Genomic DNA, 144179 nt, shown 5'->3' with positions numbered 1-144179 from the left:
ACATTTTACTATTTTTATAGGTGAATTTTACACTTTCAGATCTTACGATAAGTAATACCTTCACATATAAATTATTGTGCCTGTTTAAATACCACTATTATACTTGTTTTTATTTAATATTGTATTTAGATACATCGAGAATCATGTTGGAGCTACTATCTCATAACTAGCCACAAAACCCTGCTGCTTTTATAACATCTTGTTTTATTGTTCGAGTATTTTCAGCCGCTATTTTAATTCTCAAGATTTATAACCTTATTTATATTTTTTGTTTCTAAATTTCATATTGAATACCAATATATGAGAGTGTAGTTTTGTATTGACGATAATTAATGGCCACAAAACACATATTTGAAGTCACTACATTCCCCACAAAATCGGGCAAAATTTTGTGGAGAATTTTTCAAAACATTTTCAATTACAGATTAGGCCCATTTTCGCAAGATAACTAGAAAATGGCGCTACGAGCAAGACTACCTTAAGGCTTCCTACCATTCGAAGCAGTTTAGATTCCGAAAATGACATTTTACTATTTTTAAAGGTGAATTTTGCACTTTTAGATCTTACGATAAGTAATTCCTTAACATGTGAATTGTTGTGCCTTTTTAAATACCACTATGATACTTGTTTTTATTTAATATTTTATTTATGTACATCGAGAATCATGTGGGGGCTACTATCTCACACTAGCCATAAAACGTTGCTGCTTTTATAACGTCGTGGTTTTAATGTTCGAGTATTTTTAGCCGATTTTTTATTTCTCTAGTTTTAACCTTATTTTTATTTTTGTTTCTGAATTTCATATTATATGCAAATATATCAGAGTGTAGTTTTGTTTTAGTAAGAATTAATGGCCGAAAACACATATTTGAAGTCACTACATTCCCTACAAAATCGGGCAAATTTTTGTGGAGAATTTTCCGAAAAATTTTCAATTGCAGATTTGGCCATTTTAGCAAGATAACTAGAAAATGGCACTACGAACAAAACTTCCTTATAGCTTCCCTCGTTCGAAGAAGGTAGATGTCAAAAATGATATTTTTCTATTTTTAAAGGTGAATTTTGTACTTATAGATCTTAAGATAAGTAATACCTTCATATGTGAATTGTTGTGCCTATTTAAATACACTATGATACTTGTTTTTATTCAATGTTGTATTTAGGTACATTGAGAATCATGTTGGGGCTACCATCTCACCACTAGCTACAAAACATTGCTGCTTTTGTAACGTTATGGTTTTAATATTCGAGTATTTTTAGCTACTTTTTTATTTCTCTAGATTCATAACCTTATTTTTATTTTTTTATTTTTTTCTAAAATGCATATTGAATGCGAATATATGAGAGTGTAGTTTCATTTTGATGATAATTAATGGCCGCAAAACACTTATTTGAAGTCACTACATTCCCCACAAAATCGGTTAAATTTTTTTGGAGAATTTTCCAAAAATTTTTTAATTGCAGATTAGGCACATTTTCGTAAGATAACTAGAAAACGGCGCTACGAGCATAACTTCCTTAAGGCTTTCCCCTGTTCGAAGCAGTTTAGTTGCCAAAAATGACATTTTACTATTTTTAAAGGTGAATTTTGCACTTTCAGATCTTAGAATAAGTAATACCTTCACATATAAATTGTTGTGTTTGTTTAAATACCACTATGATACTTGTGTTTGTTTAAATACCACTACTATCTCACAACTAGCCAAAAAACCTTGCTGCTTTTATAACATCTTTGGTTTTATTGTTCGAGTATTTTCAGCCGCTTTTTTATTTCTATAGATTCATTACCTTATTATTGGTTTATTTTTAAATGTCATATTGAATGCGAATATATGAGAGTGTAGTTTTGTTTTGATGATAGTTAATGGCCACAAAACATATATTTGAAGTCACTACATTTTCCACAAAATTGGACAAAATTTTGTGGAGAATTTTTCAAAAAATTTTCAATTGCAGATTAGGCCCATTTTCTCAAGATAACTAGAAAACGGCACTACGAGCAAGACTTTCTTAAGGCTTTCCACCGTTCGAAGCGGTTTAGATTCCTGAAATGAAATTTTACTATTTTTAAAGATAAATTTTGCACTTTTAGATCTTAGGATAAGTAACACTTTCACATGTGAATTGTTGCGTCTCTTTAAATACCAGTATGATACTTGTTTATATTTAATATTGTATTTAGGTACATCGAGAATCATGTTGGGGCTACTATCTCACCACTAGCTACAAAACGTTACGGCTTTTATAATGTCGTGGTGTTAATGTTCGAGTATTTTTAGCTGTTATTTTACTTCTCTAGTTTCATAACCTTATCTTTATTTTTGTTTCTAAATTTCATATGAAATGCGAATATATTAGAGTGTAGTTTATTTTTGATGATAATTAATGGTCGCAATACACATATCTTATGTCACTATATTCCCCACAAAATCGGGTAAATTTTTGTAGAGAATTTTCAAAAATTTTCAATTAAAGATTAGGCCCATTTTTGCAAGATAACTAGAAAACGGTACTATGAGCAAAATTTCCTTAAGGTTTTCCCTCGTTCGAAACAGTATAGATGCCAAAAATGATATTTTACTATTTTTAAAGTTGAATTTTGTACTTTTAGATCTTACGATAAGTAATACTTTCACATGTGAATTGTTGTGCCTATTTAAATGCCACTATGATACTTGTTTTTAGTTAATATTGTATTTAGGTACATCGATAATCATGTTGGGGCTACTATCTCACCACTAGCTACAAAACGTTGCTGCTTTTGTAACGTCACGGTTTTAATATTCGAGTATTTTTAGCTACTTTTTTATTTCTCAAGATTCATAACCTTATTTTGTTTCTAAAATTCATAATTAATGCGAATATATAAGAGTGTAGTTTCGTTTTGATGATAATTAATGGCCGCAAAACACATATTTGAAGTCACTACATTCCCCACAAAATTAGGCAAAATTTTGTGAAGAATTTCCGAAAAATTTTCAATTGCAGATTAGGCCCATTTTCGCAAGATAACTAGAAAACAGTGCTACGAGCAAGACTTCCTTAAGGTTTTCTACCGTTTGAAGCAGTTTAGATTCCGAAAATGACAATTTACTATTTTTAAAGGTGAATTTTGCACTTTAAGATCTTAGGATAAGTAATACCTTAACATGTGAATTGTTGTGTCTCTTTAAATACCACTATGATACTTGTTTTTATTTAATATTGTATTTAGGTACATCAAGAATCTTGTTGGGGCTACTATCTCACCTCTAGCTACAAAACGTTGCTGCTTTTATAACCTCATGGTTTTATTGTTCGAGTATTTTCAGCCGCTTTTTTATTTCTCTAGTTTCATAACCTTATTTTTGTTTTTGTTTTTAAATTTCATTTTGAATGCGAATATATCAAAGTGTAGCTTATTTTTGATGATAATTAATGGCCGCAAAACACATATTTGAAGTCATTACAATCCCCACAAAAGCGGAAAAAAATTTGTGAAAATTTTTTTGAAAAATTTTCATTTCAGATTAGGCTCATTTTCGCCAGATAACCAGAAAATGGTGCTACGAGCAAGACTTACTTAAGGCTTTCCCCTGTTTAAAGCAGTTTAGATGCCAAAAATGACATTTTACTATTTTTAAAAGTGAATTTTGCACTTTTAGATCTTACGATAAGTAATACCTTCACATGTGAATTGTTGTGTGCCTGTTTAAATACCACTATAATACTTGTTTTTATTTAATATTGTATTTAGGTACATCGAGATTCATGCTGGGGCTACTATCTCACAGCTAGAGAAGCGTCCCGTTCATATCGAATATAAATGTCACGTACTCATTGGTGTCATTGCGAGGTTTTGACCTCTATATGTGACATTTTTCAAAATCTGCATACGTTTTTATAATACAAACCATAACCTTTATTATAATCAAAGGTTCAAACATCATAATAATGATTATCGTTTAGCGATAATCTTGGTTTTACAAACTTTACATTTGATAATAACAATACGATTTCCAACATATTTCACATTACAAATCTTCCGATATGCAGGTTTATTTTTGACACAAATATGCATACTCCAAATCCTGCTTAAATTCGGCATAATGCAGCGGAAGCTTTTAATTATCACCTGAGAATAAACATGCTTAAAACGTCAACATAATCTTGGTGAGATATAGGTTTAATGCTAGCAGCGTTATAAATATAGACCACAAGATTTAATATACATAAACATTTTAATAAAAATATTCTAAGTGGTTGAGCACTTGATAACGATACTTAATATTTAATCAACGTCGCATATTCCCTTTATTATGAAATCTCACTACACCGTACCAAGTGTAGTCACCGAAATGAAGTACTGTGCAACCGTTGAATACTGGTCGTCCAGTCCGGTTGGGGTTGTCAGGCCCGATAGATCTATCAACAGGATTCGCGTTTACAATACCGCATGTAAATAGTAGTTACCAAGTTACAGGAAAATATGCCAGTGGTACAACTCAACGTAGAATATATATTTTTTATCACTTGTGTCCATAATTTAAATCATAAAACGCATGTATTCTCATCCCGAAATATTTAGAGTTTAAAAGTGGGACTATATACTCACTTTCACCTTGAAGATATTTAACACGACTTGATCTCCGATAGATATCACGAACCTAACCATATATATATAATATATCAACATATTTTCTTTTCAAATAATCGTTTCATATATACTTATAATACTTTTAATATCTATTAGTCCGTAGTTAGCAGTCCGATGTTAGTGGTCCACAATTAGTTGTTCAATAAAATAAATAAAGACCCCATCGTATTCATATTGATCGGAATTAATCTCGACCCATGGTACCATGTTGTCAAATGACGTGTTGCGTACAATCATGAGGTCTTATAATTAATCCTCTCGTGTTGATTACGGGTGGTCCTGAAATATATAAAATCAAATCATAAGTAAATATATATAAAATATCATATTAATTAGCAAAGACATGATTAGTTTAGTTTTACTCCAATTAATTTCGTAGCTAAACTAGCTTCGGATACCCAATTTTGTTTTAGCCGCAGTTTCTTCAATACAACTCCGTTTTTGTTGGTTCAACTTGCCACTTCCTTGGATCGAGCCATTATTTATGAATATGAACTGTAAATACCTTAGTTTGCATTCAAAATCACAGGTTATAGGTTAAACTTTGGTGAATATTATGAAAGTGATCATTTTCGTTGTAAAAACAACACCTAGATGATCATTTTTACAAAAATACTTACACTTTGAGTTACACCATGAGATTTTTATATATTAACATATTCATAAGAAATATCATTTTTCCAGAATATAAACTTCCAATTCAAAGTTTAAGATGGTTTTTAATTATCCAACCCAAAACAGCCCCCGGTTGCACTCCAACGATGTAGATTCAATTTTAAGGTGTTCTTTGTAAAATCAAGTTGTATCTTGTTAAGTTAGCATATCATTATGATATATTACAGGTCATGAAGTGTTTTAAAAGTCAAGTTAGAAGGATCTATTTAGTTTGCGAACAAGTTTGAAATCATTCAAACTATGTTCTTGTTGTTATGATTTGTATTTGTATATTCTTAATAAGATAGTTATAATTGAACAAGATGATGAACAAAGATTATACCTCAAGTATGATGAAGAAAGTTACAGAATAAACAAGATATGAACTTGTTCTTGATGACTTGGAAGATTAAGAAGTGAAATCATGAAAAGAAACAAAGGTTGTAAGTAAGTTTATATCTTGATTTAAGATAAATAACTTACATGAATTGAATCAAAGTTTAAACATAGTTTTACCTTGATTATGAAGCTAAAAGATGGTGAAATTGCTTGGAGATGATCAAGTATGATGTTAGGAGTATTTTGAGAGAGAATTTGGAGTGTAAGTATGAGAAAATGGAATGGAAAAATGGGGTAAAATCATAAAAACGAATTTACTTGTTATATAGAAATAAAAAATCCTTAAGTTTGTTTTTTTAGCTCATAAGTCTTCCTAATTGATCCCACATGTTGTTGACTAATAATGACTGCTAAGAGCAGATAATTGAGGTCTAATAATTGGTATTTATCAATAGTAAATACATCTAGAAGCTGCGTATAATACGGGTACATATACCCTAAGTATACGTGTAGAAATCTTGAGGAAATGGAACGAGAATTCAAATATAACTATCTTTTGTGAATATACTTATGTTGTTTTATGTATTTAAGCCCTTTAAAAGTGATTAAATACGTATTTATACGATACTTGTATAAGCATTATAGATTATAGGTATATATGTCAAAGAACGTTACGTATAGTTACCGTTTTGAAAACTTAAGTTAGTAGTCTCAAAGTATACTTATAACTCATTGTTATTAGTACACAATGATATGTTAAACCATCCTTAGATCATGTTAAATATGTATAAATACGTATATGTACACAATCGTATAATTATCGTATGTTATATAGTTCGTGATATCATCGGTCAAATTGGACGGTCAAACGTTGTGTAAAACCCTTTTCAAAAACACAAGACTCAACAATTTGGATTGCTTATCATGTTGGTAATGTTTAATTTATGTAAATATTAATCTTATATGTATAAAACAATCGAAAAAATCCGGGTCGCTCAGTACCTACCCGTTAAATAAATTTCGTCCCAAAATTTTAAAGTTGTACCAATTTTGCGTTCTCGGGAAACAAATGTGGGTACTTTTGTTTCATCTAATTCTCTCGTTCCCAAGTAAACTCAGGACCCCTTCGAGCATTCCAACGAACCATAACGATTGGTATGTTGCTCTGCTTGAGCTGTTTAACTTCACGGTCCATGATTTCGACTGGTTCTTCTATGAATTGTAGTTTCTCGTCGACTTGGATTTCTTCAAGGGGAATGGTGAGGTCTTCCTTTGCAAGACACTTCTTAAGGTTTGAAACGTGAAACGTATTATGTACTCCGGCGAGTTGTTGTGGTAACTCAAGTCGATAAGCTACCGGTCCAATGCGTTCGATGATCTTGAACGGGCCTACATACCTTGGGTTCAGTTTACCCCTTTTGCCGAAACGTATTACACCTTTCCAAGGTGACACCTTTAGCATAACCATGTCACCGATCTAAAACTCTAATGGTTTCCTTCGGACATTGCCGTAGCTCTTTTGGCGACTACGGGCTGTTTTCAATCTCTCCTTGATTTGTACTATCTTCTCAGTAGTTTCGTGTATGATTTCGGGACCAATTAATCGTCGATCTCTCTACACTTCCTTCCATTCAGTGCTTCGAATGGTGCTGCTTTAATGCTCGCATGATAACTATTATTATACGAGAATTCTGCTAATGGTAGATATTTATCCCATCCGTTTCCAAAATCGATCACACATGCCCTGAGCATGTCTTCAAGAGTTTGAATTATTCTTTCACTCTGCCCATCAGTTTGCGGATGATATGCGGTGCTCATATCCAAACGAGTTCCCAGGGCCTCCTGTAGTGATTGCCAGAACTTTGATGTAAATCTACTATCACGATCGGATATAATGAAAATAGGTATTCCATGCCTTGAAACAATTTCCTTTATGTATAATCGTAATAGTTTCTCCATTCTATCCGTTTCCTTTATAGGCAAGAAATGTGCAGATTTGGTGAGACGATCAACTATTACCCAAATGGTGTCATAACCCCATGCAGTCTTGGGTAACTTCGTGATAAAATCCATGGTAATACCGTCCCACTTCCATTCTGGGATTTCTGGTTGTTGAAGTAACCCTGACGGCTTCTGGTGTTCTGCTTTGACTTTGGAACAAGTTAAACATTCCCCGACATATGTTGCAACGTATGTCTTTAAATTAGGCCACCAATAATGCGTCTTAAGATCTTGATACATCTTTACAACTCCAGGATGTATCGAGTATCTTGTCTTATGTGCCTCGTTCAATATCAACTTCCTTAATCCACCCAACTTTGGTGCCCATACGTTTTGCAAAATATCGAATTCAATCTCCCCGTATAATGAGTTGCTTCTCATACTTCTTCATTGTTTCATTTCCTATGTTTTTTTTAGTAAGAGCTTCTCGTTGAGCCTCTTTGATTTGTGAGTTGAGATTCATGCGAATTTTTATGTTCATCGCTCGTACTCGAATTGGCTCTCGTTCCTTTCTGCTTAGAGAGTCGGCCACTACATTCACTTTCCCGGGATGATAGCGAATCTCACAATCATAGTCATTTATCAGCTCGACCCACCTACGTTGCCTCATATTCAGCTGTTTTTGATCGAAAATATGTTGAAGGCTTTTATGATCGGTAAACACAGTGCATTTAACCCCATATAAGTAGTGTCTCCATATCTTCAATGCAAACACTACTGCTCCCAGTTCTAGATCATGCGTCGTATAATTTCGCTCGTGAATCTTCAATTGTCGGGATGCGTACGCAATAACTTTCTTTCGTTGCATAAGGACGCAACCAAAACCTTGTCGCGAAGCGTCACAATATATCTCAAAATCATCGTTCCCTTCAGGTAACGATAAAATAGGCGCCGTAGTCAACTTCTTCTTCAGTAATTGAAATGCACTTTCCTGCTCAGAAGTCCATTCGTACTTCTTCCCTTTTTGCGTTAACGCTGTTAATGGTTTAGCTATTCGGGAAAAATCTTGAATAAATCTTCTATAATAACCGGCTAAACCCACAAATTGACGTATTTGGGTTGGTGTCTTAGGAGTCTCCCACTTTTCAATGGCCTCAATTTTAGCTGGATCAACCTGAATTCCTTTGCTACTAACAACGTGACCAAGAAATTGCACTTCTTTCAACCAAAATGCACACTTAGAAAATTTGGCGTATAACTTTTCTTTTCTTAACAATTCTAATACCAACCTTAAATGCTGCTCATGCTCTTGCTCATTTTTGGAATAGATGAGAATATCGTCAATGAAAACGATAACAAACTTATCTAAATACGGACTACAAACTCGATTCATGAGGTCCATGAATACAGCTGGCGCATTCGTCAATCCAAACGGCATGACCAAAAATTTGTAATGACCGTAGCGTGTCCGGAAAGCAGTTTTCGGAATATCTTCTTCTTTGACGCGTAGTTGATGATAGCCTGATCTTAGGTCGATTTTCGAATAAACACATGATCCTTGCAGTTGATCAAATAAGTCGTCAATTCCCGGTAGTGGATACCGATTCTTGATAGTTAACTTATTTAATTCACGGTAATCTATACACATTCGGAAGGATCCATCTTTTTCTTGACGAATAAAATTGGAGCTCCCCACGGTGAAGTGCTCGGTCGAATGAAACCACGGTCCAGTAATTCTTGTAACTGGATTTGTAACTCTTTCATCTCAGATGATGCAAGTCTGTATGGAGCACGAGCCACTGGTGCCGCCCCTGGTACTAGATCTATTTGAAATTCTACAGATCTAAATGGAGGTAATCCCGGCAACTCTTCCGGAAATACATCAGGAAAATCTTTTGCTACAGGCACGTCGTTGATGCTCTTCTCTTTTTCCTTCGTTTCGGCTTTATTAACATGTGCTAAGATAGCATAGCACCCTTTCTTCAAGCACTTTTGGGCTTTCAAACAGCTAATGAGTTTTAGCTTTGAGTTACCCTTCTCTCCATAAATCATTACTGGCGTTTTATCCTTACGAGGAATGTGAATTGCCTTCTTGGCACACACAAGTTCAGCTCCTATTTTGGACATCCAGTCCATGCCGACTATTACATCAAAACTTTCTAATTCTACGGGTATCAAATCAATTTTAAACGTTTCTCCGGCTAAATTTATTTTACAATCACGACAAATTTTATCGGCTTTAATTAGTTTACCATTAGCTAACTCAATCATGTACTTAGCATCTAGAGGTAATGATGAGCAATTCAATTTAGCGTAAAAGTCTCTACACACGTAACTTCTATCGACACCAGTATCAAATATAATAGATGCTGATAAGTTATTAATGGTAAACGTACCCGTAACAAGCTCCGGGTCTTCACACGCCTCTCTAGTATTAATAATAAATGCTCTTTCACGTGCAGATCTGTTATTCTTCTCTGGATTCGGGCACTGGCTCTTATAATGACCCTGTTTCCCACACCCATAATAAGTAACAGTGGCCAAGGCAGTTCTATTTGCATTGGTGGCAGGAGTCTTGGTGCCATTGGTATTTGTAACAGGAATCCTACAATCTTCAGTAAGATGACCCCTTCGATTACAATTATCGCACACCACATTACAATAACCAGAGTGATGTTTGTGGCATCTGTTACATAAAGGATTTTGTCCTTTGTAACCTGAGCTTGAACCACTGCCCACACCTTGCGTGGTTTCTTGTTTCTTGTTGGATTGTTGATTACCTTCCCACTTTCTTTTATTTTCCGATGTCTTGACATCGGTGTTCTTATCCAGAATAATCTGGTCCATCAACACGTTTGCCATAGTGATGGCTTCATGAATAGTCTTGGGTTTCGATGCTGTAACATTTGCCTTGACATTTTTAGGCAAACCATCTTTGTACAGTTCTATCTTCCGTTCTTCGGTTGGTACCAGTTCGGGACATAGCAAAGCTAATTCCATGAATCGCTGATTGTAGTTGGTGAGTTCAGTACCAACAACTTTCAGGCTTCATAATTCAGCTTCCAACTTCCTAACCTCGTTCCTTGGACAATACTCGTTGATTAGCATTGTTTTGAATTCTTCTCATGGAGTATCATAAGCTACATCTCCTCCTACGGCCTTCACATAGTTTTTCCACCACGTGAGTGCACTATCTTGTAAGGTGCACGATGCATACTTGGTCATGTCCTTCTCAATATAACCACTGATTTTAAACACAGACTCAATCTTTTCGATCCACCGGGTTAAACCGATCGGTCCTTCTGTTCCACTGAATAATGAGGGCTTGCAACCTTGAAAAGTTTTGTAGGTGCATCCCACATGAGGATTTGGGTTAACTGCAGCACCTCTTACAGCCTCGATCCATAACATTCTGTCGTTCACTCGCTGATTGATGAGTTCCTCGATTTCTTGTTCCGTCATTCGGTTCATTCGCGTCATATTCTTCAATAAGAATGAAAAAATAATTATTCACATGGAATATTATAGATGTAGTGTGTATTTACAGTACATCGTAGCTTATTAATAATATGAAACAGTTATTATTATAAAAGCCTTTTCTTCTTATTAGCATTTTATAATTATATCTAGGGTAGTACTTACTCGTTAAAGTTCATACTTAATAGCTTAGTACGGAAATCAATTACTACCATCCAAATAATACTCCACCATGGAAAATTATTGCATTTCACACTTCACTATTTTACATATGCTTATCTTACATCAAACATTAAGCAAGCCACACTAGTAATATTATACAAAACGTTATACGATCCCATGGTTTAAAACAAAGCGCATCATTTAACCCAAAATGTTTGTGTTCCAAGAAATCGCTTAAAGCTTATCCTGGCTGTCTCCCTACGTTTTGGCTGAGGGGCCGAAGAACTGGATGCCGGGATAGAACTAATAGGAATAGCGGGAATAGGGGTGGAAGTGTCTGGTGGAGTTGGTGCCACAACATCCTCACTAAACTCGGGATTTGGATTTTCCAATTCAGTAGCCTTTCGTTTCTTTTCTCGTTCGAACTTGTCTTTCGTAATTTTCTGTATTTCTTCCTCCTCAGGATCACTTTCCGGTTCCTCTTCAATTGATTCATCCGGAAATTGTGAGTCTTCCCCAAAGGTGTCGTTTTCATCATCGGATAGGTTAATGACTGGAACACCATCTGAGGATTTTGGTTCGGAGTCGCTGAATGTGATAACAAGTTCTAAGCCAGATATCTATCACACAACAACTAGCACGTTAGTACCACATAATATTTACATATTAATTTTTAACCAACAAGGATAAGCAATAGTTTTCGAAATCAAACACGGTCAAAGTCCAGACTCACTAATGCATCCTAACAAACTCGATAAGACACACTAATGCAAATTTTCTGGTTCTCTAAGACCAACGCTCTAATACCACCTGAAGCGTCCCGTTCATATCGAATATAAACGTCACGTACTCATTGGTGTCATTGCGAGGTTTTGACCTCTATATGTGACATTTTTCAAAATCTGCATACGTTTTTATAATACAAACCATAACCTTTATTATAATCAAAGGTTCAAACAGCATAATAATGATTATCGTTTAGCGATAATCTTAGTTTTACAAACTTTACATTTGATAATAACAATACGATTTCCAATATATTTCACATTACAAATCTTCCGATATGCAGTTTTATTTTTGACACAAATATGCATACTCCAAATCCTACTGAAATTCGGCATAATGCAGCGGAAGCTTTTAATTATCACCTGAGAATAAACATGCTTAAAACGTCAACATAATGTTGGTGAGATATAGGTTTAATGCTAGCAGCGTTATAAATATAGACCACAAGATTTAATATACATAAACGTTTTAATAAAAATATTCTAAGTGGTTGAGCACTTGATAACCATACTTAACATTTAATCAACGTCGCATATTCCCTTTATTATGAAATCTCACTACACCGTACCAAGTGTAGTCACCGAAACGAAGTACTGTGCAACCGTTGAATACTGGTCGTCCAGTCCGGTTAGGGTTGTCAGGCCCGATAGATCTATCAACAGGATTCGCGTTTACAATACCGCATGTAAATAGTAGTTACCAAGTTACAGGGAAATATGCCAGTGGTACAACTCAACGTAGAATATATATTTTTTATCACTTGTGTCCATAACGTAAATCATAAAATGCATGTATTCTCATCCCGAAATATTTAGAGTTTAAAAGTGGGACTATACTTACTTTCGCCTTGAAGATATTTAACACGACTTGGTCTCCGATAGATATCACGAACCTAACCATATATATAATATATCAACATATTTTCTTTTCAAATAATCGTTTCATATATACTTATAATACTTTTAATATCTATTAGTCCGTAGTTAGCAGTCCGATGTTAGTGGTCCACAATTAGTTGCTCAATAAAATAAATAAAGACCACATCGTATTCGTATTGATCGGAATTAATCTCGACCCATGGTACCATGTTGTCAAATGACGTGTTGCGTACATAAAGTACCGTGTTGTCAAATGACGTGTTGCGTACAATCATGAGGTCTTATAATTAATCCTCCCGTGTTGTTTACGGGTGGTCCTGAAATATATAAAATCAAATCATAAGTTAATATATATAAAATATCATATTAATTATCAAAGACATGATTAGTTTAGTTTTACTCCAATTAATTTCGTAGCTAAACTAGCTTCGGATACCCAATTTTGTTTTAGCCGCAGTTTCTTCAATACAACTCCGTTTTTGTTGGTTCAACTTGCCACTTCTTTGGATTGAGCCATTATTTATGAATATGAACTGTAAATACCTTAGTTTGCATTCGAAATCACAGGTTATAGGTCAAACTTTGGTGAATCTTATGAAAGTGATCATTTCCGTTGTAAAAACAACACCTAGATGATCATTTTTACAAAAATACTTACACTTTGAGTTACACCATGAGATTTTATATATATTAACATATTCATAAGAAATATCATTTTTCCAGAATATAAACTTCCAATTCAAAGTTTAAGATGGTTTTTAATTATCCAACCCAAAACAGCCCCCGGTTGCACTACAACGATGTAGATTCAGTTTTAAGGTGTTCTTTGTAAAATCAAGTTGTATCTTGTTAAGTTAGCATATCATTATGATATAATACAGGTCTTGAAGTGTTTTAAAAGTCAAGTTAGAAGGATCTATTTAGTTTGCGAACAAGTTTGAAATCATTCAAACTATGTTCTTGTTGTTATGATTTGTATATTCTTAATAAGATAGTTATAATTGAACAAGATGATGAACAAAGGTTATACTTCAAGTATGATGAAGAAAGTTATTGAATAAACAAGATATGAACTTATTCTTGATGACTTGGAAGATTAAGAAGTGAAATTATGAAAAGAAACAAAGGTTGTAAGTAAGTTTATATCTTGATTTAAGATAAATAACTTACATGAATTGAATCAAAGTTTAAACATAGTTTTACCTTGATTATGAAGCTAAAAGATGGTGAAAATGCTTGGAGATGATCAAGTATGATGTTAGGAGTATTTTGAGAGAGAATTTGGAGTGTAAGTATGAGAAAATGGAATGGAAAAATGGGGTGAAATCATAAAAACGAATTTACTTGTTATATAGAAAAAAAAAATCCTTAAGTTTGTTTTTTCAGCTCATAAGTCTTCCTAATTGATCCCACATGTTGTTGACTAACAATGGCTGCTAAGAGCAGATAATTGAGGTCTAATAATTGGTATTTATCAATAGTAAATACATCTAGAAGCTACATATAATACGGGTACATATACCCTAAGTATACGTGTAGAAATCTTGAGAAAATGGAACGAGAATTCAAATATAACTATCTTTTATGAATATACTTATGTTGTTTTATGTATTTAAGCCCTTTAAAAGTGATTAAATATGTATTTATACGATACTTGTATAAGCATTATAGATTATAGGTATATATGTCAAAGAACGTTACGTATAGTTACCGTTTTGAAAACTTAAGTTAGTAGTCTCAAAGTATACTTATAACTCATTGTTATTAGTACAAAATGATATGTTAAACCATCCTTAGATCATGTTAAATATGTATAAATATGTATATTTACACAATCGTATAATTATCGTATGTTATATAGTTCGTGATATCATCGGTCAAATTGGACGGTCAAACGTTGTGTAAAACTCTTTTCAAAAACACAAGAGTCAACAATTTGGATTGCTTATCATGTTGGTAATGTTTAATTTATGTAAATATTAATCTTATATGTATAAAACGATCGGAAGACTTCCTTAAGGCTTCCCACTGTTCGAAGCAGTTTAGATTTCGAAAATGACATTTTACTATTTTTAAAGGTGATTTTTCCACTTTTAGATCTTAGGATAAGTAATACCTTAATATATGAATTGTTGTGCCTCTTTAAATACCACTATGATACTTGTTTTTATTAAATATTGCATTTAGGTACATCGAGAATCATGTTAGGGCTACTATCTCACCACTAGCTACAAAACGTTGCTACTTTTATAAGATCGTGGTTTTAATGTTCGAGTATTTTTAACCATTTTTTATTTCTCTAGTTTCATAACCTTATTCTTGTTTTTGTTTCTAAATTTCATATTGAATGCGAATATATCAGAGCGTAGTTTATTTTTGATGATAATTAATGGCTGCAAAACACATATTTGAACTCCCTACATTCCCCACGAAATCGGGAAAACTTTTGTGGAGAATTTTTCGAATAATTTTCATTTACAGATTAGGCCATTTTCGTAAGATAACTAGAAAATTGTGCTACGAGCAAGACTTACTTATGGTTTTCCCCCGTTTGAAGCAGTTTAGATGCTAAAAATGACATTTTACTATTTTCAAAAGTGAATTTTGCACTTTTAGATCTTACGATAAGTTACCTTCACATGTGAATTGTTGTGCGCCTGTTTAAATACCACTATGATACTTGTTTTTATTTAATATTGTATTTAGGTTCGTTGAGAATAATGTTGGAGCTACTATCTCACAACTAGCCACAAAACTATGCTGCTTATATAACATCTTGGTTTTATTGTTCGAGTATTTTCAGCCGTTTTTTATTTCTCTAAATTCGTAACGTTATTTTTATTTTTTGTTTCTAAATTTAATATTAAATGCGAATATATGAGAGTGTAGTTTTGTGTTGATGATAATTAATGACCAAAAACACATATTTGAAGTCACAACATTCCCCACAAAGTCAGGCAAAATTTTGTGGAGAATTTTTCGAAAAATTTTCAATTGTGGATTAGGCCCAATTGCGCAAGATAACTAGAAAATGGCACTACGAGCAAGATTTCCTCATGGCTTTCCACCGTTCGAAGCAGTTTAAATTCAAAAAATGACATTTTACTATTTTTAAAGGTGAATTTTGCACTTTTAAATCTTAGGATAAGTAATACCTTCACATGTGAATTGATGTGCCTGTTTAAATACTACTATGAAACTTGTTTTTATTTAATATTGTATTTAAGTACATCGAGAATTATGTTGGGGCTACTATCTCATCACTACCTATAAAATGTTGCTGTTTTTATAACGCTGTGATATTATTGTTCGAGTATTTTTAGCTGTATTTTATTTCTCTAAATTCATAACCTTATTTTTGTTTTTATTTCTAAATTTCATATTGAATGCAAATAAATGAGAGTGTAGTTTTGTATTGATGATAATTAATGGCCACAAAACACATATTTGAAGTCACCACATTCCCCACAAAATCGGGAAAAAATTTGTGGAGAATTTTCCAAAAAAAATTTCAATTGCAGATTAGGCCCGTTTTCGCAAGATAACTAGAAACGGTGCTACGAGCAAGACTTACTTAAGGTTTCCCCCGTTTGAAGCAGTTTAGATGCCAAAAATGGCATTTTACTATTTTTAAAAGTGAATTTTGCACTTTTGGATCTTACGATAAGTAATACCTTCACATGTGAATTGTTGTGTGCCTGTTTAAATACCACTATGATACTTGTTTTTATTTAATATTATATTTAAGTACATCGAGAATCATGTTGGGATTACTATCTCACCACTAGCTACAAAACGTTGCTGCTTTTGCTAACGTCATGGTTTTAATGTTCTAGTATTTTTAGCTGATTTTTATTTCTCTAGATTCATAACCTTATTTTTGTTTTTGTTTCTAAAATTCATATTGAATGCGAATATATGAGATGTAGTTTCGTTTTGATGATAATTAATGGCCCCAAAACACATACGGAGTATTTGAAGTCACTACATTCCCGGCAAAATCAGGCAAAATTTTGTGGATAATTTTTTGAAAAAATTTCAATTGTAGATGAGGCCTATTTTCACCAGAAATCTGAAAAACGGTGCTGCGTGCAAGACTTACTTCAGGCTTTCACCCGTTCGAAGCGGTTTAGATGCCGAAAATGACTTTTTACTATTTTTAAAAGTGAATTTTCCACTTTTAAATCTTAGGATAAGTAATACCCTCTCATGTGAATTGTTGTGATAGTTAAAATACCACTATGATACTTGTTTTTATTTAATATTGTATTTAGATACATCGAGAATCATGTTAGAGCTACTATCTCACCACTACCTACAAAACGTTGCTTCTTTTATAACGTCTTGATTTTATTGTTCGAGTATTTTTAACCGCTTTTTGATTTCTATAGATTCATAACCTTATTTTTTTTGTTTCTAAATTTCATATTGAATACGAATATATGCGAGTGTAGTTTTGTTTTGATGATAATTAATGGCCGTAAAATACATATTTGAAGTCACTACATTCCCCACAAAAACGGGCAAATTTTTGTGAAGAATTTTTGAAAAATTTTCAATTGCAGATTAGGCCCATTTTCACAAGATAACTAGAAAACGGCGCTACGAGCATAACTTTATTAAGGCTTTCCCCCCGTTCGAAGCAGTTTAGATGCCAAAAATGACATTTTACTATTTTTAAAGGTGAATTTTGCACTTTAAGATTTTACGATAAGTAATACCTTCACATATAAATTGTTGTGCCTGTTTAAATACCACTATGATATTTGTTATTTTTTTAATATTGTATTTATGTACATCGAGAATTATGTTGGAGCTACTATCTCACAACTAGCCACAATACTTTACTGCTTTTATAACGTCTTAGTTTTATTGTTCGAGTATTTTTAACCGCTTTTTTATTTCTCTAGATTCATAACCTTATTTTTGTTTTTGTTTCTAAATATCATATTGAATGCGAACATATGAGATTGTAGTTTCGTTTTGACGATAATTAATGGCCGCAAAACACATATTTAAAGTCACTACATTCCCTACAAAATGGGGAATTTTTTTTTTGGAGAATGTTAGGAAAAAAATTTCAATTGCAGATTAGGCCCATTTTTGCAAGATAACTAGAATACAGCCCTACGAGCAAGACTCTCTTGAGGCTTTCCCCCGTTCGAAGCAGTTTAGATACCGAAAATGACATTTTACTATTTTTATAATTGTATTTTGCACTTTTAAATCTTACGATGAGTAATACCTTCACATGTGAATTTTGTGCTTGTTTAAATACCATTATGATACTTGTTTTTATTTAATATTGTATTTAGGTACATCGAGAATCATGTTGGGGCTACTACCTCACCACTACCTAAAAAACGTTGCTGCTTTAATAACGTCTTGATTTTATTGTTTGAGTATTTTTACCCGCTTTTTTATTTCTCTAGATTCATAACCTTATTTTTGTTTTTGTTTCTAAATTTCATATTGAATGCGATGCGAATATATAAGAGTGTAGTTTCGTTTTGATGATAATTAATGACAGCAAAACACATATTTAAAGTCACTACATTCCCCACAAAATCATGCAAAAGTTTGTGAAGAATTTTTAATTTTCAATTGCAGATTAGGCCTAAAATTCATCTAGATTCATAAAAGCTGCTTTTTTATTTATCTAGATTCATAACCTTATTTTTGTTTCTAAAATTCATATTGAATGTGAATACATGGGAGTATAGTTTCGTTTTAATGATAATTAATGGCCCCAAAACAAATATTTGAAGCCACTACATTCCCCACAAAATCAGGCAAAATTTTGTGGAGAATTTTTCAAAAAATATTCAATTGCAGATTAGGCCATTTTCGCAAGATAACTAGAAAATGGTGCTACGAGCAAGACTTACTTAAGGCTTTCTCCCGTTTGAAACACTTTACATGCCAAAATGATATTTTACTATTTTCAAAAGTGAATTTTGCACTTTTAGATCTTACGATAAGTAATACCTTCACATGCGAATTGTTGTGTGCATGTTTAAATACCACTATGATACTTGTTTTTATTTAATATTGTATTTCGTTACATCGAGATTCATGTTGGTGCTACTATCTCACAGCTAGCCATAAAATCTTGCTGCTTTTATAACGTCTTGGTTTTATTGTTCGAGTATTTTTAGCCGCTTTTTTATTTCTCTAGATTCATAACCTTATTTTTTTTTATTTCAAAATTTCATATTGAATGTGAATATACGAGAGTGTAGTTTCTTTTTGATGATAATTAATGGACGTAAAATACATATTTGAAACCACTACATTCCCCACAAAATCGGGCAAAATTTTGTGGAGAATTTTCCGAAAAAGTTTCAATTGCAGTTTAGGCCAATTTTCGCAAGATAACTAGAAAACAGCGCTACGAGCATAACTTGATTAAGGCTTTCTCCCATTCGAAGCAGTTTAGATTCCAAAAATGACATTTTAATATTTTTAAAGGTGAATTTTGCACTTTCAGATCTTACGGTAAGTAATATCTTCACACATAAATTGTCGTGTCTGTTTAAATACCAATATCATACTTGTTTTTATTTTATATTGTATTTAGGTACATCGAGAATCATGTTGGAGCTACTATCTCACAACTAGCCACAAAACGTTGCTGCTTTTATAACATCTTGGTTTTATTGTTCGAGTATTTTCAGCCACTTTTTTTAATTTCTCCAGATTCAAAACCTTATTTTTATTTTTTGTTTCTAAATTTCATATTGAATGCAAATATATGAGAGTATAGTTTTGTTTTGATGATAATTAATGGCCACAAAACGCATATTTGAAGTCACTACATTCCTAGGGAGATAATGTAACAACCCTGCTATTTCCGTTAAGCTTCGTTAACTGACCGTTAAGTTATTTAACGGAACTTCCTTGAATTTTGTGTATTTAATAAAATTATTTCATACTTGGTTCTTTGAGGACTACTATAATTAATATCATAATATATTAATTGGAAAACTTCTTTCATACGGTTTTGAAAACTGTAACAGAGGTCCCATGAGACTGCGTAACGATCGATTTTTAATAAAACAATTATTTTTAATAATTATAAACTTTAAGAAAAACTTATTTAATTTGTTATACATTTAATGAATTAAACTTGGTGTGATGCATTTTAACGATCAAATAACGTTCCGGGATCTCGGTACGATTAACGGCAACTAAAAAACAAACCACACTTTGTGACCAAGCAAGCCAAAACATAATATAAATCACTTTCAATAATTATTTGATGTAATTATTATGTTTTAAAAATACTTTCAATTTATTAGAATTTATATAGATTAAAAACGCGAGAAATTAATGTTTATCGATCCGGTTTGCGTTTTTGGATAACGACACTTAACGGGTACACTTAGGAAACTTTTGTAGCAAAATTTGTGAGCCCATGGACTCCCTTTTGGACCCTTTGGCCGAATTCCCATCACCCCACCCATTTATGTGATTGATTTTAGTCCATGTTTGATTAACTAGTGATTTAAGCCCTAACCTAATTAAGGAAATAAGTATAAAAAGGCATTTAATCACAACTCTTTCACCCATAACCCTAAGCCACGACTTGTGCAGCCCCAAACCCCCTCTCCATCGTCATTTTTCATCATCATCATAATCATCATCAATTTCGATTATTTGCTCTTGCGTTCTACACGAAAGTGACCGTTCTTGTCGTTCTCTACGTGCTCATATAAGTTAATTGACATCTGGAAAGGTATAATTGCTAAACCTAATCTTATAAAATCTGATTTTATGCAATTACATAGTGTACAAGAGTCTAGTGCTCAATTGATTGCGGTTAGAGTCGTTGTTAGTCGTTAATGTGCTCGATTGTTGTCGTTTGCATGAATCACGAATTTGATTGTTATAAATCTGATTAAATGAGTTTATATAATGATATTGTATTGTATCTATATGGATAGATCTAAAAAAATTAATAAATTTGGACTTTGATTTTGTATAATTTCGTTAACGTATGCTTAAGTTATGATCAATCGAAGTTTTCGTTAGGATTTTGCATGCTATACGAATTTTCTGGATTATATGCTTTATGAATTGGCCATTGAAATGATAACCATTGAAATCTTTGTTAAAAATTACTCAATTTGGACTCAAGAATCATGTCAAAAGGTTTTGTATTGCTCTCGGTATGCTAAAATGAAAATTGACATTTTATAATGAGCTGAAACTGTTTTCGTAGTCACATGAAATGACCTCACATGAATTATAAGTTGATTGAGACCTTGAAATTCTGGAATATGATTATTTATATGTTCCGAAGCATGTTCCATTTGAATGATAGCTTCAGAAAACATTTTTTGATATGTGTTTTATGCTACGCTAAATGACATGTCTGATTGTTGTTCGAAAACTGAAGGTCTGACTTCATTGAATTAACTGTACAAATTGGCAACATAAAAGTCTTTGGTTATTTTACCACTAAAACTTTGGAGTAAGTTCCAATTGGCTGTTCATTAAAATCTATTTTCAATATTAAATGAGAATTTTTTTAAAACTGTTGCACGTGCAGAAACTGGTTTGGTAAACCGTAACTAGACCCTTTCTGAAACCCCACTTGTAGACAACGTATGAGACCCTGTCTAGACTTTTTGGAATCTTTTTTGAGTCTACTTATGATCTGGAGTTTTCCATGTTGACATGATTTATGTACTATGAATTATGTGCGATTTTTTGCGACTAGTGTATGAACTTGATGCGAAACGATAAACTGTAAACGCGTACTTGACGAACTATGAGCTAAAAAATGATAGTTGACTTAGGATTGACATGTTGACTAAGTTTGCATGACCTACTGAGATTTTTGACTTTATTTGACCACTTTGACAGTTGACTTTTGGTTTGACTTTGGTTGACTTGCATGAACTAGTTGACTTTTACTTGCTTGTTGAGTCAGTCTAAGCACTAAGACTATGCATACACTATGGGTTGATATAGTGTGACCTATGTATTTAATTAAGATGACCTATTTCACTAGGTTGCATTTTTCGATCGTGAGTGTTCGACTATCGTACGATTTTACTAAGAGATTTTATTGTGCTTCTGCTAAGGTGAGTCTACAGTTCCATTTTCTTTAACATTTTTGGGATGAGATACATGCTACTTTTAAAACTATTTCTTAAACTGTTTTTACAGTTGTTTTACATATTAGGCACGAGTAACTTAAACGAATATACATATGAGTTCAGATCAGAAATCCCTTAGCTTGATTATATTAATTACTTTACGTAAGCTCGACTTATAGGGACGGTACCGTTAGGTTTGACAAACCTCGTCTCAAAGTACGGGGTGCTTATTTTGTTGTAACTTGTACACCTGATCAGTGTATGCTTATAAAGGGTAAAAGGAAGACGTGTAGCGCTTTAGCTATCCACAGGGTTAAAGCTTTATAATCAAATGCTCATGATAAATGTATACTTTTACGAAGCTTTTCAGAAATCTCGTGGCCTAACTTACGATGAATGCTACTTAATCTTGGTATTTACGAACTAGAAATTAGATATGGTAATGTCTACAAACATTTGAAACAAAACCTTTTTGATGTCACACATAGTTGAAACTTGACATCGCTGATTACAAACAGTTAAACACTTGACATTTGCTATATGCAGACTTTTGACATTAAACCTTGGTGGTTTATACTGATAAATGTTTGCTGATTTTCTGAATACTGATTTTCGTATACCGTTTACTGATAAACGATTTTGAGAACTGATTTTCGACAAATGATTTATGGAAACTGTTTTATGAAACATACGATGAACTATTACTTAAACCTGTAGATTCACTCAACTTTATGTTGACCCGTTTTGCATGTTTTATCTCAGGTATTAATTGCTTCCGCTGTAGAACTTTGCTGTTACATAGAAGTCAAGTCAGGGCTGGGACCAGAGTTAACATTCCGTTAATGGATTTTGACGGGGTGTCATAGTTAGTATCAGAGCTTAGGCTATAGGGAACTAGGATGCATTAGTGTGTCTATGTCTGTAGGGGACATTAGTGGGTCTAATCTATAGCCGTATACTTGGAATGACTGTTATACGCCATGCTTGCATTGTTTGCTCAACTATGCTACACGTAGGGCTACATATTATATATCACATGCATATACACATCTATAGGCATAATGATATGGACTTGGACTAGATATATGATATCACGAATCACATATGTACACACGACACGAGACTTAATTAATTTAAGTTGACTACGCTATCTTGAACTTATGGAGTAATTTTGAATGGAAATATGAGATAGCGTAATGTAATGACAGGGATTATATTACGGTAACTCATATAGAAGTTACGACATCACAAAATAAGGAATTGGGAGAGTGTCAAGTAGGTTACTTGGATAAATACCGTTTAGAACATAAACCGTATAATCTCATATATGATTAGAAATTTACACTGTGCGCATTAATTGTTATTATAACCTATAAGAAGCGTGTAATCACATCACAACTCATCACTACTCAACACTGTCCGTCACCACCGATCACTACTTGGCATTATGAAGACACTGCTTGGAACATACTCACCATCTCATACCACTACTCCGTACTACTTATCATTGCTTACTATTACTCAACACCACCTCTCACTGCTAGTCTCGACCGATCACTACTTCTCACTGCTTGTCATTACTAGTTACTACTTAATGCTACCCATTGCTACTTACCACTACTAAATACTACTCATCACTACTAGCACCTCCACGATTTACTACTAGCTACTATGCATCACTAACTCATTTCTGATACATCCTTAGAGGAGGAATTCTTTGTAACAGCCCGCACAATACGTAGTAGATATTGTCTACTTGACTTCCGACTTACCTATCATTCAGCCACCCGCGGCTTCATGATTTTGCTTTACAATACTAGTCTACCGGAAGAGGTATTCACACCATCCCTCATAAAGGGTATTCCGTTCTTCTCCCCCATGTGAGATAAGTATGATGACTCACCCTGCTTTTAACATCAAATTCAATGAAGTTCGTCACGAGTTTGTTCTTACTCATCAATCATAATGTTATATACTATCAACACCGGTGCCAATAGAAACTTTATCGCTAGAGAATTATGTCACAACATTTAAAATCTAATATCTGCCTTAGACAACGTGAACCCTATAGAACTATCAACTGGGAATAAAACGCGCCATGATTGATGTCATTTTAGTTTAAGTAGGTCCAGTTTTAAGGAGGTTGATCGTACACTCCCATCGTAAACGTCTCTCACCCGAAACTCACCCCAAACTATAATCGACGATTCCTCATAATCCTTTGCAAATTAGAAGTTAGACCAATACCGTTAAGCTCATAACAACTTTTCGGACCGAACAGTACTTTTTCCGATGATTGGCGAGCCATTACAATAGAAATCTACTTGAGTGATGTTTGGATTTAAATTATTTTACTTGGACTACCATATTTATTTTATTTGACCTAGTGGTTGGAATGGTTTGGTTATCTGAGGACAAAACCGAGGCTGTTGAGACCAGAAGTCTATTCAAATTCCTTTTATTGAAGACGAATCAATGATGGTGTACGAAGAAAAGATCAGTACACCGTTGCGTTACATTAATTTCTCGAAGGTCTAGAAGTACATGAGATAAGGATGTCTCGCAATTCTGGCACATGTGAGCAAAGTTGAATCAGCAGTTAAGAGACCCGAAGATGTCCTAACCATTAGAAATTTTTGTTAAGGTCCTTCCGAAAGAGTTACGTGGTCTTCCACATCACCGGGAAGATGAATTTTAGATTGATCTAGTGCCAGGAGCGGCCCCAGTGGCTCGCGCACCGTATAGATTTACACCTCCAGAGCTACAAGAGTTGTTGACTATCAATGCCAAGTTGAGGAGCAAGGTGCTCACATAGAATAGGAACTCTCCATGGTGAAGAAAATCAGAGTTGTAATACTCTGATTCATGTCTGGCACAAAGAGACGAACTTTATGGCCAAGGAGTTCATAGTTTGAGCTCCAGTTCTTTTTGTAAAGAAGAAGGATGGATCCATGAGACTATGTATCGATTACAGGGAACTGAATAAGCTGACTATCAAGAATAGATATCCGTTACCGAAGATCGATGATTTGTTTGATCAGTTGCAAGGATCAGGATGTTACTCTGAGATTGATCTGAGGTTAGAATACCATCAGATGAGAGTAAAGGAGATAGATATACCAAAGACAACATTCAGAACATGCTATGGACATCATGAATTTATAGTAATGCCGTTTAGATTGATGAACGCACCAGCAGTGTTCATGGATCTCATGAACCGTGTGTGTAAGCCATATCTAGACAAGTTTGTTATTCTGTTTATTGATGATATTCTGGTATATTCTAAGAACGAGAAGGAATACGAACAACATCTCCGTTTGCTACTTGAGATGCTCAGGAAGGAGCAGCTGTACGCGAAATTTTTGAAGTGTAACTTATGGCTGCAAGAAGTTAAATTTTTAGGTCATATCGTTGGTATTAATGGTATTCAAGTTGATCCTGCGAAGATAGAAAAGATCAAGAAATGGGAGACTCCTAAATCGCCAACGCAGGTTCGACAATTCTTAGGTCTCGCTAGTTATTATAGAAGATTCATTAAGGAATTTTCTACTATTGCCCGACCGTTAATAGAATTGACTCACAAGGGTACAGAATATGAGTGGACTGAGCAACATGAGTCTGCATTTCAGTTGTTAAAATAGAATTTGACTACTGCTCCGATTTTGTCCTTACTAGTAGGGAACGAAGACTTCGTGATTTACTGTGATGCTTCACGACAGGGTTTTTGTTGCGTGTTGATGCAACAGAAGAAAGTGATTGCCTATAGATCACGACAATTGAAGATACATAAATAGAATTACATGACACATGATTTGGAACTTGGTGCTATGGTCTTTGCACTGAAGGTGTGGAGACACTACTTGTATGGTACTAAGTTTACTGTTTTCACTGATCACAAGAGCTTGTAACATATCTTCTACCAGAAACAACTCAACATGAGACAGAGACGTTGGGTAGAACTATTGAACGACTACGACTGCGAGATTTTCTATCATCCTGGCAAGGCTAATGTCATTGCAGATGCCTTGAGTAGGAAAGAGAAGGCTAAACCTCTTCGAGTTAGAGCGCTGTACATGACTGTCCAAACGAACCTTACTTCTCAGATACGCGACGCACAACTTGAGGCATTGAAAGAAGGGAACATTACTACTAAATCACTTAGAGGACTGGATAAGAAATTTTTCGTCCGAAAAGATGGAACCCGATACTTCGTAGATAGAATTTGGGTATCGAAGTTTGGTGAATTAAGGAAACCAGTGCTATATGAGGCACACAAGAAAAGTTATTCTATTCACCCCGGATCCGAAAAGATGTATCAAGATCTTAAGGCACTATACTGGTGGCCTAACATGAAGGCTGATATTGATACCTATGTGGGTACGTGCTTGACTTGCGCTAAGGTCAAGGCTGAGCATCAAAAACTGTCAGGACTGTTAACACAACCAGAAATTCCCCAATGGAAGTGGGAATGTATTACCATGGATTTTATCACAAAACTGTCGAAAACGATGGGAGGTTACGACATCATTTGGGTTGTTGTGGATCGTCTAAGTCAGCTCATTTTCTACCAATTAAAGAGACGGATAAGATGGAGAAGTTGGCACAGATTTACATCAAAGAAGTGATTTCTCGACATGGAGTGTCGATATCTGTCATTTCTGACAGAGACAGCAGATTTACATCTAGGTTCTGGCAATCATTGCAGGATGCCATGGGAACTCGTTTAGGTATGAGCACAGCATATCACCCACAAACCGATGGACAGAGCGAGAGAACCATCCAAACACTAGAAGACATGCTGAGAGCGTGTTTTATCGATTTCAGAAATGGATGGGATAAGCATCTACCACTAGTAGAATTCTCATACAACAACAGTTACCACGCTAGCATAAAGGTCGCGCCTTTTGAAGCACTTTATGGCAGAAAGTGTAGATCACCCGTATGTTGGATTGAAATAGGGGATAGTCAACTTACTGGTCCCGAGATCATACATGAAACAACTGAGAAGATCGTACAGATACAAGAGAGATTGAAAATGGCTCGAATTTGTCAAAAGAGTTATGCCGACGTTAGAAGGCGAGATTTGGAATTTCAGGTTGGAGATAAAGTCATGCTTAAGGTATCACCCTGGAAGGGTGTGGTGCGTTTTGGTAAACGAGGTAAGCAAAGCCCAAGATACATTGGACCATTTGAGATAACCGAAGAATTGGACCAGTAGCGTATACACTGAAACTACCGCAAGAGCTTGGGGTATACACTTTTCACGTTTCTAATTTGAAGAAATGCTTAGTGATTCCTTTAGAAGAGATCCAAGTTGAACCCAAGCTTCATTTTGTTGAAGAACCTGTTGAGATCATGGACCGTGAGGTTAAGCAGTTAAAGCAAAGCAGAATTCCGATAGTTAAAGTTCGATGGAACGTACAAAGAGGACCAGAATTCACGTGGGAACGTGAAGATTAGATGAAGCAACTCCACCCGACGTGCACTAAATTTCGGGACGAAATTTCATTAACGGGGGGATAATGTAATAACCCTGCTATTTCCGTTAAGCTTCGTTAACTGACCGTTAAGTTATTTAACGGAACTTACTTGAATTTTGTGTATTTAATCAAATTAAGTGCATACTTGGTTCTTTGAGGACTATTATAATTAATATGAGAATATATTAATTAGAAAACTTATTTCATGTTTTGAAATACAAAGAAAACGATACGGTTTTGAAAACTGCAACAGAGGTCCCGTGAGACTGCGTAACGATCGATTGGTAATAAAATAATTATTTTTAATAATTATTAACTTTAAGAAAAACTTATTTAAGTTGTTATACATTTAAGGAATTAAACTTGATGGGATGCGTTTTAACGATTAGTTAACGTTCCGGGAACCCGGTACGGTTAACAGCAACTAGAAACGAACCAAACTTTGTGATCAAGCAAGCCAAAACATAATATAAAACACTTTTAATAATTATTTGATGTAATTATTATGTTTTAAAAATACTTTCAATTTATTAGAATTTATATAGATTAAAAATGCGAGAAATTAACGTTTATCGATCTGGTTTGCGTTTTCGGCTAACGACACTTAATTGGTACACTTAGGAAACTTTTCTAGCAACATTTGTGAGCCCATGGACTCCTTTTTAGACCCTTTCACCGAATTCCCATCACCCCACCCATTTATGTGATTAATTTTAGCCCACGTTTGATTAACTAGTGATTTAAGCCCTAACCTAATTAAGGAAATAAGTATAAAAAGGCATTTAATCGCAACTCTTCCACCCATAACCCTAAGCCACGACTTGTGCAACCCCAAACCCCCTCTTCATCATCATTTTTCATCATCATCATAATCAGCATCAATTTCGGTTATTTGGTCTTGCGTTCTACACGAAAGTGATCGTTCTCGTCGTTCTCTACGTGCTCGTATAAGTTAATTGACCTCTAGAAAGGTATCATTGCTAAAACTAATCTTATAAAATCTGATTTTATGCAATTACATAGTGTACAAGAGTCTAGTGCTTAATTGATTACGGTTAGAGTCGTTGTTAGTCGTTAATTTGCCCGATTGTTGTAGTTTAAATGAATCACGAATTTGATTATTATAAATCTGATCAAATGAGTTTATGTACTGATCTTGTATTGTATCTAGATGGATAGATCTCAAAAAATTAATAAATTTGGACTTTGATTTTGCATGATTTCGTTAACGTATGCTTAAGTTATGATAAATCGAAGTTTTCGTTATGGTTTTGCAAGCTATACGAATTTTTTGGATTATATGCTTTATGAATTGGCCATTGTAATGATAACTATTGAAATCTTTGTTAATAATTACTCAAGTTGGACTCAATAATCACGTCAAAAGGTTCTGTATTGCTCTCGGTATGCTAAAATGAAAATTGACATTTTATAATGAGCTGAAACTATTTTCGTAGTCACATGGAACGACCTCACATGAATTATAAGTTGATTGAGACCTTGACCTTCTAGAGTATGATTATTTATATGTTTCTAAGCATGTTCCATTTGAATGATAACTTCTGAAAACATTGTTTGATATGTGTTTTATGATACGCTAAATGACATGTCTGATTGTTGTTCGAAAGCGGAAGGTCTGACTTCATTGAATTAATTGTACAAATTGGCTACATGAAATTCTTTGGTTATTTTACCACTAAAACTTTGGAGTGTTTGTATTAAGTTCCAATTGTCCATTCATTAAAAGCTATTTTCAATATTAAATGAGAATTTTTTTAAAACTGTTGCGCGTGCAGAAACTGATTTGGTAAACCGTAACTAGACCCTTTCTGAAACCCGACTTGTAGACGTTGTATGAGACCCTGGCTAGACTTTTTGGAATCTTTATTGAGTCTACTTATGATCTGGATTTTGCCATGTTGTCATGATTTATGTACTATGAATCATGTGCGATTGTTTGCTACTACTGCATGAACTTGATGCGAAACGATAAACTGTAAACGCGTACTTGACGAACTATGAGCTAAAACATGTTAGTTGACTTAGGATTGACATGTTGACCAACTTTACATGACTTACTGAGATGTTTAACTTTAGTTGACCACTTTGACCGAGTTGACTTTTGGTTTGACTTTGGTTGACTTTTGTTGGCTTGCATGAACTAGTTGACTTTTACTTGCTTGTTGAGTCAGTCTGACCACTAAGACTATGCGTACAATATGGGTTGATATAGTGTGACCTATGTATTTACTTAAGATGACCTATTTGGCTAGGTTGCATTTTTCGGTCGTGATTGTTTGACTATCGTACGATTTTACTAAGAGATTTCACTATGCTTCTGCTAAGGTGAGTCTACAGTCCCATTTTATTTAACATTTTTGGGATGAGATACATGCTACTTTTAAAACTGTTTCTTAAAATGTTTTTACAGTTGTTTTACGTATTAGGCACGAGTAACTTAAACGAATACACATATGAGTTCAGATCAGAAATCCCTTAGCTTGATTATATTAATTACTTTACATAAGCTCGACTTATAGGGACAGTACTGTTAGGTTTGACAAACCTCGCCTCAATGTACGGGGTGCTTATTTTGTTGTAACTTGTACATCTGATCAGTGTATGCTTAGAAATGGTAAAAGGAAGACGTGTAGCGCTTTAGCTATCCGCATGGTTAAAGCGTTATAATCAAGTGCTCATGATAAATGTATACCTTTACGAAGCTTTTCAGAAATCTCGTGGCCTAACTTACGATGAATGTCACTTAAACTTGGTATTTACGAACTAGAAACTAGACATGGTAATGTCTACAAACATTTGAAACAAAACCTTTTTGATGTCTCACACAGTTGAAACTTGATATCGCTGATTACAAACAGTTAAACACTTGACATTTTTTGTATGCAGACTTTTGACATTAAACCTTGGTGGTTTATACTGATAAATGTTTATTGATTTTTCTGAATACTGATTTTCGGATACCGTTTACTGATAAATGATTTTGAGAACTAATTTTTGACAAATGATTTACGAAAATTGTTTTATGAAACATACGATGAACTATTACTTAGACCTGTAGATTCACTCAACTTTATGTTGACCCGTTTTGCATGCTTTATCTCAGGTATTAATTGCTTCCGTTGTAGAACTTTGCTGTTACATAGTAGTCAAGACAAGCACTGAGACCAGAGTTAACATTCTGTTAATGGATTTTGACGGGGTGTCATATTTTCAATTGCAGATTAGGCCTATTTTTGCAAGATAACTAAAAAACGTCGCTACGAGAAAGACTTCCTTAAGGATTTCACCCGTTCGAAGCAGTTTAAATACCACTATGATACTTGTTTTTATTTAATATTCTATTTAGGTACATCGAGATTTATGTTGGGGCTACTATCTCACAGTTAGCCACAAAACCTTGCTGCTTTTATAACGTCTTGGTTTTATTGTTCGAGTATTTTTTCCTTCTTTTTTATTTCTCTAGATTCATAATCTTATTTTTATTTCTAAATTTCATATTGAATGCGAATATATGAGAGTGTAGTTTCTTTTTGATGATAATTAATGGCCACAAAACACATATTTGAAGTCACTACATTCCCCACAAAATTGGGCAAAATTTTGTGGAGAATTTTCTGAAACATTTTCAATTGCAGATTATGCCCATTTTCGCAAGATAACTATAAAACGGCATTACGAACAATAACTTTCTTAAAGCTTTCCTCCTTTCAAAGCAGTTTAGATGCCAAAAATGACATTTTACTGTTTTAAAGGTGAATTTTGCACTTTCAGATCTTACGATAAGTAATACCTTCACATATAAATTGTTGTGCCTATTTAAATACCACTATGATACTTGTTTTTATTTAATATTATATTTTGGTACACCGAGAATGATGTAGGAGCTACTATCTCACAACTAGCAACAAAACTTTGCTGCTTTTATAAAATCTTGGTTTTATTGTTCGAGTATTTTCAACCGCTTTTTATTTCCCTAGATTCATAACCTTATTTTTATTTTTTGTTTCTAAATTTAATATTGAATGCGAATATATGAGAATGTAGTTTTGTATTGATGATAATTAATGGCCACAAAACACACATTTGAAGTCACTACATTCCCCACAAAATCGGGCAAAATTTGGTGGAGAATTTTCCGAAAAATTTTCAATTGCAGATTAGGCCCATTTTCACAAGATAACTGGAAAAATTTGCTACGAGCAGGACTTACTTAAGACTTTCCACCGTTCGAAGCACTTTCGATTCCTAAATTACATTTTACTATTTATAAAGGTGAATTTTTTACTTGTAGATCTTACGATAAGTAATACCTTCAAATGTGAATTGTTGTGCCTCTTTAAATACGACTATGATACTTATTTTTATTTAGTATTGTATTTATGTACATCGAGAATTATGTTGGGGCTACTATCTCACCACTAGCTACGAAAACGTTGCTGCTTTTATACTGTCGTGGTTTTAATGTTCTAGTATTTTTAGCCGCTTTTTTATTTCTCTAGATTCATAACCTTGTTTTTGTTTTTGTTTCTAAATTTCATATTGAATGCGAATATACGAGAGTGTAGTTTTGTTTTTATGATAAATAATGGCCGCAAAAAACATATTTGGAGTCATTACATTCCCCACAAAATCGGGCAAAATTTTGTGGAGAATTTTTTGAAAAATTTTCAATTGCAGATCAGGTCTATTTTAGCAAGATAACTAGAAAACGGTGATACGAGCAAGACTTACTTAAGGCTTTTCCCCGTCCGAAGATGTTTAGATACCAAAAATGACATTTTACTATATTTAAAAGTGAATTTTGCACTTTTAGATCTTACGATAAGTAATATCTTCTCATGTGAATTGTTGTGTGTATTAAAATACCACTGTGATATTTGTTTTTATTTAGTATTGTATTTATATACATCGAGAATAATTTTGGGGCTACTATCTCACCACTACCTACAAAATGTTGCTGCTTTATAACGTCTTGCTTTTATTGTTCGAGTATTTTTAACCGCTTTTTTATTTCTCTATATTCATAACCTTATTTTTATTTTTGTTTCAAAATTTCATACTGAATGCGAATATATGAGAGTTTAGTTTTGTTTTATTGATAATTAATGGCCGCAAAACACATATTTGAAGTCAATACATTCCCCACAAATTCAGGCAAAATTTTGTGAAATTTTTTTCGAAAAATCTTCAATTGCAAATTATGCTCATTTTCGCAAGATAACTAGAAAATGGCACTACGAGCATAACTTTATTAAGGCTTACCCCCATTTGAAGCAATATAGATGGCAAAAATGACATTTTACTATATTTTTAATGGTGGATTTTGCAGTTTCAAAACTTACGATAAGTAATACCTTCACATATAAATTGTTGTGCATATTTAAATACCACTGTGATACTTTTTTTTTATGTAATCTTGTATTTTGGTACATCGAGAATCATGTTGGAACTATTATCTCACAATTAGCCTCAAAACTTTGCTACTTTTATAACATCTTGGCTTTATTGTTCGAGTATTTTCAACCGCTTCTTTATTTCTCAAGATTCATAACATTATTTTTATTTTTTGTTTCTAAATTTCATATTGAATGCGAATATATGAGAGTGTAGTTTGGTTTTGATGATAATTAAATGCCAAAAAACACATATTTGAAATCGCTACGAGCAAGATTTCCTTAAGGCTTTCCACCGTTTGAAGCAGTTTAGATGCCAAAAAAGAAATTTTACTATTTTTAAAAGTGAATTTTGCACTTTTATATCTTACGATAAGTAATACATTCACATGTGAATTGTTGTGTGTCTGTTTAAATACCACTATAATACTTTTTTATTATTATTTAATATTGTATTTAGGTACATCGAAAATCATGTTGGGGCTACTATCTCACCACTAGCTACAAAACGCTGCTGCTTTTATAACGTCATAGTTTTAATGTTCGAGTATTTTTAGCTGTTTTTTTATTTCTCTAGATTCATAAACTTATTTTTGTTTTTGTTTCTAAAATTCATATTGAATGCGAATATATGAGAGTGTAGAAAACGGTGCTACAAGCAAGACTTATTTAAGGCTTTCCCCCGTTCGAAGCAGTTTAAATGCCGAAAATGACATTTTACTACTTTTAAAAGTGAATTTTGCACTTTTAGATCTTACGATAAGTAATATCTTCTCATGTGAATTGTTGTGCCTATTAAAATACCACTATGATACTTGTTTTTATTTAATATTGTATTTAGATACATCGAGAATCATGTTGGGGCAACTATCTTACCAATACCTACAAAACGTTGCTACTTTTATAACGTCTTGATTTTATTGTTCGAGTATTTTTATCCGCTTTTTTATTTCTCTGGATTCATAACCTTCTTTTTGTGTCTAAATTTCATATTGAATGCGAATAGATGAGAGTGTAGTTTTGTATTGATGATAATTAATGGCCGAAAATATATATTTGAAATCACTACATTCCCCACAAAATCGGGCAAAAATTTGTGGAAATTTTCCGAAAATTTTTTAAATGCAGATTAGGCCCATTATCGCAAGATAACTAGAAAACGGTGCTACGAGCATAACTTTACTAAGGCTTTCCCCTGTTCGATGCAGTTTAGATGCCAAAAATGATATTTTACTATTTTTAAAGGTGAATTTTGCATTTTCAAAACTTACGATAGGTAATACCTTCACATATAAATTGTTGTGCCTGTTTAAATAGCACTATGATACTTGTTTTTATGTAATATTGTATTTAGGTACACCGAGAATCATATTGGAGCTACTATCTCACAACTAGCCACAAAACTTTGCTACTTTTATAACATCTTAGTTTTATTGTTCGAGTATTTTCATCCACTTTTTAATTTCTCTAAATTCATAATGTAATTTTTTTTTTGTTTCTAAATTTCATATCGAATGCGAATATATGAGAGTGTAGTTTGATATTGATAATAATTAATGACCACAAAACACATATTTGAAGTCACTACAATCCCCACAAAATTGAGCAAAATGTTGTGAAGAATTTTTCGAAAAATTTTCAATTGCAGATTAGGCCCATTTTCGCAAGATAACTAGAAAACGGCTTTACGAGCGAGAGACTTCCTTAAAGCTTTCCACAGTTCGAAGCAGTTTAGATGTTGAAATTGACATTTTACTATTTTTAAAGGTGAACTTTGCACTTTTAGATCTTAGGATAAGTAACACTTTCACATGTGAATTGTTGTGCCTCTTTAAATACCACTATGATACTTTTTTTATTTAATATTGTATTTACGTACATCGAAAATCATGTTGGGGCTACTATTTCACCACTAGCTACAAAACGTTGATGCTTTTATAACGTCGTGGTTTTAATGTTCGAGTATTTTTAGCCGTTTTTTTATTTCTTTTGATAAATAACCTTATATTTGTTTCTAAATTTCATATTGAATGCGAATATATCTAAGTGTAGTTTCGTTTTGATGATAACTAATGGCCGCAAAACACATATTTAAAGTCACTACATTCCCCACAAAATCGGGCAAAATTTTGTGGAGAATTTTTCGAAAATAATTTCATTTGCATATTAGGCCCATTTTCACAAGATAACTAGAAAACGACGCTACGAGCCAGACTTCTTTAAGGCTTTCCCCCGTTCGAAGCAATTTAGATGCCGAAAATGACATTTTACTATATTTAAAAGCGAATTTTGCACTTTAGATCTTACGATAAATGATACCTTCACATGTGAATTGTTGTGTGCCTGTTTAAATACTACTATGATACTTGTTTTATTTAATATTATATTTAAGTACATCGAGAATCATGTTGGGGCTATATCTCACCACTACTTACAAAACGTTGCTACTTTTATAACGTCTTGGTATTATTGTTCGAGTATTTTTAGTTTTTATTTCTAAATTTAATATTGAATGCGAATATATAAGAGTGTAGTTTTGTATTGATGACAATAAATGGTCACAAAACACATATCTGAAGTCACTACATTCGCCACAAAATCGGTAAAGATTTTGTGGAGAATTTTTCGAAAAATTTTCAATTGGAGATTTGGCCCATTTTTGCAAGATAATTAGAAAACGACGCTACGAGGAAGACTTCCTTAAGGCTTTTCACCGTTTGAATCAGTTTAGATTCCGAAAATGACATTTTACTATTTTTAAAGGTGAATTTTGTACTTTTAGATCTTACGAAAACTAATATCATCACCTGTGAATTGTTGTGCCTGTTTAAATACCACTATGATACTTGTTTTTATTTAATATTGTATTTAGGTACATCGAGAATCATGTTGGGGCTACTATCTCACCACTAGCTACAAATCGTTGCTGCTTTTGTAACGTTATGGTTTTAATGTTCGAGTATATTTTTAGCTGCTTTTTTATTTCTCTAGATTCATAACCTTATTTTTGTTTTTGTTTCTAGAATTCATATTGAATACGGATATATGAGAGTGTAGTTTTGTTTTGATGATAATTAATGGCCGCAAAACACATATTTGAAGGCACTATATTTCCCACAAAATATGGTAAAATTTTTGTGAAAAATTTTTCGAAAAATTTTCAATTGCAGATTAGGCCCATTTTCACAAGAAAACTAGAAAACGGTGCTACTAGCAAGACTTACTAAAGGCTTCCCCCATTTGAAGCAGTTTAGATGCCAAAAATGACATTTTACTATTTTTAAAAGTGAATTTTGCACTTTTAGATCTTGCGGTAAGTAATAACTTCACATGTGAATTGTTGTGTGCCTGTTTAACTACCACTATGATACTTGTTTTTATTTAATATTTTATTTAGGTGCATCGAGAATCATGTTGGGGCTACTATCTTACCACTAGCTCCAAAACGTTGCTGCTTTTGTAACGTCATGGTTTTAATGTTCGAGTATTTTTAGCTGCTTTATTATTTCTTTTGATTCATAACCTTATTTTTGTTTTTATTTCTAAAATATGTGAATATACGAGAGTGTAGTTTCGTTTTGATGATAATTAATGGCCCCAAATCACATATTTGAAGTCACTACATTCCTCACAAAATCATGCAAAATTTTGTGGAGAATTTTTCGAAAAATTTTCAATTGCTTTTTGGCCTATTTTCACAAGATAACTAGAAAACGGTGTTACGACTTAAGGCTTTCCCCTGTTCGAAGCAGTTTAGATGCCGAATATAACATTTTAAAATTTTTATAAGTCTATTTTGCACTTTTAGATGTTACAATAAGGAATGCCATTACATGTGAATTGTTATGTCTGTCTAAATACCACTATCATACTTGTTTTTATTTAAAATTATATTTAAGCACATCGAGAATCATGTTGGGGCTACTATCTCACCACTACATACAAAACGTTACTACTTTTATAATGTCTTGGTATTATTGTTCGAGTATTTTTAGCCTCTTTTTTATTTCTCTAAATTCATATCCTTAATTTTATTTTTGTTTCTAAATTTCATATTGAATGCGAATATATAAGAGTGTAGTTTTGTATTGATGATAATTAATAGCCACAAAACACATATTTGATGTCACTACATTCCCCACGAAATCGGGCAAAATTTTGTGGAGAATCTTTTGAAAAATGTTAAATTGGATATTAGTTCCATTTTCGCAAGATAACTAGAAAATGGCGCGATGAGCTAGTCTTCCTTAAGGCTTCCGTTTGAAGCAGTTTAGATGTCGAAAATGACATTTTACTATTTTTAAAGGTGAATTTTGTACTTTTAGATCTTACGATACGTAATATCTTCATATGTGAATTGTAGTGCTTATTTACATACCACCAAGATACTTGTTTTTATTTAATATTTTATTTAGGTACATCGAGAATCATGTTGGGGCTATTATCTCACCACTAACTACAAAAAGTTGTTGCTTTTGTAACGTCGTGGTTTTAATGTTCTAGTATTTTTAGCTGCTTTTTTATTTCTCTAGATTCATAACCTTATTTTTGTTTTTGTTTCTAAAATTCATATTTTGTAGAGAATTTTTCGAAAAAATTCAATTGCAGATTAGGCTCATTTTCACCGAGCAAGATTTCCTTAAAGCTTTCCACCGTTCGAAGCAGATTAGATGCCGAAAATGACATTTTACTAACTTTAAAGGTGAATTTTGCACTTTTAGATCTAACGATAAGTAATACCTTCAGATGTGAATTGTTGTGCCTGGTTAAATACCATTATGATACTTGTTTTTATTTAATATTGTATTTAGGTACACCAAGAATCATGTTGGGACTACTATCTCACCGCTATTTAGGTACTTAAGGCTTTCCCCCGTTTGAAGCAGTTTAGATGCCAAAAATGACATTTTACTATTTTGAAAGGTGAATTTTGCAATTTTAGATCTTACGATAAATAATACCTTCACATGTGAATTGTTGTGTGCCTGTTTAAATACCACTGTGATACTTACTTTTATTTAATATTGTATTTAAGTACATCGAGAATCATGTTGGGGCTACTATCTCGCCACTACCTACAAAACATTGATGCTTTTATAACGTCTTGGTATTATTGTTCGAGTATTTTTAGCCGCTTTTTTTATTCCTCTAAATTCATAACATTATTTTTGTTTTTATTTCTAAAATTCATATTGAATGCGAATATTTGAACGTGTAGTTTTTTTTTTATGATAATTAATGGCCGCAAAACACATATTTGATGTCACTACATTTTCCACTAAATCGGGTAAAATTTTGAGAAGAATTTTTTGAAATTTTTTTCAATTGCAGATTAGGCCTATTTACGCAAGATAACTGAAAATGGTGCTACGAGCAAGACTTACTTAAGGCTTTCTCCCGTTCGAATCAGTTTAGATGCCAAAAATGACATTTTACTATTTTTAAAGGTGAATTTTAAACTTTCAGATATTACGATAAGTAATACATTCACATATAAATTGTTATGTCTGTTTAAATACCACTATGATACTTGTTTTTATTTAGTACTGTATTTAGGTACATCGAGAATCGTGTTGGAGCTACTATCCCACAACTAGCCACAAAACCTTGTTGCTTTTATAACATCTTGGTTTTATTGTTCGATGATTTCAGCCGCTTTTTTATTTCTCAAGATTCATAACATAATTTTTTGTTTTTATTTCTAAATTTCATATTGAATGCGAAGATATGAGAGTGTAGTTTTCTTTTGATGATAATTAATGGCCACAAAATATATATTTGAAGTCACTACAATCTCAACAAAATCAGACAAAATTTTGTGGAGAATATTTCGAAAAATTTTTAATTACAAATTAGGCCTTTTTTCGCAAGATAACTAGAAAATGGCACTACGCACAAGTTTTCGTTAAGGCTTTCCCCGTTCGAAGCAATTTATATGCCGAAAATGACTATTTTTAAAGGTGAATCTTGCAATTTTAGAGCTTAAAATAAGTAATACCTTCACATGTGAACTGTTGTGCCTGTTTTAATACCACTATAATAATTGTTTTTATTTAATATTGTATTTAGGTACATCAAGAATCATGTTGGGTCTACTATCTCATCACTACCTACCAAACGTTGCTACTTTTATAACGTCTTGGTTTTATTTTTCGAGTTTTTTCAGCAATTTTTTTATTTCTCTAGATTCATAACCTTATTTTTGTTTTTATTTATAAATTTCATATTGAATGCAAATATATGAGAGTGTAGTATCGTTTTAATGATAATTAATGGCCGCAAAACACATATTAGAAGTCACTACATTTCCCACAAAATCGGGAAAATTTTTGTGGAGAATTTTTCGAAAAATTTTCAATTGCAGATTAGTTACATTTTCGCAAGATAACTAGAATAAGGTTTTCCCCCGTTTGAAGCACTTTAGATGCCAAAAATGACATTTTACTATTTTTAAAAGTGAATACCACTATGATACTTGTTTAAATACCACTATGATACTTTTTTTTAATATTGTATATAGTTACATCGAGATTCATGTTGGGGCTACTATCTCACTACTAGCCACAAAACGGTGCTGCTTTAGTAACGTCATGGATTTAATGTTTGAGTATTTTTAGCTGCATTTTATTTCTCAACATTCATAACCTTATTTTTGTTTTTGTTCTAAAATTTATATTGAATGCGAATATATGAGAGTGTAATTTCGTTTTGATGATAATTAATAACCCCAAAACACATATTTGAAATCACTACATTCCCCACAAAATCAGGAAAAATTCTGTGGAAAATTTTCTGAAAATTTTTCAATTACAGATTAAGCCTATTTTAGCAAGATAACAAAAACGGTGCTACGAGCAAGAATTACTTAAGACTTTCCCCCGTTCGAAGAAGTTTAGATGCCGAAAATGACATTTTACTATTTTAAAAGTGAATTTTGCACTTTTAGATCTTACGATAAGTAATACCTTCTCATGTTAATTGTTGTGCCTGTTAAAATACCACTATGATACTTGTTTTTATTTAATATTGTATTTAGATACATCGAGAATCATGTTGGGGCTATTATCTCACCACTACTTACAAAACGTTACTGCTTTTATAACGTCTTGGATTTATTGTTCAAGTATTTTTAACCGCTTTTTTATTTCTCTAGATTCATAACCTTATTTTTGTTTTTGTTTCTAAATATAATATTGAATGTGAATATATGAGAGTGTAGTTTTTTTTATGCTAATTAATGGCCGCAAAACACATATTTGAAGTCACTACATTTCCCACAAAATCGGCCAAAATTTTGTGAAGAATTTTCTGAAAAATTTTCAATTGCAGATTAGGTCCATTTTCACAAGATAACTAGAAAACGGCACTACGAGCATAACTTCCTTAATGCTTTCCCCGGTTCAAAGCAGTTTAGATGCCAAAAATGACATTTTACTATTTTAAAGGTGAATTTTTCACTTTCAAATCTTACGATAAGTAATACATTCACATATAAATTTGTGTGCCTATTTAAATATCACTATAATACTTGTTTTTATTTAATATTGTATTTAGGTACATCGAGAATCATGTTGGAGCTACTATCTCACAACTAGCCACAAAACCTTGTTGATTTTATAACATCTTGGTTTTAATGTTCGAGTATTTTTAGCCGCTTTTTTATTTCTCTAAATTCATAACCATATTTTGGTTTTTGTTTCTAAATTTCATATTGAATTCGAATATATGAGAGTGTAGTTTTGTTTTGATGATAATTAATGACCACAAAACATATATTTAAACTCACTACATTCCCCACAAAATCGGGCAATATTTTGTGGAGAATTTTTCAAAAAAAATTCAATTGCAGATTAGGCCCATTTTCGAAAGATAACTAGAAAAAGTCGCTACGAGAAAGACTTTCTTGAGGCTTTCCACCATTCAAAGCAGTTTAGATTCCGAAAATTACATTTTACTGTTTTTAAAGATGAATTTTGCACTTTTATATCTTAGGATAAGTAATACCTTCACATGTGAATTGTTGTGCCTCTTTAAATACCATTATGATACTTGTTTTCATTTAATATTATATTTAAGTACATCGAGAATCATGTTGGGGATACTATATCTCCACTACCTACAAAACGTTGCTTCTTTTATAATGTCTTTTTATTATTGTTCGAGTATTTTTAGCGGCCTTTTATTTCTCTAAATTTATAACCTTATTTTTATTTTTGTTTCTAAATTTCATATTGAATGTGAATATATGAGAGTGTAGTTTTGTTTTGATGATAATTAATGGTCGAAAACACATATTTGAAGTCACTACATTCCCCACAAAATCGGGCAAAATTTTGTGGAGAATTTTCCGAAATTTTTTTCAATTGTAGATTAGGCCCATTTTCGGAAGATAACTAGAAAACGGCGTTACGAGCAAAACTTCTCTAAGGTTTTCCCCCATTTGAAGCAGTTTAGATGCCAAAAATGACATTTTACTATTTTTAAAGGTGAATTTTGCACTTTTATATCTTAAGATATGTAATACCTTCACATGTGAATTGTTGTGTCTATTTAAACACCACTATGATACTTATTTTTAATTAATATTGTAGTTAGATACATCGAGAATCATGTTGGGGCTATTATCTCACCACTACTTACAAAACGTTACTGCTTTTATAACGTCTTGAATTTATTGTTCAAGTGTTTTTAACTGCTTTTTTATTTCTCTAGATTCATAACCTTATTTTTATTTTTGTTTCTAAATATAATATTGAATGTGAATATATGAGAGTGTAGTTTTTTTATGCTAATTAATGGCCGCAAAACACATATTTGAAGTCTCTACATTTCTCACAAAATCGGACAAAATTTTGTGAAGAATTTTCTGAAAAATTTTCAACTGCAGATTAGGCCCATTTTCACAAGATAACTCGAAAACGGCACTACGAGCATAAATTCCTTAACGCTTTCCCCCGTTCGAAGCAGTTTAGATGCCAAAAATGACATTTTACTATTTTTAAAGGTGAATTTTCCACTTTCAAATCTTACGATAAGTAATACATTCACATATAAATTCGCGTGCCTATTTAAATACCACTATGATACTTGTTTTTATTTAATATTGTATTCAGGTACATCGAGAATCATGTTGGAGCTACTATCTCACAACTAGCCACAAAACCTTGTTGATTTTATAACATCTTGGTTTTATTGTTCGAGTATTTTTAGCCGCTTTTTTATTTCTCTAAATTCATAACCATATTTTTGTTTTTGTTTCTAAATTTCATATTGAATTCGAATATATGAGAGTGTAGTTTTGTTTTGATGATAATTAATGACCACAAAACATATATTTGAACTCACTACATTTCCCACAAAATCGGGCAATATTTTGTGGAGAATTTTCAAAAAAAATTCAATTGCAGATTAGGCCCATTTTCGTAAGATAACTAGAAAAAGTCGCCACGAGAAAGACTTTCTTGAGGCTTTCCATCATTCAAAGCAGTTTAGATTCCGAAAATTACATTTTACTATTTTTAAAGATGAATTTTGCACTTTTATATCTTAGGGTAAGTAATTCCTTCACATGTGAATTGTTGTGCCTCTTTAAATACCACTATGATACTTGTTTTTATTAAATATTATATTTAAGTACTTCGAGAATCATGTTGGGGATACTATATCACCACTACCTACAAAACGTTGCTTCTTTTATAATGTCTTTTATTATTGTTCGAGTATTTTTAGCGGCCTTTTATTTCTCTAAATTTATAACCTTATTTTTGTTTTTGTTTTTAAATTTCATATTAAATGCGAATATATGAGCGTATAGTTTTGTTTTGATGATAATTAATGGTCACAAAACACATATTTGAAGTCACTACATTCCCCACAAAATCGGGCAAAATTGTGTGGAGAATTTTCCGAAATTTTTTTCAATTGCAAATTAGGCCCATTTTCGCAAGATAACTATAAAACGGCGTTACGAGCAAAACTTCTCTAAGGTTTTCCCCCATTTGAAGCAGTTTAGATGCCAAAAATGACATTTTACTATTTTTAAAGGTGAATTTTGCACTTTTATATCTTAGGATATGTAATACCTTCACATGTGAATTGTTGTGTCTATTTAAACAACACTATGATACTTATTTTTAATTAATATTGTAGTTAAATACATCGAGAATCATGTTGGGGCTACTATCTAACCACTACCTACACAACGTTGCTGCTTTTATAACGTCTTGGTTTTATTTTTAGAGTATTTTTAACCCGTTTTTTTATTTCTCTAGATTCATAACCTTATTTTTGTTTTTGTTTCTAACTTTTCATAACCTTATTTTTGTTTTTGTTTCTAAATTTCAAATTGAATGCGAATATATGAGAGTGTATTTTTATTTTGATGATAATTAATGACCGCAAAACAAATATTTGAAGTCACTACATTCCCCACAAAATCAAGCAAAATTTTTGTTGAGAATTTTTCGAAAAATTTTCAATTGCAGATTAGGCTCATTTTCGTAAGATATCTAGAAAACAGCGCTACGAGCAAGTCTTCCTTAAGGCTTTCCCCCGTTCGAAGCAGTTTATATGCCGAAAACAAAATTTTACTATTTTAAAAGGTGAATTTTGCACATTTAGATCTTATGATAAGTAATACCTTCACATGTGAACTGTTGTGCCTTTTTTAATACCACTATGATACTTATTTTTATTTAATATTGTATTTAAGTACATCAAGAATTATGTTGGGGCTACTATCTCATCACTACCTACAAAACATTACTGGTTTTATAACGTCGTGGTTTTATTGTTTGAGTATTTTTAGCAATTTTTTATTTCTCTAGCTTCATAACCTTATTTTTATTTTTCTTTATAAATTTCATATTGAATGCAAATATATGAGAGTGCAGTTTCTTTTTAATGATAATTAATGGCCGCAAAACACATATTTGAAGTCATTACATTTGTCCTCAAAATCGGACAAATTTTTGTGGAGTGTTTTCCGGAAATTTTCAATTGCAGATTAGACCCATTTTCGCAAGATAACTAGAAAACGGCACTACAAGAAAGACTTCCGTAAGGCTTTCCACCATTCGAAGCAGTTTAGATTCCGAAAATGATATTTTACTATTTTGAAAGGTGAATTTTGTACTTTTAGATCTTATGATAAGTAATACCTTCACATGTGAATTGTTGTGCCTCTTTAAATACCACTATGATACTTTTTTTTATTATCTAATATTGTATTTAGGTACATCGAGAATCATGTTGCGGCTACTATCTCACCACTAGCTACAAAACGTTGCTGCTTTTATAACGTTGTGGTTTTAATGTTCGAGTATTTTTAGCCGTTTTTTTATTTCTCTAGATTCATAACCTTATTTTTATTTTTGTTTCTGAATTTCATATTGAATGCGAGTATATCAGAATGTAGTTTCATTTTGATGATAATTAATGGCCGCAAAACACATATTTGAAGTCACTACATTCCCCACAAAATCAGTCAAATTTTGTGGAGAATTTTCCGAAAAACCTTTCACTTGCTGATTAGGTCCATTTTCGCAAGATAACTAGAAAATGGCACTACGAGCAAGACTTCCTTAGGGCTTTCCACCGTCCGAAGCAGTTGAGATGCCGAAAATGACATTTTACTATTTTTAAAAGTGAATTTTGCACTTTTAGATCTTACGATAACTAATACCTTCGCATGTAAATTGTTTTGCACTTTTAGATCTTACAATAAGTAATACCTTCACAAATAAATTGTTGTGTATGTTTAATTACCACTATGATACTTGTTTTTATTTAAAATTGTATTTAGGTACATCGAGCATCATGTTGGAGCTACTATCTCATAACTAGCCACAAAACCTTGCTACTTTTATAACATCTTGGTTTCATTGTTCGAGTATTTTAGCTGCTTTTTTATTTCTTTAGATTCACAATCTTATTTTTGTTTTTGTTTCTAAAATTCATATTGAATGCTAATATATGAGAGTATGTTCGTTTTGATGATAATAAATGGCTGCAAAACACATATTTGAAGTCACTACATTCCCCACAAAATCGGAAAAAATATTGTATAGAATTTTCCAAAAAAATTTCAATTGCAGATTAGGCCAATTTTGACAAGATAACTAGAAAACGGTGCTACGAGCAAGACTTACTTAAGGCTTCCCCCGTTCGAAGCTGTTTAGATGCCGAAAATGACATTTTACTATTTTTAAAAGTGAATTTTGCACTTTTAGATCTTACGATAAGTAATATCTTCTCGTGTGAATTGTTGTATGTAATAAAATACCACTACGTTACTTGTTTTTATTTAGTATTGTATTTATATACATCGAGAATCATGTTGGGGCTACTATCTTACTGATGTGCTGGATCGAGACCTTTATTTTGAACGGATTTGAGTTGTTTTGTTACACGAATTGATTTATTGTATATGTGGTATTTTATAGATTTTAGGTTGATTTCACACATATATATAGGCAACTAGTCCTATTCGTGTAGTTTAGTTTGATGGTAAATCCGATTCGTTCCACAGGGAGATGGAGCGTTTAATGGTTTTCTTTTTTATAGTCTTTGATGTCAAACTTAATTAAAGAGGGTTTTGGATTAGGCAATTGTAACATAACAGTAAAAGATAATAACTTAACTAATTTGCTAAATAAAATTACAAGATTACAATAATTAACTTAAAAGGGAACTAAATGAAATTATGCTAATTTTTTATGCGATAATTATATTACAAAATGGTAAATAGTAAAATAGTAATTTTTAATAAAACTATATATTTAGATTTTTGTTTTAAGCAATAATTATATAAACTTAATTAAATTAACTAAATGACATTTTTAACTAAACTTAATACAAATAAAAAGGAAATTAATTAATTTACTGATTATAAACTAGTTACAATTTATAAACTTATAATTAATACTAATTTTAGGATTAAAACATTTATTTAAGCATTTTATACTAATTAAAACTAATTATATAATAAAAATAACTAATAACCTAATTATAAATAATTAATTAATCAAAACCCTAATTTTTGACCTAGATGATACTGTAGCCGCGTCAAGCCTTACACGATTCGTGTGAGGCTACACGATTCGTGTAAGTGAAAAATATGTGACAAATACTGTTACGAACATTAAATGTTTTATTTATAGATTTTTATATATTTTAAACTTATAATTCGTAAATAAAGATGATAATAATTTTATAAGAAATATAAATGAGGTAAATGGGAGTGTTTACTTAATTGTGTCACCCCTAGGTCCATGGATTGTTTCAAGTTTTTACGCCCTATTAAAATGTTCTAGTATCAAACTTTACATTTTTCTCTCGAATAAATATAAAGTTACAACTTAGCTAAATAAAATCTAATTTTCATTGGATTCTTTTTTAGAAAGCTACTATTCCCTAAGTATTTAAATTGAGACCTAGCCTAGTTTTGACCCTCGTCAATACCCAAATTATAACGGTTTCCCTTTTTATAATTTCACCTTCATATAACTTATTGATATCACCCAAACCACCGAAGTTTATTTCCAAATTGGTGTCAATAACTTATCCATAAATTCGTCTAGATCATTTTTAATGTTGAAGCTTAATTTAGGTAAATAAATATAGCTCTCGTTATTTAAATTTACTAAATTAAGTGGCAAGGGTTAAATACCTAATTACATAAAAATGGTTCTTTTAACTAGGCTCAATATTAAAAATACTAAAGTTACATTTTAACTTTACTAATGGTAACAATCCATTTCACTAGGGGCTCTACATTTAAGCAAACACTAGGGAAATTTAGCTATCCATTACACTAGGGGAGACATAAAAATATAGATATGCAAGCATAATAATAACACTAATTTTAACAGAGTAAACTTACTAAAATATCTTCACTTGCATTAACTTCAAATGGTAGAAAAATTACAATAATAACACCCCTTTCACGCGTATAATAACACCCTTTATCACGAACAATACCCCCTTAATAACTGAAACTATTTTTACAGCGTAATAAAATTAACAATAATTTTAACTATAGTAATTGAAATATAAATTTGTGTTGTAATATCTCTCTGTGTTGTTGATATCTTCTCTGTATTTAAACTGATCCAAGTAGTAGTAGTTGAGCTCAAAAATTCGTTGAAATCCTTGCTGTCTTCAATTTGAGAGAAAGTATTGTTTTTAAAATAATAAAGCAGCCGACCTTCTGGAATCTGTAATAGTGCTGTGGCCTAACATTACCCGAATCGGGTATATATACACGAATCGTGTATGACCAGAGATATTACACGATTCGTGTAATAGTACACGATTCGTGTAAGGCAAATTTCCAGTTTTCTTGATTTTTCTTCTTCATTTGTTCTTTGTTGATCTCGTGTTGACGTGTACTGTCTTGGTATTATACATTTGAACTCTTTTCTTCATCAATCTTGTACTTTCATTCGGATAAACGTTTCTTGATATAAATCTAGTCAAAACTATCGTTTTATCGTCGTTTCTTCTAACTTCACTCTTTTGTCGTTTTTCTCGTGAAATGCGCATTGAATGTCTTTGTAGATGATAAAAACCTATGAAATATAAGTGATATTGCGTTGAATAATATGTATGTTTAGAGCAATATCAAAATACCCCACACTAGAACGTTGCTTGTCCTCAAGCAATTACATCTTTTAACAGAGTTAGAACATTATATATCTTTCTTATCGAACATTTAGATCACACAACACACACTACACGAAATGAAACACACGCTATATGAAATATATTACACAACACAGTATTTATTGGATCACACGCACACCACACGAAATGAAATTCTGACAACAGAAACAAACATGAAACTCGTGATTAGGGTTTAAAAATTTGGATCCTTAGGGGAAATTGGACCTTGTGAAAACGTTTTATGATTTTATAAAATGTCATGCTAGTTTTTACACTAGACACGTTTTCCGGTTTTAACCTCAAATTCCGGTTGAGGGTAACTGAAAACCGAAGTCTCAGTCGGCGATTAGCAAGCTATTCGCCCCCATGATTGTAGTATCATGGAACTTGAAGCCAAATGTCCAAAAATAGTTTTACACAAATATAATTCATAAAATAGCATAAGTTTTAGAACAAAATTATATCGTGTCCAAATATCATCGGTGAACCATGAGTTTGCACACCTCAATTTGTTATGGCATATGTATGTTGACCGCGGTCAAACATAGATGCAGTTGATCTTTACGGAGATCATCCATCTGGGGATTAGATTCATTAGTCTTAAAAGCTAATTTGCATTGTGCCCCCCCATTGTACGGGAGATATCCTTCTCATGGTTAGGATAAGTCTGACCACCAAAAACCCTGTTTGATGCTGAGGTTAGGTGGATTTCCAGCCGATTTTAGGGATGACTTTACAAGATTTTTCGTCAACCTACAGCTGTTCTGGACTACATCTTCTAACATAAGTTGGCAAGTGTGTCAATTCGGAAGACTTTACTTCCTTACGGGATGGACTTGATTCATCCTCTATTACTCGTGATAATGGAATATTCAGGTTTATACATTCTGTAGCAATGATATCTGCAATAAACTTCAAAGAAACATGTGATAAATGGTTCTCAATATAAGGATTTATAAATTCTTGTTATAAATGGTTTTCTTTTATAAGTTTTAAACAAATAAACTTATGTATTTTTAATGTACGGAGACAACAATTTCGGTTTTTACACCTGATCTTTAATTGCTCGTAGTTACCTTAAAAATTGATTAGATACATTTGTTTAAAAAATTTCAAATTTTCATAAAAACCAATAACTTATTAGTTCTCGAGAATTTATATATTCCCACCCCACACTTAAGATTATGTAATGCCCTCATTACATAAAATCAGATAATAATGTATAAATTTGAGAGGACAAAAAATGTAGAGTATTTGGAACTTCCTTTGTTAACCGATTTGGATTTTCAAATTGTTTTACCTACGATCATATCCAATGTTTGTATCACAATGTAATTTGATGTTTCGTTTCGTCTAATTGCATTTTCGTCTGTACCTGTCAAAACCATGTTAAAAACACACAAAATATGGGGTTTTAATTCAATCGTTCAACACATTTTTACCCCACACTATATTTTCTTGCTAATATATAAAAAACATAATAAGTTTTTTTTTTTTTTTTTTTTTTTCTATTTTAACTTTTTTTTTTTTATAACTTGTAATCAATTAAATTTAAAATATCTTTTATAAATTTATATTTGTAACGGAAATTCGGTTGTTATACCTGATCTTAATCCGTTTATAAATTTTTAAATTCAATTTATAAAATTCAATTCATTAAAAGTTAAAGTTTTAAAAATTTTCGAAAACAAATTTAAAATAAAATAAAAACACTCTATTTTTGTGTTAAAAAGATTAACATTTTTAAATTTTAAAACAAGTATATGAGAAATACAAATAAAAAGGAATTTAAAATAAAAACGAGACACACGAATGGGACTATTTACAATTTGTGAAGTTTATTAGCGAGTCGTTCACGCGACTCCACCCTAATTTTAACTAACGTCTGGGTGATAAACATCACCCTTCTTTACTCCAATAGAACCATTACCGCAACCATTCTTACCACTAATTTTTGATAATAACCAAGAGTCCGAAAATCTTGACTCTTCAACCAGTTTTTTCAACTTATATTTCTCAAGTTTTGATAGGTTTGAAATCAATCTCTCTCTCAAATGTTTATCTTTTTTCGACATAGCATTTCTAATCCTACCGTATAACTTCTTCATGGTTTTCTCAACAACACTATCATTGGGCGGTTTACTATCTAGTTTCCTCTCATCACCCTCCCCACACTTAGCTTGTTGACTAATGGGTTTGACATTGTCAACAATATTCACTGAAACTATCGGTGTGGGTGGAGGGTTCATACTAAACTCAGTTTGATAGGTTGCACTCTTGCCTCTTTCCTTCAAAACTAGTTTTCCTGTTTTCCAATCTGTTAAAGCACTTGCAGTTGCTAAGAATGGTCTACCTAAAATAATAGGTACAAACTTATCTTCTTTCATGTCTACAACTACAAAGTCAGCTAGAAACTCAAGTTCACCTGTTTTTACTACTAAGTTTTCAACAATCCCTACAGGTTTATTAACCGACTGATCAATGAATCTAATGCCTGAATTGGTCGGTTTAAGTTCACCTAAGTTCAAATGCGAGTAAATGGAATAAGGCATGAGATTTATACTTGCACCTGAGTCAGCTAATGATCTAAGAATTTCAGATTCATTAAGCTTACAAGGTACTATGAACGGTCCAGGATCACCTAACTTAGGTGGCAATTCATTCTTTTTCACAATAGCAGCACATTCTGCTTTAAGAAATGCAGATGATGCCTGCTCACACACTCCTTCTTTTGCCATCAAATCATTCAAGAATTTCCCATAGTTTGGCATACCTGCAACAACATCAACCAAAGGTACATTTACACAGATATTATCCGTATTTAAAGGCTTACAATGATTCTCCTTTGGTTTTTCGGATGCAAGTTCTTGTGGGTATGGAATGGGTTCTTTATAGTCTTCCACTTTAGGTGCTTGCTTCACCGTATCTTTCGCTTCTTCTTTGATCATCTTCAAATCATCATCAACCCTAAATTCGGAAGGCTCGGTGGTTTCAATTATCTGCACTTCCGCATGATTTCCCGACATCAACCTCATCAAATAGTCACCATACTCGGGAGTTATTGCACCAACTCGGATCTCTTCATCTTCACATGTTATACTTTTCACACTTTCAACTCGGGTATCATCCATCTCTTGATAAGGAGTGTAATCCGCCATATTGGATAAATCAGAAAATATAAACTCATCACACTCTTCATCATCATCTTCACACCCAAGAGTAAAAATAGGACTATGCTCCGGTGTTTTGAAACTTGCTTCATCCTCACAGAAACTATAAATAGCATTCACTTGTGAATATGCTGGGGCTTGAGGATCATTCTTCTTTAGTATAACCGGAGGGTTACTTGCAATTGGTGGTCTCTCTGCTAGTAACTGTGAGATCCTTCCAACATCTCTTTCTAAAATTTGAATCGTGGCTTGTTGATTTCGGATTTGCTGAGTTTGGAGCTCTGCATTTTGCTCGTGCTTAACCATAAAATCTCTTAAGAGATCTTCTATACCGGATTTCCTCTCGGGTTGAGGTTGCATAATTGCTAATGGTTGTGGTTGCATGAGTGCTAGTGGTTGTGGTTGATTGGGTTGGAAATTATTTTGATAATTTCTTTGAGGTTGATTTCGGTTATTATAACCTGGTGGCAGATTTCTTTGGTTTTGATTTGGGAAATTCCGGTTGTTTTGGTAACCTGGATTTCCTCCTTGATAGTTATTATTATTTTGATAGTTATTATTATTTGATCCTGAAGGTCCTCCTACTTGATAGCTATTTATATGAGGATATTTTCGGTTGTTTGCTTCTATAGCTGGAAAATCGCTAAAGTTCATTTCACCTTTTCGTAAGTATCCTAAGAAATTTGCTTGTTCTTCCATTGTACTTTGATCACAATCTCTAGTAAGATGGGGACCTTGGCACAGTTCACATCCTACTCTGATAGCATGCATTTCCTTGGTTACTTTCTCGATTTGCCTTGCTTGATTTGCTATTTGAACTTTTAAAGAAGCAATTTCATCATTGCTTTCAATACTAGCAACATTTGATGATCTAGAAAATTCTATTTCTTGATGCCAATTATGAGAATGGGAAGCTAAATCAGCAATGATTGTGTGAGCGTCTTCAGGTGTTTTCTTCATGATCGAACCTCCGGCTGCAACATCTATATCTTTTCTAGTTGTCACATTGACTCCTTTATAGAATATTTGGACCTTTTGGAATGTATTCAACCCGTGTTGAGGACATATTCGAAGCATTTTATTGAATCGGGTCCAAGCTTCATAAAGAGTTTCATTAGGCTTTTGTTTAAAGTGATTTATGTCACTTTGTAATTTTGCTGCTTTTGAAGCAGGAAAGAATTCTGACAAAAATTTATCCATCATATCATTCCAGTTTTCAATATAACCTTCTGGTAATGAGTCTAGCCAATCTCTTGCATCATCTTTTAAGGACCATGGAAAGATTTTTAAACATGCGACTTCATCGGTGACATCTTTGATTTTGAAAAGCTTGCAAATGCTTACAAACTTACGAAGATGCTCGTTAGCATCCTCATTTGGGGCTCCACCGAATTGACATGTATCAGTTACCATGTGTAAAAATTGACCTTTTATTTCAAAGCCATCACTCATCGTGGGTTGGATGATTGCGTGGCCTTGACCTTTTCTTGTGGCCTTCATTAATGCTTCCATCGTTTGATTTGTATCAGCCATTTCTTCTTCTTCTTTAATAATCGGCTCTATGATTGGTTGAATTATTGGTTCAGAGTCGGATTCTAAGAAAAGTGACTCTAAATTTTTAGCAAGAGATTCTACTTCTTGAGTTCTTAAGCGTTCGTGGAATCTTCTTTCGGGTTCAGGATGTGAAGGAGTTAATTCAGCGTTGGAGGAACGTAAGTTCATACATTAATTTCTATTATGAGATCACTTCACTAAAGGTTTATCTAGGGTTACCTATTTGTTTCTCTTTTTTTTTTTTTTTTTTTTTAGTGTTTTTCGGTGTTTTAAAATTACTAGTACTTCCTATTTCTTTTTGTTGTTTTTGTCCTTTATTAATTCTTTGAGGTTCCGGATTAAGTTTAACGAGTTTAGGATTGAACGGATCATACAATTTGGGAAATTGTACAAAGAACTAAAGGATTTATTCAAAAACTTTGAACTTTCTTGGAAATAAATTTCCTCGAGAGGATCGAATAACATAAAAACAATGATAAAAACCTTTAAACAAACAGATTATCCTTCTGATTTTTGCCCACGTTTCGAATAGCCAAAAGATGCAGCAGAGGGGCAGGATCCTTCAAAGACCAATAAAATTGGTGATCCAACAACCCGGTCCACGTACAAATCCAACTATTACTACGAACCAGAAAAATTATCTATTTATTTATTGCCAACTCCCCGGCAGCGGCGCCAAAAAGTTGATGTGCTGGATCGAGACCTTTATTTTGAACGGATTTGAGTTGTTTTGTTACACGAATTGATTTATTGTATATGTGGTATTTTATAGATTTTAGGTTGATTTCACACATATATATAGGCAACTAGTCCTATTCGTGTAGTTTAGTTTGATGGTAAATCCGATTCGTTCCACAGGGAGATGGAGCGTTTAATGGTTTTCTTTTTTATAGTCTTTGATGTCAAACTTAATTAAAGAGGGTTTTGGATTAGGCAATTGTAACATAACAGTAAAAGATAATAACTTAACTAATTTGCTAAATAAAATTACAAGATTACAATAATTAACTTAAAAGGGAACTAAATGAAATTATGCTAATTTTTTATGCGATAATTATATTACAAAATGGTAAATAGTAAAATAGTAATTTTTAATAAAACTATATATTTAGATTTTTGTTTTAAGCAATAATTATATAAACTTAATTAAATTAACTAAATGACATTTTTAACTAAACTTAATACAAATAAAAAGGAAATTAATTAATTTACTGATTATAAACTAGTTACAATTTATAAACTTATAATTAATACTAATTTTAGGATTAAAACATTTATTTAAGCATTTTATACTAATTAAAACTAATTATATAATAAAAATAACTAATAACCTAATTATAAATAATTAATTAATCAAAACCCTAATTTTTGACCTAGATGATACTGTAGCCGCGTCAAGCCTTACACGATTCGTGTGAGGCTACACGATTCGTGTAAGTGAAAAATATGTGACAAATACTGTTACGAACATTAAATGTTTTATTTATAGATTTTTATATATTTTAAACTTATAATTCGTAAATAAAGATGATAATAATTTTATAAGAAATATAAATGAGGTAAATGGGAGTGTTTACTTAATTGTGTCACCCCTAGGTCCATGGATTGTTTCAAGTTTTTACGCCCTATTAAAATGTTCTAGTATCAAACTTTACATTTTTCTCTCGAATAAATATAAAGTTACAACTTAGCTAAATAAAATCTAATTTTCATTGGATTCTTTTTTAGAAAGCTACTATTCCCTAAGTATTTAAATTGAGACCTAGCCTAGTTTTGACCCTCGTCAATACCCAAATTATAACGGTTTCCCTTTTTATAATTTCACCTTCATATAACTTATTGATATCACCCAAACCACCGAAGTTTATTTCCAAATTGGTGTCAATAACTTATCCATAAATTCGTCTAGATCATTTTTAATGTTGAAGCTTAATTTAGGTAAATAAATATAGCTCTCGTTATTTAAATTTACTAAATTAAGTGGCAAGGGTTAAATACCTAATTACATAAAAATGGTTCTTTTAACTAGGCTCAATATTAAAAATACTAAAGTTACATTTTAACTTTACTAATGGTAACAATCCATTTCACTAGGGGCTCTACATTTAAGCAAACACTAGGGAAATTTAGCTATCCATTACACTAGGGGAGACATAAAAATATAGATATGCAAGCATAATAATAACACTAATTTTAACAGAGTAAACTTACTAAAATATCTTCACTTGCATTAACTTCAAATGGTAGAAAAATTACAATAATAACACCCCTTTCACGCGTATAATAACACCCTTTATCACGAACAATACCCCCTTAATAACTGAAACTATTTTTACAGCGTAATAAAATTAACAATAATTTTAACTATAGTAATTGAAATATAAATTTGTGTTGTAATATCTCTCTGTGTTGTTGATATCTTCTCTGTATTTAAACTGATCCAAGTAGTAGTAGTTGAGCTCAAAAATTCGTTGAAATCCTTGCTGTCTTCAATTTGAGAGAAAGTATTGTTTTTAAAATAATAAAGCAGCCGACCTTCTGGAATCTGTAATAGTGCTGTGGCCTAACATTACCCGAATCGGGTATATATACACGAATCGTGTATGACCAGAGATATTACACGATTCGTGTAATAGTACACGATTCGTGTAAGGCAAATTTCCAGTTTTCTTGATTTTTCTTCTTCATTTGTTCTTTGTTGATCTCGTGTTGACGTGTACTGTCTTGGTATTATACATTTGAACTCTTTTCTTCATCAATCTTGTACTTTCATTCGGATAAACGTTTCTTGATATAAATCTAGTCAAAACTATCGTTTTATCGTCGTTTCTTCTAACTTCACTCTTTTGTCGTTTTTCTCGTGAAATGCGCATTGAATGTCTTTGTAGATGATAAAAACCTATGAAATATAAGTGATATTGCGTTGAATAATATGTATGTTTAGAGCAATATCACTTACCACTACCTACAATATGTTGCTGCTTTATAACGTCTTAGTTTTATTGTTCGAGTATTTTTAACCGTTTTTTATTTCTCCAGACTCATAACCTTATTTTTATTTTTGTTTCAAAATTTCACACTGAATGCGGCATATATGAGAGTTTAGTTTTGTTTTGATGATAATTAATGGCCGCAAAACACATATTTGAAGTCACTACATTCCCCACAAATTCAGGCAATATTTTGTGAAGAATTTTTCAAAAAATCTTCAATTGCAGATTAGGCCCATTTGCGCAAGATAACTAGAAAACGGCGCAACGAGCATAACTTTATTAAGGCTTACCCCTGTTCGAAGCAATTTAGATGCGAAAAATAACATTTTACTATTTTTAAAGGTGAATTCTGCATTTTCAAAACTTACGATAAGTAATACTTTCACATATAAATTGTTGTGCCTGTTTAAATACCACTATGATACTTTTTTTTATTTAATCTTGTATTTTGGTACATCGAGAATCATGTTGGAGCTAGTATCTCACAACTAGCCACAAAACTTTGATGCTTTTATAACATCTTGGCTTTATTGTTCGAGTATTTTCAACCGCTTTTTTATTTCTCTAGATTAATAACGTAATTTTTATTTTTGGTTTCTAAATTTCATATTGAATGCGAATATATGAGAGTATAGTTTGGTTTTGATGATAATTAATGGCCAAAAAACACATATTTGAAGTCGCTACGAGCAAAGACTTTCTTAAGGCTTTCCACCGATTGAAGCAGTTTAGATGCCAAAAATGAAATTTTACTATTTTTAAAAGTGAATTTTGCACTTTTAGATCTTACGATAAGTAATACATTCACATGTGAATTGTTGTGTACCCGTTTAAATACCACTATGATTCTTGTTTTTATTAAATATTATATTTAGGTACATCGAGAATCATGTAGGGGCTACTATTTCACCACTAGCTACAAAACGTTGCTGCTTTAGTAACGTCATAGTTTTAATGTTCGAGTATTTTTAGCTGCTTATTTATTTCTCTAGATTCATAACCTTATTTTTGTTTCTAAAATTCATATTGAATGCGGATACATGAGAGTGCAGCTTCATTTTGATGATAATTAATGGCCGCAAAACACATATTTGAAGGCACTATCTTCCCCACAAAAAATGGCAAAATTTGTTGAAGAATTTTCCGAAACATTTTCAATTACAGATTAGGCCAATTTTCGCAAGATAACTTGAAAATGGTGCTACGAGCAAGACTTACTTAAGGCTTTCCCCCGTTTGAAGCAGTTTCGATGCCGAAAATGATATTTTACTATTTTATAAAATGAATTTTGCACTTTTAGATCTTACAATAATTAATACCTTCACATGTGAATTGTTGTGAGCCTGTTTAGCTACCACTATTATACTTGTTTTTATTTAGTATTGTATTTAGGTACATCGAGAATCATGTTGGGGCTACTATCTCACCACTACCTACAAAACGTTGCTGCTTTTGTAACGTCATGGTTTTAATGTTCGAGTATTTTTAGCTTCTATTTTATTTCTTTAGATTCATAACCTTATGTTTGTTTTTGTTTATAAAATTTATATTAAATGCGAATATACGAGAGTATAGTTTCATTTTGATGATAATTAATCGCCTCAAAACACATATATGAAGTCACTACATTCCTCACAAAATCAGACAAAATTTTGTGGAGAATTTTTTGAAAATTTTCAATTGCTTTTTGGCCTTTTATCGCAAGATAACTAGAAAACGGTGCTACTAGCAAGACTTACTTAAGGCTTTCCCCTGTTTGAAGCAGTTTAGATGCCAAAAATGACATTTTACAATTTTTATAAGTGTATTTTGCACTTTTAGATGTTACAATAAGTAATACCTTCACATGTGAATTGTTATATCTGTTTAAATACCACTATTATACTTGTTTTTATTTAATATTGTATTTAGGTGCATCGAGAATCAAGTTGGGGCTACTATCTCACTACTAGTAACAAAACTTTGCTGCTTTTATAACGTCGTGGTTTTAATGTCCGACTATTTTTAGCCGTTTTTTATTTCTCTAGATTAATAACCTTATTTTATTTTTGTTTCTAAATTTCATATTGAATGCGAATATATCATAGTGTAGTTTCGTATTATGATAATTAATAGCCACAAAACACATATTTGATGTCACTACATTCCCCACAAAATCGGGCAAAATTTTGTGAAGAATTTTCCGAAAAATTTTCAATTGGAGATTAGACCCATTTTCACAAGATAACAAAAAAAAAAGGCGCTAGGAGCTAGACTTCCTTAAGGCTTCCTTTCGAAGAAGTTTAGATGCCAAAAATGACATTTTACTATTTTTAAAGGTGAATTTTATACTTTTAGATCTTACAATAAGTAATATCTTCATATGTGAATTGTTGTGCCTGTTTAAATACCACTAAGATACTTTTTTTTATTTAATATTTTATTTAGGTACATCGAGAATCATGTTGGACTACTATCTCACCACTAGCTACAAAACGTTGATGCTTTTGTAACGTCATGGTTTTAATGTTCGAGTATTTTTAGCTGCTTTTTTATTTCTTTAGATTTATAACCTTATTTTTGTTTTTTTTCTAAAATTCACATTGAATGCGGATATATGAGATTGTAGTTTCGTTTTGATGATAATTAATGGCCGCAAAACACATATTTGAAGACATTACATTCCCCACAAAATATGGCAAAATTTTGTGGAGAATTTACGAAAAATTTTCAATTGCAGATTAGGCCCATTTTCGCAAGATAACTAGAAAACAGCATAACGAGCAAGCTTTACTTAAGGCTTTCCTCCGTTCAAAGCAGTTTAGATGCCGAAAATGACATTTTAGTATTTTTAAAGGTGAATTTTACACTTTCAGATCTTACTATATGTAATACCTTCACATATAAATTGTTGTGCTTGTTTAAATACCACTATGATACTTGATTTTATTTAATATTGTATTTAGGTACATCGAGAATCGTGTTGGAGCTACTATCTCACAACTAGCCACAAAACTTTGCTACTTTTATAACATCTTAGTTTTATTGTTCGAGTATTTTCAGCCGCTTTTTTATTTCTCTAGATTCATAACATAATTTTTTGTTTTTATTTCTAAATTTCATATTGAATGCGAATATATGAGAGTGTAGTTTCTTTTTGATGATAATTAATGGCCACAAAGCACATATTTGAAGTCATTACATTCCCTACAAAATCAGGCGAAATTTTGTGGAGTATTTTCCAAAAAATTTTCAATTGTAGATTAAGCCCATTTTCACAAAATAACTAGAAAACGGTGCTATGAGCAAATCTTCGTTAAGGCTTTCACCCGTTCGAAGCAGATTATATGCCGAAAATAACATTTTACTATTTTTAAAGGTAAGTTTTGCACTTTTAGATCTTATGATAAGTAATACCTTCACATGTGAACTGTTGTTTAATACCACTATGATACTTGTTTTTATTTAATATTGTATTTAGGAACATCAAGAATCATGTTGGGGCTACTATTTCATCGCTACCTACAAAACGTTCCTGCTTTTATAATGTCTTGGTTTTATTATTTGAGTATTTTTAGCAATTTTTTTATTTCTCTAGATTCATAACCGTATTTCTGTTTTTGTTCATAAATTTCTTATTGAATGCGAATATATGATAGTGTAGTTTCGTTTTGATGATAATAAATGGCCGCAAAACACATATTTGAAGTCACTACATTCCCCACAAAATTGGAAAAATTTTTGTGGAGAATTTTCTAAAAAAATTTCAATTGCAGATTAGGCCAATTTTGGCAAGATAACTAGAAAACGACGCTACGAGCAAAACTTCCTTAAGGCTTTCCCCCGTTCGAAGCAGTTTAGATGCCAAAAATAACATTTTACTATTTTTAAAGGTGAATTTTGCACTTTCAGATCTTACGATAAGTAATACTTTCACATAAAAATTGTCGTGCCTGTTAAATACCACTATGATACTTATTTTTATTTAATATTGTATTTAGGTACATCGAGAATCATGTTGGAGCTACTATATCTCACAACTAGCCAGAAAACGTAGCTGCTTTAACAACACCTTGGTTTTATTGTTCGAGTGTTTTCAGCGGCTTTTTTATTTCTCTAGATTCATAACCTTAGTTTTTTTATTACTATATTTCATATTGAATACGAATATACGAGAGTGTAGTTTTGTATTGATGATAATGAATGGCCACAAAACGCATATTTGAAGTCACTACATTTCCCACAAATTCGGACAAAATTTTGTGGAGAATTTTTTAGAAAATTTTCAATTGCAGATTAGGCCCATTTTCGCAAGATAACTAGAAAACGGCGCTACGAGCAAGACTTCCTTAAGGCATTCCACCGTTCAAAGCAGTTTAGATACCGAAAATGACATTTTACTATTTTTAAAGGTGAATTTTGAACTTTTAGATCTTAGGATAAGTAATACCTTCACATGTGAATTGTTGTGCCGCTTTAAATACTACTATACTACTGGTTTTTATTTAATATTATATTTAGGTACATCGAGAATCATGTTGGGGCTACTATCTCACCACTAGCTACAAAACGTTGCTCCTTTTATAACGTCGTGGTTTTAATGTTCGAGTATTTTTAGCCGTTTTTTATTTCTCTAGATTCAAAACCTTATTCTTGTTTTTGTTTCTAAATTTCATATTTCACGTTAATATATCAGAGCATAGTTTTGTTTATATGATAATTAATGGCCGTAAAACACATATTTGAAGTCACTATATTTCCCACAAAATCGGGCAACTTTTTGTAGAGAATTTTTCAAAATATTTTCAATTGCAGATTACGCCATTATCGCAAGATAACTAGAAAATGGCGCTAAGAGCAAAACTTCCTTAAAGCTATCCCTCGTTCGAAGCAGTTTAGATGCAAAAAATGACATTTTACTAATTTTAAAAGTGAATTTTGTACTTTTAGATCTTACGATAAGTAATACGTTCACATGTGAATTGTTGTGCCTGTTTAAATATCACAATGATACTTGTTTTTTATTTAAAATTGTATTTAGGTACATCGAGAATCATGTTGGGGCCACTATCTCACCACTAGCTACAAAACGTTGCTGCTTTTGTAACGTCATGGTTTTAATATTCGAGTATTTTTAGCTGCTTTTTTATTTCTCTAGACTTATAACCTTATTTTTGTTTTTGTTTCTAAAATTCATATTGAATGCGAATATGTAAGATTTTAGTTTCGTTTTGATGATAATTAAAGGCCGCAAAACACATATTTGAAGTCACTACATTCCCCACAAAATCGGGGAAAATTATATGGAAAATTTTGCGAAAAATTTCCAAATACATATTAGGCACATTTTTGTTAGATAACTAGAAAATGGTGCTACGAGCAAGACTAACGTAAGGCTTTACCCCGTTTTAAGCAGTTTAGATGACAAAAATGACATTTTACTATTTTCAAAAGTAAATTTTGCACTTTTAGATCTTACGATAAGTAATACCTTCACATGTGAATTGTTGTGTGCCTGTTTAAATACCACTATGATACTTGTTTTTATTTAATATTGTATTTAGGTAAATCGATATTCATGTTGGGTCTACTATCTCACAGCTAGCCACAAAACTTTACTGTTTTTATAACGTCTTGTTTTTATTGTTCGAGTATTTTTAGCCGCTTTTTTATTTCTCTAGATTCATAACCTTATTTTTGTTTTTATTCTATTTCATATTCAATGCGAATATTTGAGAGGGTAGTTTCTTTTTGATGATAATTAATGGCGCAAAACACATATTTAAAGTCGCTACGGGCAAAATTTTGTGGAGAATTTTTTAAAAAAATTTCAATTGCAGATTAGGCCATTTTCGCAAGATAACTAGAAAACGGCGCTACAAGCATAATTTCCTTAAAGCTTTTCCCCGTTCGAAGCAGTTTAGATGCCAAAAATGACATTTTACTATTTTTAAAGGTGAATTTTGCACTTTCAGATCTTACGATAAGTAATACCTTCACATATAAATTGTCGTGCCTATTTAAATACAATTATGATAATTATTTTTATTTAATATTGTATTTAAGTACATAGAGAATCATGTTGAAGCTACTATCTCACAACTAGCCACAAAATGTTGTTGCTTTAACAACACCTTGATTTTATTGTTCGAGTATTTTCAGCGGATTTTTTATTTCTCTAAATTCATAACCTTATTTTTATTTTTTGTTTCTATATTTCATATTGAATATGAATATATGAGAGTGTAGTTTTGTATTGATGATAATTAATGGCCACCAAACGCATATTTGAAGTCACTACATTTTCCACAAATTAGGGCAAAATTTTGTGGAGAATTTTTCAAAAAATTTTCAATTGCAGATTAGGCCCATTTTCGCAAGATAACTAGAAAACAGCGCTACGAGCAAGACTTCCTTAAGGCATTCCACCATTCGAAGCAGTTTAGATACCGAAATTGACGTTTTACTACTTTTAAAGTTGAATTTTGCACTTTTAGATCTTAGGATAAGTAATACCTTCACATGTTAATTGTTGTGCCTCTTTAAATACCACTATGCTACTGGTTTTTATTTAATATTATATTTAGGTACATCGAAAATCATGTTGGGGCTACTATCTCACCACTAGCTACAAAACGTTGCTGCTTTTATAACGTCGTGGTTTTAATTTCGAGTATTTTTAGCCGGTTTTTTATTTCTCTAGATTCAAAACCTTATTCTTGTTTTTGTTTCAAAATTTCATATTGCATGTTAATATATCAGAGTGTAGTTTTATTTTTAAGATAATAATGGCCGTAAAACACATATTTGAAGTCACTATATTCCCCACAAAATCGGGCAAATTTTTGTAGAGAATTTTCGAAAATATTTTCAATTACAGATTACGCTCATTTTCGCAAGATAACTAGAAAATGGTGCTAAGAGCAAAGCTTCCTAAAGGCTATCCCTCGTTCGAAGCAGTTTAGATGCAAAAAATGACATTTTACTAATTTTAAAAGTGAATTTTGTACTTTTAGATCTTACGATAAGTAATACGTTCACATGTGAATTGTTGTGCCTGTTTAAATATCACAATGATACTTGTTTTTTATTTAAACTTGTATTTAGATACATCTAGAATCATGTTGGGGCTACTATCTCACCACTAGCTACAAAAAGTTGCTACTTTTGTAACGTCATGGTTTTAATATTCGCGTATTTTTAGCTGCTTTTTTTATTTCTCTAGATTTATAACCTTATTTTTGTTTTTGTTTCTAAAATTCATATTGAATGCGAATATATGAGAGTTTAGTTTCGTTTTGATATAATTAATGGCTGCAAAACACATATTTGAAGTCACTACTTTCACCACAAAATCGGGCAAAATTATATGGAAAATTTTGAGAAAAATTTCCAAATGCATATTAGGCACATTTTCGCAAGATAACTAGAAAATGGTGCTACGAGCAAGACTAACGTAAGGTTTTACCCCGTTTTAAGCAGTTTAGATGTCAAAAATGACATTTTACTATTTTCAAAAGTGAATTTTGCAGTTTTATATCTTACGATAATTAATACCTTCACATGTGAATTGTTGTGTGCCTGTTTAAATACCACTATGATACTTATTTTTATTTAATATTGTATTTAGGTACATCGATATTCATGTTGAGTCTACTATCTCACAGCTAGCCACAAAACTTTACTGCTTTTATAACGTCTTGTTTTTATTGTTCGATGATTTTTAGCCGCTTTTTTATTTCTCTAGATTCATAACCTTATTTTTATTTTTATTTCTACATTTCATATTGAATACGAATATTTGAGAGTGTAGTTTCTTTTTGATGATAATTAATGGCCGCAAAACACATATTTGAAGTCGCTACATTCACCACAAAATTGGGCAAAATTTTGTGGAGAATTTTCTGAAAAAAATTTCAATTACAAATTAGGACCATTTTCGCAAGATAATTAGAAAACCGCGCTACAAGCATAACATCCTTAAGACTTTCCCCCGTTCGAAGCAGTTTAGATGCCAAAAATGACATTTTACTATTTTTAAAGGTGAATTTTGCACTTTTAGATCTTACGATAAGTAATACCTTCGCATATAAATTGTCGTCCGTATTTAAATACCACTATGATACTTGTTTTTATACAATATTGTATTTAGGTGCATCGAGAATCATGTTGGAGCTACTATCTCACAACTAGCTGCTTTAACGTTGATGCTTTAACAACACCTTGGTTTTATTGTTCGAGTATTTTCACCAGCTTTTTTATTTCTCTAGATTCATAATCTTATTTTGATTTTTTGTTTCTATATTTCATATTGAATACGAATATATGAGAGTGTAGTTTTGTATTGATGATAATTAATGGCCAAAAAACGCATATTTGAAATCACTACATGTTTCACAAATTCGGACAAAATTTTGTGGAGAATTTTTTTGAAAAATTTTCAATTGCAGATTAGACCCATTTTCGCAAGATAACTAGAAAACGGCTCTACGAGCAAGACTTCCTTAACGCATTCCACCGTTCGAAGAAGTTTAGATTCCGAAAATGACATTTTACTATTTTAAAAGGTGAATTTTGCACTTTTAGTTCTTAGGATAAGTAATGCCTTCACATGTGAATTGTTGTGCCTCTTTAAATACCACTATGATACTAGTTTTTATTTAATATTGTATTTAGATACATCAAGAATCATGTTGGGACTACTATCTCAACACTAGCTACAAAATGTTGCTGCTTTTATAACTTCGTGGTTTTAATGTTCGAATATTTTTAGCCGTTTTTTTATTTTTCTAGATTCGAAACCTTATTCTTGTTTTTGTTGCTAAATTTCATATTGCATGTTAATATATCAGAGTGTAGTTTTGTTTTGATGAAAATTAATGGCCGCAAAACACATATTTGAAGTCACTATATTCCCCACAAAATCGGGCAAATTTTTGTGGAGAATTTTCCGAAATATTTTGAATTGCAGATTACGCCCATTTTCACAAGATAACTAGAAAATGGTGCTAAGAGCAAAACTTCCTAAAGGCTATCCCTCGTTCGAAGTAGTTTGGATGTCAAAAATGACATTTTACTATTTCTAAAGGTGAATTTTGTACTTTTAGATCTTACGATAAGTAATATGTTCACATGTGAATTGTTGTGCCTGTTTAAATATCACAATGATACTTGTTTTTATTTAAAATTGTATTTAGGTACATCGAGAATCATGTTGGGGCTACTATCTCACCACTAGCTACAAAACGTTGCTGCTTTTGTAACGTAATGGTATAATTTTCGCGTATTTTTAGCTGCTTTTTTATTTCTCTAGATTTATAACCTTATTGTTATTTTTGTTTCTAAAATTCATATTGAATACGAATATATGAGAGTTTAGTTTCATTTTGATGATAATTAATGGCCGCAAAACACATATTTGAAGTCACTACATTCTCCACAAAATCGGGCAAAATTTTATGGAAAATTTTTCGAAAAATTTCCAAATACATATTAGGCACATTTTCGCAAGATAACTAGAAAATGATGCTACGAGCAAGACTAACTTAAGGCTTTACCCCGTTTTAAGCAGTTTAGATATCAAAAATTACATTTTACTATTTTCAAAAGTGAATTTTACAGTTTTAGATCTTACGATAAGTAATACCTTCATATGTGAATTGTTGTGTGCCTTTTTAAATACCACTATGATACTTATTTTTATTTAATATTGTATTTAGGTACATCGATATTCATGTTGGGGCTACTATCTCATAGCTAGCCACAAAACTTTACTGCTTTTATAACGTCTTGTTTTTATTGTTCGACTATTTTTAGCCATTTTTTTATTTCTCTAGATTCATAATCTTATTTTTGTTTTTATTTCTAAATTTCATATTTAATGCTAATATTTGAGAGTGTAGTTTCTTTTTGATGATAATTAATGGCCGCAAAACACATATTTGAAGTCGCTACATTCTCCACAAAATCGGGCAAAATTTTGTGAAGAATTTTCTGAAAAATTTTCAATTGCAGATTAGGCCCATTTTCGCAAGATAACTAAAAAGGCGCTACAAGCATAATTTCCCTAAGGCTTTCCCCCGTTCGAAGCAGTTTAGATGCCAAAAATGTGATTTAACTATTTTTAAAGGTGAATTTTACATTTTCATATCTTACGATAAGTAATACCTTCACATATAAATTATTGTGTCTGTTTAAATGTCACTATGATACTTGTTTTTATTTAATATTGTATTTAGGTACATCGAGAATCATGTTATAGCTACTATCTCACAACTAACCACACACCTTGCTGCTTTTATAACACCTTGGTTTTATTGTTCGAGTATTTTCAGCCCCTTTTTTATTTCTCTAGTTTCATAACCTTATTTTCAATTTTTGTTTCTAAATTTCATATTGAATACGAATATATAAGAATATAGTTTTGTATTGATGATAATTAATGGCCACAAAACCCATATTTGAAGTCACTACATTCCCCACAAAATTGAGCAAAATTTTGTGGAGAATTTTCCAAAAAAATTTCAATTACAGATTAGGCCAATTTTCGCAAGATAACTAAAAAAGCGCCGCTACGAGCAAGACTTCCTTAAGGCATTCCACCGTTCGAAGCAGTTTAGAATCTGAATGTGGCATTTTAATATTTTTAAAGGTGAATTTTGCACTTTTAGATCTTTGGATAAGTAATACCTTCACATGTGAATTGTTGTGTGCCAGTTTAAATACCACTATGATACTTGTTTTTATTTAATATTGTATTTAGGTGCATCGAGAATCATGTTGGGGCTACTATCTCACCACTAGGTACAAAACGTTGCAGCTTTTATAACGTCGAGGTTTTAACGTTCGAGTATTTTTAGCCAGTTTTTATTCCTCTAGAGTCGTAACCTTATTTTTGTTTTTGTTTCTAAATTTCATATTGAATGCGAATATATGAGAGTGTAGTTTTGTTTTAATGATAATTAACGGCCGCAAAACACATATTTGAAGTCACTATATTCCCCACAAAATCGAGCAAAATTTTGTGGAGAATTTTTCGAAAAATTTTTCAATTACAGATTAGGCCCATTTTCGCAAAATTACTGGAAAACGGTGCTCGAAGCAAAAATTCTCTAAGGTTTCCCCCATTCGAAGCAGTTTAGATGCCAAAAATGAAATATTACTATTTTAAAGGTGAATTTTGCACTTTTAGATCTTAGGATAAGTAATACCTTCACATGTGATATGTTGTGTGCCTGTTTAAATACCACTATGATACTTGTTTTTATTTAATATTATATTTAGGTGCATCGAGAATCATGTTGGGGCTACTATCTCACCACTAACTAAAAAACGTTGTTGCTGTTATAACGTCGTGGTTTTAACGTTCGAGTATTTTTAGCCGGTTTTTATTCACCTAGATTTATAACCATATTTTTGTTTTTGTTTCTAAATTTCATATTGAATGTGAATATATCAGAGTGTAGTTTCGTTTTGATGATTATTAATGGCCGCAAAACACATATTTGAAGTCACTACATTCCCCACAAAATCGGGCAAATTGTTGTGGAGAATTTTCCGAAATATTTGCAATTGCACATTAGGCCCATTTTCGCAAGATAACTAGATAACGGTGCTACGAGCAAAACTTCCTTAAGGCTTTCCCTCGTTCGAAGAAGTTTAGATGCCAAAAATGACATTTTACTATTTTTAAAGGTGAATTTTATACTTTTAGATCTTACGATAAATAATTATACCTTCACATGTGAATTGTTATGCATGTTTAAATACCACTATGATACTTATTTTTATTTAATATTGTATTTAGGTACATCGAGAATCATGTTGGGGCTACTATCTTACCACTAGCTACAAAATGTTGCTACTTTTGTAATGTCATGGTTTTAATATTCGAGTATTTTTAGCTGCTTTTTTATTTCTCTAGATTCATAACCATATTTTTGTTTTTGTTTCTAAAATTTATATTGAATGCCAATATATGAGAGTGTAGTTTCGTTTTGATGATAATTAATGGCCGCAAAACACATATTTTAAGTCACTACATTCCCCAAAAAATGGGCAAAATTTTGAGGAGAATTTTTCGGAAAATTTTCAATTGCAGATTAGGCCCATTTTCGCAAAATAACTAGAAAATGGTGCTACGAGCAAGACATACTTCAGGCTTTTCATCGTTTGAAGCAGTTTAGATGCCAAAAATGATATTTTACTATTTTCAAAAGTGAATTTTGCACTTTTAGATCTTACGATAAATAATACCTTCACATGTGAATTGTTGTGTGTCACGCCCTCCAGATAGGGCCTGGAAGAATAACGTGACTTAATATATCAAATCACAGTTGTATAAACGAGAACTACTCTATATGAGATGTTTTGTTGAGTTTTGCAGCGAAAGATAAATAGATTACATTAAATGTTTTTAAATGAATTGGTAAGTAATGCATGAAGACTCCAAGCATGGCAAGCAATCATCATCAAAGCAGCATATATACAGCGGAAGCAATATTTAAGTACCTGAGAATAAACATGCTTAAAAAGTCAACACGAGGTTGAGTGAGTTCATAGGTTTGTCATAAAAAATAATTTCAGTAATAGATATAGACCACAAGATTTAGTTTGTAAAGTTGATCTCCCGCAGGATCAAAAGTTATGCCAGTGCGTGATATTTAGACTAAACGTTGTTTGCCCCGTGACAAGTTGTTCTGTCCTTGTCGTTTAATATCATTATCAAGTAATACAAAGACTTAGTCAAATGTATCGGGGACGTTACTCCCGATAGGCCTATCTCCAATAATTAAGAATGCCGCAGCAATTAAAAATATCACTGTAGGGACTTAGTCGGACATAGCCGGGTATATCATAGTTTAATAGTTGGTACTGATATTTAGACTAGACTTTCAAGTTTTCCCTGTAACAAGTTATCATTTATACTTGTCGGTTGGGGACTTGCTGGTCATAGCCCAACATATCACAGTTTAATAGTTGGTACTTGTATTTAGACTAGACTTTCAAGTTTGCCCGTAACAAGTTATCGTTTATACTTGTCGGTTGGGGACTTGCTGGTCATAGCCCAACATATCACAGTTTAATAGTTGATACGTATAAAACAGTTATAAAAGTTGCGCATGTATTCTCAGCCCAAAAATATAGATAAAAAGGGAGCAGATGAACTCACCTTAAATAGCAGTTGAAGAATTCCACGCAAGAAGGAAAGTAAACAAGTAAGTGATTTGGATATCAACCTTGAGGTATAACGTTTGATTAGTTAATGTCTAACTTGACATAAAGTATGTTTATTAATATAGCAACTATATTGACAGTGACGGTTTTCGAGAAAAGTTCCTATTTCTCAAAAGTTTCTATTTTTGAAAACCTACTATTTATGAAAAACTTCCACTTATAGTAAGCTTCTAGTTTAAGAATGTTCGGGTTATAATTCTTAACAAAGATGTTGTACAATCTTGCCCAAACTTCGTCGCTAACATGCAAGTCACTCGAATGATCTATTGTTACCGAGAGGCCCAGGATCTCTTGACCAAAATCTAAGTCTTGGCATTTGAGATCCACAAGCGTCCCATAATGGTAACAAGGATCACCCTAGGCCACAAGTAGCGGGGATGTTTGTAGTATTTGTACGCTATCTTTAATTATAACCTTCACGTTAGGTGCGTATATACATATATATTCATTAATTCGATTTTAATTATAACTCCTACATATTAATTCATAAAAATACTTTTATAATTTTTAGTAACATATATTACTAATTATAACATGTTATTTATTTTAATTTTAATTGCATATAATTTATAACATTATTTACATGTTTCGGTAAAAAAATAATAAACCGAAGTAAATAGTAAAAAGTAAAAAGTAAAAAGTAAAAAGTAAGAAAAGAATACTTACTAGTAGTAATTCTTCAAAGAGAGAATGAGAGAAATTTTGGTGAGAGTTTGAATGAGAAATGAGGGGTATTTATACTTGAAAAAATTAGGTAAAAAGAATAAAATAATTAAAAGAAAAAGAAATATTTTAATTTTTAATGGGATTTTAAAATTCAAAAGTATTAAATGTTAGGTCATGGGATAATGCACAAAATACAATAATAAAAGTAGTTTTCCATTATAATTTTTAATTAAAAAGTAATTTATTTATTTATTTATTTATTTTATTAAAAAAATCATTTATTTTAAGGATTTTTTTTATATATTTTTTTAAAATACACAAATTGATTTACTACTTTTCCAAGAATATTTGTCAATATTTTTTTTTATTCATAATAACAATACTGATAATAAAGATATTAATTATTGATATTTTGTTTAAAAAGGATATTAATAATAATAATATTAATATATCAAATTAATGCGTAATTATTTACAAATAATTATTCGTGGATCGTCGGAATTAGTCGAGGTTAAATGAAATCATATAAAGATTTTTGTTTAAATTTTGTCGGAAATTTACGGGTTGTCACATTGTGTGCCTGTTTAAATACCACTATGATACTTGTTGTTATTTAATATTGTATTTAGATACATCGAGATTCATGTTGGGGCTACTATCTCACAGCTAGCCACAAAACGTTGCTACTTTTATAACGTCTTAGTTTTATTGTTCGAGTATTTTTAATCGCTTTTTTATTTCACTAGATTCATAACCTTATTTTTATTTTTTTCTAAATTTCATATTGAATGCGAATATATGAGAGTGTAGTTTTGTTTTGACGATAATTAATGGCCGCAAAACACATATTTGAGGTCACTACATTCCCGACAAAATCAGGCAAAATTTTGAGTTTCTGAAAAATTTTCAATTGCAAATTAGGCCTATTTCGCAAGATAACTAGAAAATGGTGCTACGAGCATAACTTCTTTAAGGATTTCCCTCGTTCGAAGCTGTTTAGATGCCAAAAATGACATTTTACTATTTTTAAAGGTGAATTTTGCACTTTCATATCTTACGATAAGTAATACCTTAACATATAAATTGTTGTGCCTGTTTAAATACCACTATGATACTTGTTTTTATTTAAGATTGTATTTAGGTACATCGAGAATTATGTTGGAGCTACTATCTCACAACTAGCCACACAACCTTCCTGCTTTTAAAACATCTTGGTTTTATTGTTTGAGTATTTACAGCCGCTTTTTTATTTCTCTAGTTTCATAACCTTATTTTTATTTTTTATTTCTAAATTTCATATTGAATACGAATATAAGAGAGTATAGTTTTGTATTGATGATAATTAATGGCCACAAAACGCATATTTAAAGTCGCTACATTCCCCACAAAATGTGGAAAAATTTTGTGGAGAATTTTTCGAAAAATTTTCAATTCTAGATTATGCCCATTTTCGCAAGACAACTAGAAAACGGCGCTACGAGCAAGACTTCCTTAAGGAAATCCACCGTTCGAAGCAGTTTAGATTCCAAATATGATATTTTTACTATTTTTAAAGGTGAATTTTGCAATTTTAGATCTTAGGATAAGTAATACCTTAACATGTGAATTGTTGTGTGCCTGTTTAAATACCACTATAATACTTGTTTTTATTTAATATTGTATTTAAGTGCATCGAGAATCATGTTGGGGCTACTATATCATGTTGGGGCTACTATCTCAACACTAGTTACAAAATGTTGCTGCTTTTATAACGCCGTGGTTTTAACGTTCGAGTATTTTTAGCCGGTTTTTATTCCTCTAGATTCATAACCTTATTTTTGTTTTTGTTTCTAGATTTCATATTGAATGCAAATAAATCAGAGTGTAGTTTCGTTTTAATGATAATTAATAGCCGCAAAACACATATTTGAAGTCACCACATTCCCCATAAAATCGGGCAAAATTTTGTGGAGAATTTTTTGAAAATTTTTCAATCGCAGATTAGGCCCATTTTCGCAAAATAACTAGAAAATGATGCTACGAGCAAGACTTACTTCAGGCTTTCCATCGTATGAAGCATTTTAAATGCCAAAAATGATATTTTACTATTTTCAAAAGTGAAATTTACAATTTTAGATCTTACGATAGGTAATACCTTCACATGTGAATTGTTGTGTGCCTGTTTAAATACCACTATGATACTTGTTTTTTCATAATATTGTATTTAGGTAGAGATTCATGTTGGGTCTACTATCTCACAGCTAGCCACAAAACGTTGCTGCTTTTATAAGGTCTTGGTTTTATTGTTCGAGTATTTTTAACCGCTTTTTTATTTCTCTAGATTTATAACCTTATTTTTGTTTTTTTTCTAAATTTCATATTGAATACTAATATATGAGAGTATAGTTTCGTTCTGACGATAATTAATGGCCACAAAACACATATTTAAAGCCACTACATTCTCCACAAAATCGGGCAAAATTTTGTGGAGAATTTTTCGAAAAATTTTCAATTGCAGATAAGGCCCATTTTTGCAAGATAACTAGAAAACGGAGCTACGAGCACAACTTCCTTAAGGCTTTCCCCCGTTAGAAGCAGTTTAGATGCCAAAAATGACATTTTACTATTTTTAAAAGTGAAATTTGCACTTTCAGATCTTACGAAAAGTAATACCTTCACATATAAATTGTTGTGCCTGTTTAAATACCACTATGATACTTGTTTTTATTTAATATTATATTTAGGTACATCGAGAATCATGTTATAGCTACTATCTCACAACTAGCCACACAACCTTGCTGCTTTTATAACATATTGGTTTTATTTTTCGAGTATTTACAACCACTTTTTTATTTCTCAAGTTTCATAACCTTATTTTTATTTTTTATTTCTAAATTTCATATTGAATATGAATATATCAGAGTATAATTTTGTATTGATGATAAATAATGGTCACAAAACGCATATTTGAAGTCACTACATTCCCCATAAAATCGGGCAAAATTTTGTGGAAAATTTTCCGAAAAATTTTCAATTGTAGATTAGGCCCATTTTTCGCAAGATAACTAGAAAACGGCGCTACGAGCAAGAAAACCTTAAGGCATTCCACCGTTCGAAGTAGTATAGATTCCGAGTAGGACATTTTATTATTTTTAAAGGTGAATTTTGCACTTTTAGATCTTAGGATAAGTAATACCTTCACATGTGAATTGTTGTGTGTCTGTTTAAATACCACTATGATACTTGTTTTTATTTAATATTATATTTAGGTGCATCGAGAATTATATTGGGGTTATTATCTCACCACTAGCTATAAAACGTTGATGCTTTTATAACGTCATGGTTTTAACGTTCGAGTATTTTTAACCGGTTTTATTCCTCTAGATTCATAACCTTATTTTTGTTTTGTTTCTAAATTTCATATTGAATGCGAATATATCAGAGTGTAGTTTCATTTTGATTATAATTAATGGCCGCAAAACACATATTTGAAGTCACTACATTCCCCACAAAATCGATCAAACTATTATGGAGAATTTTCCGAAATATTTGCAATTTCACATTATGCCCATTTTCGCAAGATAACTAGAAAACGGTGCTACGAGCAAAATTTCCTTAAGGCTTTCCTTCATTCGAAGCAGTTTATATGCCAAAAATGTCATATTACTATTTTTAAACGTGAATTTTGTAGCTTTTAGATCTTACAATAAGTAATACCTTAACATGTGAATTGTTGTGCCTATTTAAATACCACTGTGATACTTGTTTTTATTTAATATTGTATTTAGGTAAATCGAGAATCATAGCTACAAAACATTGCTGCTTTTGTAATGTCATGTTTTTAATATTCAAGTATTTTTAGCTGCTTTTTAATTTCTCTAGATTCATAACCTTATTTTTGTTTTTATTTCTAAAATTCATATTGAATGCGAATATATGATAGTTTAGTTTTATTTTGATGATAATTAATGGCCGCAAAACACATATTTGAAGTCACTACATTCCCCACAAAATGGGGCAAAATTTTGTGGAGAATTTTTCGAAAAAATTTCAATCGCAGATTAGGCCCATTTATGCAAAATAACTATAAAATGGTGCTATGAGCAAGACTTACTTCAGGCTTTCCATTGTTTGAAGCAGTTTAGATATCAAAAATGATATTTTACTATTTTTAAAAGTGAATTTTGCACTTTTAGATTTTACGATAAGTAATACCTTCATATGTGAATTGTTGTATGTAATGACCCGGAAATTTCCGACCAAATTTAAACCTTAAACTCTATATGGTTCCGATACGATAAGCAAAAACCCTAATGTTGAGTCTAGAAAGTTTGAAATCTATATTCAGATAATCAGTTACCCTTTGACCAAGCCTGGCGATTCACGAACAATTAATTGTAAATAAAATATATTATTAATGTTATTATGATCAAAAATAATATTAATATTAATATTATTATAACTGGTATTATTATTTGCATCATTAATAAAATTATTATTATCATTATTATTAGTTAAATTTATTAAAATTTGCACTATTGTTAAAATTAACATTATTTATTATCTATTGATACTAGATATTTTACTAATAATTTTATTATTTCATTATTAATAATATTAACACATTTATACTTGTAATTATCCAATTATGGATTATATACATATAAACAGATTTATACTTACTGTTATATATATATATATATCGATACAAATACATACACAGGTATATGGATGTATAACCAACTGGTATAAATAAAATTAAATATAAAAATTACGTATTTCTGTTTGCTATCATTTTCAACCTGTTATTGATTGTTTTACATTTCAAAGATTGGTACGATTCGAATCTCAATTTCAAGATACAACCAAAACAATCAGTTTCACCTTTTTTTTATTTATATTTCTGTCCTTGAGAAGACTTGGCTGTCGATCAAATTGGGTTATAAATTAATACAATATGGTACTGAGTGTTATCAAGAACCACCACTTCAATCACCATGAAACCCGTTTAGAATCACGACTATCACCTTGAGTTCTACCTCCTGTTTTTGTTATGATCGTAAACATAAAACTCTCAACATCAACACCTTCTCACCGCTACTGCTTACTAACATTCTATTCACCACCACTAAACAACCACCATCCTCTTCATCTACTACAACCATATATTTCTCTTTTTCTATCCCTACTAATCTAGTCCGAGAACCTTCATAACCATTGAGTGTTCCTTTGATGATCTTTCTGTTTCGAATCATAACAAACCAAAGATCTTTGGTCACTTCAACATATGACTACTATCGTTATCTGTTTCATGATGAAATCACCAAAACATGCCATAAATCACGATCATTGATCACCATCTTTCATATCTCTATCACTCGTCTCCCCTCACCCTCTCTTAATCCTTGTAACCACAAAACCCTAGCAATCGACACCCTCACTATTGTAACCGATATCAAGCTGAATATTTTCTTGTTCCTTCCACGAAGTACAACCCATAACACCACCATGAAATAATCACCACCTTCGGCCTATATCTTCACCAAACCACTTCGGTGTATGTTTTTCCTGTTTCAAAATTTGAACACCACCTTTCACCTTCGTATGATCAACCACCAACAAACGTTACTAAATAAGCAAGTATACAAAGAAGAAGACGACTGCTACATATATTTTCTTTTATCTTTTGCTCGTTGATAAGACAACCATGAAACCCGAATTTTTGTTGCAACCTTCTGTTGCTACTACCTGTTGCAACCACCCTCGTCCTATATTTCCTTTTATCTTTGCTGTTCGCATTTGGAGATCAATCAATACAGCCCTTTATCGAAAACCCTACTAGGTATGATAATTGAACCCACACTCACGCATGTTATGTATCTTATAAAATGCTTCTTGGCCGACAATATATAACCTCCACTTGAGTCCATAGTGGGATAATAAAATATGATATTTACAAAAGTAAAATCCGCTGCATGATTCATAAACCCATCAAATTGAGACACCTTGATCGACGTGTAATTTGTTCCTTTTAGTTATTGGCAGACAAGTTTTCAATCATTTGACAAAGTGGTTACATAAAGCATATAAAGATAATATAGATGAAAGTGATAGGGAGGGACATTGAATCGAAAACAAAAACTGATACTTTCTTATTGGGACGATGGTTTCATTGTTGATTGGGACATGAGTAATTCGTTTGTTGATTAGGGCTGTTTTGATTAAAAGACTGTTGGGCCGAATTTTTAGTGGACTCCTAGTAAACTAGTTGTGGAACTTGATTGGATTTGGGATTAAATTGATAGATGGGCCGAAGTTATAACCCGTTTTTCTAGTTGGGTTGAATTAAAACCGAAATAAAAACGGTTTAAAACTAGTTCGGGCATTATATACTCAGAAAGTAAACAAATAGTTCAATGGTTAAGTGCGTTGTGGGTATTTGAGAGGTCGTGGGTTCAATCCTTGTTGGTGACATCTTATTTTTTTTAAATCTTGATTTGAGGTAGTTCTTCATTACCAAGAATTATTATTATTCTCATCATCATTATAGTTATTAATATTAGTACCATTATTATTATGAGTAAAACCATTACTTTTATAGTTATTATTATTAGTAGTCATTATTATTAAAATTAACATTTTTATTAAAAGTATCATTTTTTTTACTCTATTATCATTATTATTATTTTTATCATTACTAATATTATTTAGTATTAATATAATTTTAACAAACAAACGATATGTATATATATATACAGAATGTAATTAATACATATAATATAACAAAATTATATTTTTATTTATTTTAAAAATGAATATATGAAACATTTAGGTTATTAATATAAAAATGATATAACTAATAAATTTATATATATATATATATATATATATATATATATATATATATATATATATATATATATATATATATATATATATATATATATATATATATTTGTTCGATCACAAATTTTATGTGTTAATATATATACCTGATATAGGTTCGTGAATCCGAGGCCAACCTTATACTTGTTCAATGATGTTACATGTATTTTTACTACAAAATACATTAGGTGAGTATATAGTCCCACTTTTAAACTCTAAATATTTCGGGATGAGAATACATGTATTTTATGTTTTACGTTATGGACACAAGTAACTGAAAAATATATTCTACGTTGAGTTGTACCACTGGTATACTTCCCTGTAGCTTGGTAACTAATATTTACAGCGGTATTGTAAACGCGAATCCTGTTGATAGATCTATCGGGCCTGACAACCCCAACCGGACTGGACGACCAGTATTCCACGGTTGCACAGTACTTCGTTTCGTAACTACATCTTGGTACGGTGTAGTAAGATTTCATAATAAAGGGAATATGCGACGTGATTAAATGTTAAGTATGGTTACCAAGTGCTCAACCACTTAGAATATTTTTATTAACATGTTTACATATGAAATCTTGTGGTCCATAGTTATAACGTTGCTAGCATTAAACCTATATATCTCACCAACTTTATGTTGATATTTTAAAGCATGTTATTCTCAGGTACGAGTTAAGTCTTCCGCTGTGCATTAACTCATGTAAAGGACATTACTTGGCGACGATCATCGCGATGGGATCAACTGTTGAAGACTTCGTCCGGGAGGATAAGGTCGAGGTCGTTTCAGTTGGTATCAGAGCGTTGGTCTTAGCGAACCAGGCCTTGCATTAGTGTGTCTGACTAGTAGTTGTTAGGATACATTAGTGAGTCTGGACTTTGACCGTGCCTACATGTCAAAAAGTTTTGCTTATCATTTCTAGTCGGAAACCATCTGCTTATCATCCTTAGGGAATTGCCTACTTATCATTCATAAGTCTAGACACGTCTTACTGCAGTTACTGCATCGATAGTGTATAGACAAAATTCATATCTTAGCGTATCTGATAATTCATATCTTAGCGCATCTGTAGATTTGCCGGACATATGTCGTAGGTTCCTCTGTAGTCTACGAAATCTTTAGTATTATATATATAGATATTCTATATAGCTAGAATATCATCTGATATCTGACGATCATTTCACATCGAGGATCCATTCCATTCATCAAACTGCCCTCTTGGCGATGAACCTGAAGCACTTACCGGTGAACCTGCTCGAGAAACCATTTTCTCTCTCATTTCTAGAGTATCTCGTCACGATTATATACTATCTCATATTCCAGATCTTGTTCATTCGCTCACCCCAACCATCAATCATCCCGGTATAATAGAAGAAGTCAACGAACTCTGCGCTCGAGTAGTGGCTCTGGAGAACATGGTGCGAAGGTTACAAACACCAGCAGCAGCACCATCAGCATAATCTGTACTACCATCATCAATGCCGACAGTACCTTTATCACCCTCAACCACAACCGCGTCGTAAATCTGTACTTTGAGTATGATCTTAGTTTTACATATCGTTCTACACCGATTATCTTCACTTTATGTATTATTCTATCTCATTTATCCTCGTTCGACATGACGATTATGTAATCTCTAATGTTTTAGAGATTATGTAATCTAGTATTATCGATAAATCAAATGAGTTTAATATCCTGTTGACTCATTAAATTCATAATCACATCCGAAGAAAATATATATGCAAGTATATTTTCATAAAGGATGTAATTAAAAATTCTTTCGTACAGACTATTAATGATGAAAATATTTTAACGGGTAGGTAGCACCCGAGGAATATTTAGATTTCACATTAATGAGTTACACTGTACGTTCTTCGAATCTGATTCAACGGTTATTTACTATCCTGCTTACAACTACCGATATACGAATCCGTTCACCAAAAATAACTATTTTTATTCAATTTCATATTTAGATTTTGACCTATCAGAATCTAACAAGTGGCATAATGAAGAAAACATTGGACAAATAAAATTTGTTAGAAACAAACGAACTAATTAATTGAAATATTGTTAAGAATCCACGCTAACTGATCCTAGCTAACTGTTCCCAGCTAACTGTTAATTCCGTATTACATTTTATTTATCGCAATTTAATTATCGCAATTTACATTCTCGCAATTTACATTCTCGCAATTTTATTTATCGTCATTTAATTTCTGTTATTTATTATACGCACTTTAAATAACGGGACACGTATACAAGGTTTCGACTTATCATATTGACCCATATATATATATATTTTGGAACAACCATAGACACTCTATATGTGAAGGTGGGAGTTGGCTATACAGGGTCGGAGTTGGTTCCAAAATATATATATACTTTGAGTTGTGGTCGACACTGAGACCGGTACACGGGTCACGATACGTATTAATTAATTCGAATATTATATATTAAACTGTATATGAATCATTGAACTATTGGACTGCTAACTTTGGACAACTAAAATCAATTAAAATATTGATTATAATATATGAAACTAAACAATTCTTCAAGTTTGCCACTTGATTTCATCTTAAACCTCATTTGTACTTCGACAGTTACAATTCGCGTTCAAATCTTTCATGATTCTTGAAAACACCTCAATCGAGAGGTTGAACCAACCGCATCTCATCTATGGAAGAAAAGATCTCTGCATATATTTATGCATCTGAAAAACTCTTGAACCCAAAGTCATAGTTTAACCTATAACTGCGTTGAATCCTTTAGCATTTATTAGCAAAAACAACCTTATGATTTCTTTTCAAAGTAGCCAATTTTGTCACAGCTCCAGCAAGCCAACTTCGATTTTTCATTCGAACCAACCTTATTATAACTTTATACGATTAGCTTTCCTCATCGTTACCGGAGAACCTTTTATATTCCACCATATTACCATCAACGTTTAATCATCTAAAAACACAAATATCCTGAAACCACCTCGGTTTGATAACCAATGACCCAGATCCATTAATTTTGAAAATACTGACGAAGCAGCATGTTGTAGATGGTCTTAATGGCCAAAAGTTGAAAACGCACAATAGAAAATTTAGCACCGAAAAGTAGACTATGCGAAACTATGAAGGCCATGAACCAATCACAAAGAATAAGTTTGACTTCAAAGGATCCAAATGATTCAGTGTCTGCTAAAATTGTTAGCAAACACCTTACTCCATATTCTAAACCTTCACAGACAAATTTTCCTCGTTATTCATCAATGATAGAAAATCTAAGACATCATTGTGCCTTTCATTATAAATATCCTCAATATTTCTAAAGATATTTTCATAGGTATCCTTATCTGAGAATATTTATCTTCCCGTAACATCTGCATTACAACATAAAAGAAACTGTGTTAGTTTCTAAGTTCTATAATTTTCGAGTTTAAAATATGAATGTTTTGAAGTAGTGTTGGGAACTGATGCATGAATTAGTATAATCTAATGACACTTGATCAACGTCATTATATTACAGTAAGTCATGTTGAGTTTCTAATGGAATGTGATGATTCACAGTACCATCATCATGTGCCATGTTACACGACTCTTTCATTCTACTTAATCTCTAAGCATATCACGGAAATATTTCCTTTGATATTTTTGTTCTTCCGTAGCTTCAACAGTCGGCTAATAAATCGTGCGATTACATTTTCTTTCTGATTAGAAGATTTCTTTAAATTCCTTGAATTCCGGAATTTAACAGTGACTACGTCAAAAGTTAAAACGAACCTCTATTTACTTCATTTCACTCTTTTGAGATAGCTTCACTTGTACGCTTCACATGATCAAATCGTTTTATCTATATCTCCCAATAATGATAAAACTCCATTATTACCTCATATTCGTCATGAAAACATTCCTATTGTTATCCATGACAACCTCTATCAAATTTCGGGGACGAAATTTCTTTAACGGGTAGGTACTGTAATGACCCGGAAATTTCCGACCAAATTTAAACCTTAAACTCTATATGGTTCCGATACGATAAGCAAAAACCCTAATGTTGAGTCTAGAAAGTTTGAAATCTATATTCAGATAATCAGTTACCCTTTGACCAAGCCTGGCGATTCACGAACAATTAATTGTAAATAAAATATATTATTAATGTTATTATGATCAAAAATAATATTAATATTAATATTATTATAACTGGTATTATTATTTGCATCATTAATAAAATTATTATTATCATTATTATTAGTTAAATTTATTAAAATTTGCACTATTGTTAAAATTAACATTATTTATTATCTATTGATACTAGATATTTTACTAATAATTTTATTATTTCATTATTAATAATATTAACACATTTATACTTGTAATTATCCAATTATGGATTATATACATATAAACAGATTTATACTTACTGTTTTATATATATATATATATATCGATACAAATACATACACAAGTATATGGATGTATAACCAACTGGTATAAATAAAATTAAATATAAAAATTACGTATTTCTGTTTGCTATCATTTTCAACCTGTTATTGATTGTTTTACATTTCAAAGATTGGTACGATTCGAATCTCAATTTCAAGATACAACCAAAACAATCAGTTTCACCTTTTTTTTTATTTATATTTCTGTCCTTGAGAAGAATTAGCTGTCGATCAAATTGGGTTATAAATTAATACAATATGGTACTGAGTGTTATCAAGAACCACCACTTCAATCACCATGAAACCCGTTTAGAATCACGACTATCACCTTGAGTTCTACCTCCTGTTTTTGTTATGATCGTAAACATAAAACTCTCAACATCAACACCTTCTCACCGCTACTGCTTACTAACATTCTATTCACCACCACTAAAAAACCACCATCCTCTTCATCTACTACAACCATATATTTCTCTTTTTCTATCCCTACTAATCTAGTCCGAGAACCTTCATAACCATTGAGTGTTCCTTTGATGATCTTTCTGTTTCGAATCATAACAAACCAAAGATCTTTGGTCACTACAACATATGACTACTATCGTTATCTGTTTCATGATGAAATCACCAAAACATGCCATAAATCACGATCATTGATCACCATCTTTCATATCTCTATCACTCGTCTCCCCTCACCCTCTCTTAATCCTTGTAACCACAAAACCCTAGCAATCGACACCCTCACTATTGTAACCGATATCAAGCTGAATATTTTCTTGTTCCTTCGACGAAGTACAACCCATAACACCACCATGAAATAATCACCACCTTCGGCCTATATCTTCACCAAACCACTTCGGTGTATGTTTTTCCTGTTTCAAAATTTGAACACCACCTTTCACCTTCGTATGATCAACCACCAACAAACGTTACTAAATAAGCAAGTATACAAAGAAGAAGACGACTGCTACATATATTTTCTTTTATCTTTTGCTCGTTGATAAGACAACCATGAAACCCGAATTTTTGTTGCAACCTTCTGCTGCTACTACCTGTTGCAACCACCCTCGTCCTATATTTCCTTTTATCTTTGCTGTTCGCATTTGGAGATCAATCAATACAGCCCTTTATCGAAAACCCTACTAGGTATGATAATTGAACCCACACTCACGCATGTTATGTATCTTATAAAATGCTTCTTGGCCGACAATATATAACCTCCACTTGAGTCCATAGTGGGATAATAAAATATGATATTTACAAAAGTAAAATCCGCTGCATGATTCATAAACCCATCAAATTGAGACACCTTGATCGACGTGTAATTTGTTCCTTTTAGTTATTGGCAGACAAGTTTTCAATCATTTGACAAAGTGGTTACATAAAGCATATAAAGATAATATAGATGAAAGTGATAGGGAGGGACATTGAATCGAAAACAAAAACTGATACTTTCTTATTGGGACGATGGTTTCATTGTTGATTGGGACATGAGTAATTCATTTGTTGATTAGGGCTGTTTTGATTAAAAGACTGTTGGGCCGAATTTTTAGTGGACTCCTAGTAAACTAGTTGTGGAACTTGATTGGATTTGGGATTAAATTGATAGATGGGCCGAAGTTATAACCCGTTTTTCTAGTTGGGTTGAATTAAAACCGAAATAAAAACGGTTTAAAACTAGTTCGGGCATTATATACTCAGAAAGTAAACAAATAGTTCAATGGTTAAGTGCGTTGTGGGTATTTGAGAGGTCGTGGGTTCAATCCTTGTTGGTGACATCTTATTTTTTTTAAATCTTGATTTGAGGTAGTTCTTCATTACCAAGAATTATTATTATTCTCATCATCATTATAGTTATTAATATTAGTACCATTATTATTATGAGTAAAACCATTACTTTTATAGTTATTATTATTAGTAGTCATTATTATTAAAATTAACATTTTTATTAAAAGTATCATTTTTTTTACTCTATTATCATTATTATTATTTTTATCATTACTAATATTATTTAGTATTAATATAATTTTAACAAACAAACGATATGTATATATATATACAGAATGTAATTAATACATATAATATAACAAAATTATATTTTTATTTATTTTAAAAATGAATATATGAAACATTTAGGTTATTAATATAAAAATGATATAACTAATAAATTTATATATATATATATATATATATATATATATATATATATATATATATATATATATATATATATATATATATATATATATATTTGTTCGATCACAAATTTTATGTGTTAATATATATACCTGATATAGGTTCGTGAATCCGAGGCCAACCTTATACTTGTTCAATGATGTTACATGTATTTTTACTACAAAATACATTAGGTGAGTATATAGTCCCACTTTTAAACTCTAAATATTTCGGGATGAGAATACATGTATTTTATGTTTTACGTTATGGACACAAGTAACTGAAAAATATATTCTACGTTGAGTTGTACCACTGGTATACTTCCCTGTAGCTTGATAACTAATATTTACAGCGGTATTGTAAACGCGAATCCTGTTGATAGATCTATCGGGCCTGACAACCCCAACCGGACTGGACGACCAGTATTCAACGGTTGCACAGTACTTCGTTTCGTAACTACATCTTGGTACGGTGTAGTAAGATTTCATAATAAAGGGAATATGCGACGTGATTAAATGTTAAGTATGGTTACCAAGTGCTCAACCACTTAGAATATTTTTATTAACATGTTTACATATGAAATCTTGTGGTCCATAGTTATAACGTTGCTAGCATTAAACCTATATATCTCACCAACTTTATGTTGATATTTTAAAGCATGTTATTCTCAGGTACGAGTTAAGTCTTCCGCTGTGCATTAACTCATGTAAAGGACATTACTTGGCGACGATCATCGCGATGGGATCAACTGTTGAAGACTTCGTCCGGGAGGATAAGGTCGAGGTCGTTTCATTGTATGTCTGTTTAAATACCATTATGATGCTTGTTTTTATTTAATATTGTATTTAGGTACATCGAGATTCATGTTGGGGCTACTATCTAACAGCTAGCCACAAAACGTTGTTGCTTTTATAACGTCTTGGTTTATTGTTCTAGTATTTTTAACCGCTTTTTTATTTCTCTAGATTCAGAACCTTATTTTTGTTTTTTTCTAAATTTCATATTGAATGCGAATATATGAGAATATAGTTTTGTTTTGATGATAATTAATGGCCGCAAAACACATATTTAAAGTCACTACATTCCCCACAAAATCGGGCAAAATTTTGTGAAGAATTTTTCGAAAAATTTTCAATTGCAGATGAGGCCCATTTTCGCAAGATAACTAGAAAACAGCACTACGAGCAAAACTTCCTTATGGCTTTTCCCTGTTCGAAGCAGTTTAGATGCCAAAAATGACATTTTACTATTTTTAAAGGTGAATTTGCACTTTCAGATCTTGCGATAAGTAATATCTTCACATATAAATTGTTATGCATGTTTAAATACCACTATGATACTTGTTTTGATTTAATATTGTATTTAGGTACATCGAGAATCATGTTGGAGATATTATCTCACAACTAACCACAAAACCTTGTTGCTTTTATAACATCTTGGTTTTATTTTTCGAGTATTTTCAGCTGCATTTTTATTTCTCTAATTTCATAACCTTATTTCCAAATTTCATATTTCATGCGAATATATGAGAGTGTGGTTTTGTTTTGATGATAATTAATGGCCAAACAACACATATTGAAGTCACTACATTCCCCACAAAATCGGGCAAAATTTTGTGAATAATTTTTCAAAAAATTTTCAATTGCAGATTAGGCCCATTTTCGCAAGATAACTAGAAAATGGCGCTACGGGCAAGACTTCATCAAGGCTTCCAACATTCAAAGCAGTTTGTATGCTGAAAATGACATTTTACTATTTTTAAAAGTGATTGCACTTTTAGATCTTAGGATAAGTAATACCTTCACATGTGAATTGTTGTGTCTGTTTAAATACTACTATGATACTTTTTTTATTTAATATTAAATTTAAGTTCATCAAGAATCATGTTGGGCTACTATCTCACCACCACCTACAAAACATTGCTGCTTTTATAACGTCTTGGTATTATTGTTCGAGTATTTTTAACCGCTTTTTTTATTTCTCTAGATTCATAACCTTATTTTTGTTTTTGGTTCTAAATTTCATATTGAAAGCGAATATATGAGAGTGTAGTTTTGTTTCTATGCTAATTAATGACCGCAAAACACATATTTGATGTCACTATATTCCCCACAAAATCGGGCAAAATTTAGTGGAGTATTTTCCGAAAAAATTTCAATTGCAGATTAGGCTCATTTTCACAACATAACTATAAAAAGGCGCTACGAGCAAGTTTTCCTTAACGCTTTCCCACGTTTGAAACAGTTTATATGCCGAAAATGACATTTTACTATTTTTAAAGGTAAATTTTGCACTTTTAGATCTTATGATACGTATTACCTTCACATGTGAACTGTTGCGCCTGTTTTAATACCACTATGGTACTTGTTTTTATATAATATTGTATTTAGGTACATAAAGAGTCATGTTGGGTCTACTATCTCATCACTACTTACAAAACGTTGCTGCTTTTATAACGTTTTAGTTTTATTGTTTGAGTATTTTTAGGAATTTTTTTATTTCTCTATATTCATAACCTTATTTTTGTTTTTGTTTATAAATTTCATATTGAATGCGAATATAAGAGAGTGTAGTTTTATTTTAATGATAATTAATGACCGCAAAACACATATTTGAAGTCACTACATTCCCCACAAAATCAGGCAAATTTTTGTGGAGAATTTTCTGAAAAATTTTCAATTGCAGATTAGGCTTATTTTCGCAAGATAACTAGAAAACGTTGCTACGAGCAAAACTTCCGTAAGGCTATCCCCCTTTCGAAGCAGTTTAGAAATCAAAAATGACATTTTACTATTTTTAAAGATTAATTTTACATTTTCAGATCTTACGATAGTAATACATTCACATATAAATTGTTGTGTCTGTTTAAATACAGCTATGATTCTTTTTTTTTTATTTAATATTGTGTTTATGTACATCGAGAATCATGTTGGAGCTACTATGTCATAACTAGTCACAAAACCTTGCTGCTTTTATAACATCTTGGTTTAATTGTTCGAGTATTTTCAGCCGCTTTTTTTATTTCTATAGATTCATAACCTTATTTTTATTTTTTGTTTCTAAATTTCATATTGAATGCGAATATATGAGAGTGTACTTTTGTATTGATGATAATTAATGCCCACAAAACACATATTTGAAGTCACTACATTTTCCACAAAAGAGGGCAAATTTTTGTGGAGAATTTTCTGAAAAATTTTCAATTGCAGATTCGTTACATTTTCGCAAGATAACTAGAAAACGTTTCTACGAGCAAGACTTACTTAAGATTTTCCCCCGTTTGAAGCAGTATAGATTCCGAAAATGATATTTTACTATTTTTAAAAGTGAATTTCGCACTTTTAGATCTTACGATAAATAATACCTTCACATGTGAATTGTTGTGTGCCTGTTTAAATACCACTATGATACTTGTTTTTTTAATATTGTATTTAGGTACAACGAGATTTCTGTTGGGGCTACTATCTCACCACTAGCTACAAAACGTTGATGCTTTTGTAACGTCATGGTTTTAATGTTTGAGTATTTTTAGCGGCTCTTTTTTTTCTCTAGATTCATAACCTTATTTTTATTTTTGTTTCAAAAATTCATATTGAATGCGAATATATGAGAGTGTAATTTCGTTTTTATGATAATTAATGGCCCCAAAACACATATTTGAAGTCATTACATTCCACACAAAATCGGGTAAAATTTTATGGAGAATTTTTCGAAAAATTTTCAATTGCAGATTAGGCCCATTTTCGGAAGATAACTAGAAAACGGCGCTACGAGTAAGACTTCCTTAAAGCTTTCCACCGTTCGAAGCAGTTTAGATTCCGAAAATGACATTTTACTATTTTAAAAGTGAATTTTGCACTTTTAGATCTTACGATAAGTAATACCTTCTCATGTGAATTGTTGTGCTTGTTAAAATACCACTATGATACTTATTTTTATTTAATATTGTATTTAGATACATCGAGAATCATATTGGAGCTACTATCTCACCACTACTTACAAAACGTTGCTGCTTTTATAACGTCTTGGATTTATTGTTCGAATATTTTTAACGCTTTTTTATTTCTCTATATTCATAACCTTATTTTTATTTTTGTTTCCAAATATAATATTGAATGTGAATATATGAGAGTTTAGTTTTGTTTTATGATAATTAATGGCCGCAAAACACATATTTGAAGTCACTACATTCCCCATAAAATCGGGCAAAATTTTGTGGAGAATTTTTCGAAAAATTTTCAATTGCAGATTAGGCCCATTTTCACAAGATAACTAGAAAACGGCGCTACGAGCATAACTTCCTTAACTCTTTCCCCCGTTCGAAGCAGTTTAGATGCCAAAAAAGACATTTTACTATTTTTAAAGGTGAATTTTGCACATTCAGATCTTACGATAAGAAATACATTCACATATAAATTGGTGTGCCTATTTAAATACCACTATGATACTTGTTTTTATTTAATATTAAATTTAGGTACATCGAGAATCATGTTGGCGCAACTATCTCAAAACTAGCCACAAAACCTTGCTGATTTTATAACATTTTGGTTTTATTATTCGAGTATTTTCAGCCGCTTTTTTATTTCTCTAGATTCATAATCTTATTTTTATCTTTTGTTTCTAAATTTCATATTAAATTCGAATATTTGAGATTGTAGTTTTGTTTTGATGATAATTAATGGCCACAAAACACATATTTGAAGTCACTACATTCCCCACAAAATTCGTCAATATTTTGTGAAAAACTTTTCGAAAAATTTTCAATTGCAAATTAGGCCCATTTTCGCAAGATAACTAGAAAACGGCGCTACGAACAAGACTTTCTTAAGGCTTTCCACCATTCGAAGCAGTTTAGATTTCGAAAATTACATTTTACTATTTTTAAAAGGTGAATTTTGCACTTATAGATCTTAGGATATGTAAAACCTTCACATGTGAATTGTTGTGCCTCTTTAAATACCCCTATGATACTTGTTTTTATTTATTATTGTACTTAGGTACATCAAGAATCATGTTGGGGCTACTATCTCACCCCTAGCTACAAAACGTTGCTGCTTTTATAACGTCGTGGTTTTAATGTTCGAGTATTTTTAGCTGTTTTTTTATTTCTCTACATTCCTAACCTTATTTTTGTTTTTGTTTTTAAATTTCATATTGAATGTTAATATATCAGAGTGTAGTTTCGTTTTGATAATAATTAATGGCAGAAAAACACATATTTGAAGTCACTATATTACCCAAAAAATTGGCCAAAATTTTGTGGAGAATTATTCGAAAAAAATTTCACTTGCAGATTAAGCCATTTTCGCAAGATAACTAAAAACGACGCTACGAACAAGACTTCATTAAGGCATTCCCCGTTCAAAGCATTTTAGATGCTGAAAAAGACATTTTACTATTTTTAAAAGTGAATTTTGCACTTTTAGATCTTACGATAAGTAATACTTTTACATGTGAATTGTTGTGCCTGTTTAAATACCACTATGATACTTTTTTATTTAATATTATATTTAAGTACGTTTAGAATCATGTTGGGGCTACTATCTCAACACAACCTACAAAATGTTGCTGCTTTAATAACATCTTGGTATTATTGTTCGTGTATTTTTAGCCGCTTTTTAATTTCTCTAAATTCATAACCTTATTTTTGTTTTTTGTTTCTAAATTTCATATTGGATGCGAATATATGAGAGTGTAGTTTCGTTTTGATGATAATTAATGACCCCAAAACATATATTTGAAGTCACTGTATTTCCCATAAAATCAGACAAAATTTTGTGGAGAATTTTTCGAAAAATTTTCAATTGTAGAATAGGCCTATTTTTGCAAGATAATTAGAAAACGGTGCTACGAGCAAGACACACTTAAGGCTTTCCCCCGTTCGAAGCAGTTGAGATGCCAAAAATGGCATTTTACTATTTTTAAAAGTGAATTTTGCACTTTTAGATCTTACGATAAGTAATACCTTCTCATGTGAATTGTTATTCCTGTTAAAATACCACTATGATACTTGTTTTTTTTAATATTGTATTTAGATACATCGAGAATCATGTTGGGGCTACTATCTGTGATGACCCGGAAATTTCCGACCAAATTTAAACTTAACCTTTATATGTTTCCGACACGATAAGCATAATTTTTAATGTTGAATCTCAAAAAGTTTGGAACTACATTCATGTAATCAATTACCCTTTGATCGTGTTCGACGATTCACGAACAATTATGAGTATATAGATATGTATATATAATATGTAATATTAACTGAAAACATTAACAAAGTATTAGATATATGATTCTTTACATGAACGTATTTGTTTCGATATATTTATCGACAGAATTAAGAGATAATATCAAATGATTGAATTATCAGATACATTATGATATGATTACGGGCCTATGTTATTGAAATGTCCCGTTCTTATTGATTAAAAACGTTCCATATTAATTGATTTCGTTGCGAGGTTTTGACCTCTATATGAGACGTTTTTCAAAGACTGCATTCATTTTTAAACAAACCATAACCTTTATTTCATCAATAAAGGTTTAAAAATCTTTACGTAGATTATCAAATAATGATAATCTAAAATATCCTGTTTACACACGACCATTACATAATGGTTTACAATACAAATATGTTACAACAAAATAAGTTTCTTGAATGCAGTTTTTACACAATATCATACAAGCATGGACTCCAAATCTTGTCCTTATTTAAGTATGCGACAGCGGAAGCTCTTAATAATCACCTGAGAATAAACATGCTTAAAACGTCAACAAAAATGTTGGTGAGTTATAGGTTTAACCTATATATATCAAATCGTAACAATAGACCACAAGATTTCATATTTCAATACACATCCCATACATAGAGATAAAAATCATTCATATGATGAACACCTGGTAACCGACATTAACAAGATGCATATATATAAGAATATCCCCATCATTCCGGGACACCCTTCGGATATGATATAAATTTCGAAGTACTAAAGCATCCGGTACTTTGGATGGGGTTTGTTAGGCCCAATAGATCTATCTTTAGGATTCGCGTCAATTAGGGTGTCTGTTCCCTAATTCTTAGATTACCAGACTTAATAAAAAGGGGCATATTCGATTTCGATAATTCAACCATAGAATGTAGTTTCACGTACTTGTGTCTATTTTGTAAATCATTTATAAAACATGCATGTATTCTCATCCCAAAAATATTAGATTTTAAAAGTGGGACTATAACTCACTTTCACAGATTTTTACTTCGTCGGGAAGTAAGACTTGGCCACTGGTTGATTCACGAACCTATAACAATATATACATATATATCAAAGTATGTTCAAAATATATTTACAACACTTTTAATATATTTTGATGTTTTAAGTTTATTAAGTCAGCTGTCCTCGTTAGTAACCTACAACTAGTTGTCCACAGTTAGATGTACAGAAATAAATCGATAAATATTATCTTGAATCAATCCACGACCCAGTGTATACGTATCTCAGTATTGATCACAACTCAAACTATATATATTTTGGAATCAACCTCAACCCTGTATAGCTAACTCCAACATTCACATATAGAGTGTCTATGGTTGTTCCGAAATATATATAGATGTGTCGACATGATAGGTCGAAACATTGTATACGTGTCTATGGTATCTCAAGATTACATAATATACAATACAAGTTGATTAAGTTATGGTTGGAATAGATTTGTTACCAATTTTCACGTAGCTAAAATGAGAAAAATTATCCAATCTTGTTTTACCCATAACTTCTTCATTTTAAATCCGTTTTGAGTGAATCAAATTGCTATGGTTTCATATTGAACCCTATTTTATGAATCTAAACAGAAAAAGTATAGGTTTATAGTCGGAAATATAAGTTACAAGTCATTTTTGTAAAGGTAGTCATTTCAGTCGAAAGAACGACGTCTAGATGACCATTTTAGAAAACATACTTCCACTTTGGGTTTAACCATAATTTTTGGATATAGTTTCATGTTCATAATAAAAATCATTTTCTCAGAATAACAACTTTTAAATCAAAGTTTATCATAGTTTTTAATTAACTAACCCAAAACAGCCCGCGGTGTTACTACGACGGCGTAAATCCGGTTTTACGGTGTTTTTCGTGTTTCCAGGTTTTAAATCATTAAGTTAGCATATCATATAGATATAGAACATGTGTTTAGTTTATTTTTAAAAGTCAAGTTAGAAGGATTAACTTTTGTTTGCGAACAAGTTTAGAATTAACTAAACTATGTTCTAGTGATTACAAGTTTAAACATTCGAATAAGATAGCTTTATATGTATGAATCGAATGATGTTATGAACATCATTACTACCTTAAGTTCCTTGGATAAACCTACTGGAAAAGAGAAAAATGGATCTAGCTTCAATGGATCCTTGGATGGCTCGAAGTTCTTGAAGCAGAATCATGACACGAAAACAAGTTCAAGTAAGATCATCACTTAAAATAAGATTGTTATAGTTATAGAAATTGAACCAAAGTTTGAATATGATTATTACCTTGTATTAGAATGATAACCTACTGTAAGAAACAAAGATTTCTTGAGGTTGGATGATCACCTTACAAGATTGGAAGTGAGCTAGCAAACTTGAAAGTATTCTTGATTTTATGAAACTAGAACTTTTGGAATTTATGAAGAACACTTAGAACTTGAAGATAGAACTTGAGAGAGATCAATTAGATGAAGAAAATTGAAGAATGAAAGTGTTTGTAGGTGTTTTTGGTCGTTGATGTATGGATTAGATATAAAGGATATGTTATTTTGTTTTCATGTAAATAAGTCATGAATGATTACTCATATTTTTGTAATTTTATGAGATATTTCATGCTAGTTGCCAAATGATGGTTCCCACATGTGTTAGGTGACTCACATGGTCTGCTAAGAGCTGATCATTGGAGTATATATACCAATAGTACATACATCTAAAAGCTGTGTATTGTACGAGTACGAATACGGGTGCATACGAGTAGAATTGTTGATGAAACTGAACGAGGATGTAATTGTAAGCATTTTTATTAAGTAGAAGTATTTTGATAAGTGTCTTGAAGTCTTTCAAAAGTGTATGAATACATATTAAAACATTACATGTATATACATTTTAACTGAGTCGTTAAGTCATCGTTAGTCGTTACATGTAAATGTTGTTTTGAAACCTTTAGGTTAACGATCTTGTTAAATGTTGTTAACCCAATGTTTATAATATCAAAAGAGATTTTAAATTATTATATTATCATGATATTATGATGTACGAATATCTCTTAATATGATATATATACATTAAATGTCGTTACAACGATAATCGTTACATATATGTCTCGTTTCAAAATCATTAAGTTAGTAGTCTTGTTTTTACATATGTAGTTCATTGTTAATATAATTAATGATATGTTTACTTATCATAATATCATGTTAACTATATATATAACCATATATATGTCATCATATAGTTTTTACAAGTTTTAACGTTCGTGAATCACCGGTCAACTTGGGTGGTCAATTGTCTATATGAAACCTATTTCAATTAATCAAGTCTTAACAAGTTTGATTGCTTAACATGTTGGAAACATTTAATCATGTAAATATCAATCTCAATTAATATATATAAACATGGAAAAGTTCGGGTCACTACAGTACCTACCCGTTAAATAAATTTCGTCCCGAAATTTTAAGCTGTTGAAGGTGTTGACGAATCTTCTGGAAATAGATGCGGGTATTTCTTCTTCATCTGATCTTCACGCTCCCAGGTGAACTCGGGTCCTCTACGAGCATTCCATCGAACCTTAACAATTGGTATCTTGTTTTGCTTAAGTCTTTTAACCTCACGATCCATTATTTCGACGGGTTCTTCGATGAATTGAAGTTTTTCGTTGATTTGGATTTCATCTAACGGAATAGTAAGATCTTCTTTAGCAAAACATTTCTTCAAATTCGAGACGTGGAAAGTGTTATGTACAGCCGCGAGTTGTTGAGGTAACTCAAGTCGGTAAGCTACTGGTCCGACACGATCAATAATCTTGAATGGTCCAATATACCTTGGATTTAATTTCCCTCGTTTACCAAATCGAACAACGCCTTTCCAAGGTGCAACTTTAAGCATGACCATCTCTCCAATTTCAAATTCTATATCTTTTCTTTTAATGTCAGCGTAGCTCTTTTGTCGACTTTGGGCAGTTTTCAACCGTTGTTGAATTTGGATGATCTTCTCGGTAGTTTCTTGTATAATCTCCGGACCCGTAATCTGTCTATCCCCCACCTCACTCCAACAAATCGGAGACCTGCACTTTCTACCATAAAGTGCTTCAAACGGCGCCATCTCAATGCTTGAATGGTAGCTGTTGTTGTAGGAAAATTCTGCTAACGGTAGATGTCGATCCCAACTGTTTCCGAAATCAATAACACATGCTCGTAGCATGTCTTCAAGAGTTTGTATCGTCCTTTCGCTCTGCCCATCAGTTTGTGGATGATAGGCAGTACTCATGTCTAGACGAGTTCCTAATGCTTGCTGTAATGTCTGCCAGAATCTTGAAATAAATCTGCCATCCCTATCAGAGATAATAGAGATTGGTATTCCATGTCTGGAGATGACTTCCTTCAAATACAGTCGTGCTAACTTCTCCATCTTGTCATCTTCTCTTATTGGTAGGAAGTGTGCGGATTTGGTGAGACGATCAACTATTACCCAAATAGTATCAAAACCACTTGCAGTCCTTGGCAATTTAGTGATGAAATCCATGCTAATGTTTTCCCATTTCCATTCCGGGATTTCGGGTTGTTGAAGTAGACCTGATGGTTTCTGATGTTCAGCTTTGACCTTAGAACACGTCAAACATTCTCCTACGTATTTAGCAACATCGGCTTTCATACCCGGCCACCAAAAATGTTTCTTGAGATCCTTGTACATCTTCCCCGTTCCAGGATGTATTGAGTATCTGGTTTTATGAGCTTCTCTAAGTACCATTTCTCTCATATCTCCAAATTTTGGTACCCAAATCCTTTCAGCCCTATACCGGGTTCCGTCTTCCCGAATATTAAGATGCTTCTCCGATCCTTTGGGTATTTCATCCTTTAAATTTCCCTCTTTTAAAACTCCTTGTTGCGCCTCCTTTATTTGAGTAGTAAGGTTATTATGAATCATTATATTCATAGATTTTACTCGAATGGGTTCTCTGTCCTTCCTGCTCAAGGCATCGGCTACCACATTTGCCTTCCCCGGGTGATAACGAATCTCAAAGTCGTAATCATTCAATAATTCAATCCACCTACGCTGCCTCATATTCAGTTGTTTCTGATTAAATATGTGTTGAAGACTTTTGTGGTCGGTATATATAATACTTTTAACCCCATATAAGTAGTGCCTCCAAGTCTTTAATGCAAAAACAACTGCGCCTAATTCCAAATCATGCGTCGTATAATTTTGTTCGTGAATCTTCAATTGTCTAGACGCATAAGCAATCACCTTCGTTCGTTGCATTAATACACAACTGTGACCTTGCTTTGATGCGTCACAATAAATCACAAAATCATCATTCCCTTCAGGCAATGACAATATAGGTGCCGTAGTTAGCTTTTTCTTTAATAACTGAAACGCTTTCTCTTGTTCATCATTCCATTCAAATTTCTTCCCTTTATGCGTTAATGCAGTCAAGGGTTTTGCTATTCTGGAAAAGTCTTGGATGAACCTTCTGTAGTAACCAGCTAGTCCTAAAAACTGGCGTATGTGTTTCGGAGTTTTCGGGGTTTCCCACTTTTCAACAGTTTCTATCTTTGCCGGATCCACCTTAATACCTTCTTTGTTCACTATGTGACCGAGGAATTGAACTTCTTCCAACCAAAATGCACACTTTGAAAACTTAGCGTACAATTCTTCCTTCCTCAATACTTCTAACACCTTTCTCAAATGTTCACCGTGTTCTTGGTCATTCTTTGAGTAAATAAGTATGTCATCAATGAAAACAATGACAAACTTGTCAAGGTATGGTCCACACACTCGGTTCATAAGGTCCATGAACACAGCTGGTGCATTAGTTAAACCAAATGGCATGACCATAAACTCGTAATGACCGTAACGTGTTCTGAAAGCAGTCTTTGGAATATCATCTTCTTTCACCCGCATTTGATGATACCCGGAACGTAAGTCAATCTTTGAATAAACAGACGAGCCTTGTAGTTGATCAAATAAGTCGTCAATTCTCGGTAGTGGGTAGCGGTTCTTGATGGTAAGTTTGTTCAACTCTCGGTAGTCGATACACAACCTGAATGTACCATCTTTCTTCTTGACAAACAAAACAGGAGCTCCCCACGGTGATGTGCTTGGTCGAATGAAACCACGCTCTAAAAGTTCTTGTAATTGGCTTTGCAGTTCTTTCACTCGCTGGGTGCGAGTCTGTAAGGAGCACGAGCTATTGGTGCAGCTCCTGGTACAAGATCTATTTGAAATTCAACGGATCGATGTGGGGGTAATCCCGGTAATTCTTTCGGAAATACATCGGAAAATTCTTTTGCAATGGGAACATCATTGATGCTCTTTTCTTCAGTTTGTACTTTCTCGACGTGTGCTAGAACAGTATAGCAACCTTTTCTTATTAGTTTTTGTGCCTTCAAATTACTAATAAGATGTAGCTTCGTGTTGCCCTTTTCTCCGTACACCATTAAGGGTTTTCCTTTTTCTCGTATAATGCGAATTGCATTTTTGTAACAAACGATCTCTGCTTTCACTTCTTTCAACCAGTCCATACCGATTATCACATCAAAACTCCCTAACTCTACTGGTATTAAATCAATCTTAAATGTTTCGCTAACCAGTTTAATTTCTCGATTCCGACATATATTATCTGCTGAAATTAATTTACCATTTGCTAATTCGAGTAAAAAGTTACTATCCAAAGGCGTCAATGGACAACTTAATTTAGCACAAAAATCTCTACTCATATAGCTTCTATCCGCACCCGAATCAAATAAAACGTAAGCAGATTTATTGTCAATAAGAAACGTACCCGTAACAAGCTCCGGGTCTTCCTGTGCCTCTGCCGCATTAATATTGAAAACTCTTCCGCGGCCTTGTCCATTCGTGTTCTCCTGGTTCAGGCAATTTCTAATAATGTGGCCCGGTTTTCCACATTTATAACAAACTACATTGGCATAACTTGCTCCGACACTACTTGCTCCGCCATTACTCGTTCCGACACCATTTGTTCCTTTCGTTCTATTAACACCTGGTCCGTAGACCTCACACTTCGCCGCGCTATGACCATTTCTTTTACACTTGTTGCAAAATTTGGTGCAGAACCCCGAGTGATACTTTTCACACCTTTGGCATAGCTGCTTCTGATTTTTGTTGTTGTTGCGGTTATTATTGTTGTTGGGATGATTGTTGTAGTTGCTGTTGTTGTTGTTGTTGTTGTTGTTGTTGTTGTTGTTGTTGTTGTTGGGCTGTTTGTTGTAGTTGCGATTGATGTTGCGATTGTTGGGATAATTGTTGCGATTATTGTTGTAATTGCTGTTGTTGTTGTATTGGTGATTCTTATCACCGTTTTCCTCCCACTTTCTTTTGACTTGCTTCACATTGGCCTCTTCAGCAGTCTGTTCTTTAATTCTTTCTTCAATCTGGTTCACTAGTTTGTGAGCCATTCTACATGCCTGTTGTATGGAGGCGGGCTCGTGTGAACTTATATCTTCTTGGATTCTTTCCGGTAATCCTTTCACAAATGCGTCGATCTTCTCTTCCTCATCTTCGAACGCTCCCGAACACAATAGGCACAATTCTGTGAATCGTCTTTCGTACGTGGTAATATCAAATCCTTGGGTTCGTAACCCTCTAAGTTATGTCTTGAGCTTATTGACCTCGGTTCTGGGACGGTACTTCTCGTTCATCAAGTGCTTGAATGCTGACCACGGTAGTGCGTACGCATCGTCTTGTCCCACTTGCTCTAGATAGGTATTCCACCATGTTAACGCAGAACCTGTGAAGGTATGCGTAGCGTACTTCACTTTGTCCTCTTCAGTACACTTACTTATGGCAAACACCGATTCGACCTTCTCGGTCCACCGTTTCAATCCGATCGGTCCTTCGGTTCCATCAAATTCCAAAGGTTTGCAGGCAGTAAATTCTTTGTAGGTGCATCCTACACGATTTCCTGTACTGCTAGATCCAAGGTTATTGTTGGTATGTAGCGCAGCCTGTACTGCGGCTATGTTTGAAGCTAGAAAAGTACGGAATTCCTCTTCATTCATATTCACGGTGTGTCGAGTAGTCGGTGCCATTTCCTTCAAAATAGTCAAATGGAACAAGTTAATCATACAGAATATTAAGAGTAGTTAATAGTATTTCGTAGCATAATATGAACTCATTTATAAAAGCTTTTTCTTCATATTAGCGTTTTATAAGTTTAAATTCGGGTAGTACCTACCCGTTAAGTTCATACTTAGTAGCTAATATACAATTCAACTACTACAATTCTATATGAAAAACTGATTATAATAATATTTCGCGTTCAAACTTTTACACAATATTTTACAAACTTACAATACCGCTTATTTTACATATAGCATGAAATATAGCCCACAATAAATTTGATACAAGATGGTTGTGAAGATAATTCTAGCTAGTACACAAGTCGTTCAGCAAAGGCAATAAAGACACGTAATTCATACGTCCAGAAACAAGTCATGCATTCTGGTTTTACTAGGACTACTTCCCATCCTTGGTCTTGTGGAGCATAACCGTTATGGCCGTTGATAAGACAGCGTGTTGTAACATCGTCAAAGGGACGAGGGTTACGTAATGTCCAACAGTCCCGTAACAATCTAAAAACCTCATTTCTTACCCCAATTACCGACTCCGTCACTTGTGGGAACGTTTTGTTTAATAGTTGTAGCCCGATGTTCTTGTTCTCACTTTGGTGAGAAGCGAACATTACTAATCCGTAAGCATAACATGCTTCTTTATGTTGCATGTTAGCCGCTTTTTCTAAATCACGAAGTCCAATATTCGGATATATTGAGTCAAAATAATTTCTTAACCCATTGCGTAAAATAGCATTTGGGTTCCCCGCAATATATGCGTCAAAGTAAACACATCGTAACTTATGGATTTCCCAATGTGATATCCCCCATCTTTCGAACGAAAGCCTTTTATAAACCAAGGCATTCTTGGAACGTTCTTCGAATGTCTTACAAACTGATCTCGCCTTAAATAGTTGTGCCGAAGAATTCTGACCGACTCTAGACAAGATTTCATCAATCATGTCTCCGGGTAGGTCTCTTAAAATATCGGGTTGTCTATCCATTTTGTGTTTTTATACTGTAAAATAGACAAGAGTTAGATTCATAAAAAAAATACTTATTAATACAAGCAATTTTTACATATATCATAAAGCATAAGCACACTATATTACATATATTACACCACACGAATACAACTATCTTATTCCGACTCGCTTGTTTCTTCTTCTTCGATTTTGGTTCGTTTTGCCAAGTTTCTAGGGATATATGATGTTCCCCTAATACGAGCCGTCGTAATCCACATTGGTTTAGAAAAACCTGGTGGTTTAGAGGTTCCCGGGTCATTGTTACAACTTAAGGACTTCGGGGGTTGACGATACATATAAAGTTCATCAGGGTTGGAATTAGATTTCTCTATTTTTATGCCCTTTCCCTTATTATTTTCTTTTGCCTTTTTAAATTCAGTTGGGGTAATTTCTATAACATCATCGGAATTCTCGTCGGAATCCGATTCATCGGAGAATTGGTAATCCTCCCAATATTTTGCTTCCTTGGCGGAAACACCATTGACCATAATTAACCTTGGTCGGTTGGTTGAGGATTTTCTTTTACTTAACCGTTTTATTATTTCCCCCACCGGTTCTATTTCTTCATCCGGTTCCGATTCTTCTTCCGGTTCCGATTCTTCTTCCGGTTCCGACTCTTCTTCCGGTTCCTCTTCGAGAACTTGTGAATCAGTCCACGAATCATTCCAATTTACATTTGACTCTTCATTATTATTAGGTGAGTCAATGTGACTTGTTCTAGAGGTAGACATCTATCACATAATATCAAACGCGTTAAGAGATTAATATATCACATAATATTCACATGTTAAAAATATATAGTTTCCAACAAAATTTGTTAAGCAATCATTTTTCAAGTAAACACGGTCGAAGTCCAGACTCACCAATGCATCCTAACAAACTCGATAAGACACACTAATGCAAAATTCTGGTTCTCTAAGACCAACGCTCTTATACCAACTGAAATGTCCCGTTCTTATTGATTAAAAACGTTCCATATTAATTGATTTCGTTGCGAGGTTTTGACCTCTATATGAGACGTTTTTCAAAGACTGCATTCATTTTTAAACAAACCATAACCTTTATTTCATCAATAAAGGTTTAAAAAGCTTTACGTAGATTATCAAATAATGATAATCTAAAATATCCTGTTTACACACGACCATTACATAATGGTTTACAATACAAATATGTTACAACAAAATAAGTTTCTTGAATGCAGTTTTTACACAATATCATACAAGCATGGACTCCAAATCTTGTCCTTATTTAAGTATGCGACAGCGGAAGCTCTTAATAATCACCTGAGAATAAACATGCTTAAAACGTCAACAAAAATGTTGGTGAGTTATAGGTTTAACCTATATATATCAAATCGTAACAATAGACCACAAGATTTCATATTTCAATACACATCCCATACATAGAGATAAAAATCATTCATATGATGAACACCTGGTAACCGACATTAACAAGATGCATATATATAAGAATATCCCCATCATTCCGGGACACCCTTCGGATATGATATAAATTTCGAAGTACTAAAGCATCCGGTACTTTGGATGGGGTTTGTTAGGCCCAATAGATCTATCTTTAGGATTCGCGTCAATTAGGGTGTCTGTTCCCTAATTCTTAGATTACCAGACTTAATAAAAAGGGGCATATTCGATTTCGATAATTCAACCATAGAATGTAGTTTCACGTACTTGTGTCTATTTTGTAAATCATTTATAAAACCTGCATGTATTCTCATCCCAAAAATATTAGATTTTAAAAGTGGGACTATAACTCACTTTCACAGATTTTTACTTCGTCAGGAAGTAAGACTTGGCCACTGGTTGATTCACGAACCTATAACAATATATACATATATATCAAAGTATGTTCAAAATATATTTACAACACTTTTAATATATTTTGATGTTTTAAGTTTATTAAGTCAGCTGTCCTCGTTAGTAACCTACAACTAGTTGTCCACAGTTAGATGTACAGAAATAAATCGATAAATATTATCTTGAATCAATCCACGACCCAGTGTATACGTATCTCAGTATTGATCACAACTCAAACTATATATATTTTGGAATCAACCTCAACCCTGTATAGCTAACTCCAACATTCACATATAGAGTGTCTATGGTTGTTCCGAAATATATATAGATGTGTCGACATGATAGGTTGAAACATTGTATACGTGTCTATGGTATCTCAAGATTACATAATATACAATACAAGTTGATTAAGTTATGGTTGGAATAGATTTGTTACCAATTTTCACGTAGCTAAAATGAGAAAAATTATCCAATCTTGTTTTACCCATAACTTCTTCATTTTAAATCCGTTTTGAGTGAATCAAATTGCTATGGTTTCATATTGAACCCTATTTTATGAATCTAAACAGAAAAAGTATAGGTTTATAGTCGGAAAAATAAGTTACAAGTCATTTTTGTAAAGGTAGTCATTTCAGTCGAAAGAACGACGTCTAGATGACCATTTTAGAAAACATACTTCCACTTTGGGTTTAACCATAATTTTTGGATATAGTTTCATGTTCATAATAAAAATCATTTTCTCAGAATAACAACTTTTAAATTAAAGTTTATCATAGTTTTTAATTAACTAACCCAAAACAGCCCGCGGTGTTACTACGACGGCGTAAATCCGGTTTTACGGTGTTTTTCGTGTTTCCAGGTTTTAAATCATTAAGTTAGCATATCATATAGATATAGAACATGTGTTTAGTTTATTTTTAAAAGTCAAGTTAGAAGGATTAACTTTTGTTTGCGAACAAGTTTAGAATTAACTAAACTATGTTCTAGTGATTACAAGTTTAAACCTTCGAATAAGATAGCTTTATATGTATGAATCGAATGATGTTATGAACATCATTACTACCTTAAGTTCCTTGGATAAACCTACTGGAAAAGATAAAAATGGATCTAGCTTCAATGGATCCTTGGATGGCTCGAAGTTCTTGAAGCAGAATCATGACACGAAAACAAGTTCAAGTAAGATCATCACTTAAAATAAGATTGTTATAGTTATAGAAATTGAACCAAAGTTTGAATATGATTATTACCTTGTATTAGAATGATAACCTACTGTAAGAAACAAAGATTTCTTGAGGTTGGATGATCACCTTACAAGATTGGAAGTGAGCTAGCAAACTTGAAAGTATTCTTGATTTTATGAAACTAGAACTTTTGGAATTTATGAAGAACACTTAGAACTTGAAGATAGAACTTGAGAGAGATCAATTAGATGAAGAAAATTGAAGAATGAAAGTGTTTGTAGGTGTTTTTGGTCGTTGGTGTATGGATTAGATATAAAGGATATGCTATTTTGTTTTCATGTAAATAAGTCATGAATGATTACTCATATTTTTGTAATTTTATGAGATATTTCATGCTAGTTGCCAAATGATGGTTCCCACATGTGTTAGGTGACTCACATGGGCTGCTAAGAGCTGATCATTGGAGTGTATATACCAATAGTACATACATCTAAAAGCTGTGTATTGTACGAGTACGAATACGGGTGCATACGAGTAGAATTGTTGATGAAACTGAACGAGGATGTAATTGTAAGCATTTTTGTTAAGTAGAAGTATTTTGATAAGTGTCTTGAAGTCTTTCAAAAGTGTATGAATACATATTAAAACATTACATGTATATACATTTTAACTGAGTCGTTAAGTCATCGTTAGTCGTTACATGTAAATGTTGTTTTGAAACCTTTAGGTTAACGATCTTGTTAAATGTTGTTAACCCAATGTTTATAATATCAAAAGAGATTTTAAATTATTATATTATCATGATATTATGATGTACGAATATCTCTTAATATGATATATATACATTAAATGTCGTTACAACGATAATCGTTACATATATGTCTCGTTTCAAAATCATTAAGTTAGTAGTCTTGTTTTTACATATGTAGTTCATTGTTAATATAATTAATGATATGTTTACTTATCATAATATCATGTTAACTATATATATAACCATATATATGTCATCATATAGTTTTTACAAGTTTTAACGTTCGTGAATCACCGGTCAACTTGGGTGGTCAATTGTCTATATGAAACCTATTTCAATTAATCAAGTCTTAACAAGTTTGATTGCTTAACATGTTGGAAACATTTAATCATGTAAATATCAATCTCAATTAATATATATAAACATGGAAAAGTTCGGGTCACTACAGTTATGAGGTCCACTGTGATTTAAGAAATCTATTCTTTTTGACAACATTCGGAAAATGGTAAAGTGATTTATAAGTAAGAACAAATGTGTCAATTAACGGGAACTAGACAAGGGTTAGTGGAAATTCCTGTTTAATTTCCAAGGCATGTTTTATAATATTTTCCTCGTAGCCTTGATAAGATAACTATGTTAACTTTCATTTTATTTAATATGAAAATAAGAACGTGGAGTGTAAATAACTTAGATGTTGGATATCGACAAGTTAAGTAACTCGAAATTTTTCATTAAGATGATTTCATACGTTTATTTAACCTTTGGACTTTATCCCATGCTTCACCAACAGACCGTAATTTAAAAACTTGAAACCTATTATGAATATATATAATTCTACTTTTCTAAAATGTTTTATGATATAACGATTTTCATTATTTTAACCTTTTAACAAAATGATTCTTAAATATATTTAGTTTTGAAAAACAAAATTATCATATTTATTTGATTTAGTTTCAAAAGTACAAAAAAAAAACGTTTTTAGTTTAAAAAGAACTTTATTATTAAAACGTATATATCTTTTATAAATATCTAGAACCACTTTTGACAACTCATTACTTAACCAGTATGATAAAGATAACGATATTTATATTTTATTATATTAAATATATATAACGATTTAAATTAATATTATATATATTTATACGCGTAGTATACGTACATAGTTTTATACTTTTACTATACTTTAACTTTACCTTTACTTTAACTTTAATAATTCATACTTTAATAATTCACTTTAATAATTCATACTTTAATAATTCACTTTAATAATTCATACTTTAATAATTCACTTTAATAATTCACTTTAATAATTCATACTTTAATAATTCACTTTAATAATTCACTTTAATAATTTATACTTTAATAATTCACTTTAATAATTCATACTTTAATAATTCACTTTAATAATTCACTTTAATAATTCATACTTTAATAATTCACTTTAATAATTCAAAAATCTATTATAAATAGAATTCAATAGGTTTCATTATTTCATAGAAACTTGAAAATATATTTCTTTAAACTCTCTCAATCGAATTACATATAAATATTTTCTTTGTATTATTTCAAGATATTATTAGTATACATAAAATACTACGACGGAGTTATATTCAGACGATTTCAAAATAAGTTTTCAAACGGGATAGAGCTAAGGAAATTATGGGTTATAGCTATGGAGGTTATGGGTATTGATCGAGGGTATTGCTCGTGAGGTCAACCTAACGTTTATCATTTTCGTTGCGTCTACGTACTTTCCTGTAATATTGAATCACAATATTGATACGTTCGTGAATCCGAGACAAACCCTGCACTTGTTCAGTGCCGTCATATACATAATTGCTACGAAATACAGTATTGTGAGTTTCATTACTCCCTTTTTATATATATTTTTGGGCTGAGAATACATGCGCTGTTTTATAAATGTTTTACGAAATAGGCACAAGTACTAAAACTAATTCTATGTGGGTTTAAACCAGAAATATACCCTTAGCTTGGTAACATTAAACTACTTGTCTATGTACGGTAGACTCGAATCCTAAAGATAGATCTATTGGGCCTGACAAACCTCATCCTGACTATGGGATGCTTTAGTACTTCGAGGTTATTTTATAAACACCTGCTCTGGTGTACTTCAGAGGGTAAAACATGAACGTTAAGGCTTGTTACCGAGTGCCTACAACTTATAGAATACTTTTATACACTTGCGAGTGTACGGATATTTATGGAAACTGAAATCTTGTGGTCTATTACTATTACGGAAATGATTGATTATGATAAACTAATGAACTCACCAACCTTTTGGTTGACACTTTAAAGCATGTTTATTCTCAGGTATTAAAGAAATCTTCCGCTGTGCATTAGCTCATTTTAAGGATATTACCTGGAGTCATTCATGACATACTTTGAAAAACGTTGCATTCGAGTCGTTGAATTCATCAAGATTAATATTAAATCAATTTTAGTTGGATGTAATATGAAATGGTATGCCTGCCGTCAATTTTTGATGTAAAGAAAATTTGTCTTTTAAAAACGAATGCAATGTTTGTAAAACGTATCATATAGAGGTCAAATACCTCGCGATGTAATCGACTATTGTGAATCGTTTATAATGTATATGAACGGGTCCTTTCACTATCTCACCACTGCCTAAAAAATGTTGCTGCTTTTATAATGTCTTGGTTTTATTGTTCGAGTATTTTTAACCCCTTTTTTATTTCTCTAGATTCATAACCTTATTTTTGTTTTTTTTCTTTCTATATTTCATATTTAATGCGAATATATGAGAGTGTAATTTTGTTTTGATGATTATTAATGGCCGCAAAACTCATATTTGAAGTTACTACATTCCCCACAAAATCGGACAAAATTTTGTGGAGAATTTTCCGAAAAATTTTAAATTGCAGATTATGCCCATTTTCGTAAGATAACTAGAAAACGGCACTACGAGCATGAATATCTTAAAGCTTTCCCTCGTTCGAAGCAGTTTAGATGTCAAAAATGATATTTTACTATTTTTAAAGGTGAATTTTGCATTTTCAGATCTTACGATATGTAATACCTTCACATATAAATTGTTGTGCCTTTTTAAATACCACTACGATACTTGTTTTTATTTAATATTGTATTTAGGTACATCGAGAATCATGTTGGAGCTACTATCTCACAACTAGCCACAAAAGTTTACTTCTTTTATAACATCTTGGTTTTATTGTTCGAGTATATTTTCAGCCGCTTTTTTATTTCTCTAGATTCATAACCTTATTTTTATTTTTTGTTTCTAAATTTCATATTGAATGCGAATATATGAGAGTGTAGTTTTGTTTTGATGATAATTAATGGTTACAAAACACATATTTGAAGTCACTACATTTTCCACAAAATCTGACAAAATTTTGTGGAGAATTTTTCAAAAAAATTTCAATTGCAGATTATGCCCATTTTCGCAAGATAACCCGAAAACGGTGCTACGAATAAGACTTCCTTAAGGCTTTCCACCGTTCGAAGCAGTTTAGATTCTAAAAATTACATTTTTCTATTTTTAAATGTGGATTTTGCACTTTTAGATCTTAGGATAAGTAATACCTTCACATTTGAATTGTTGTGCCTCTTTAAATACCACTATGATACTTGTTTTTATTTAATATTGTGTTTAGTTACATCGAGAATCGTGTTGGGGCTACTATCTCAACACTAGCTACAAAACGTTGCTGCTTTTATAACGTCGTGGTTTTAATGTTCGAGTATTTTTAACCGATTTTAATTTATCTAGATTCATAACCTTATTTTTATTTTTGTTTCTAAATTTCATATTAAATATGAATATATGAGAGTGTAGTTTCGTTTTGATGATAATCAATGGCCTCAAAACACATATTTGAAGTCATTACATTCCCCACAAAATCGGGCAAAATTTTGAGGTGAATTTTCCGAAAAATTTTCAATTGGAGATTAGGCCCATTTTCGCAAGGTAACAAAAAAACGGCGCTATAAGCAAGACTTCCTTAACGCTTTTCACTGTTCAAAGCAGTTTAGATTTCGAAAATGACATTTTACTATTTTTAAAAGTTAATTTTGAACTTTTAGATCTTACGATACGTAATACCTTCACATGTGAATTGTTGTGTGCCTGTTTAAATACCACTATTATACTTGTTTTTATTTAATATTGTATTTAGGTACATCGAGAATCATGTTGAGGCTACTATCTCACCACTAGCTACAAAACGTTGCTGCTTTTGTAACGTCATGGTTTTAATGTTCGAGTATTTTTAGCTACTTTTTTATTTCTCTAGATTCATAACCTTATTTTTGTTTTTGTTTCTAAAATTCATATTGGATGCGGATATATGAGAGTGTAGTTTCGTTTTGATGATAATTAATGGCCCCAAAACTCATATTTGAAGAAACTACATTCCCCACAAAATCAGACAAAATTTTGTGGAGAATTTTTCGAAAAAATTTTAATTGCACAATAGGCCTATTTACGCAAGATAACTAGAAAACGGTGCTACGAGCAAGACACACTTAAGGCTTTCCCCCGTTCGAAGCAGTTGAGATGCCTAATATGACATTTTACTATTTTTAAAAGTGAATTTTGCACTTTTATATCTTACGATAAGTAATACCTTCTCATGTGAATTGTTGTGCCTGTTAAAATACCATTATGATACTTGTTTTTTTTAATATTGTATTTAGATACATCGAGAATCATGTTAGGGCTACTATCTCACCACTACCTACAAAACGTTGCTGCTTTTATAATGTCTTGGTTTTATTGTTCGAGTATTTTTAACCGCTTTTTTATTTCTCTAGATTCATAACCTTAATTCTGTTTTTTTTTCTTTCTAAATTTCATATTGAATGCGAATATATGAGAGTGTAGTTTTGTTTTGATGATAATTAATGGCCACAAAACACATATATGAAGTCACTACATTCCCCACAAAATCGGGCAAAATTTTGTTGGGAATTTTACGAAAAATTTTCAATTGCAGATTATGCCCATTTTCGCAAGATAACTAGAAAACGACACTACGAGCATGACTTTCTTAAGACTTTCCCCCGTTCAAAGCAGTTTAGATGTCAAAAATGACATTTTACTGTTTTTAAAGGTGAATTTTGCACTTTCAGATCTTACGATAAATAATACCTTCACATATAAATTGTTGTGCCTGTTTAAATACTACTACGATACTTGTTTTTATTTAATATTGTATTTAGGTAGATCGAGAATCATGTTGGAGCTACTATCTCACAACTAGCCACAAAACTTTACTTCTTTTATAACATCTTGGTTTTATTGTTCGAGTATTTTCAGCCACTTTTTTATAACTCTATATTCATAACCTTATTTTTATTTGTTGTTTCTAAATTTTATATTGAATGCGAATATATGAGAGTATAGTTTTGTTTTGATCATAATTAATGGTTACAAAACACATATTTGAAGTCACTACATTCCCTACAAAATCGGGCAAAATTTTGTGGAGAATTTTTCGAATAATTTTCAATTGCAGATTAGGCCCATTTTCGCAAGATAACCTGAAAACGGCGCTACGAGCAAGACTTCCTTAAGACTTTCCCCTTCAAAAATTCCGTTAACGGAATGATAACTCTGGTCCCAGTGCCTGGCTTGGCTTCTACGTAACAGAAATGTTTTACAGCGGAAGCAAATAATACCTGAGAATAAAACACGCAAAATGGATCAATAATAATGTTGAGTGAATCTATAGGTTTTAGGTAAACAATACAGTATGTTTAAGAAACAATATTCCGAAAACGTTTATTAATGGAAGACCACCATGGTCTAATGTTAAAAGTTGTAGACAACACCGTGTCCCGTTTCAAAAGTTTGTTGACACTACCATGTCAAGTTTCAAATATTTGTAGACAATACCATATCAAGTTTCAAATATCTATAGACAATACCCTGTCAAGTTTTATCTCATTTGTTCGTAAACCATATTTTTAAATAACGTTGAATAGTATCTGAAATACAGTTATCATAAATAAGTTCAAGTTCATTGACCACGAGATTTCAAAAATACAACTCTAAGTTGCGAAACGTATATATAATCTATGAGCACCTGAATACTAGCAATGACCAGAGTATAGAATCCACCATACTCCCCTTTACCCCATAAAAATTTTATACACTTGATCGTGTGTATCTAGTGTTCAAAGTAAATGCACCACCCTAACGTTCAGAGTTGTTCTGGTTTGAGAAAGGAGCACCGGCCGAGCGTCCTGAATGAATAATAAATTGATAGCAGAGGTAATTGCAGATTCGGAGATGAAAGAAGTCTACCGAAAAGAAGGTCTTGGACCTTCTTCCGCCCTGCTTAAGATCCTCTAAAAACCTAGAGAGCCTTTTTAAGGACGACTCCCCTGTAGCGCTATTGGGGGAGTCGAGAGCGTGAGCCCCCTACCCAATCCAATCTATGTGAGGTGACGAACTCCTTTTTGTTCGGTCATAGGTTGGTCCAAAGAACGAGAGTCGGCTTCCTTATAAAGTAGGGTGAGGTTGTCAACCTAACGGATCCATCCATCTAAATTGTGCTTACCCGATGGTATTAAAAGTATTCAAGCTAGAGGCTTTGTGATCAAACTCAATATGTATATATAGTACTCGTGTCAACATAAAAGCATTTGCAAAAATGTAAGTACAACAGCGTGTATTCTCATCCCAAAAAACATGTAAAAAGCGGTACTATAGACTCACCTTTGAATTGTTCAGATGACAGACAATAACTTGCACGGATTATAGCATAATAATGCAACCTAAGTATACGTATTTAGGTTGGTCAATAAATATGTCCTAAACAAATGTGGTTTCATAGAGTAAGTTGTCTTATCGCTCGACTCGACGCGTTTCAAAGTAAAAGTCAACATATAGTCCTAGTTCATGCAAGTCAAACAAAGTCAACCAAGTCAAACTTGGTCAAAGTAGTCAAATAAGGTCAACATCAGTAGGTTCATGTCAATTGTTGGTCAACATGTCAAACCTAAGTCAAACAACATGTTTTAGATCATAAATGATCAATTTCATAATCACAGTTTATCGTCATGCATAAAGTTCATGTACGTGTAGCAAACTTCGCATAATATCTCATAGCACAAAATTCATGCAAACATGGAAAACTCCAGATCACAAGTATACTCAAAATTGATTCCAAAAAGTTCAGCCAGGGTCTCATACGATGTCTGCAAGTCAGGAATCAGAAGGGGTATATTTATGGTTTGCCAAATCAGTTTCTGACCGCGCACTGATCTCGTATTGGCTATAACCGGAGCTAGGAACATGCAAATCAAGCTAAGTCAGTGGCCATGGTTCAAGGACAAGTCAAACTAACACATATGAAAAGATGAACAAATTTTATTTAGCCAATTGGTACAGTTTATTCATGCAAGTTAGATGTCCTGTTTTCAGATCAATTCAGAAATTACACAAACTATGGCTCTGGTGTGCCCAATGCATAAGGTTTCAGAGATTGCAACAAACTAAACATACACCACATATCATGTCAAGATTCATATTCCAGAAGCATTCATGTTAATTTACAAAGCACAAACTACAGAGTACAAAACAGAGAGCAAGTTGCAGATTCGATTCTAGTTTAGCTAGTCACATTCGTATGCAATTATCCGAAGATCTAGATACAATTAGACCATGATATCTACATGAAAAGTGAAGTACTTTTTGTGTACATTTCAGATATGCAAAGCTATAATCACAGAAATCAACACATTTTAGCATACAAGTCTGTTTTCATGCAAGTGCTGGAAAAATCTACATTTTCACTAAATCAAGCATATCACAAGTTATACTCAAGCAAATGACATGATATCTGTGACAACCCGGAAATTTTTGACCAAATTTAAACTTTATCTTTAAATGATTTAACGTTTCCGACACGATAAGCAAAGTCTGTAAAACCGAATCTCAAAATTTTTGAACTATTCAAGTACCCTTCGGTTGTTCTCAACGATTCGCGAACCATTATATGTAAATAGATACATATATATACTATAACTTGAAAACGTAACAAAGTTTTAATTGTTTAATACCGTACATTAAACTTATTGGTTTAAATATTTATTTGAATATATATGATAAGTTGGAATATTAATTGTATGAATAACTTGCGACGTATATTTAAAACGTGTTTATGAATGTTAAAAATATATATTAACTCGGTCATAAAATGATTTGTTATTATATATATATATATATCAACAAATAGCGAGGCAATGATTTATTGAAGTAAATGACCAAAATACTCGAAAGTTTAAGATATACTTTGAGTGGTATAGTTTAGGGATAATTTAAGGCTATATTTTGATAAAGGTACGAGTCACAAAACGTAAAATACAAGTTTTCTCAGCGTACGAAAGGACATTTGAAAAAACAAAACCGGGACATAAGTCGAGTGATGACGTACGACTTATCGGAACAAAAATTACAAGTCAACTATGCATGTGAATTTAATATAATATATAATTAATTATATAAATTAAATATATTATATATATAATATAAAATTATGTCGACAAACAAAACAAAAAAAAATTGTGAGCTGGATTTTGGGGTCATGCGATCGCATGAGACATAGGCATAAAACCCATGCGATCGCATGGTAGTCGGGATTCAGAAACATGCTATAAAAGGCCAGTTTCTGCTCGAATTTTTACATGGTGTGATATCTCTCTGCTTTATACAAATATATATATATAAATTATTATTATTATTATTATTATTATTATTATTATTATTATTATTATTATTATTATTATTATTATTATTATTAATATTATTATTAATCTTATTATTATTAATAATATTAATTAGTATTATACATAAAATACTACGATGAGGTTATGAGCGTGTCACTTTCAAAATGGGTTTTCGAGCGGGATAGAGCTAAGGAAAGTATGGGTTATAGCTATGGAGGTTATGGGTAATGTTCATGGGTAATATTCGCAAGTCAAACCTAGTGTTTATTATCTCTGTTACGTCTACGTACTTTTCTGAAATATTGAATCACAATATTGATACGTAAGCATTTATATTTTATCTTTTATATACTAATAGTGTATCCATGTCTAGTGCTCGAGTATATATATTTATACAAGCTTGTATGCTAAATTTCGTCGTTAAACAGTTTATGATGAATCACGAATTAAATACATATATTACTGGTAAAAGGTATATGATATACATGTTTTTGGAAAGCTGGCGAAAAATCAATAACTTTTCATTTAGACACTGAATAGTTTCGATGAACGGATTAAAAGATAAGATCAACTGAATTATGATTGACGTTAATTGAAATTGCTTTTAAATCTGCAATTAAGATTTAAACAACTTGTTTACAAAATTGATAAAATGGATTTTTTTGAATATTACCAACCGAGTAAATGAATCCTTATATACGGTACATCTCGTTTTGTTGAACTTTTGTCAAAATTGACTTTTTGAAATGACTTTTGATAACTTTTGTATGTCGATCTTGAGCATTAGAAATATGATACACTATTACCAGACCTAGCTTGATAAACATTTATTGACCAACATATGTTCTCTAGGTTGAGATCTACGATTAATTGGTAATCCGAGTTTCGGTCACATTTTGGTGAACAACTTTATATGCTAATAAGGTGAGTTTCATATGATCCCTTTTACTCTCTACATTTTTGGGCTGAGAATACATGCAAATGCTTTATTAACTGTTTTACAATATTTATATGCGTGAGTTTCATTGATCCCTTTTTAATTGCTTTTGCAATATATATTTTTGGGCTGAGAATACATGCACTTTATTTAAAACGCAATGGATACAAGTACATACTAAATTCTACACTGAGTTTGAATCGAAAATCCCTTAGCTTTGGTAACTGTTAACTGCCAGTTATAAGAACTGGTGGGCGCGAGTAGTAGTATATGGATCCATAGGGCTTGATATCCCCGTCCGAGCTAGAGCACTAGCCTTTTAACGGACGTATGCTATTTGAGAAGCGTACACGTTGGTTTGCGTGTATTATTAAGATGATTATACAAAGGGTACAAATTATATATACGTTAAGTTTAGTTACCAGGGTGCTCAATTTTGTAGAATATTTTGATAAACGTTTCTGGTTGAAACAACTGAAATCTTGTGATCCACCTTTATATACAGATTATACGAAATATTAAAACTATGAACTCACCAACCTTTGTGTTGACACTTGTTAGCATGTTTATTCTCAGGTTTCCTAGAAGTCTTCCGCTGTTTGCTTAGATGTTAGACAAGCTATGTGCATGGAGTCTTACATGACGTATTTTTCAAGGAAACGTTGCATTCACCAAATCATCACCATGTATCTTATTTTGACTGCATTGTCAACGAAAGTACTGTTGTAAACTATTATTTATGGTGATTGTCTATATGTAGAAATCATCAGATGTCGAAAACCTTTGATTTAAATATTCATTTATGGTGTGCCTTTTCAAAAGAATGCAATGTTTACAAAACGTATCATATAGAGGTCAAATACCTCGCAATGAAATCAATGAATGACGTGTTCGTCCATATGGATTTGGAGCGATCGTCACAGTTGGTATCAGAGCGTTGGTCCTAGTGAACCAGGTCTTGCATTAGTATGTCTAACTGATAGTTGTTAGGATACATTCGTAAGTCTGGACTTCGACTGTGTCTGCATGTCAAAAGTTTTGCTTATCATTTCTTGTCGGAAATTACATGCTTATCATTCTTAAGTCTAGACACATTTTTTTGCATTTATTGCATAAATAGTGTATAGCCAAAAATTCATATCTTAGCGTATCTGTTACTGTAAACTTTTCCTGACATCTTTCGAAAATTCCTCCGTGATTTATGGAATTTTGGTATTATATATACATATATAAATTATGTATTGAAAAGTACCAATCTAAATTCAATAATCTATTTCATATCAAAAATCATCTCTCTAATTATACAAGATGGATCCCGTATCTAGTTCAAATTCCTTAAACTCCGACAGCTATTCCGATTTGGATATTCACCTGAATTCCGAAGACAGTGTAACCGGAATGGATCAACCAATCAGCCATCATCTATTCTAGATGAATTGGGGATGGGTTCGTATCCTACTTAATTATTGGAGACAAGAAGAAGGCGATCCCTTCCATCCACCACATTGCCCTCTTGGCGAAGAACATGAAGCATTTACTGGCGAACCTGTTCGTAATACCATTTTCTCTCTCATCTCCAGAATATCTCGTCATGATCATATACTCTCTCAAATTCTGGATCTTATTCATCCGCTCGTCCGAACCGCCAATCATCCCGGTGTAGTAGAAGAAGTCAACGAGCTTCGCGCTCGGGTAGTGGCTTTGGAGAATATGGTGCAAAGGTTACAAGCACCAGCAGCATCACTGGCATCAACAGTACCACCGACAACAACACCAACAGTACCATTACCACCACCAACAACATCCGCATCGCAAACCTTAACTTCACAATCTGTTCCACGAGCATCAACGTCATACGCACCGTAGTTACCAAGAAATGCCAGCAACAATAACCGATGAAGTATTAACTCATTTCCCCTGAAGAAATTTTATGTATATTTAATATATATGAATTTTGAAACTAAAATAAATCTTTTCGTACCAAGTTATTACGTGTGAATCTTAACTGGTAGGTACTACTCGGTTAATTCATATTACTAATATGCTATGATGTATATCCTTCATTAATGACTTAACCATCGTTAACTACAATCTCTGTTTCCAACTCAATGAATTCCAGTTCATAATGAACTAAGTATATTATTCAATTATATGGTTGATTTTATACTTTCATCTTCGATGTATTCGAAACTTTCTAGAAAACATCATTCGTACCTTGCGAAGTTAGCAAGAGTTCCATGAGCACCAACATGATTCACTGAGAAAATATCAATAAAACCGAGTATTGATTACATTAGTGAAATACTCCGTAAAGATTATTAAATCTTTAATGTTTTAGAGATTATTCATTTCTAATTCAAGTCAAAAATCAAATGAGCTTAATATGATATTAACTCGTAAAATCTGTATTACATCTGAAGAAAATATACATACATATATTTTCATAAAGACAGTAATAAAAATTCTTTTGTACAAAATATTACTTGTGAAATCTTTAACGGGTAGGTAATTCCCAGGAAATATATAAGTTCACAATTAATATGTTATACTGTACATTCTTCAACTTTGATTCAAAAATTATTAACTATGCTCACAGCGTTATACAATCGTTTCCATACAAATTCAATTACATATTCTGATATTGACGGATCAGAATCCAAGTCAAGATGTAACGGGTGACATCATTCTTAGATCTCTACATCTTTCAAAGCTATACTTTGACTTCAAAAATGTGAAAGATCCTTTAGCATTGTTATTACTGAAAATAACCTTGCAATTTCTTTTCAAAGTATCCAGTATTATCAACCGTTCAACCAGTCAACGATGACCTTTCAGACTGTAACTTTGGCATATACATTTTTGTTATCGGGGAATCTTTTATGTTCCACCACATTAGCAGTAAATTTACCAACAATTTCATTTATCCTTGACCTTCTGAAAAATCCTTATACTCATTGAAACCCTATCATGTACTCATCCACATCTTGTAACAGTAATTGCCATACCAACTACCGGGAATTAGCAATCAGTATTTTGAATCTCGCAGCATTTTCTACGATAACGTTATATATAGATAACATTTATCTTCTAGACTTACTTACTTCGAATGTGAAGTTTCTAAAAAACACCCCAAACTGTGAAACTAGTCCTCCGAATTTTGGAAAAATGCTGATGAAGCAGCAAAAACTGTAAACGACGTTAACAGTCAAAAGTTTAATTATAAAGAATCGTATGGTGGTAAAGCTGAGAAAAAGAGAAGGTTTAGAACTGGAAAACGGATTTAACAGACCATGAAGGAGACAAAGGACAAATACAAGGACCAAACTCTATATTCAAAGAATCCAAATGATTCAGTGTCTGCTGAAGTCATTAGAGAATACCAAACTGTAGCGACCCGACAAAATCGTCATTGACGGCGCCGTCTACCTAGGTCCCGTTACGTGGTCATAAGTCTTTAAAACAACGTTTGACCAAAAGATATGTCGCATTCATTTCAAATGTAAAGATTATTCAAAGTTCACAAGAATAGTTCCACCACAAGTTACGTTACAAAGTTATAAGTACAAATGAAACTTATGCGACACAATTTAAAAGTAGCCAAAAGACGCTCCAACTATGCATGTATACTCGACATCCAAGCAAGTATCAAAAGTAATGACTGGAAGCATGTAACATGTATCGTTCAAGGACCTGAGAAAAACATAGAAATCTGTCAACGAAAACGTTGGTGAAATCATAGGTTTGAATAAGTAAGTACAAGTGAACCACAAGATTTGCAACAATGAGATAGTAGTAATACATTCCAAAAGTTTGTTTCACGAGCACCCAATTATCAATGCTTAACATTCCTTCCATAGAACCCCATCACAATAGTGTTAGAACATACACTGTTTCTCGAAAATACATTTCATTCGTAAACGGTAGCGAACCGTTTGAATGAGGGTTTGTCAAACCCATATGGCCATATAACATAAGTTCTCGCTTACACCCGGCAAGTGTAACTAATGATAATCGAATTGAGGATTTTTGTTCAAACTCGTATGTAGAATGTTTGTTTTCCTGTACTTGTGTTCACTTAGTAAAAAGAAACGTTTATGTTTTCTCATCCCAAATGTAAGTGCAAAAGAGTAAAAGTGGGACTATGATCTCACCTTGAGTGCACGAGTAGTAAAGTACTTCAACAAGTAAACGTGTGCAAAGAACAATACTAGTCTTGACCTAAACAAATAGGTTGTATCAATAACGATAGTCACGATTGGTCAAAGATGTTCAATTAGTCCTATGGCTCGTTAAGACTCGATCATAATAGCATGTGAATCAAATTGTCATGTTTCATGCAAGGTACAAGTATAAAAGCATGTTAGAACGATTGCACAAACATTTGGTTAAGTTTGATCAAAAGTAAACTTAGGTCGGTCAAAGTCAACGAAAAAGTCAACACGTTCGGGTCTGGTCCCGAACTATTTTTCTGAGGTTTTTAATCATATATGAGCATGTTAGAACAAGTTACATGTGAATCGGAGGTCCATAGCATAGCAAACATTTTCCGTAAAATGACCAACGAAGACAGTGGCCTGCCAGGGTATCTGGACGGCGTCCAGATCTTCTGGACGGCGTCCAGCTTTGAAGGCCTGGACGGCGTCCAAATTACTGGAGGGCGTCCAAGTCTGAAGGGCTGGACGGCATCCAAGAATCTGGACGGCGTCCAGGTCTGTATCCAGGCCCTGTTTTGCTGCAACAAAGAAATGCACGAACCAAAACTCAAACAATCCCAATTTATGACCCGCAAACAATCAAAGCATGTATCCTATATCATCGGGAAGGTATTTTGACAAAGGATACAACTAACCACATATCATCAATCGAGTTTATCATTTACAATAACCGAATTCTCGTTAAGTGATCATTTAGAGTTTGTTTTCCAAGTTTCAAGTTCACAAATTCATTTCATGATTCGGTAGTCCAATCTACACATACGATATGCCGTTTCGAAGGTAATCAAACACACGTTGCAACAAAACACTTATCAACAATATTTCATAGCATTTGATACATCAAAAGTTCATATAAAGCTTATCAAACCCTAACCAAAATCTCAAAACCAATAATCATGTTAATGTAAGGTTTTCATGTCAATCAACACACCAAAACGAAGTTAATGAAGTAACTAACACTTCGAACACACAACCATTAACATCTAAACACATTTTATCATTCAAAATCAAAGGTTAAACTAACCCATTTCAAGTGTTCATGCTAGTTACACCGAATAACAAGATCGAGCCTACAAATTACATACACGAAATCACAATGAGCCATAGACACTAACTAACACCATTTCAAGTCAAAAACACGAATTTAGAGAAATCTAAAGTTTTAGAAATGTTACCCAAACGATATGAAGTTGGTACCAAAATGAAGAGGATGAAGAGAGGATCACGAATATGTAATTTATTTTGTTGTAAGCCTCCTAGATCGAATTTAGATGATGATTGAATGAATTTGGAAATTGTGTGTGTGTTCTTGCTAGAGAGAAAGAGAAAGAGATGGAGATGGTTGAATGGTGGTGATTGGGGTGGACTAGGTGACCTAGTCAACTAGTTTGCCCCGTGTCAATTTTAGTCCCTCAAGTTTGAATCGGGTGCGTGAATTACCTAATCGAGATAATTTAAAACGCGTATTAACGAAAGATGTTATAAATATATAACGGACTTTAAAATAGTTAAACGGAAAGTAACCGGAAAAAGGCGGGATGTTACACAAACTCTATGTCAATTGTTGGTCAACATGTCAAACCTAAGTCAAACAACACGTTTTAGATCATAAATGATCAATTTCATAATCACAGTTTATCGTCATGCATAAAGTTCATGTACGTGTAGCAAACTTCGCATAATATCTCATAGCACAAAATTCATGCAAACATGGAAAACTCCAGATCACAAGTATACTCAAAATTGATTCCAAAAAGTTCAGCCAGGGTCTCATACGATGTCTACAAGTCAGGAATCAGAAGGGGTATATTTATGGTTTGCCAAATCAGTTTCTGACCGCGCACTGATCTCGTATTGGCTATAACCGGAGGTAGGAACATGCAAATCAAGCTAGGTCAGTGGCCATGGTTCAAGGACAAGTCAAACTAACACATATGAAAAGATGAACAAATTTTATTTAGCCAATTGGTACAGTTTATTCATGCAAGTTAGATGTCCTGTTTTCAGATCAATTCAGAAATTACACAAACTATGGCTCTGGTGTGCCCAATGCATAAGGTTTCAGAGATTGCAACAAACTAAACATACACCAAATATCATGTCAATATTCATATTCCAGAAGCGTTCATGTTAATTTACAAAACACAAACTACAGAGTACAAAACAGAGAGCAAGTTGCAGATTCGATTCTAGTTTAGCTAGTCACATTCGCATGCAATTATCCGAAGATCTAGATACAATTAGACCATGATATCTACATGAAAAGTGAAGTACTTTTTGTGTACATTTCAGATATGTAAAGCTATAATCACAGAAATCAACACATTTTAGCATACAAGTCTGTTTTCATGCAAGTGCTGGAAAAATCTACATTTTCACTAAATCAAGCATATCACAAGTTATACTCAAGCAAATGACATGATATCTGTGACAACCCGGAAATTTTTGACCAAATTTAAACTTTATCTTTAAATGATTTAACGTTTCCGACACGATAAGCAAAGTCTGTAAAACCGAATCTCAAAATTTTTGAACTATTCAAGTACCCTTCGGTTGTTCTCAACGATTCGCGAACCATTATATGTAAATAGATACATATATATACTATAACTTGAAAACGTAACAAAGTTTTAATTGTTTAATACCGTACATTAAACTTATTGGTTTAAATAATTATTTGAATATATATGATAAGTTGGAATATTAATTGTATGAATAACTTGCGACGTATATTTAAAACGTGTTTATGAATGTTAAAAATATATATTAACTTGGTCATAAAACGATTTGTTATTATATATATATCAACAAATAGCGAGGCAATGATTTATAGAAGTAAATGACCAAAATACTCGAAAGTTTAAGATATACTTTGAGTGGTATAGTTTAGGGATAATTTAAGGCTATATTTTGACAAAGGTACGAGTCACAAAACGTAAAATACAAGTTTTCTCAGCGTACGAAAGGACATTTGAAAAACCAAAACCGGGACATAAGTCGAGTGATGACGTATGACTTATCGGAACAAAAATTACAAGCCAACTATGCATGTGAATTTAATATAATATATAATTAATTATATAAATTAAATATATTATATATATAATATAAAATTATGTCGACAAACAAAAAAAAATTGTGAGCTGGATTTTGGGGTCATGCGATCGCATGAGAAATAGGCATAAAACCCATGCAATCGCATGGCAGTCAGGATTCAGAAACATGCTATAAAAGGCCAGTTTCTGCTCGAATTTTTACATGGTGTGATATCTCTCTGCTTTATACAAATATATATATATAAATTATTATTATTATTATTATTATTATTATTATTATTATTATTATTATTATTATTATTATTATTATTATTATTATTATTATTATTATTATTATTAATATTATTATTAATCTTATTATTATTAATAATATTAATTAGTATTATACATAAAATACTACGATGAGGTTATGAGCGTGTCACTTTCAAAATGGGTTTTCGAGAGAGATAGAGCTAAGGAAAGTATGGGTTATAGCTATGGAGGTTATGGGTAATGTTCATGGGTAATATTCGCAAGTCAAACCTAGTGTTTATCATCTCTGTTACGTCTACGTACTTTTCTGAAATATTGAATCACAATATTGATACGTAAGCATTTATATTTTATCTTTTATATACTAATAGTGTATCCATGTCTAGTGCTCGAGTATATATATTTATACAAGCTTGTATGCTAAATTTTGTCGTTAAACAGTTTATGATGAATCACGAATTAAATACATATATTACTGGTAAAAGGTATATGATATACATGTTTTTGGAAAGCTGGCGAAAAATCAATAACTTTTCATTTAGACACCGAATAGTTTCGATGAACGGATTAAAAAATATGATCAACTGAATTATGATTGACGTTAATTGAAATTTCTTTTAAATCAGCAATTAAGATTTAAACAACTTGTTTACGAAATTGATAAAATGGATTTTTTTGAATATTACCAACCGAGTAAATGAATCCTTATATAAGGTATATCTCGTTTTGTTGAACTTTTGTCAAAATTGACTTTTTGAAATGACTTTTGATAACTTTTGTATGTCGATCTCGAGCATTAGGATTATGATACACTATGACCAGACCTAGCTTGATAAACATTTATTGACCAACATATGTTCTCTAGGTTGAGATCTACGATTAATTGGTAATCCGAGTTTCGGTCACATTTTGGTGAACAACTTTATATGCTGATAAGGTGAGTTTCATATGATCCCTTTTACTCTCTACATTTTTGGGCTGAGAATATATGCAAATGCTTTATTAACTGTTTTACAATATTTATATGCGTGAGTTTCATTGATCCCTTTTTAATTGCTTTTGCAATATATATTTTTGGGCTGAGAATACATGCACTTTATTTAAAACGCAATGGATACAAGTACATACTAAATTCTACACTGAGTTTGAATCGAAAATCCCTTAGCTTTGGTAACTGTTAACTGCCAGTTATAAGAACTGGTGGGCGCGAGTAGTAGTATATGGATCCATAGGGCTTGATATCCCCGTCCGAGCTAGAGCACTAGCCTTTTAACGGACGTATGCTATTTGAGACGCGTACACGTTGGTTTGCGTGTATTATTAAGATGATTATACAAAGGGTACAAATTATATATACGTTAAGTTTAGTTACCAGGGTGCTCAATTTTGTAGAATATTTTGATAAACGTTTCTGGATAAAACAACTGAAATCTTGTGATCCACCTTTATATACAGATTATACGAAACATTAAAACTATGAACTCACCAACCTTTGTGTTGACACTTGTTAGCATGTTTATTCTCAGGTTTCCTAGAAGTCTTCCGCTGTTTGCTTAGATGTTAGACAAGCTATGTGCATGGAGTCTTACATGACGTATTTTTCAAGGAAACGTTGCATTCACCAAATCATCACCATGTATCTTATTTTGACTGCATTGTCAACGAAAGTACTGTTGTAAACTATTATTTATGGTGATTGTCTATATGTAGAAATCATCAGATGTCGAAAACCTTTGATTTAAATATTCATTTATGGTGTGCCTTTTCAAAAGAATGCAATGTTTACAAAACGTATCATATAGAGGTCAAATACCTCGCAATGAAATCAATGAATGACGTGTTCGTCCATATGGATTTGGAGCGATCGTCAAAATATCCTAGTGCAAACTAATTATTTTTGAATTATATATCCCATGGTAATAAATTCACAAACCAACTCGTGGCCTATCCATACCAGAATTCTGATCAAGCAATAAAAAACACAACGTTAATTTTAAATGGACATAACTTGATCATCCGAAAACGAAATCAAGCGAATCCAAAGCCTAAAATTAATAGTTTTTCATGAGGATTCTAAATATCACATAATATCATGCAATTGAAAAATTCAAATTTCTGTACACATCAAAACCAAATTCGGTTTTCGTGATAAACAATCAAAAAGGACAAATTAACGCATCTAATATTAATCATACATCAGGACTTGAGCAATAGACAACCTAAACCATGAAACATCAATAAAAATCTGATTTTAAAAATTAGGGTTTATGCAATTATACCTTTGATTGCGAAAAGAATTATATCAACGCGTAGAGGTCAATGTGAATTTCAACGTTCGTGTAGAAAGTTTTATCTAATTGTGAAAAATTGGAGTGATGGGATGATGATGGTGATCGATGTGAATGGGAGCAGGAGGAGGGAGAAGGCTGCGTTTTTTCTTGATTAGGTTTAGAGTGTGTAGTGTTTTGTTACTAGTTAAGTATAATTAAAACCCTAAATTATCACTAATTACAATTAAGTCCACAAGGTTAGTCCAAAATAAAAATAGAAGGGGGAGTGGGGTGGTCACTGCCGAATGGCCCCATGGGTGTATTCCCGGGCTCTCGTTTTTCAAAAGTGTGCTGTCGTGGTCCGTTTCAAGTGCCGTTTAGACGTGCCGAAGGCCCAGAACGCTCAACCGATCGTTAAAACGCAACGAAACGTTTAATTTATTAAAACCCAATAAATTAAATATTTTTAAAAAAGTTAATAATTATTAAAATAATTATTAAAATAAACTCGAGCGTTTCGTTGCTCAAAAAGTAGTTATTCAAACCGTAACGTTTTTATCGTATTTCTTTATCCGAAATATTTATTCAAATTAATATTAACCCATATTAATTATCGTAACCCCCAAAGATCAAGTACGTATTTAATATACGTAAATACATAATAGTTAAGTAATCGTCGTTAAATAAACTAACAGAAAGTTAACGGAAGTGACGGAAAAAGCAGGATTGTTACATTACCCACCTGTTATTGAAAATTTCGTCCCGAAATTTTAGTGAACGTCCGCTGAAGTAGTTCCTTCTGGAAACAGTTGCGAGTATTTCAGTCTCATTTGATCTTCACGCTCCCACGTGAACTCTGGTCCTCTTCTCGCGTTCCACCGAACCTTAACGATGGGAATTTTGCTTTGCTTTAACTGTTTGACCTCACGGCCCAAGACTTCGACAGGTTCTTCAATGAAATGAAGTTTGTCATCGATACGCAGTTCCTCTAAAGGAATAATCAAATTCTCGTCGGCTAAGCACTTCTTCAGGTTGGATACGTGAAAAATGTCGTGTATACCACTGAGTGCTTGTGGCAGTTCTAACCTGTAAGCTACCGATCTAACTCTTTCAGTTATCTCGAATGGTCCAACATATCTAGGACTCAATTTACTTCGTTTTCCGAACCGTATAACACCCTTCCAAGGTGATACTTTAAGCATGACTTTGTCACCAACTTGGAATTCTATGTCCTTCTGTCTAACATCGGCATAACTCTTTTGACGACTCCGAGTAGTTCTCAATCGTTCCTGAATTTGTAGGACTTTCTCCATTGTCTCCTGAATAATATCAGGACCCGTCAACTGACTATCCCCCAATTCGCTCCAACATACGGGAGATCTACACTTCCTTCCGTACAACGCTTCGAAAGGTGCAGCTTTCATGCTCGTATGGTAGTTGTTATTGTATGAGAACTCAGCTAGTGGTAAGTACTTATCCCATCCGTTTTCGAAATCAATAACACATGCTCGCAACATGTCCTCAAGAGCGTGAATAGTCCGTTCGTTTTGTCCATCTGTCTGAGGGTGATATGCTGTACTCATATCTAAACGGGTCCCCATTGCTTTCTGTAATGACTGCCAAAACCTAGAGGAGAACCTGCTGTCGCGATCGGATATAATAGATATAGGCACTCCATGCCTAGAGACGACTTCCTTAATGTAAACTTGAGCCAACTTCTCCATCTTATCTGTCTCTCTTATCGGTAAGAAGTGTGCAGGCTTAGTGAGACGATCCAGGACTACCCAAATAGTATCGTAACCTCCCACCGTTCTCGGCAGTTTCGTGATGAAGTCCATTGTAATACCTTCCCACTTCAACTGGGGAATCTCTGGTTGAATTAATAACCCTGAAGGCTTCTGATGTTCAGCCTTGACCTTAAAGCAAGTCAAGCTGAAACAACCCAACCCGTATTCCATACGATAAATTTTTTTTTAAGTAATACACATTTATGCGCCATTTAAATGGTTACATATAACCCAATAAACCATACCACAAGTTAAATGTTTACAAACGGCACGAAGGCCCTTAATAAATGTATTACAAGTTTGACCCATTCAAAAATGATAGTTTTAATCCAAATAACACTTCGAGCATGGTTTAGGGCTAAACTACCCAAAGCACTAGGCCAACTTCAAAAGCTTTAACAAGTATCACCAAGGGACACCTAGTGCCCAACAACCCCTTTTCCCCTATCCGCACCTGCATCTAAAAAGATAAACAACAAGAGGGGTAAGCTAATGCTTAGTGAGTGCAAAAATTATACGAATACATATAAAACCTACTTACTTGCAATCACTTACGCATTTACCGCATACATGCTAGCAATATAAATAATCATACGATCACAAGTATAATAACTAAACTTCCAACCACACAAGCTAGCATAACGTTAGCATATAACTCGAGCAATGTAATATGCTACAATACAACGCACAACCATGGTTAACCAATCGAACGAGGGAACGGTAGTTAAAAGACCATCAGAGTTCATAACAACCATTAGTGCACTTAACACGTCGTACACTAACCCCACGGGTGGCATCTTAACACGTCGATACTTCACCCCAGGTGGTGCCTTAACACGTCGACACTTCACCCCGAGTGGTGTCTTAACACATCGACACTTCACTCGTTACATCTCTCAGAGTGGCATCTTAACACGTCGATGCTTCACTCCCGAGTGGTGTCTTAACACGTCGACACTTCACTCGCCAAGTGAGAAGTGGTGTCTTAACACGTCGACACTTCACAACTCATACCACATAAATAAATACATCATATATGCACGCATATAATTATTCCACTCACCTTATCACGTCGGTGGTGATTAATTACTCTCGAATGCTTCAAGCAAGGTACCTAATACATAAGTACACATTCAATACACAACAAGTAGAATTAACCACCTTACTCACTCTTGAGCATTTAATGTCCTAACCGCATTAAATGACTCACACCCACCAAATCGCCCATTAATGGCCATGACTCGTCATAAATCACTAAAAGCTAGTGATTAGAGCCTACTATCACCAATTAACACAAACTTAGGGTATTTCATACCCATTTCACCCAATTAGGTCAACTATGACTCATTTGACCCATTTTAACACTTACAACCTCAGTTCATGAGACGAAACCCTAGGTTATAGTCATTTGGGTTTTCCTTACATCAACATAACCCAAGTTCACCCATTTAACCCCCAAATGGGTCTTACAAGCCTCTAATGGCCAAACCCTAGCCATAAATTAACTAAAACTCAAAACATGGAGTTTACCAACACTATCCACTCGTAGCTAAAATGAGGAGAACAACTTTAACTCTTGCTCCAAAGATCAACTCTCAATTCTTCACTCACAAATCTCACTTTGAAATCAAATGGGTTTTATGTTTTGAGAGTAAATGGAGAAGAAAAATGGAAAAGAAATGAATAATATGGATAAGTGGTGGAGATTAAATGCTCCAATCATATCTACACTCGAAAAGACTAAATTACCCTCGAACTACACCTTTTAAAAACTAAATTCGGAACCAGACTACACAGATGGTCGCGGCGCGACCCTGTTTTGCCGCGGCTCGACGTTTCACGTAATTCTCGAGCTGTTTTGATCTCCTCCTGACATTGGTTTACGCCTAGTGTCGCGGCGCGACTCCCTTTACCGCGGCGCGACATTGCAAGTGATTTTTGATCTGAATATCGAGCCTCCTGACTTTGTTTTGTGTCCAACGTCGCGGCGCGACATGGACTTCCGTGGTGCGGCAAAGGCCTGCGCCTGGTCATTTCGACAACTTAAACTCCATCATCGATTTATTCGACTTGTACATTCCATTCCCGCTTCCTATATTCCCTAGCCTTCACCAAATAGTCTTACAAGACTTACTACACTCCTAACCGCGTATATACTCATGCACATATACGTTCTCATACGTTACGTATATTTTTATATATACATAACGTATACACATCAAATTACCATTTAAATTTAGTATTCACATAACAACGAAATATAGACGTACTAATGGTTAAGTATATACCTTAAGACATGTAGGGAGAAAACGAGATGTTACAACTCTCCCCCACTTGAATCGGAGCGCGTCCTCGCGATCCAAGCCGCATGACAAGCCGGAAGATAAACCAAAACAAACTCTTCAGATTCCCACGTAAACTCGAAACCCTTTCGATGTCGCCATTGCACTTTGAAAGTTTTAACTTCTTTGTTCTGCAACATTTTAACCTTCTCATCAAGGATTTCAATCGGCTCTTCAACATACTCTAATTTGTTGTTCAACTCAATCTCATCTAACGGCACCCAAGTCGAGTCATCCGCAAGACACCTACGGAGATGGAAAACATGAAACGTGCTATGAATCCCCGCAAGCTCTTCGGGAAACTCTAGTCTATAGGCAACCTCACCAACACGTGCCAAAACCTTGAAAGGACCAATAAACCGAGGAGCTAACTTTCCTCGCTTTTGAAACTGGATAACACCCTTCCATGGAGAAACCTTAAGCATCACCATGTCACCTTCTTGAAACTCAATCGTTCGCCTTCCTTTATCGGCATAAGATTTTTGTCTATCTTGCGCCGCTTTAAGTCGAGCCCGAATCATCTCAATCTTACTATTCGTCTCTAAGACCAAGTCGGTACTCCCGATTTCTCATTGTCCCACTTCACCCCAACAAATAGGAGTTCGACATCTACGCCCATAAAGCATCTCATAAGGTGGCATTCCAATACTAGCGTGATAACTATTATTGTACGAGAATTCCACCAATGGTAAGTGCTCATCCCAACTACCGCAAAAATCAATAACACACGCCCTTGACATTTCCTCCAACATTTGGTTCGTACGCTCGGTTTGACCATCCATTTGAGGATCCGCCGTGCTCATTTTAAATTTAGTACCCATATCTTCATGAAACTTATTCCAAATTCGAGACGTGAAACGAGTATCTCGATCCGAAACAATAGATATAGGAACCCCATGTCTCGATATCACCTCCTTGATAAACAACTTGGACAAAGTCTCCGACGATATCGTTTCCCGAATGGGAAGAAACGAAGCACTCTTCGTCAATCGATCAACTATCACCCAAATCGTATCATATTGGGTTCTCGCCGTCTTTGGTAACTTGGTAATGAAGTCCATGGTAATGTGCTCCCATTTCCATTTCGGGACTTCCAATGGTTGTAACTTACCGTACGGCTTTTGGTGTTCGGCTTTAACTTGCAAACATGTGACGCATTGTTCAACATACTTAACAACATCACGTTTCATGCCTGGCCACCAATACTCCTTCGTTAAATCAAGGTACATTTTCGTCGCGCCAGGATGAATGGAATACTTTGACTTATGTGCTTCATCAAGGAGCACTTGTCGGTAACCACCCATCTTAGGCACCCACACTCTTCCTTGAAAAGACAACAAACCATGCGGGCCTAAAGTAACGAACTTCGTTTGCCCCATGATTCATCCCTCACGCTTGTTGTGAACATACGCTTCTATTTGAATCTCACCAAGCTTTACAAGAAAATCGTTAGTAATAATCATGCGTAACGATCCTACTCTTTCGACTCAACGCATCCGCGATCACGTTCGCCTTACCCGGATGATAAAGTATCTCACAATCATAATCCTTTACCACATCCATCCACCTATGTCGATGATAATTCAAATCTCGTTGATCAAAAAGATGTTTTAAGCTCTTGTGATCCGAATAAATCGTACATTTGACACCGTACAAGTAGTGGCGCCAAATTTTCAACGCATGTACCACCGCCGCCAGTTCAAGATCATGAGTCGGGTATCTCTTTTCGTGTTCCTTTAATTGTCGAGAGGCGTAAGCGATGACTTTACCCCTTTGCATTAGAACACACCTGAGCCCATTTAAAGAAGCATCGCAATAAACCTTCATGTCTTCTACCCCTTCCGGCAACACTAACACGGGAGCTTGACACAACTTCTCTTTTAACAATTGAAAAGCAATTTCTTGCTCGTTCTCCCAATTAAATCTCGTGTTCTTCCTCGTCAACTTCGTCAATGGAGAAGCAATCTTAGAGAAGTCTTGGATAAATCGACGATAATAACCGGCCAATCTGAGAAAACTTCGGATTTCCGTAGGTGTAGTTGGCCGTCCCCAACTCTTCACTGTCTCTATCTTCCCCGGATCTACTTGAATACCATCTTTGTTCACAATGTGGCCAAGGAATTGAACTTCCCTTAGCCAAAATTCACATTTGGAGAATTTAGCATACAACTTCTACTTCCGCAACGTCTTCAACACTTCACGCAAATGGTGTTCATATTCCTTCATACCCTTAGAATAAATAAGTATGTCGTCAATGAATACGATTACCGACTTGTCCAACATAGGTTGGCACACTCGGTTCATTAGATTCATGAATGCCGCCGGTGCATTCGTGAGACCAAAAGGCATAACTACAAACTCAAAATGCCCGTAACAAGTTCGAAAAGCCGTTTTCTCTATGTCCTCCTCACGGACCCGCACTTGGTGATAGCCGGATCGTAAGTCAATCTTAGAAAAATACGTTGCACCTTAGAGTTGGTCAAACAAATCGTCAATCCGAGGCAATGGATAACGATTTTTGATTGTCACTTTGTTCAACTCCCGATAGTCGATGCACATCCGCATACTACCATCCTTCTTCTTCACAAATAAAACCGGAGCACCCCATGGCGAGGAACTCGGTCGAATAAAACCCTTTTAAGCAACTCTTGGGTTTGATTTAACAACTCTTGCATTTCTGTCAGTGCTAAATGATAAGGAGTTTTAGCAATGGGGGTAGCCCCCGGAACCAACTCAATGCGAAATTCAACTTGTCTTTTCGCCGGAACACCCGGTAACTCATCCGGAAAAACGTCTTCAAATTCGTTAACCACCGGAATTTCACGAATGAGTGGTGGCTTATCACGAGTATCAACTACATGGGCAAGAAAATCCATGCCACCACTAACAAGGAAACGACGTGCCAGTGCATAAGTGCATATCGGCACAAGTCTTCTTCGCTTATCACCATGAATAATTAACTCTCCCCCACTTGGGGTCTTCACACGAATGAATTTATCATGGCATGCGATATCGGCTCTATAACGATCGAGCCAATTCATACCAACAACAATATCGAAATCACCCAAAGTCATCGGAATAAGATCGATCTTAAACGTTTTGGTACCAAACACAACATTACAATCATTACAAACATCAACCCCTAGCACCGTCTTACCATCCGCTATTTCGACTTCTACCGGATGACTTAGCTTAGCTAGCGGTTTATTTAACTTAGGCACAAATCTTGGAGACACAAACGACACATTAGCACCACTATCAAAAAGTATCCGTGCCGGATCAGAGTTAACCATGAAAGTACCTGAGACAACTTCGTTAGATTGCTTGGCTTCGTCATTCGTCATCAAATAGTTGCGACCCCTAGCCGTACCCGCCGCTTTCTCTAGTCGCGTAACATTATCATTGCGCAAATTGGGACACTCCGGCCTCTTATGCCCTTCTTTTCCGCAATTAAAAAAAGTGAGCTTGGTTGTGGATGATGGTTTCGGGCACTCACGAGCCATGTGTACCCTTTTCCCACAATTGTAGCAAGCATAAGTAAAATCTCCGGAAGCACCCTTCTTCACACTACCGACACTCTCGGAGCCCTTCTTTTTCTTCTTGTTTGAAAAGTTCGAATGACTAGTAGCTTCAAACTTCCTCTTGCCAAAAGTAAAGCCACTCTTTCTCAAGATGAGCGACTCGAAACCTTTGGCCATATCAAACAACTCATCAAAGCTTTTCACCACGTTCACACTAATCTTTTCTTGATAGTTGTCATTCAAGATTCGATAGAAGTCTTTCTTCAACATTTTATCATTCCCGACATACTCCGGGCAAAACTGGGTTTTTGACAAGAAAACGGATTTAAGAGTGTTCAAATCCATCGACCCTTGCCTCAAGGAACGCAACTCGTCCTTAAGTTTAGTAAGATCTGCCGAAGTTCGGTACTCTTGGAAAAAATCCGCCTTAAACTCTTCCCAAGTAAAATCCATACATTGTTCTTCGCCATAAACTTGGATTTCCGCATCCCACCACAATTTAGCGTCACCTCTCAACATGCTACAACCATACTTTGTCTTTTTATCAAGCGGGTATTCACAAGTACGAAAAGCCCCCTCCATATCGGAGATCCATCGGGCACTCTTAAGTGGATCCCGTTCGCCCTCAAAAGTAGGAGGTTGAGCATCTTTAAAATTCTTATAGAAAAAGTCTCGTCTCCCAACATTGTCCTCTTGAAGGACAACTTTAATTTGCTCCTTTACTACTTTGACTAATTGATCGTCAATCGTATCTAGGAACATCTTCTTAACATCTTCTAGGAAAGATGCATGATGACTTTTCAAAATGGCCTCAACCTTGACCGTGAATTCGGGGTCCTCGCTCGTGCCCCCATTTTCGGTGTCGTGTCCGTTTCTCATCTTCATTCTATAAAACGAAAGAGATTAAACAACGAAACAAAAGACTTGTCACATATATACACGTATACATCGTACCGTCCCATCTTACTCAACAATCGTCGTACATCACTTGTTTGACACAATTTGCACCCGTAATAATGGTAGCTAGTCATTACTACGTGAGCACATCGCATTAACTCACTAGTACGACGCCCATCTCGCTTGATGATTGCAATTACCACACAAAACAAATAGCGCAAGGTTAGTTCACATAAACCTATGCACTAACCAAACCCGATCCGACCCGAAGTCCTACAAGTCCCGCATAAAGCGCACATACAATAAAGTCTAAGTCTAGGCACCTATCTCAAGTCGCCTAAATCCCTTAGACCATGTTCTGATACCACTTGAAACAACCCAACCCGTATTCCATACGATATTTTTTTTTTAAAGTAATACACATTTATGCGCCATTTAAACGGTTACATATAACCCAATAAACCATACCACAAGTTAAATGTTTACAAACAACACGAAGGCCCTTAATAAATGTATTACAAGTTTGACCCATTCAAAAATGATAGTTTTAATCCAAACAACACTTCGAGCATGATTTGGGGCTAAACTACCCAAAACACTAGGCCAACTTCAAAAGCTTCAACAAGTATCACCAAGGGACACGTCGACACTTCACTCGCCAAGTGAGAAGTGGTGTCTTAACACGTCGACACTTCACAACTCATACCACACAAATAAATACATCATATATGCACGCATATAATTATTCCACTCACCTTATCACGTCGGTGGTGATTAATTACTCCCGAATGCTTCAAGCAAGGTACCTAATATATAAGTACACATTCAATACACAACAAGTGGAATTAACCACCTTACTCACTCTTGAGCATTTAATGTCCTAACCGCATTAAATGACTCACACCCACCAAACCTCCCATTAATGGCCATGACTCGTCATAAATCACTAAAAGCTAGTGATTAGAGCCTACTATCACCAATTGACACAAACTTAGGGTATTTCATACCCATTTCACCCAATTTGGTCAACTATGACTCATTTGACCCATTTTAACACTTACAACCTCAATTCATGAGACCAAACCCTAGGTTATAGTCATTTGGGTTTTCCTTACATCAACATAACCCAAGTTCACCCATTTAACCCCCAAATGGGTCTTACAAGCCTCTAATGGCCAAACCCTAGCCATAAATTAACTAAAACTCAAAACATGGAGTTAAGACTTACCAACACTATCCACTCGTAGCTAAGAACGAGGAGAACAATCTTAACTCTTGCTCCAAAGATCAACTCTCAATTCTTCACTCACAAATCTCACTTTGAAATTAAATGGGTTTTATGTTTTGAGAGTAAATGGAGAAGAAAAATGGAAAAGAAATGAATAATATGGATAAGTGGTGGAGATTAAATGCTCCAATCAGATCTACACGCGAAAAGACCAAATTACCCTCGAACTACACCTTTTAAAAACTAAATTCGGAACCAGACTGCACAGATGGTCGCGGCGCGACCCTGTTTTGTCGCGGCGCTGCGTTTCACGTAATTCTCGAGCTGTTTTGATCTCCTCCTGACATTGGTTTGCGCCTAGTGTCGCGGCGTGACTCCCTTTACCGCGGCGCGACATTGCAAGTGATTTTTGATCTGAATATCGAGCCTCCTGACTTTGTTTTGTGTCCAACGTCGCGGCGCGACATGGACTTCCGCGGCGTGGCAAAGGCCTGCGCCTGGTCATTTCGACAACTTAAACTCCATCACCGATTTATTCGACTTGTACATTCCATTCCCGCTTCCTATATTACCTAGCCTTCACCAAATAGTCTTATAAGACTTACTACACTCCTAACCACGTATATACTCATGCACATATACGTTCTCATACGTTACGTATATTTATATATATACATAACGCATACACATCAAATTACCATTTAAATTTATTAATCACATAACAACGAAATATAGACGTACTAACGGTTAAGTATATACCTTAAGACATGTAGGGAGAAAACGGGATGTTACACAAGCACTTCCCGACATAGGTAGCAATGTCAGCTATCAAATTTGGCTACCAATAAAACGCCTTCAAATCTTGATACATTTTATCTGACCCCGGATGAATTGAGTATGTTGACTTGTGTGCTTCTTCCAACACTAGTTCTCTCAATCCACCTAACCTTGGTACCCAGATTTGATTAGCAAAATATCATGTTCCGTCTTCCTTAATGTCAAATTTCTTATCCATTCCTTTGATAAATTCAACATCGACGTTTTCTTGTTTCACGGCTGCTCGTTGTGCTTCGCAGATCTGTGATGTAAGATTCGTACGGACAACTATGTTGAGCGCTTTAACCCTAAGGGGTTTCTCTCGCTCTTTTTTGCTTAAAGCATTCGCCACAACATTCGCTTTGCCCAGATGGTATTGAAGTTCGCAGTTATAAGTAGTTCCATCCAAAGTCGTTGTCTCATGTTGAGCTGTTTCTGATAAAATATGTGTTGTAAACTCTTATGGTCGGTGCAGATAGTAAACTTATTTCCATACAGGTAGTGTCTCCACATTTTAAGTGCAAAGACAACAGCTCCTAGTTCAAGGTCGTGCGTAGTGTAGTTCTGCTCATGAATCTTTAACTAACGCGATCCATAAGCAATAACCTTATTTCGTTGCATAAGCACGCAACCCATTCCTTGACGTCAGGCATCACAATAAACAACAAAATCTTCACTTCCCTCGGGTAGAGACAATATCGGTGCAGTTGTTAACTTCTCCTTCAACAACTGAAATGTAGTTTCTTGCTGTTCTGACCACTCATATTTCTTGCCTTTATGAGTCAACGTGGTTAATGGTTGGGTAATCTTAGAGAATCCTTCAATGAATCTCTTGTAGTAACCAGCTAGACCCAAAAATTGCCGGATCTGAGTTGGCGTCTTTGGAGTTTCCCAATTCTTAACCGACTCAATCTTTGCTGGATCGACCTGAATTCCATTGGCCCCTACAACATGGCCAAGGAATTGTACCTCTGGTAACCAAAAGTCACACTTAGAGAACTTTTCATACCACTGCTCTTTTCTAAGCATAGTCAATATCGAACGTAAATGCTGTTCGTGCTCTTCCTTGTTCTTGGAGTACACCAATATATCATCAATAAAAACAATGGCGAATTTATCTAGGTATGGCTTACACACATGGTTCATGAGGTCCATGAACACTGCCGGTGAAAGGACCCGTTCATATACATTATAAATGATTCATAATATTTGATTTCATTTCGAGGTATTTGACCTCTATATGATACATTTTACAAATATTGCATTCGTTATTAAAAGACAATCTTTCTTTACATCGAAAGTTGACGGCATGTATACCATTTCGTAATATATCCAACTATAATTGACTTAATAATAATCCTGATGAATTTAAAATGCAACGTCTTTTGAAATATGTCATGAATGACTCCAAGTAATATCTCCAAATGAGTAAATGCACAGCGGAAGATTTCTTTAATACCTGAGAATAAACATACTTTAAAGTGTTAACCAAAAGGTTTGTGAGTTCATAAGTTTATCATAAAACAATAAAATTCATCATTTTGATAGACCACAAGATTCAAATACAGTACACCTATCTCGTGTACGAAACCATTTTTCATAATGCTTATCAGAGTAGGTTCGTATCCTTTTCTCCCTCATAGGTTGCCACGTGAATTTTAAATAATCGTGCACATATCTCGATCACAAAACTAATATACATAACCTGTGTATAAAAATCATTCTCTCGATACATAACATTCATTTCGATTTTATTGCTCAACATGGTAACCGACCTTAACATATAATGCACATCAATAATATCCCCAAAACAGAACATCTCGTCTGTATAATAATAATAAACTTCGAAGTACTAAACACCACGCCCACTAGCTCTTCCGTCTAGTGAACATTCTGGATGGGGTGTTAAACCCGGTAGCTACCTTTAGGATTCGCTTGAATTAGGGCCATACCCGTTTCTAATTCTTAGGTTACCAAGCAATAATAATCAGGAGAAAAATATTCACATCAATTGGTGGCAATTATCATGTCCACATAATTCAATAATAATCCACAGAACTTCTGTCTGCATAATAATTCATTCGAGGAATGTTTTGCTTGTGTCTATCTCGTCAAACATTTATAAAAGCATTTCATGTATTTTTAGTTCAAAATATATTTCAAAAGTATTTAATAAAGCAGTTATAAAAACAGCGCATGTATTCTCAGTCCCAAAAATGTAAATAGTAAAAGGGAATCAAATGAACTCACTATACAATATTTTGTAGTAAAAATATTCATACGACGATACTGAACAATGCAGGGTTGGCCTCAGATTCACGAACCTATATCATTCATATATATATATATATATATATATATATATATATATATATATATATATATATATATATATATATATATATATACATATATATATATATATATATATATATATATATATATATATATATATTAACACATATATTTGTAATTGAACAAATTTATATATATTATATCTTAAGTTTTATATCTCATATAATTAATAATTAATATTTTGTAGTTTTATATATATATATATATATATATATATATATATATATATATATATATATATATATATGATTATATTAAAAATCAATGATTTGTTATATGTAAATATTTATATAAATGATTTTTAATATATAATAATTTTATGTAATATTATAGTAGTTGTAATAAATATACTTTTATATAGAAAATATTTAATTGTAATAATAATATTGTTAATATGAAAATATTAATAATAATGTTAATGATAATAATAATATTGACAATAATAATATTCTTAATGATAATTTTAGTAATAATGATAACTTTAATAATAATATCAATATCAATGATAATACTCATAATAATCGTGTTAATAATAATAATACTATCAATATTAATGATAATTCTGCTAATGATATTAATATTAATATTAGTAATGATAATAATAATTTTAGTGATATGTTGTTAATAATAATACTAGTAACTATAATACTAATAATTTTATTAATAACGATATTAGGGATAATAATAATATTAATAAAAATAATAATGATACTAATAATAACTCTTAGATTAATAATAATAGTAGTAATCGTAATGATAATAATAATAATAATAATAATAATAATAATAATAACAACAACATCAATAATAATAATCATAATAGTAATAATATTAATAATAATAATAATAATGATAAATAAAAATAAAACTACCTTAATTAATGTTTCCAAAAAAAAATATGGCAGTGACCAGGCTCGACCATGTGACCTCTCGATCAGACAACCACCAACACAACCACTGAACCAATTCGATTTTTCTGTTTTAAATCCCATTTGTTTAAATATAACCCGTAGTATTAACCATCATCTTCTTCGTGAAATCCATCGACCAGAGATCAACCCCTTTTTAACTCAACAATTTATTCTTTTTATTTATGGCTTTATGATTACAAAAAACGACCCTAATGTGATCAATTAAATTAAAACAGAAATAAAAGAAAAGAAAGCTGTAACAGTTTTGGAAAAACTTGTATGAACTTAAAATCCAATTCGAATTTGTAGAACGTTTAAGACTACGATCACGACATGAATTATGTTTAAAATCTCTCCTAGAAACTTTTTGAAACATCAATTTGACTTGAAACATAAAAGACAACTCGAATTCGATCATAGAACGTTGTTTGACTTTTTTACAAAAATACTTTGACTCCTAAATTCGTACTTGATATAAAGAATTAAGAGTTGAGATTTTTCATATAGATTCAACAAAAGATTTCTAACCTATCTGCACTTTTAGATTTTTAAGATTGATGCTAAAACGAATTTTTGATAAAAAGTTGAAGAACAGAGGATGAACGTGCAGTTTTAATAAATTTCTGATTAATTCTTCATCATACAGTGTTTTGTAATTGATATGTGATATTGATGATGAATGAACTGAGTGATTTAAACCATATACTGAAGAATTCGTTTCTTAAATACAAAAAAAAAGTCGACAGGTTTTATTCCATCAGATATGAACAAATAAGAAAAAGATAAAAACCGATATTGATTTGTACCTGTGATCTGTTGATGTCGATATATTTACCAATTAAGGAGACAAATTTAACAGAAGGATAGCGATTAGGAACTGAATATGCACGTAGGCAAATTATTTATATTATATACGTATATATTTCGGTATATATAATAATAACTGAATTCTTTTATATCTGATTATATATCCATTTATATAGCTATACTTATATAATTGTATTTATATGTATATCCGTTTATATATATCTGTTTTATTAAATTCAGTCATATTAATTTATGATATCAATCTATTAATAATTTTAATAAAAATAGGAACTAATAATAATGGAAATATAGTATTGATAATATTAATAATAATTCCATCTACATGATATTATTAATACTACAAATAAATGAAAAAAAATGATAATAATAATATTATTATTAATTTAATACTAATAATAATATTAATCATAATAGTATTAATAATAATAATAATAATAATAATAATAATAATAATAATAATAATAATAATAATAATAATAATAATAGTATAACGATTTATATATATATTCATTTTCATATTAATAATTACTAATATAGATGTTAATATTGAAAGTAATAATAATATTACTATATCAACTATAATTTAATTTATAATTAAACTCATTATATTATATATTAATATTACATATTATTAATTATGTAGTATATACATAATAATTTACATTGAACATTTAATATTTAACATTACAATATATATAAAATCATATATATATATATATATATATATATATATATATATATATATATATATATATATATATATATATTTCAATAATAACTTACTTGTTCTATATATTATTTTACATTCTAGTTCAAATAATTAAAGTGTACTTTATTAATTTAAGATATTACATATATACTTATATTTATATTGGTATGGATATATATATATATATATATATATATATATATATATATATATATATATATATATATATAATTTACATATTTATTTACACACAATTGTTCGTGAATCGTCAGGAGTAGTCAAAGGTCAAATGATTTCATGTAAAGTGTTCACAGTTTCTGAGACTCAATATTACAAACTTTGCGTATCGTATCAGAAGCATATAAAGGTTAAGTTTAAATTTGGTCGGAAATTTCCGGGTCGTCACAGCCGGTGCATTCGTCAAACCAAACGGCATCACTGTAAACTCATAGTGTCCATAGCGTGTTCTAAACGCCGTCTTCGGGACATCAGCTTCTTTGACTCTCAATCGGTGATACCCGGATCTCAAATCAATCTTCGAATAACAACTAGATCCCTGTAGTTGATAAAATAAGTCATCAATCCTCGGTATCGGATACCGATTCTTGATTGTCAACTTGTTCAATTCTCTGTAGTTGATACACAATCTCATCGACTCATCCTTCTTTTTAACAAGCAAGACTGGAGTTCCAACTCGGAAATTCATGGTTATGTGACTCACCTTCTAGTACTTGTCACAAATTAGGGCATTACAACCCTGATGTTCTTCGCCATGGGAAGCTCTTGTAGTTCTAAAGGTGCAAGTCCGTATATTGTACGCGTAACGGGTGTAGCTGCAGGCACCAAATCAATCCGAAATTTGACTTCACGGTGGGGTGGACGTGTAACCCCAGGACAATCTCTAATAGTCGGGACATATTCGGGTCTCTTAAATGTCAATTCATCTTTACTCACATGTGCCAGAATTGCGAGACATTCTCATCTCATGTACTTTTGGACCTTCGAGTAATTAGTGTAACATGACGGTGTACTGATCTCCTCTCCGTACACCATTATCATCGGTGAAAGGAATTTGAATAGCCTTCTGGTGGTAGCTGCCTCGGTTGCATCGTCAGATAACCGGTTTGTTTCAACTAGGAGGTTAAAACTTCCCAATTTAATAGTTCATTAGAGTACACGTTGTCTAAGGAAGGTACATGGTTATAAACGTTGTGACCAAATTCTCTAGCATTAAAGCTTCTATCAGCACCAGTGTTGACAGCATATATACACATTATGATTGATGAGTGAGAACAATTTCGTGACGAATTTCATGGAAAATGAAAATGAACAGGGTGTAATGGCAACTCAACCAAAATCTGATATTTAATCGAAAAGGGTTGGTACAAACTCCCAGCGTGTGTCTCGCGAGAAACATATGAAGTGTAGTTCGCGTCGATGCGTTCAAAGTTGATCGGTAACGTTTGTGGGTATAGTGAAAATGATTGCCGCTTAAGAAAAGTACGTTGGGATAGAATGAGAAAGGATAAGGTAACAAGTAATATTTCTAGTAGTAATGAGTGATGGTGTTAGCGATAAGTAGCGATGGGTTGTGATAAAAAGTGATGATAGTAGTGACGTATAAGTTGTTAGATATCATGCTCGCATCATAAGTATATACACATGTATACCAATTGCACCCAATAAGGCATAATAGTTATCAGTCGGTAGACTCATGTTAGGAAACAAAATCATGAACGGCGGGTGGCTGAATGATAGGTAAGTTGGAAATTGTCACGACCCGGAAAATTCCGACTAATTTTAAACCAAATTCTCAATACGATTTATTATTTTTGACACAATAAGAAAAGTCTATTAGATTGAGTCTCAAAAATTGTGAACTGTTTCATATATTCAATTGACCTTCGACTGTTCTCGACGATTCACGAACAACTATTTGTAAATAGATACATATATATTTATATATATATATATATATATATATATATATATATATATATATACATATATATATATATATTATATTAATAATAATTTGAAATATTATTTGATATAATATATGATTTAATTGTTGAAAATAAATATGTAAAATATTATGCGATGTAAAGCAAACTATTATTTTATATGTATATTTCTTGTATATATATATATATATTGTTATATTTAATTTAATCATTATTTATTTGCGTAGTAAATTTTGTATGCATAGTGTATATTAAATATAATTAAATTTTGAGCTTAAAAGGTAAATGTCTGTAACTTTCGGTTGACGTTTAATTATTTTTAAAATAGGTCAAATATAAATATATGAAGTTTTAAAATAAAAGTTGTTCCAAAATTTGATTAAAAAGATAATATTTTTGATAAATATTTTTTTTACCTTTTCAATCGAAATTTTTGTACTCCGTACATATAAATTAGAACAGAAAATAAATAATTTTCGAACCTTTTTGATCAGGTTTCAGTCAGGTAATGAGTGAAATAAATAAATATATTTAATCTAAAATTATGAGATTTTTCTGAATTAAATTTATCCGTAACTGATTAGCAAAAGAGCACAAATTCCAATCAGTGAAAGGGGAAATTAAATCCTATTACCGGCACTATTTAACTTGTGATTATAATTACTGTATACTTTTTGACTTTCAATTCATAATTATAATAATTATTATTATTAATTAATATTAATATTAAAATTATATAATATATATATATATGTCTGTAGAGAGTTAGAAAGGATACACACTCATTTTTTTTTTTTCTTTTCAACCGGGATCAACACTCCCGACAATCAACCGAGACCATCTTCAACCTTCACCGCACCACCTACACCGCCGATCACCACCATTGGATCACCACCACCGTGAACACCCTCACTTATAAACGTCTACAACCACCTTCATCCATCACGTTTCTACCTCTCATCACTTCCTTTCGTCTTCTGTTAGTGGCCGAGAGTTACCATCACCACCACAATCACTTTTCACCGGCCACCTCCATAGTCACCCAACATAACCCATCACCTTCACCAATGAATCAACACCACCGATAACTACCAGTAAAAGAAGAAGATTTACTGCAACTATTTGCTGTTTAAACCAAGCTCAACAACCACCATGGAAATCCGTCACCACCACCGGAAGTTTCTGTTTTAATAACCGTAAAACACACTCATAAAATCATTAGTAACAACCTTACTCTCTCTCATCCACTCACTCTCTTCAATCCATAATCGATCACCATCATTAAAACCCTACGAACATACCAAGAACACCTCGAATTACTGCTGCAACACATCCTTGAAAACTGCTACTGATCGGTTATGTGCAGGTCAAAAACCACACCTGCTGTTTCTCTTCGACTATTGCTTTCCTTTTTGTTGCAATTACTCATCACCATCGATAACCACCACATGAAAGCTTTTGGTTTAATATTACTGTTGCAACCAGAACCACCATATGAAACTGTTTCTAGTTCAAACCATCACCGGTGACAGGTACTGCTTGCCGTCGTTACTGTTGCAGCTGTATTGGTGTTGTGTCCGTTCGAGCCAAACAAAAATCGAAGCTTTTTGCTACACTCCTTATTTCCACGACGGCTAATATTCCATTACCTTTAACTTTATAAAATTTGGGCCTGCTAAGTATATAATGGACTACCATTTTTTTTTAACTTGGGCCGAGAGTTGTGTAGATTGGGCCGATGGCAGTCTAGTCATAGAATCGATTACTGTGTAAATAAATTTACGTCTAAGACTATGACAGATAAAATAGAACGGATAGATGGTATAAGGGTGTTTGAGTATAGCCAAGAGGTCTTGGGTTCGAGTCCGGTTCATGACAATTTTTTTTTTTTTAAAAAAGCTATAGAAGGTAGATTTCTCTAACAAAATCCTTTTTATTTTTATTATTGTTATTATTATTAGTCTTATAATTATTAACATTGTTATTTATCTTTTATTATTATTATTACAATTATAGTGATTATAATTATTAATAGCATTGTTATTACTAATATTATTATCATTATCAAGTATTATTATTTAGGATTATTGTTATTATTATTATTATCAATATAAGTATCATTTTTAAAATCTTTATTATTATTAGTATTAACAATATTCTTATTATTATTTTTAACATTATTATTATTATTATTATTTTAGTATTATTATAACTACTATTTTAAAACAAATAATACTATATAAAAATATGTTTAATAGATATAATATAACTATATTAATATTTTTATTTAAAATATATAAAATGAATATATTTTTAATGAAACATACAAGGATATCACTAATAATTATATATAAATTATTCGATTACAATTATACGTGTTAATATATATATATACTTGATATAGGTTCGTGAATCCGAGGTCAACCCTATACTTGTTCAATGTCGTCATATGTATTTTTACTACAAAATACATTATGGTGAGTTTCATTTGCTCCCTTTTTAATTGCTTTTGCAATATATATTTTTGGGCTGAGAATACATGCGCTGCTTTTATAAATGTTTACGAGATAGACACAAGTACTTAAAATATATTCTACGTTGAGTTGTACCACCCTGCATATCTTCCCTAATAGCTTGGTAACTACTATTTACATGTGGTATTGTAAACACGAATCCTGTTGATAGATCTATCGGGCCTGACAACCCCAACCGGACTGGACGACCAGTATTCAACGTTGCACAGTACTTCGTTTTATAGGCTACACTTGGTACAGTGTAGTGAGATTTCATAATAAAGGGAATATGCGACGTTGATTAATAGTTAAGTATGGTTACCAAGTGCTCAACCACTTAGAATGCTTTACATACACTTGCGAGTGTATTATGTTTATGATTATGAATTCTTGTGGTCTATTAATATATTGAAATGATTGTTATGATAAACCTATGAACTCACCAACCTTTTGGTTGACACTTTTAAGCATGTTTATTCTCAGGTATGAAAGACATCTTCCGCTGTGTAATTGCTCATTTTAAAGATATTACTTGGAGTCATACATGGCATATTTAGGTCAGTACCTCGCAATGGGACCAAATGTTGATGACTTCGTCCAGGTGGATTAGGACGGGTCGTTTCAGGTGATATCAGAGCGTTGGTCCTAGCGAACCAGGTCTTGCATTAGTGTGTCTTATCAGATACTGTTAGGATGCATTAGCGAGTCTGGACTTCGACCTTAGCTGCATATTATAAGTATTGTTTATCATTCCTAGTGGAAAATTTCATACTTATCATTTATAAGTCTAGACACGACTTCCTGCACTTATTTTATAGATAGTGTATAGATAAATTCATATCTTAGTGTATCTATTACAGTAGACTCTGCCTGATATCTTCCGTAGATTCCTCCGTAACTTATGGGATTTTAGTATTATATATGCATATGTAAATTATGTATTACAGGGTACTAATCTATATCCTATAATCTATTTCTTATCGAAAATCCTTCATCTGATCGTACTAGATGAATCCCTCAACCAGTTCAAATTCCTCAGATTCCGACAGCTATTCCGATATGAAGTTTCACCTAAGCTCCGAAAGCAGTGTCACCAGAATGAATCAACCAATCATCCATCCCCAATTCATTTGATGGGTTCGTAGTCGACTTAATCAATGGAGACGCGCAGAAGGCGATCCCTTCCATTAACCGAATTCACCTCTTGGCGAAGAACCTGAAGCACCTACCGACGAAGCTATCCGAAACACCATTTTCAGCCACATTTCCAGAGTATCTCGTCACGACTATATACTATCTCAAATCCTAGATCTTATTCATTCGCTCGTTCCGACCGACAATCATTCCGGAGTAATACAAGAAGTCAACGAACTTCGCGCTCGAGTAATCAATATGGAGAATATGGAGCAAAACGTACTGGCTTCAGCAACATCACTGGCACCAACAGTACCATCAGTAACAGCACCAGTACCATCAACAATCTATGCCTCAACATCTCATTTTGTACCTCGAGTATAATCATCGTTCTATGAATCATTCTACATTATTTATCTTCGTTCGACATGGCGATTATATAATCTTTAATGTTTTAGAGATTATATATTCTTATTCTAACGATAAATCAAAAGAGTCTAATATCATATTGACTCATTAAATCCATAATTACATCCGAGGAAAATATATATGCAAGTATATTTTCATAAAGATTGTAATTAAAAATTCTTTTGTACAAACTGTTAATGGTAAAAATATTTTAACGGGTAGGTAATACCCTAGAAATATTTAGATTTCACAATAATAAATTACACTGTACATTCTTCGAATCTGATTCAATAGTCATTCACTATCCTATTTACAACCACCGATATACGCATCCGTTCACCGCAGAATAACCCTTTTCATTCAATTTCATATTTGGATTTTGACCTATCAGAATCCAACAAGTGGCATAATGAAAAAAACACTGGACAAAATAAAACTTGTGAGAAACAAACAAATTAACTACGAGAAAAATGTTGTTAAGAATCCACGCTAAATGTTCCTAGCTAATTGTTCCTAGCTAACTGATTACATTTTATTTATCGCAGTTTAGTTATCGCAATTTACATTCTCGCAATTTTAGTTATCGTCATTTAATTTTTGTTATTTACTTTACGCACTTTATTTATTGTCATTTAATTTCTGTTATTTATTTTTACGCACTTTAAATATCGGGACACGTATACAAGGTTTTAACATATCATATCGACGCATCTATATATATTATTTGGAATAACCATAGACACTCTATATGTAGTAATGCTGGAGTTAGCTATACAAGGTTGAGGTTGATTCTACAATAATATATATAGTTTGAGTTGTGATCGAGTCTGAGACGTATACGGGTCACGAAATGTATTAATTAATTCGAATATTATATATTAAACTATATATGAATTATTGGACTGTTAACTGTGGACTATCGATTATGGGACTATCAACATTGGACAATTAAAAATGAATTAAAATATTGATTATAACATATGAAACTAAACAATTCTTCAAGTTTGCCACTTGATTTCATCTTAAACCTCATTTGAATCTTGACGAATCCAATCCATGTCCAAATCTTTCATGATTCTTGAAAACACCTCGATCAAGAGGATGAACCAGCCGCATTTCATCTATGGAAGAAAAGATTGATGCATATAGTTATGCACCTGAAAAACCCTCAGAAACTGAGTAAACATTTAACACGTAGCTGTGCTAATTCCTTTAGTGTTATTATTACCCAAAATAATTTGGTAATCCCTTTTCAAAATAGCTAATTTTGTCACAGCTCCAGCAAGTCAACTTCAACTTTCATTCGGGTTTGCCTTATTATAACTTTGATATATATGCGTGCTCATTTATTGTTACCGGGAAACCATTTATATTCCACCATATTACCATCAGCGTTTAATCATCTAAAAATACAATTCTCCTGAAACCACCTCGGTTTGATAACTGATGACCCAGATCTGTTAACTTTGAAAATGCTGACAAAGCAGCATGTTGTAGATGGTCTTAATGGCCAAAAGTTGATGATAGAGAAGGAAGTGTTAGGAACGCTCGATATAAAATTTGGTACTAAAAATCGGATTGAGCACACCATGAAGGAGATCAAGAACAAATACAAGGACCAAACCCT

Source organism: Rutidosis leptorrhynchoides, chromosome 6 (assembly GCF_046630445.1).
Source record: "Rutidosis leptorrhynchoides isolate AG116_Rl617_1_P2 chromosome 6, CSIRO_AGI_Rlap_v1, whole genome shotgun sequence".
In the NCBI taxonomy this organism is placed as follows: Eukaryota; Viridiplantae; Streptophyta; class Magnoliopsida; order Asterales; family Asteraceae; genus Rutidosis; species Rutidosis leptorrhynchoides.
This window is presented reverse-complemented; position numbering follows the sequence as displayed.